We start from the raw sequence: 144179 nt of genomic DNA, 5'->3' as shown, positions 1-144179 counted from the left end.
TGTCAACATCTATCACAATCTGATCTGTGTTTTAGGATGATAAGTCTGGTAGATTGTACATATTGAGTTTAAAAATCCAGAGATTAGAGGCAGAAAGCCCAGTAGGCAGTTTGTGGCAGTGCGCCAGGCAAGAAGCAAGAGGGTCTCGCTCACAGGATGAGGATGGGGAGCATGAATAGAAGGATGCGTGTGTGCGTACTCAGTTGCTAAGTCATGTCTGACTCTTTGCAACTCCAAGGACTGTAGCCTTTCAGGCTCCTCTGTCCATGGGATTTTCCAGGCAAGAATACTGCAGCAGGTTGCCATTTCCTATTGCAGAGTAGGAGGATGATTGTGAGATATTTCTGGAGTAGATTTCAGAGAGTTGAATATTTCCTATATGCTCAGTACTAGCATAGGTGACACAGGCAGATGAGATGGAAGATACTAACTAGTAAAACAGAATCCAGGCAATGAAGAGGCATTCAAATGTTTGTTTAAGAAAGAAAATGCATGTTAGAAAAAGGGAAAACTTAAGACATTAGAGGTGGTAGTGAAGTGCACCCCTCTTTTCTCCTTCTGATAACAGAATCTTTCTCCTGATAGATCCTGTTGCACGTTTCAGATGGGACTGGTGAGCCTGTCCAGACCCTCACCCAAATATATATATCTTTCTACACTGGGGCACATGGTCCAGCACTGGCCAGAGCAGTTCCCCGCTCTGACCATAGTACAGGTTCAGGGATGCACACAGGACCCAAAACTGAATGAGAAGCATCTGCCCCAGGTCAGCCCCACAGGCACTGTCTAGGAAGATGGTCTCTTTCTGCTGGGCTTGCCAAGGGTCGAAGATGTGAGGCAGGAGCAGTCAATGCCATGTTGCTCATTGTGTAGAAATGGACTGAGAGCAGGGTCAGGCAGGGGTGAGGGATGGGAAGACTCAACTTTAATGATACACTTTTTGCTCTGGATTCCAGCCATGCTTAACACAGATACAGCCAAGATTTCTCTTTTACACAAACCAAGAAACCCTCTTTTTGCTTAAGCTAGTTTAAGTTGAACTTCTTTCACATGCAACTAAAAACATTCTGACTAGTACAAAGACAACCACAGACTGTACAATCAGGGGTTGTGAGGATTCTTGTCTCTTGCTTCTCTGTGTTCCTCTCCAAACCATCCTGCATACTTCCACTACATTGTTCTTCTGAAATGTTTTTTTTTTTAATGCAAAAATCTTCTAAGAATCTCCATGAGTTATATATTACTTCAATTCAAGCACAATCCAGATTTAAATTACCTTTTTATTCACAAAAAACCCCCAATATTCTCCCTCGAATGCTCTCTAGTCAGATTGTTTTTTTGACTATTCTTCAAAAATTATTCTCTCATTTCTGCCTCTGTTTCCTTGCTCAAGCCTCTAATCTACCCTCCTTGAAATGTCCTCACCATTCCCTTTGCTCGCTGAAATCCCACTCAGGTTTAACGTTTCAGTGCAAGCACACATCTTCCATAAATGCTCTTGCTGAACATAACAGCCCAAGAGTCTTTCCTTCCCCTGAATACCCATTGTACATCCCTTCTCACCTGCTTTTTGCACATGTAATAGTATGCTCTGCTTTCTGCTTTTATTTTTAACCTTGTTTTCCTCATTAGATTTTAAATCTGTGAAAGGTCTAATGATGAGGGGTCAAATACTCAGGAAACTGACACAAGGTGCTCTGTATAATTGCAAAAGGAAATACATTCACCAAACAAAACACAAAAGGGTTTAGAGTTGAGCTGGAGTAAGTCTTCTTAAAAATACATATAACAGAAAGTGAGTGTTCACAAAGAAGACTGTGGTAGCTCCCAAATTCTTTCTTCCCTTTTGATAGTAGAGAATCGTTGTCGGGAAGTAGCTTCCCAGTCAAGGGCCACATTTCCCAGCCTCACCACCCTTCCTGATGGAGTCATATGATTAATACTCAGCAGTGGAAAATTCGTGGGAAAATGTATGTCTCATCTGGCCAAGGTGGTTAAGAAGATGTGCCTTTTCTGCTCTCACTTTCCTTTCTGGTGGCTGCACACAGAGGACTCAGAGGCTCAGAGGCCCAGAGGAAAATGGAGCATAATATTAAAGAATCCTGGATTTCTGAATCACTGCATAGGGGAAAACTGGCCCCTGACAAGGAACCCTGACATTCAGCCACTCCCTGAGCAAAACATCAATTCTACCGTGTTCAGCCATTGAAATTTGTAGGAGCATTTGTTATAGCAGTGTATTCATTAGGGTTCTGCAGAAAAACAGAATCAATATGATGTGTGTATCTATCTATTCACTGAGATTTATTTTAATGAACTGGCTCACATCATCATGGTAGATGGCAAGGTCAAAATCTGCTGGTTAGGCCAGCAGGCTGAAATCTAGAAAGAGCTAATGCTACAGTTCAAGACCAAAGGCCATCAGCTCAGGCATTTACTCTTGTTTGGGGAAGGTCACATTTTGTTCTCTTCAAGTCTGCAACTGATTAGATTAGGCTCATCCATATCATGGAGGACAGTCTGCTTTACACAGAATCAACCAATTAAAATGTTAGTCTCATCCAAAAATACTCTTGTGGAAACACCCAGAATAATATTTGAGCCCGTATCTGGACACCATGGCTCAGCCAAGTTGACACATAAAATTAACCATCATAAGCAGCCACTATTTCCTTAATTTACACTAAATGTGCTGAGAATAGCAACCCACTCAGGCAGAAATGGCATATTTCTCTTTCACTTGCCTTCCCTTAGAGGCTGTTCCTATTCTGGTAAAGGAAGACACATTATTTTCAAAATAGGATGGAAACATCAAACTTTCTACAAACATAAAATAACTTATTTGAAAAAGCATTGGAAAATACATTATGATCAATATACCATAATCCAGCATGACCGCATCATAAAAGATATAATCAACTGAGTTTTCATAATTAAACTCAGTTTATAAGCATCTGCCTGCAGTACGGGAGACCTGGGTTCAATCCCTGGGTTGGAAAGATCTCTTGGAGAAGGAAATGGCAACCCACTCCAGTGTTCTTGCCTGGAGAATCCCATGAAAGGAGAAGCCTGGTAGGCTACAGTCCATGGGGTCACAAAGAGTTGGACATGACTGAGCGACTTCACTTTCACTTTTACTTCCTAGAATTAGGCGCAGTGAACATTATCACCAAGGAGCCTTCTCTTCATGTCCATCTTCAGCAGAAATGAGTGATATGTTATTCTTGTGATGAGTGGTTTTTTCAAGCAAGATCACCTGACCCCTGTTATTCATCACTGAGGCTTCCATGACTTGGTTCTTGGCTCTTATAATGAAGCTGGTAAGCAAAGGAGAAAAACAGGACTGAAAAGAGGATTGCTGTACATCAATAGCTCAGAAAATGACTTCCTTACCTTCAACAGCAAAAAGATCACTCAAAAGCTAAGTGTCTTCCTGACCCTCATCACATCTTGTAAGAAAATGGTGGAAAGGAATTGGTATTTTTTCTTAACATGTATACAACACTACAGGCTGTATAGCTCTGACAATACATTGAAATGTTTACTATTTACCCAACATTCTGGTCAATGCTGCATAATGATCTAGGTAACTTACTACCCTCTTCCTGAAACCTGCTTTTATCATCCTGGAGCTTTTTATTTCAACAGGCATGTATTTAGTTAACAAATACTAACTGAGCATCTACTATGGATATAGCACTGTACCAGGAACTGTGAACGATCCAAAGGAGTAGAAACTGCAGTTTCACACAGTTCAATAAGCTCTTACTATATAAGCTCCATGTAAGCTAACTCTGTGTGTGTGTGTGTGTGTGTGTGTGTGTGCATGTGTGTGTACAAGTGAAGGATAAAGCTATCCTGCTTTGTGTTCCTGCTGTACTCCCTTGCCTGGAGTATCTGAACACTCTGTTTGCCTGTGACCACTTGGAGGGAGCTAGTATCCTGGGTCTCCTCCCTTGAAGGCATTTCTGTCTCTCTGATCTTTGAATTGTAATGAAATTACTCTCACAGCATGGACAGGAGGGGCCCAGAAGTCTGCTGTCCCTTATCTACTTTCCAGTGGCCCCTCCCCGATTCTAGAAGGACATTATGGCAGGTGTATGGCACCCCACTCCAGTACTCTTGCCTGGAAAATCCCATGTACAGAGGAGCCTGGTGGGCTGCAGTCCATGGGATTGCGAAGAGTCGGAGCCGACTGAGCGACTTCACTTTCACTTTTCACTTTCATGCATTGGAGAAGGAAATAGCAACCCACTCCAGTGTTCTTGCCTGGAGAATCCCAGGGACGGGGGAGCCTGGTAGGCTGCCATCTATGGGGTTGCACAGAGTCAGACACAACTGAAGCGACTTAGCAGCAGCAGCAGCAGCAGCATGAGGAGAAAGTCTGTTCACTTGCTGACTTGCAAAGGGTGTGAGCAAAGAACCAGTACCCCTCATACTCTTGCACCCCCAGACTGTGGGGAAGCCCACCTCACAGACAACTTTTGCTTGGTGCATGTACAACCCAACTGCTGGAGACCAGATTCTGGAGCAGAAAGTCACCTGTCTGTAGCCTCCCTCCCCTCTTCCTCCTTTTCTTTTCCTGTCATAGGTTTCTTGAAGCTCAGCAGGTCTTGGGTCCATGAATCTGGGGCAAATCTTCCCTGTCTAGCAGTGTGAGACAGATACCCGGGTATCTGGGCCTTCAGTCTGCAGCCCCTTCAGTCCCTCAGGCGGCATTCATGCCTTGGGGTAGGGGGAGGGGAACGGCAGCAGGAGACATCCTCCTTCACCATCTGGTGCAGCTCTTGGTTTATTTATCAGACTGAGAAGTTTATACCGAAGTTTAGGTATTTTTGTTGAATTGAACCTTTCGTGATTCCTCTGGCTAGGCTACAATCCCAACATCCCAGTTTACCACGTCTTGTTCTCAAATTTACTTGCTGCTCCCCTGCTCACCCCAACTCTTGTCCCTGCTGAGCCTCCAAAGAGCAGAGCAGGCAGGGAGGGGCTGGAGGAGGGTGGGGTTCCTGCCTCCCTTCATCACATAAACAAGGAAGTGAAGGAAGCTTCTGTATGTCTAGAAAGCCAAGCATGGAATGCTGTGAGCTGAAGCGTTTATATTACTCGGCTGGGATTAAGCATGAAAAGCTTACTTCTTCAAATCAGTTAAGCTTGAGGTTCCATGATGCATTTCAGGACATGTGGTTATCATTTTAATTATACTTCAGTGCACGTACTGGAGGTTCTGAAAAGTTTTAATTAAATAACAATAACAGCAGCTACCATTTAAATTTATGCCCCTGGCAGGGCACCATGTGCTTCAATGGGTATCTTTAACATTTGCAGTTATTCTCAATTCTTACAGAGGGATAAGAGGCACAGAGAGGTAAAGCCAACAAATAAAAACTTGCCCAAGGACACACAATAGGGCAGAGGTAGAAGTTGAATTCAAATGTGGGGCTTTTGTTTTGCCAAAGTTCTTTTAATCTCTTCTGATCTCTTATAGGAGAAATGACATATATCAAATTACACTTTAAACCTACTGAGATCTGCTATTTATAGGGGTCTGATGAATCCTTCCGTCAAGTAAATAATAGCCTGTGTGTAAATCCAGACATTATATATACATGTTTATATAATAAATAATTTTTAGCATGTTTAAGGTAAGCTACAATATTTGGATCACAATAAACTGGAAAATTCTGAAAGAGATAGGAATACTACACCACCTCACCCATCTCTTGAGAAATCTGTATGCAGGTCAGGAAGCAACAGTTCGAACTGGACAGGTAACAACAGACTGGTTCCAAATAGGGAAAAGAGTACATCAAGGCTGTATATTGTCACCCTGCTTATTTAACTTATATGCAGAGTATATCATGAGAAATGCTGGGCTGGAAGAAGCACAAGCTAGAATCAAGATTGCCGGGAGAAATATCAATAACCTCACATATGCAGACGATACCACCCTTATGGCAGAAAGCAAAGAAGAACTAAAGAGCCTCTTGATGAAAGTGAAAGAGGAGAGTGAAAAAGTTGGCTTAAAGCTCAACATTCAGAAAACTAAGATCATGGCATCTGGTCCCATCACTTCATGGGAAATAGATGGGGAAACAGTGGAAACAGTGGCTGACTTTATTTTGGGGGGCTCCAAAATCCCTGAGACGCTTAGTCCTTGGAATGAAAGTTATGACCAACCTCAGTTCAGTTCAGTTCAGTTGCTCAGTAGTGTCCTACTCTTTGCGACTCCATGAATTGCAGGACGCCAGGCCTCCCTGTCCATCACCAGCTCCGGGAGTTCTCTCAGACTCACGTCCATCGAGTCAGTGATGCCATCTAGCCATCTCATCCTCTGTCGTCCCCTTCTCCTCCTGCCCCCAATCCCTCCCAGCATCAGAGTCTTTTCCAATGAGGCAAACTCTTCGCATGAGGTGGCCAAAGTACTGGAGTTTCAGCTTTAGCATCATTCCTTCCAAAGAACACCCAGGGCTGATCTCCTTCAGAATGGACTGGTTGGATCTCCTTGCAGTCTAAGGGACTCTCAAAAGTCTTCTCCAACACCACAGTTCAAAAGCATCAATTTTTCGGCGCTCAGCCTTCTTCACAGTCCAACTCTCACATCCATACATGACCACAGGAAAAACCATAGGCTTGACTAGATGGACCTTAGTCGGCAAAGTAATGTCTCTGCTTTTGAATATACTATCTAAGTTGGTCATAACTTTTCTTCCAAGGAGTAAGCGTCTTTTAATTTCATGGCTGCAATCACCATCTGCAGTGATTTGGGAGCCCAAAAAAATAAAGTCTGACACTGTTTCCACTGTTTCCCCATCTATTTCCCATGAAGTGATGGGACCGGATGCCATGATCTTCATTTTCTGAATGTTGAGCATTAGGCCAACTTTTTCACTCTCCACTTTCACTTTCATCAAGAGGCTTTTTAGTTCCTCTTCACTTTCTGCCATAAGGGTGGTGTCATCTGCATATCTGAGGTTATTGATATTTCTCCTGGCAATCTTGATTCCAGTTTGTGCTTCCTCCAGTCCAGCATTTCTCATGATGTACTCTGCACAGAAGTTAAATAAGCAGGGTGACAATATACAGCCTTGACGTACTCCTTTTCCTATCTGGAACCAGTCTGTTGTTCCATGTCCAGTTTGAACTGTTGCTTCCTGACCTGCATACAGATTTCTCAAGAGGCAGGTCAGGTGGTCTGGTATTCCCATCTCTTTCAGAATTTTCCAGTTTCTTGTGATCCACACAGTCAAAGGCTTTGGCATAGTCAATAAAGCAGAAATAGATGTTTTTCTGGAACCCTCTTGCTTTTTCCATGATCCAGCGGATGTTGGCAATTTGATCTCTGGTTCCTCTCCCTTTTCTAAAACCAGCTTGAACATCAGGAAGTTCACGGTTCACGTATTACTGAAGCGTGGCTTGGAGAATTTTGAGCATTACTTTTCTAGCATGTGAGATGAGTGCAATTGTACAGTAGTTTGAGCATTCTTTGGCATTGCCTTTCTTTGGGATTGGAGTGAAAACTGACCTTTTCCAGTCCTGTGGCCACTGCTGAGTTTTCCCAATTTGCTGGCATATTGAGTGCAGCACTTTCACAGCATCATCTTTCAGGATTTGAAACAGCTCAACTGGAATTCCATCACCTCCACTAGCATTGTTCGTAGCAATGCTTTCCAAGGCCCACTTGACTTCACAGTCCAGGATGTCTGGCTCTAGATTAGTGATCACATCATCATGATTATCTGGGTCGTGAAGATCTTTTTTGTACAGTTCTTCTGTGTATTCTTGCCACCTCTTCTTAATATCTTCTGCTTCTCATTACTTTGCCAACAAAGGTCTGTCTAGTCAAGCCTATGGTTTTTCCAGCGGTCATGTATGGATGTGAGAGTTGGGCTATAAAGAAAGCTGAGCACCAAAGAATTGATGCTTTTGAACTGTGGTGTTGGAGAAGACTCTTGAGAGTCCCTTGGACTGCAAAGAAATCCAACCAGTCCATCCTAAAGGAAATCAGTCCTGGGTGTTTTTGGAAGGACTGATGTTGATGCTGAAACTCCAATACTTTGGCCACCTGATGTGAAGAGCTGACTAATTTGAAAAGACCCTGATGCTGGGAGGGATTGAGGGAAGGAGGAGAAGGGGAGGACGACTGAGGATGAGATGGTTGGATGGCATTGCCAACTCAGTGGACATGAGTTTGAGTGAACTCCGGGAGCTGGTGATGGACAGGAAGGCCTGGCATGCTGCTGTCCATGGGGTTGCAAAGAGATGGACATGACTGAGCGACTGAACTGAACTGAACTAAACAATATTTGGTCCTTCTATTTGGGAAAGTAAAGATGTTTCAAAAAACACTAAAGGGGCCTTTGTTATTCCTTTGCAGATATATATTGAGTGCTGCTCTGTGAAAATACAAAGGTGGGAACAGCAGAGGGTCTATATTCCCACAAAGCATATAGCTTTTGGCTTTTCTGGAGCCTCTTGCCTTTTCTATCGGGCTGTTTAGAAAGAGGGCTTCCCTTGTGGCTCAGCTGGTAAAGATTCTGCGTGCAATGTGGGAGACCTGGGTTCGATCCCTGGGTTGGGAAGATCCCCTGGAGAAGGAAAAGGCTACCCACTCCAGTATTCAGACCTGGAGAATTCCAGTTTAGAAAGAAGATGTCTATTTTTGTGTGGCAATGGTCAATAGCTTAAAAAACATTTTTTCCCCCTATGTATCACAGTAATGCATCTTACTGTAAAAATGAAAAAAACAAAGACTATATAATATGTAATATTATATATATATAGAATATATACTATACAAAGTTAGTTTCCAGTATTGGCAGCCTCAAAGGAGCAATCAGAATTATAGATGAAAATATGTAATGAATATTTAAGTCTCTCTTCCTCCAAAGGGGAAACAGAGGATACAGGCTGGTACCCCTCCCCTGGCACAATGCCCTGCAGGACTCCTGGGGACTTTCTAGATGGCTCCTAAGCTTGGGGCAAGAAGAAACTCAGCTAAAAGTAAAGACAAAGCAAAATTCTGGCCAGAGGGTCTTACAAAGGCTTTTCTTCCTCTCTTCCTTGTTAATTTATTTCCATGAAAAGACGCCAAAGACATTTAAAATTGGGATTGTTCTAGAAAACCCAGGGTAGATGGCTACCAGACATATATGGGGGATCAAATCACACCACAAGAAACACTCAAGCGATGTCTGCCAAACGAAGGAACGAAAACTGTGTCCAGATATTTAGAATATTAAACCAAAACAACTCTGGAATACAACATACAAGACTCTACAGGTTTTATAGGTTTTCCATTTAACCCCCCTTCCTCCCCCCTTATACTCAGCAAAGGGAAAAACAGCCAAGAGTTTCTTGGCTGAATTGTAAAATTTTGCTTTCAGTTTCTGCCGCTTCAGTTCCTGTTATCATGCTCTGAGGTGCAGTGAAGTGCAGGAAACCCCTGGGGTATGCAAGGCCGCTAGAAGAACTTTGACTGCAGCCCCAGCAGCAGGAGATATTAATAATGGGATGTCAACACAGTCCACACTCAGGAACCTCTGGGAAAAGAACCCGGAGATAACCCTCCGGGTTTGCGGTACGGAGCACCCTGTGAAAGTGCCTCACTGCAAGAGTGGCACAGCTTTTACAAGGGCCATGAAGAAACACGTTTGAGTTAATAAAGTTCTTTATGGAGTGTTTACTGTGCCGCAATGTGCTTTACATCTATTACCTGACTTCATTTTCAAAACAACTCTCTAAAGAAATCACAACTATAATCCCCGCCTCCCGAATGAAACAACCGAGGCACAGAGGGGCTCTATAACTTGTCCAGGGTGAGGGGAAATGGCAGAGGCAGGAGGTAAACACAGGCAGCCTGGCCCCAGGCCCCCACACTAAACCACTCTGCGACAGGGACTTGATCCAGTACGTTGTAATAAGCTGTGATTGAGAAGAGTCTGAAAAAGAATATATACATATACATGTAAGCTTCCCGGGTGGCTTGGTGGTAAAGAATCTGCCTTCCTGCATAGGAGATGTGGGTTCGATCCCTGGGTTGGGAAGAACACCTGGAGAAGGAAAATGACAATCCACTCCAGTATTCTTGCCTGGGAAATCCCATGGACAGAGAGGTCTGGTGGGCTATAGTCTGTAGGGTCACAAGAATCAGGCACAACTTAGCGACTAAACCATCACCACTGCCACCACAACAGAATCACTTTGCTGAACACCTGAAACGAATACAAAATTGTAAATCAACTATACTTCGATAAAAATAAAACACCTTTGAGCCAAAAATAAATAACTAAATAAGGACCAAAGCAGGGGGGAAAAAAACCCAGCCCCATCCAGCTAGAGTGCCTGGCAGATGACAGAGGAAACTGACGGATTACTGGGCCACTAACGTGTAACGTTTAGGTTGTTTTTACCGCCCCCCGCCCCCAATGTGAACAAAACATATCTGCAACATAGACAATAGCACCTTAAAAAGTTCTATAATTTGTTCATTCTTTTCATTTTTTCTGTGTTTTGGGCTGTGCCACATGGCTTGTAAGTTCTTAGTTCCCCAACCAGGGCCTGAACCTATGCCTCCCGCACTGGGAGCGTGGAGTCCTACCACTGAGCTGCCAGGGAAGCCCCTGTCGATTCTTTCTGGACAGCATTTATCGAGTCCCTGCTATGTGGCAGCACCTGTCAGGAAAACGAAGGTGAATAAAGCATGATTCCATGCAAGAGTGTCTGTGGTGAGCTTTGCAATCACCCTGCGCAGGGGTGAGGCGGGGCTTCCCAGATGGTGCTAGTGGTAAAGAACCTGCCGGCTCATGAAGCAGAGGGTAAGAGAGAGACTGGGTTCGATCCTGGGGTGGGGAAGATCCCCTGCCTGGCAGGCCACTGTCCATAGGGTCGCACAGAGTCTGACATAACGGAAGCGCCTTTGCACACACGCATGCACACACATCTAGGTCTGAATCTCACTTCTGCTGTCTATCAACTGAGGGACTTTGGGCAAGTTTCCTAACCTCTCCAAGTTCAGTTTCCTCCCATAGAAAAGAGGAATAGTAGCAGCTCTCCTCCAGGGTTGCCCTGAAGAGTGAATGTGCTAAGGTGTGCAGGGTGCCAGCCAAGCGCCTGACACACTGTACACACGGCAACTGCTAGTGAGGCTTCAGGCTCAGAGCCTTATACCCTGTGAGGGAGGTGAGACACATCAGACAAAGCAAATGATGCTTTCCCTGTGGGATCCCCCAGTGTGAGCTAGAGAAAACCACTGGATAATCATGACCAGGAGTGCTCCACTGCGGAAATGCAGTCATTGTGGGTATTGGGTAGATCAATGGGAGGATGAAGGCCTCTGACATCTTATTTACTCGCTGGGTTAACTCCACACAGCCTCTGAAGGTCTGCTTCTTCTAATCTAGTTAAGCTGGGTGCATGCGTGCTACGGTTCTTCAGTCGTGTCTGACTCTTTGCGACCCTGCACTGTAGCCCACTAGGCTCCTCTGTCCATGGGATTCTCCAGGCAAGAATACTGGAGTGGGTTGCCATGCAACCAGGGATTGAACCCAAGCCTCCTGCGGCTCCTGCACTGCAGATGGATTCTTTACCACTGAGCCATGGGGAAAGCCCCACTAGTACGTTGCAGGTTGGCCTAAATGATGCCAAAGTTTCTTTCAGTTATCAATTCTCTTTTAATCAACCTTTTAGTCTATTCTTCCTGGAAGCCACAAAAGAAAGGAACCGTAATTGAATTGCTCCACAGATAGGGTAAGGTCTTTTATCTTTTGAGTTCCATTGATAGGCTAAGCATTAAAACTGGCAATCACAGGCCAGAGTCAGATGATATATGAGAACGCTGGAGCTGTAGGGCATCAAACAAAATCCTTAGGGTACAGAATTTTTTATTTTGGACTTCAATTATGCAAGTAACAGATAATTACCCAATAAGAGAGAAAAGTCAAATGCACAGAAAACTCTACTCCTAAAAAGTGAATGTCCTTTACTTCCTTAATGTTAACTCCTCCACAGTATAACTTTAAATAAAGAAACAGATCTTAATGAAGTCTATTTTAGAAATCGGTTTCTGGCCTAAGAACCAGAATGACAAAGTTCACACTTAGCCCTTTGTTGTGTTCTTGTTATCAGTTATTCAGTGATAGGTAGGATTATCTTTTTAGCTTTCACCTAGTGCCTTATCTGAGTTTCAGGTATGCAATTATGTTTTTACTGCACATTCTTCAATGGCATAGGATGCTATGTCAGGTTACTTTTTCTCACTTTAGTTCACTGGATGAAATACAGTGGAAAGCAGGCCTAGGAGTTAGAACACAGGAGTTTTAGAGCTTGTGCGACTGGCCAGCTCTGTGTTTTGCAGTGTCTTTGGTCTTACGTCCTCATCTGTTTAAAAAAAAGTGAAGATATGCACTTATAAATCTTCAGTTTCTAAATTTCATGTTTTCACATCTCAGCTATTAACTTCTCTGTATGGTACTCACAGAAGAAGACAAATAAAATATCCAATTGAAATGATTTTTTTTGCTTTGCTGATTGCAAGCAGAATTAGCATATTTGTGCTTTGGCAAACTGTTACTCTTATGGTCTTTTGTTTAAACCCCAAAATGGTTTATTTTATATCTCAAACTTATATTCAAATGATTATATCTGATTTATTTTGCATGTCAGCCTGACCACTAAGCACATGTCATCACATCACTTAATTTATAACAGAACATAAATTTGCTGTGTCGGCTCCTTTAGTTAAAATAGAATCCGGTAATTTACAGTCATCCACAAAAGAATTCACAGTGACTACTAAATAACAATAACAATAGCCAAGAGACTGGGGTAGAAATTTAAAAATCAAAGGCAGATTTCTGGGAAAAAATTATTTTCTTTAAAAAAATTTCCATTACTTTCCCCCCCCCACCCCAATCTTCTTTTTTTGCATCCTGCTGCCTTCAGAGAAGGTTTTATACACACACACACACACACACACACACACACACACACTCATACACACCATTCATTTGTGGAGGAGTGGGATGATTGAATATATACAGAAGGAAAGGAGATAGGTTGTTTTACCATTAAATTTCGAGCCTCAAGTTGAAGAAAAGAGTTAAAAATAAATAAATATGGCCTTGAAAGCCTCAAAATCTTACGTGTAAGTTTTGTTGCCTTCTTTGGGGACTAAGGGAAGACTCACAGAAAATCTAAAGAAAGTTATCTCCTCTCTTTCTAAAGAATGCATAGCTAAATTTCAAAATATGCAAGTATTTCCATGGACCCTGTTTTAAGGATCCCCGGCTTAGTTACTGAAGAAAAAATATTGAAAAATATTGGATGTATGATTAACAGATAATAGATAATGGTGGTAAACCAAATCCTTAGTTTTTCAAAAGATTCAATGTATAATTTGTGTATGGTATAGATCAATTCCCATTTATTATCAAGTAAAAACTTAAAAAATGACGTTTATAGGTTTGGTTAGACAAAGCTGGGGTTTAGACCATTGTATCCCTCTCTGGAACAGGAAAGGAAAAAGTAAGGAAATCCTTCCATTGTGTAACTAACTTGTTTTTTTCTCATAACTTGAAGATGCCTTTTAACACATGTTGCCTTAAATCTATACATTCAGTATCCTATGGAAGCCAAGACTCATGTGGTGACACTTAGATACTTTAATTGTGTGGACATTCACCTCTAAGGTGTTGTCGGACAATAGAAGCAGCAAAAAATCCATAAAAACCTTGACACTGAATGGAAATTGTCTTGATTAATGTCACATTAGAACCTTCACAAAAATCCCTGATGCTTGTAAGAATTCATTGCCTTCTGTTGCTCACACTAGATCATTCTAGTCCTTGTCAATAAGAAGAAGGTGCTGGCAGCCCACCAACGCACATGTTGCCACTTACCCATTGTTTTTAGGATGGAAATAAACACCTGTCTTGTTTCTTTGTGAATTCCTCCAGGGGTTCTCAGAGAAAGGCAGTCTTCTAAGAAGATTCTGTTTAAAAAAATTGCAACATATGGGAAACTGTAGTAATAATTTGAAACATCAGCTATACCAAAGCTTTTGACTGTGTGGATCACAATCAACTGTGGAAAATTCTGAAAGAGATGGGAATACCAGACCACCTGACCTGCCTCTTGAGAAATCTGTATGCAGGTCAGGAAGCAACAGTTAGAACTGGACATGGAACAACAGACTGGTTCCAAATAGGGAAAGGAGTACGTCAAGGCTGTATATTGTCACCCTGCTTATTTAACTTATATGCAGAGTACATCATGAGAAACACTGGGCTGAAAGAACCACAAGCTGGAATCAAGATTGCCGGGAGAAATATCAATAACCTCACATATGCAGATGACACTACCCTTATAGCAGAAAGCAAAGAAGAACTAAAGAGCCTCTTGGTGAAAGTGAAAAAGGAAAGTGAAAAAGTAGGCTTAAAGCTCAACATTCAGAAAACTAAGATCATGGCCTCTGGTCTCATCACTTCATGGCAAATAGATGGGGAAACAGTGGAAACAGTGGCAGATTTTATTTTTGGGGGCTCCAAAATCACTGCAGATGGTGATTGGAGCCATGAAATTAAAAGATGCTTACTCCTCGGAAGGAAAGTTATGACCAACCTAGACAGCATATTAAAAAGCAGAGACATTACTTTGTCAACAAAGGTCTGTCTAGTCAAGGCTATGGTTTTCCAGTGGTCATGTATGGATGTGAGAGTTGGACTGTGAAGAAAGCTGAGCGCCAAAGAATTGATGCTTTTAAACTGTGATGTTGGAGAAGACTCTTGAGAGTCCCTTGGACTGCAAGGAGATTCAACCAGGCCATCCTAAAGGAGATCAGTCCTGGGTGTTCATTGGAAGGATTGATGTTGAAGCTGAAACTCCAATACTTTGGGCACCTGATGCGAAGAGCTGACTCATTTGAAAAGCCCCTGATGGTGGGAAAGATTGAGGGCAGGAGAAGGGGATGACAGAGGATGAGATGGTTGGGTGGCATCACCGACTCAATGGACATGGGTTTGGGTGTACCTCGGCAGTTGGTGATGGACAGGGAGGCCTGGCGTGCTGCGATTCATGGGATCGCAAAGAGTCAGACGCGACTGAGCGACTGAACTGAACTGAAAGAGAAAACCAAAGAGAAAGATAAGAGACTCCACTATAGGGGCCTGAAATGGCTTTATTAAGCTCATCACTTGGAAGCATGTTGAGAAGCAGAAAAGTTACTTCTACAGCCAGCATCCTGAGTAAACTTTTTCCAGCTAAAAAGGGCCATAGAGAGGTGACTAAGTCATGAGGCTGGAGCCTCTGTGAATAGAATGAGTGCCCTTATAAAGGACACCCCAGAGAACTCTTCTGCCCTTTCTGATACCTGAGCTTATATCCAGAACACGGCTGCCTGTGAACCAGGAAATAGCTCACATCAGATGCCATATCTACAAGGCATCTTGGTCCTGAACTTCCCAACCTCCTGAAATGTGAGAAATAAGTGTATGTTATTTATAAGCCACCCAGTCTACAGTATTTTTTTCATAGTTGCTCAAATGGACTAGGATAGAAAACATGGCAAAAATGGAAGAGGAAAGTAGATTTTAATGCGCATTAATATTCCCAACAAAACCACACTTTGGGTAAGAGAAGATGAGATGGGATGAGATGGTGCAGTGAGCACAGAGGCAAAAAGCACAGCATCTCGAGTCAGGCTTGTCTGGGTCTGAATCCTCAAGCTCCTGCCCAGTGGCTGTTTGGCTTCAGGTGAGTCACCAAATGTCCCTTGGTTTCTCTATCAAGGAAAGTGGAATAATAGTACCTGTAGCTCATGGTTGTGAGGGTTCAATGGTCAGGTAATTAGTGTTGGGGGACTGTGAGTGCCTAATACATTCTTGTTATAATTACCAGTGTCTCTGAAGGAGACACTGCTATGAACTTAATTTCATTGAATTATAGAGTTCTTTTTAAAACTTGAGTTGGAAGTCCTTTGAGAGCAAGAAGTACTTATTTCTCAATTTATATGTTAACAGTTTAAAAAAAGCATTATTACTGAATAATTAAATACTCTCTATTCCCCTACTAGCCAGGGACGGATAGTGGGCTGCCATCTATGGGGTCGCACAGAGTCGGACACGACTGAAGCGACTTAGCAGCAGTAGCAGCAGCAGCTGCCTTTGGCTGGATGCAAATTTAAGAAGCTATGACCAGGTTAGATTACTCCATCTAATAAAGGGATAGAATGTAAAGTCTGCTGCTGTCTCCTCCAGCAGCAAGAACAGTCCTAGGAAGTAGTAGGTATGTAATAAATATTTGCTGAATGAATGAGAATAGACTGGGATAGGGAGAAATCTTGAAGAGCGTGGTCTGAGAAAGGAATGGGCAAAGAGTTGTGTTTGTATTTTAAAGGGAAAAGGAAACATAAAAAGAGAATTTGCGCAGCTGGTAGAGGAAAAGGGAATTGGAGGAAAGAAGTGTTCAAAGGAAACTGTAAAGATGTTTTGCTAGTGATGTGTGATGCAACCCTCCTCCCCCTTATCGCCAGGGGAAATCACCCCTGCCATTCAAAGCCTTTGGAATCATATTTTGGGTGTTTTGGCAGGTGACAATGTAGGCTCTGATGGCCAAGACAGTCCCTGGGCCCAGGAAATCCCATTACATTTGTACTGTATCTAGATGAATAAAAAGGGACCCAGAGAGGTTAAAAGATTTGCCCACAGACCTAACTAATGACAAGACCTGAACTCAGATCTCCTGATTCCTGCCTTCCATGAACTGGCCATGAAAAGGCCGTGAACAGGCCCTCCCATGTGAGGCTCTCTTCGTCTGCTACCATTCTGCTGTCATACTTATTCAATTTTATGGTGAAGAAATTAGAACGTGGTCAGTACAACCTGTTTCTGGCTCTGCCCACATACGGGGCCTGTGTTCACAGATGCTGCACTGTGACTGAGCGCCAAAGATTTCAGACCTGGCATGACGGAGGGGCCTGGTGGGCTGCAGTCCTTGGGGTTGCGAAGAGTCGGACACGATTGAATGACTTCACTTTCACTTTTCACTTTTATGCACTGGAGAAGGAAATGCAACCCACTCCAGTGTTCTTGCCTGGAGAATCCCAGGGACGGGGGAGCCTGGTGGGCTGCCGTCTATGGGGTCGCACAGAGTCAGACACGACTGAAGTGACATAGCAGCAGCAGCAGCAGCAGCAGCATGACCATGTACCATTCTGTGGAGGCTTGGAAAAGGCACAACCTCTCTGAGCTTTATTAAATCAGAGCCAAGACTATTTACCTCTCAGTGTCTTTGCAGGGATCAAGCGAGATGCTGTGAAAGTTGTACATAAAACAGTAAGTATTAGACACATGTTTATTGTGGGTTTTTCTTTGGCCATGCTGCTCAGCTTGCAGGATATTAGTTCCCCAACCAGGGATTGAACCCGAGCCTTGGCAGTGAAATCTTGGAGTCCGAACCACTGGACTGCCAGGGGATTCCCTAGACACATGCTTATTAAGTAATCATTTCTATTATAATTTGTTACACTACTGGTATGATATTTCTTAGAAGAAATTATGTTTCTCTTTTTTCTACTACCTGAACTAATGATTCACAGGAGTTCAGTGATTTTTAAAAAATCTTATTTTCTTTTATTATGTAATACATAGTCAATATAGAGTTTTAAAAATTATAGAATGAATTTCATACATAATTCCTTAACTCAGAGAGAGCCATTTTAAAACTCTTATATGTTTCTATCCCTTTTTAAACTTTACATTTATTTGCATAGATTTTCAAATTGTGCTCACAATATATATTTATTTGCATCATTTAAAAAATTACTTAATAAAGAATTTCAAGCATTTTTCTATGCCGTTAAATATTCTCCAAGAAAAAGATGTTTAATGACTGCACAAATAGTCCATTATCTGGACATATCATAATTTACTAATTTTTACATTTTTCCAATTTAGATTACTTATGGGAACTTCCCTGGTGGTCTGGTGGTTAAGATTCCATGCTTCCACTCCAGGAGTCATGGTTTCAATCCCTGCTTGGGGAACTAAGATCCCACATGCCATGCAGTATGGCTAAAAAATTTTAAAAAAAAAATTGTGTTTCCAACTTTCTTCTATTATAAATGCTACATTACTAAATCCATTTATGTATAATCTCAATCTAAGCTTACCATTCTCTCTATATTTCAGTTTCCTCATCTGTGAAGATATAATAAAGATCAAAAGAGTGAAGATATAATAATGAAGGATTATGCTTGGCACATAATAAACACTCAGTACTGTTAGTTACTATTATTAATACCAACCTTATATATTTGTGCTTAATATCTAAGACATTACTAAATAGAGCACATGGCATTAAATACATCAAATTATACCTTCTAAAAATACCATAGGAATATTTTTATAGCTTTGTTTGGAAATTTGTTTTTCAAATTACCTATAATTCTCTGGATGTTCCATGATGAATAGTCATTGAAAGTACGTTTGGTTAGATTTTATTTCTGTGCCTTAGGATGTCCTTGGAAGGAAGGTGGGGGTCTTAACATATTAGAAGTAATTTCCTGGTTTTAGAGTTGAAAGGAAATCAACAAAGACCTGCTTATTTGATTGGCCAAACACTTGTTTAACAGGGTTAAAATCTAGTTAAGTTACCTTCTTGATGTCCCGTGGTTGGTCTAGCAGCTGTGGGTCAGGAGTTCAGAACAAAAAGTGAAATCCTAGGATTAACTGTCATACTCTTGTATCAAATATTTTTCTGTTGAATCAGCTTCCCATGGTAATTTCTTTTCTGGATGAGGCTTGGCTTACCGCCGCTGTCTGCCACATTCTACTTGGCACCAATAATGTAGTTGAGGGTAGAAAAGCAACTCATCTGGTGGAACACAGCTTTTGGGGCTCTTCCCTGTGTCTCAAGAGGGCCCTAGGGATCTGCAGGGTCTGCAGGTTTTGCTGGATGGCAGCACGAAAAGGAAGAGCATGGAATCAGGAGGACAACAGTTGGAACCCTGGCTCCACTGCTAAGCAGCTGTGTGACCTCAGGCAAGTGACTCAAGCTTTTTGTGTCTCAGTTTCATCCTCTGTAAAATCAAGATGGTAACAATAATACTAATCTCTTTATTCCCACCCCTAACATTGACAGAAGCCTAGCCAAGAGCTTAAACACCCACCCTTGCCATTGTCCTTCACTCTCTCGTTTTTAAAGCTTTTTTTTTTTTTTTGCCATACGGTGCGGAATGTGGGATCTTAGTTTCTTGACCGAGGATCAAACCTGTGCTTCCCGCATTGGAAGTGCATCTTAACCCCTGGTTACGGTAGTCCCTGTCCTCTTTCTACCTGGTTCCACTGAAGAGTTTATTGTGTCCTGCCCCAGCCTGCAGGGCCTAACCTTCCACACTCTTCCCTACTGGAAGCCACCCTGGGAGGGCATATCTCAGGAAGAGAACCCTGCAATTCCTAGGAGCAGCCCTGGGCCACCGAGGCAGGGAATTCTGGGGTCCTTCGCTGCCAGAGTTGGTTCAGAAAGGGAGAGTAAGCTCAGGTGATCACACCCTTCTGGCCTCACACACAGAGGGAGGTGGCAAGTGGAAGGGTCTCCAAAGTGTGAGGCCTCCGTTGCCTGGGTCTGAGGAGGAAGTGAGTCACTGTGTGTGCTGTGCTTAGTGCAGGAGCTAGCATGTTGCTAGCATGTAATAAATCACGGAAGCTGCTGTTACTACTCTTGCGGTGGCAGTGCTGTAGTTAGAAGGGATCTCGAGGATGATCTTGCCCAAATCCTCTGTGTTATGTGAGGAAACACAGACATACTACAGTTAACTGATTACATTCGCACAGAGGTGGAGCCAGAGCCTGACTCGGGGCTCTCGCCACACAGCTGCCTCTCCTTGGCTCCATGATGCAATCCCTCAGCAGCACGAAGGCCTGAGGGGCTGCACCAATTTTCATGTGCCCAGTCCACAGAGGAGACTTGTGCTGCCGCTGTCTTCTGGGTGGGGGCAGGGGTTGTGGCCTTGGAGAAAGGGGACACCTTCAGCGGCAGTCAGTGCTGGGAGCCTCCTGTGAAGGTCTTGTCAGGTTGATGTGGGAACACCTCAAATATTTACTCAACAACAAGAAGGCACAGCCCTTACACGGATAAAGAAGAAGGTGACATTCCGTCCTCGAGAGCAGTATAGTGAAAGGCCCAGGACACTAAGTCTGAAAAACTGATTCTGCCTCAGGAAACAGATTTGTAGGCTGAATTTCTTTTCTTGAGTGAAATATGAAATGAAGGTAACCTGTAAATTTCCTTCCTTGCTCTCATTTTAAAACCTAGCTTGTTTCATTTTACCTATAATCAATACCTTCTCTTTTTTAGCAGTTGAAGATTTCCTACAAGATTTGTATTTTTAAAACTTTCAATTATGTAAGTGCCCAAATATATATGAGAGTTAAGGGAATAAAATGATGAGGGTTGGGTATAATGATGCCCCATCTACCCACTGTCCCGTTCCCATATTCAGTGATCATGTATGGCTAAGCCTGTTTCATCTGTAAACCTGAGTTCTTTCCCCACCCTGGCAACAAATCTTGAATCAAATCTTAGCCCTTTTTCTTAAACAAATCAAAAAAATTTTTTTATTTTATTTACTTTTTAAAATTTAAATTCATTTATTTATTTTAACTGGAGGCTAATTACTTTACAATATTGTATTGGTTTTGCCATACATCAGCATGAATCTGCCACGGGTGTACACGTGTTCCCCATCCTGAACCCCCCGCCCACCTCCCTCTGGGTCATCCCAGTGCACCAGCCCCAAGCATCCTGTATCCTGCATTGAACCTGGACTGGCGATTCATTTCTTATATGATATTATACATGTTTCAATGCCATTCTCCCAAATCATCCCACCCTCTCCCTCTCCCACAGAATCCAAAAGACTGTTCTATACATCTGCGTCTCTTTTGCTGTCTCGCATACAGGGTTATCATTACCATCTTTCTAAATTCCATATATATGCGTTAGTATACTGTATTGGTGTTTTTCTTTCTGGCTTACTTCACTCTGTATAATAGGCTCCAGTTTCATCCACCTCATTAGAACTGATTCAAATGTATTCTTTTTAATGGCTGAGTAATGCTCCATTGTGTATATGTACCACAGCTTTCTTATCCATTCATCTGCTGATGGGCATCTAGGTTGCTTCCATGTCCTGGCTATTATAAACAGTGCTGTGATGAACAGATTTTATTTTATAAAGGAGCATAATTGATTAACAATGCTGTATTAGTTTCAGGTATACAGCAAAGTGATTCAGTGATATATGTATCTATTCTTTTTCAAATTCTTTTCCCATGTAGATTATCACAGAATATTGAGCAGAGTTCCCTGTACTATACAGTAGGTCCTTGCTGTTTATCTATTTTAAAAAGGGCACTGTATGCATGTCAATCCTAGACTCCCAATCTATCTCTCCCTGCTGCCCTCCCCCATCCCCACCCCCGGCCCTCCATCTTCCCCACTGTTAACTATAAATTTGTTTCCCAAGTCTTTGAGTCTGTTTCTGTTTTGTAAATAAGTTCATTTGTAAGCAACGTCATATGATATTTGTCTTTCTCTGTCTGACTTACTTCACTCAGTATGGTAATCTCTGGGTCCATCCAGTTCAGTTTAGTTCAGTTGCTCAGTCATGTCTGACTCTTTGCGACCCCACAGACTGCAGCAGGCCAGGTCTCCCTGTCCATCACCAACTCCCGGACTTTACTCAAACTCATGTCCATTGAATCAGTGATGCCATCCAACCATCTCATCCTCTGTCGTCCCCTTCTCTTCCTGCCTTCAATTTTTCCAGCATCAGGGTCTTTTCAAATGAGTCAGCTTTGCATCAGGTGCCCAAAGTACTGGAGTTTCAGTTTCAACATCAGTCCTTCCAATGAACACCCAGGACTGATCTCCTTGTAGTCCAAGGGACTCTCAAGAGTCTTCTCCAACACCACAGTTCAAAGCATCAATTCTTCAGTGCTCAGCTTTCTTTACAGTCCAACTCTCACATCCATACATGACTACTGGAAAAACCACAGCTTTGACTAGATGGACCTTTGTTGGCAAAGTAATATTTCTGCTTTTGAATATGCTGTCTAGGTTGATCATAACTTTACTTCCAAGGAGCAAGCATCTTTTAATTTGATGGCTGTAGTCACCATTTGCATTGATTTTGGAGCCCCCCAAAATAAAGTCTGTCACTGTTTCCATTGTTTCCCCATCTACTTGCCATGAAGTGATGGGACCAGATGCCATGATCTTAGTTTTCTGAATGTTGAATTTTAAGCCAACTTTTTCACTCTCCTCTTTCACTTTCATCAAGAGGCTCTTTAGTTCTTCTTTGTTTTCTGCCATAAGGGTGGTGTCATCTGCATATCTGAGGTTATTGATATTTCTCCCAGCAATCTTGATTTCAGCTTGTGCTTCCTCCAGTCCAGAATTTCTCATGATGTACTCTGCACAGAAGTTAAATAAGCAGGGTGACAATATACAGCCTTGACGTATTCCTTTTCCTATTTGGAACCAGTCTGTTGTTCCATGTCCAGTTCTAACTGTTGCTTCCTGACCTGCATACAGATTTCTCAAGAGGTAGGTCAGGTGGTCTGGTATGCACATCTGTGGAAGAATTTTCCACAGTTTGTTGTGATCCACACAGTCAAAGGCTTTGGCATAGTCAATAAAGCAGAAATAGGTGTTTTTTTGGAACTCTCTCACTTTTTCGATGATCCAACGGGTGTTGGCAATTTTATCTCTGGTTGCTCTGCCTTTTCTAGATCCAGCTTGAACATCTGGAAGTTCATGGTTCACGTACTGTTGAAGCCTGGCTTGGAGAATTTTGAGCATTACTTTGCTAGCATGTGAGATGAGTGCAATTGTATGGTAGTTTGAGCATTCTTTGGCATTGCCTTTCTTTGGGATTGGAATGAAAACTGACCTTTTCAGTTCTTTTGGCCACTGCTGAGTTTTCCAAATTTGCTGGCATATCAAATGCAGCATTTTCACAGCATCATCTTTTAGGATTTGAAATAGCTCAACTGGAATTCCATCTCTTCCACTAGCTTTGTTCATAGTGATGCTTTCTAAGGGCCACTTGACTCTGCATTCCAGTATGTCTGGCTCTAGGTGAGTGATCATACCATCGTGATTATCTGGGTCATGAAGATCTTTTTTGTATGGTTCTTCTGTGTATTCTTGCCACCTCTTCTTAGTATCTTCTGCTTCTATTAGGTCCCTACCATTTCTGTCCTTTATTGAGCCCATCTTTGTATGAAATATTCCCTGGTATCTCTAATTTTCTTGAAGAGATCTCTAGTCTTTCCCATTCTATTGTTTTCCTCTATTTCTTTGCCCTGATCACTGAGGAAGGCTTTCTTCTCTCTCCTTGCTGTTCTTTGGAACTCTGCATTGAAATAGGTGTATCTTTCCTTTTCTCCTTTGCCTTTCACCTCTCTTTACATAGCCATTTGTAAGCCCTCCTCAGACAACACTTTGCCTTTTCGCCTTTCTTTTTCTTGGGGATGGGTCCACCCAGGATGCAGCAAACGGCATTATTTTGTTCTTTGGAATGGCTGTCAAGTCTCAGACCTTTTACCATATCAGCCATAAACTTTTCTGTAAGTTTTTCTAAAACTTTTCAGCTTTTCTATATGATTTTCATGAATTTTAGCTCTCTCTCCATCTTTAGACTTAGCTTCTTCAGCTGGGGAATCAACGGACCAAAGCTTGGGCCATTTTAGAGGCCTTGCTTGGTCACAGGTCCACAGAACTCAGAGGAAATCAGCTTGAAAATGGAGCCTCTATAATTTGGCTGCCAGGCTGGAACTGAACAAGGAAACATTTTGGATACTTTTTATTCCCTGCTGAATTTCTGCCAACTCTGTATATGGTATTTCCATAAAAGTCTTGTTTTCTTTCTGTTTTCTTTGAAGAATGAAACTTCTTTTCCCTTTTTCTGGGAGAGGAGAAGACTATCATTCCAGACTCCATGCCTCCTGCCACTGTTGCCTTCTCTTCTGTTTGATTTCTGCACAAGTCTCAGTTTGCAAATTCTGGGGTTTGGCAGTTCACAGGAAGACCCAGAAATGGGAAGGGTGGGCCTATTCGATGTCACTGAAAGATTACTGCAATTCAAGCACTGGCACTTGAATGAAAACTTTGAAAAGTTCTCTTTATAATCATTGAATTTTAAATAATTATCCCAAAAAGACTGAGGGAAGAAAAAGGAGGCCAAGTTCACATTTCCCTGCCAGAAACATTGTTCTTATTTTCAGTTGAATGGCTTGGCTATTAATTAAGGCTTCATGCTCTGCAGCTATCTCTCTTTCTACATTCTTGCCACTAATCGTCATACATGTGACACATGACTTCTGTTTAAATACTAAAGTTTATTAGAGTGGAAAAAAAAAACCCCATCAGTTACACAGGAAAGGAAAAGAGATTAGGAATCAAGTCCAAGCATTTGCTTATTCATCTGCATATGGTTAAAAGATTTAGAAGAATTCACTGGTTTCTGTTTCACTGCTACATGCAGGCCAAGGAGCAAGGAGAAGAGGGGAAAAAAAATGCCTTTTCCTATTCATGGGGTAGAAATACATTTTCTTCCTTTTGCCTTGGAGGGAGAAATTGTTTCCTCTCCTAATATTAAGCCAAAGTAACCAAACTTCGGAGGGATTGGCTCCTTCTGAAAAGTTATTGTTCTAATTACCCACTGCTTTGAAGTGAACTCCTCCAAAACTTAGTGGCAGAAAACAGCAACCATTTAATTCTGCCCATGGACACTCTGGGTCAGAAACTCAACGGGAGCAGAGGGAGACCTTTTCTCTGCTCCGTGGTGTTGGAGCCTCAAGCTGGGAGGACTAAAAAGGCTGGGAGTGACTCAGATGGTGGGGCTGGAGTCATCTGGAGGCTTCTCCCATCACATGCCCACCATCTGTATGGAGATGACCCCAAGCCTGTGCTTAGCTGACCGTGAACCGCAACACCTACAACCTGGCCTCTCCAAGAGCCTTTGGCTTCTCATAGCCTGGGGCTGCCTTCTGAGAGGGCATGCCCCTGGGGAGTGTCTGAGTTAAAATGTATCACTTCCCACTCTCACTGCATTCTGGTGGCCATGTTTAGATCTGGGGAAGAGTAGCCAGACTCCATTCCCGCGTGGGGAAGCAGCCAGGTCATACTGCAGAGCACGTGGCTGGCCAACTTTGGAAAATACAATTCACCTCAGCCATCTGGGGTGAGGCCCTTTAGGGAGGAGGTGGGGGTGGGACTGAGTGTGCACTGAGGCTGTCTTCTCCTGCCAGGCCCCCCAGTGGCTCTTTTCCTCCTGTTCTTACTCAGCTCTTCCCCAGTAGCCGCGCTTTGTCCCCAGCACCTTCAGTCTTGGTTCAGTCTCTGGCTGTGGGCAGAGATGGAATCACAGTAAACAAAAACGCCCCCTGTAGCTGCTTCCTGGCTGCTGTGCTTAGTTTTCTGTTTTGTCTTTCTTCATCTGTATACACACCCACAAATATCCACAGACAGATTCTGTGACTATTGATAGTGTTTTTCATTGAGAAATAATTCATATGCCATAAGGTGCATCCATTTAAAGCATATAACTCAGTGGGTTTAGTATGTTCAGAGTTGTACAAACCATTACCACCATCTAATTACCACTCAAAACAAAAGAAACCCCATATCTACTTAAAGTTACCCTCACTGCCTCCTTCCACAGCCCTTTGGTCTTCCCAGGTGGCACTAGTGGTAAAGAATGCACTGCCAATGCAGGAGAGATGTAAGAGACATGGGTTTGACCCCTGGGTGGGGAAGATTCTCTGAAGGAGGGTATGGCAACCCACTTCAGTATTCTTGCCTGGAGAATCCCATGGACAGGGGAGCCTGGAGGGCTACAGTCCATGAGGCTGGCAAAGAGTTGGATACAACTGAAGCGACTTAGCACAGCACAGCCCCTTGGAAACAAAGAATCTACTTATTCTCAATGGATTTGCCTATTCTGCACAGTTCATATACACAGAATCATACAATATGTGGGTTTTTAGGATTGGCTTGTTTCCCTTAGCATGTCCTCAAGGTTCATTCATCCATGCTGTAGCATGTTATGAATTAGTACTTCATCTCTTTTGTGACTGAATATTTCATTGTACAGATACACCACTTTTGCTAATCCATCCATTTGTTGGTGGATGTCTGAGTTGTTTTCACCTTTTGACTATTGTGAATAATGCTGGTATGAATGTTTGTGTACAGGTTTTTGTGCGAACATGTGTTTTCAATTCTCTGGGGTATATACCTCAAGAGTGGAATTGCTGGATCATACAGTAACTTTAATTCTTTGAGAAACTGCCAAACTGTGTCCCACAGCTGCTGAACCATTCTCCATTCCCACCAGCAATGCGAGGGTTCAGTTCCTCCACAGTCTTGGCAACACATGTTATTTTCTGCTTTGTTTGATAAAGGCCATCCTAGAGGGCAGGAAGTGGTTGCTGCGCTTAGTTTAAGGACAACCTACCTCCAGGACATGACATACCAAGGGAGCCACCTTGGTTGCCTGGAGACAGGTTGCATAGCGCTTGCCATGTGCTAGGCTCTGTGCTAAAGGCATTACATGTATCTTCTAGTTTAATGCTCACAGCTCTAAATGTAGGTACCATTATTATGCCTATTTGACAAGTAAACAAAGTGAGGCACAGAACAACTTGACAGAAAAGGGATAAGGTTTAGAAGACATGAATTTTTCATATATTAAAAAAAAAAAGGATAGAGAACCTGGATGCTAATGCAGGAGTTTGGTGGCCTAAATAAAAGTTAAAAACAAAAAAATTTTTTTTTTTCAAAACAAAACAAAATCAGCAGGCAGATTATAATGGCAGAATTCTAATATGGCACAGAATCCTGCCCCACGATGCCCACACCCTGTATGGTCCCCTGTCTTGAAGTAGGAGTTGTTGTTGCTGTTTAGTCACTAAGCTGTGTCTGACTCTTGAGACCCCATGGACTATAGCCCGCCAGATTCCCTTTTCCATGGGATTTTCCAAGCAAGAATCCTGGAGCGGGTTGCCATGTCCTTCTCCAGAGGATCTTCCCAACCTAGAGACTGAACCCACATCTCCTGCATTGGCAGGCACATTCGTTTCCACTGGGTCATCAGGGAAGCCCCCAGGTAGGCGTGGGACCTGTGAATATCATGGGCTATTAATCTCCTGATGACACTATTAATACAGCAAAAGGGATTTCTTGGATATTATGGTCCCTAATCAGTTGACCCTGAGTTAATTAAAAGGGAGATTACCCTAGGTGTCTCTGACCCAGTCATGTGAGTCCTTAAAAGAGACAAGCAGCAGTAGAGAGTATCCTGCTAGCTTGTAAGGAACAGATCACCATCGGGCACTTCCCTGGCAGTCCGGTGGTTAAGATTCCAATCCCTGGTTGAGGAACTAAGATCCCATATGCTACACAGCAAATAGCCCACCTACCCCCCTCAAAAAAAGAAACAGGTCACCATGAGTCCTACAATGCATGGGTTTCTAAGCAAGAGCTGTGAGATAATAAGTACTATTCTAAGCCTGTAACTTTGCAGCATTTTTGTTACACAGCAATAGAAAACTAGCAGATAGCACAGGCTGACAGAAGGCTGCTGGAGGAGGTGAATTCATTGGCTCGCCATTATAAAGATCAGCTTGAAAATGAGAACATGAGGTCAAAACTATTGTCATAAGACATACTGGTTTTAGGAAAGGCAGAGGAACCAGAGATCAAATTGCCAACATCCGCTGGATCATGGAAAAGGCAAGAGAGTTTCAAAAAAAACATCTATTTCTGCTTTATTGACTATGCCAAAGCCTTTGACTGTGTGGATCACAATCAACTGTGGAAAATTCTGAAAGAGATGGGAATACCAGACCACCTGACCTGCCTCTTGAGAAATCTGTATGCAGGTCAGGAAGCAACAGTTAGAACTGGACATGGAACAACAGACTGGTTCCAAATAGGAAAAGGAATACGTCAAGGCTGTATATTGTCACCCTGCTTATTTAACTTCTCTGCAGAGTACATCATGAGAAACGCTGGACTAGAAGAAACACAAGCTGGAATCAAGATTGCTGGGAGAAATATCAATAACCTCAGATATGCAGATGACACCACCCTTATGGCAGAAAGTGAAGAGGAGCCTAAAAGCCTCTTGATGAAAGTGAAAGATGAGAGTGAAAAACTAGGCTTAAAGCTCAACATTCAGAAAATGAAGATCATGGCATCTGGTCCCATCACTTCATGGGAAATAGATGGGGAAACAGTAGAAACAGTGTCAGACTTTATTTTTTTGGGCTCCAAAATCATTGCAGATGGTGACTGCAGCCATGAAATTAAAAGACGCTTACTCCTTGGAAGAAAAGTTATGACCAATCTAGATAGTATATTCAAAAGCAGAGACATTACTTTGCCAACAAAGGTCCGTCTAGTCAAGGCTATGGTTTTTCCTGTGGTCATGTATGGATGTTAGAGTTGGACTGTGAAGAAGGCTGAGCGCCAAAGAATTGATGCTTTTGAACTGTGGTGTTGGAGAAGACTCTTGAGAGTCCCTTGGACTGCAAGGAGATCCAACCAGTCCATTCTGAAGGAGATCAACCCTGGAATTTCTTTGGAAGGAATGATGCTAAAGCTGAAACTCCAGTACTTTGGCCACCTCATGTGAACAGTTGACTCATTGGAAAAGACTCTGATGCTGGGAGGGATTGGAGGCAGGAGGAGAAGGGGACGACCCAGGATGAGATGGCTGGATGGCATCATGGACTTGATGGACATGAGTGTGAGTGAACTCTGGGAGTTGGTGATGGACAGGGAGGCCTGGGGTGCTGCGATTCATGGAGTCGCCAAGAGTCGGACACGACTGAGCGACTGAACTGAACTGAAGACATACTGAAATGTTATTTGTCTTTTCCCTCCACATTCTTTCATTATTTTATAGTTTTGTAAATGCTACAATGATGTGTGATGAAATCATCGCTCTGATGGATAATGGAAAGTATATATACTTGTATATTCCTATGTTTAAAAAAATTCTGGTTTAATTTCTAATGTGGTAAATATTGACAAATATAGCCCATATAAACATAAGTTCATTGGGATCTTTCAACAATTTTTAATGAGGTCTTGAGACCAAAAAGCTTGAGAAGTACTGATCCAGATGAAATGGAACTAGTAGGTCTAGACAAAGTCTGAAATTTATGTACTAACCTCACGGCTACATTCTTTCCTGAGCTGTGGTAGATATGACCAAGAATGAAGCAAGGACACAATAGTATGAGGTATAGTCCCTCAGGTAAGACAAAGATAAAGAAATAATTAGCAAAAGCATTGGTGTCTTCCCATCACAGGTGTTTATAAGCACAAGGCATTGCACTCTGGTGGTGTGTAATCAGCTTTAACTTGTGTGTGTGACTAGGACACAGAGTGTGCAGAGGGGCTTCCCTGGGGGCTCAGTGGTTAGGAATCTGCCTGCCACTCCAGGGGACATGAGTTCTATCCCTGATGTGGCAAGATCCCACAAGCCGTGGAGCAACTACGCACGTGTGCCACAGTTACCGAGCTTGTGCTCTAGAGCCCTGGAGCGCAACTACTGAAGCCCGCAAGCCTCGAGCCCATGTTCTGAAACAAGAGAAGCCCCTGCAGTGAGAAGCCTGCGTATCTCAACTAGAGAAAAGCCTGAGCAGCAACAAAGACCCAGTGCAGTCAATAAATAAATAAAATTGTGTGTACATATAAAAAAGAAGAAGTGTGTAGAGAAGCTGCTGAAACCAGGGTATGGGTAACGGGAGATATTATGGGAAGTGGGAAGAGGACAAATATATCAGGCACTTGGCCTCAAATCTCATCTAAAGTGACCCTTCCTTAGAGAATCCTTTCCTGATATTCCTCTTTACAGCACCCAGCACTGTATGCCCATCACAGCATCCTGTTGGTCTATTTTTTAGCACTTTTCATATTTCAAACCTAACACAGCTGTTCAAGCAAGTCTGGCTGGAGCTAGTGTACCTTGGTTCAAATGCCAGCTCTGCTACTTTCTAGTTACAGAATCTTAGATAAGTTACTTAATCTCTTTATGCCTCAGTTCCTCAACAAATGTGCTAACATAACAAGAAATTTATGTTAAAGAGTTAGCTGAGTTGTGGCCACGGGACTAAAAAGGAAGGCTAGATATGAAGTAGTTCAAAGGCAGAATTGATGGGTAAAATCAGACGACAAGGACAGAAGAGAATGAAAAGACAAGGGAAAATTCTGGGGCTATTTTTCTTTTAAAGGCAATCTATTATATGTGGCTTAAAGAGAGTGACAAAACAAAAATTACTTCAAAGTTTGCTGTTTGGGTGAGATGGCAGAGCCTGGCGTTGGTGATCACTCTGGAGGGAAAAGGAGACATGTCAAATCCGTGTTTAAAGTGAGTGGCAACAGGAACACAACTTGCTTTAGAGTGCTGGGCTGTTGAGACTTACAGAAGCAGGCTCATCACAACCCACTCCAGTATTCTTGCCTGGAAAATCCCTTGGACAGAGGAGCCTGGCGGGCTACAGTCCATAGGGTTGAAAAGAGGTGGACATGACTAAAGCAACTTAGCACACATGCGCAAATGACATTAAAGTGGATAAAAGAGTCTTCATGTAAAAGAGGTGAGCTGGGGATTTTTAGAAGATATGAAGCATGATTCCAGGCAGGGAGCTGCACAGTACAGGGTGGTACATTTTTCAATGTTAATCTCTTCTGGTAAAGGCAATTAAAGTATGTTTGAAGTTGCTTTTGTAAGGGGACGCTTAGGCCAGCTCCCTTCTAGCAAGGAACTCTTGCTATTCAGTTTAAAACTGTACAACATTCCTCTTGTTGACATGGTATCATAGCACTCTTCGTTCCAGCGCAAGCTTCCTGTGACGACTCTTGGAAGCCCTCTCTGAAACAGTTTGGTTTTGACCTGGCAAGCTGCTGAGATCCTTCAGGACAGCCGAATTGTAGATAAAATCTTCCAGGGAAGTAGGTGTGGGCAGGATGTGTGGTTTGCCTGCCTCATTTAAAGACTGATACAACGTATTTCTCATGAGCAGTCTCTACCAGTAAGAGCTGCATTCCCAAGTGTTTCAAGAGAAATTGGAAAAGACAAGCTAGCTACTGATTTCTTCAGTTTGAATCGAGAGTAGAGCACTAGCTTTCTTTACACCACAGAAATGCACAGCAGGAGAACGGCCTCTACTGCAACCTCAGTCAGCCTCTTTTGCTAGAGTGTGATCTTGAGGACTTGAATTAGCCATAACAATAAGGCACAGGGGAACACGAATTTGTTTACCAGGCTCTGAATGTGTGCACAGCAGCCCCAGCCCCTGCAGATATTTCTAAACTTTTTGTGATACACATAAGATTCTTTCTCTGGCATTCCAGACTAACCACTGTCTAAGTTAAGGCTCTGCAAAACATCTGGGACGTATGTTTCTGGAAAAAATCATGGTCTCTTTACTACAATTCTCCATGGCCTAAGCCAGTGCAGGAGCCAAGTCAGCAGGCTTAGCTGTGGGGCCCCCGGGGCAGTTGCTCTGGAGCACAGACAGGCATTAAACGCACTGAACACAGTCCAGTTTCACTGAGCAACTATTCACCCAGTGGCACTTACGGACAAACTCAAAGACACATAAAATGTATGTGCTACTGTCCCTAAAAAAATCACTTTCTCCCTAGAAAAGGAGAGGCTTACTTCATTTCCACTTCTGGTTGAACCACACAAATACATCGTCTGGTATTTCAGACCTTTACGTCAGGTGACACGGAGCCAGTGCCTGAGGTTTGAGAATTAAAGTCAAAGCGCAGTGAACTAGAGCTTGGCTATCCCATGGCCACCAAATCCAGACAGCAAGGTACTTTTTCTGTTCTGAGTGTCTTCTGCCATGTGCTTCTCCAGCCCAAAACCCAGGAAAAGGTACTGGTGAGCCTACTTGACTTCAGAGAAGGAGATTTTCTAAAAAGTACAAGAAAGGCTAGAGTAGTCTCAGTGTTTTAACTGTAGGTCTTGGGTGATCTTGGGTGATCACTCTTTTCTCCAAAAGTCAATTTCTTTTTTAATTTATATTTTTTATTAGCTTTATATCGTACTTATAAAAAAGATTTAAGAGGAAAAAAAATTAACAAACATCACAAAAGGTCTTCTCATTGTCTGTTGCCTTGTTAAAATAGCAAGGAGGGGAATGGAATTCCTGTTTGTTGCAGACTTGCCAGGCCAGGCCCTGCGCTGGGTGTTGTACTTCTGTTAAAGTTGACATGGCTGTTTAGGAGAAGAGATTCTCAAGCTGGGCCAGCTAAATAATCTGCGAGGTCCAATGCAAAATACAATTAGAGCCTCTTGTTCATAATATGTGAAGAATTCAAGAGGGAGACAGCAGAGTATTAAATCAAGTGAGGGGCCCTCCTAACTATGGGGCCTTAAACTGGCTCTGTTATTAAGCTTGAGCTCGAATTCCTACATTGGCACTTACCAGTCATGTGATTCTGGAAAGTCATCTGTAAAATGGGGATAAAAACAGGCCCTACCTCATTGAGTTGTTATTAGAGTTAAATCAGTTACTATTTGAAAAGTGCTTAGAAGAATACCTGGCATTCAACAAGCACTCACCTAAATGTTAAGTAAATACACACTTTACTGAGCCTACACATCTTAAAATGCCAGAGACAATATAGCCACGAAATGCTGAATTTACTAAAATGCTAGAAAAAGTGTTTTGAGAGTTCGGCCCTGATAAACCCTTACTCCTGTGACAGTAGTCACCTTTCCATTTATTTTAACTAACAAAAGATTTTAAAAAGATATTCTGGATTGAGGCCAACTACTCACAAAGCAAAACTGAAGAATAAAAAAAGATACTGGTTTATGCGCTCAGTTCTGGAAGCCTGTGGAGTGCAAATTGTCATGAAGCCAATTTAATATAACTGCTTCCTTTATGCTGAAAGGATTCACCAGGGACCTCTCTGTTTCCATACAGGAAATAAAGCCTGTTGTGTCTGAACAAAAACTAAGAAATATTTTTCTTTCTATAATGCAGAATACTGTAAAAAAAAAAAACAAAAACAACAACCAAACAAAAAACCTAAAGAACAAGAAATGTGGCTAATCATACAGATTCTATATTTAGCCCTAGAAAAAATAGTAAGTAAAACAAGTCAGGAGATAATTTGCAGGCAGTGGTAAATACTTTTACACAGAAAGGAAATTTAGAGCACAGAGACATACGTACTTAATAGTTTATTAATGTTTGTTTTATAAGAGGAACCTCAGTTTCCTCACTGGGTTCCTGACACATTTCTTTACTCTTGATCACCAACAATTCTCAGGATTTTCAAAAGCTTTTTTATAAAAAACATGTAGTTTTTTTGTTCCCCATTTACAGTAAACACTGTGGTTAGCAAAATTCTAAAGAAGTAAGTTGTTGTAGGTCAAACAATTCGCCCGAGGTACACAGATTTGGGATACTTCTCCTTAAGAGTTGGCCACTGAACAATGAAGTAATCGGAGAGGTGAAACAGAATCTTTCCGGACAGGGATAAATGTTCCACTCGGCAGATGCTCTCAACGTAGACAATGATCACTTTCTTTATTCCCAGTATCCCAAGGAGAAGGGCAGATATACAGATAGGAACACATGTTCCTGGTCCGTTACACAACACCTTGGAAAAGAAAACAGTTGAAGGTCAAATAAAAACACAGGATACTACTCTAAGTGAGACAATTAAAATTAAAAATATTCTAACTTAAGAGATTTTTTTTTTTAATTCCAAGTCTTGAGTGATATTCCCTGTTAAGATCCAGTCTGCAGCAAACTCATGTGCTTGGGAGCCAAGTGGGGCAGTGCTGTCGGCTCCCCTGCTTATCAACTGTGTGCCCTGGGGAAATTACTTTATTTCTCGGCACCTGGGTGGCCTGCTTTGCGCTAAGGGACGCATGCACACAGTGCCCAGTGTTTGGCCAGTGCCCAAGGGATGCGCGTCTGTTGCTCTTCTGACTGGTCTGTGGATCTCGAATGTTAAATATATGGAAATCAGCTGTGATTCACTGTTTTCTAATGTGCTGACTTGTTTGTGTTGATTTTTTTTTAAGTAATCTTTATAATAGTTGGAGGACTGACATGAAAGATATAGGAGAAAACATCTTTAAATGACCAAATTATGTAGAACATTTTTGTTGGAGGTGGAATCACTGTAGTTCAATCCAAAAAAAAAAAAAAAAATCCACCAAAAAAAAGGGGGATATTTGAGAGAAGGCTACCAAATGAATGAGATTTTCCCTCAAGAGAATTCAATCCACACTTGTAATCCAGAGACTTTTAATGCTTTGAATTCTGCTAATCCTTTTTTTTTTTTTTTAATAGAAAGCCACTGGTTAAAAACAATTTAGTTGCTGAATTTAATAAGAGAAATTAATATTTAACTCATAGAATAACTGCAAATAATTTTTATAAGTTTTTTAAGAAAATAAGAGGAAACCTATTACACAGAACTGTTGGTATGATCATTGCTTGTTGCTTAGATGCTAAGTTATGTCCGACTCTTTGTGACCCTGTGGACTGTAGCCCACCAGGCTCCTCTGTCCATAGGATTTTCCAGGCAAGAATACTGCAGTGGGTTGCCATTTCCTTTGCCAGATGATCTTCCCAACCCAGGGATCAAACCTCCTGTGTTTCCTGCGTTGGCAGGCAGACTCCTTACCACTGAGCCACCAAGATCATTTATTATTATTTTTAAAACACTTTGCACATCTTAATCATATGTTCATGTTGACTGAATTAGTAAAACCTAATTAAACATTTTTTACTCCAAAAATCATAAAACAGAAGATCTGTGGTTGTCGACACACACTTACTAGGCATAGCCTATGATGTCACACAGGCACTTCAACACAAGGTCCACAAAACTTATTATTAGACATTTGCAACCCCACGGACTGTAGCCTGCTAGACTCCTCTGTTCTTGGGATTTTTCAGGTAAGAATACTGGAGTGGGTTGCCATTTCTTCCTTCAGGGGATCTTCCTGAGCCAGGGATCGGCAGGTGGATTCCTTACCACTGAGCCACCTGGGAAGCCTCAGAGAATTTTAGAGCTGAAATACCCAAATGAGCATTGCAGGGACCCTCTCTGACAGAAGTGTGTCACAGCTGTGAGACGCATGGAAGAATGTAAGGGTTTGGTAAAGGGCGTGTGACCTAAGCCCCACCTTTCCCCGAGGTAGGACCACCTAGAACACCATTCACAGAGCTCTGGGGTCAGACAGAGTAACCTGTTTTCAGGTGGGAACCAATCCTTTTTAGTCTTCCTTAGCTCTTACCTACAAGTTAAATCCCCTGCCTGTCTCCTATGAAGAATTTTTGTTCAGACTTTCTCCTGAAGTCCCAGCTACTAAGCTGCCCTCCAGTGCCAGTGCCCTTTAATTCTCAATGAGTTGCCCCTATAACCTTTCTTCATGGACCCTCAAGGGAGCATGAACAAAAAGAAAATGGGACAGGGAATTCCATATATATGCATTAATATATGATATTTGTTATTCTCTAACATATTTCACTCTGTATAATAGGCTCTAGGTTCATTCACATCATTAGAACTCACTCACATTCATTCCTTTTCATGGCTGAGTAATATTTCATTGTATATACATCCCACAACCGCTTTACCCATTCATCTGTCAATGGACATCTAGATTGCTTCCATGTCCTAGCTATTGTAAATAGTGCTGCAATAAACACTGGGGTACATGTGTCTTTTTCAGTTATGGTTTTCTCAGGGAATATGCTCATTAGTGGGATTGTTGGGTCATACAATATTTTTGTGCCTAGTTTTTAAAGGAATCTCCATACTGTTTGTCATAGTGGTTGCACCAATTTACATTCCTACCAACAGGGCAAGAGGGTTCCCTTTTCCCCACAACCTCTCCACCATTTATTGTTCATAGATTTTTTTGATGATAGCCATTCTGACCAGTGTGAGGTCAGACCTCATTGTAGTTTTGATTTGCGTTTCTCTAATAATGAGCAACGTTGAGCATTTTTTCATGTGTTTACTAGCCATCTGTGTGTCTTCTTTGGAGAAACGTCTCTTTAGATCTTCTGCCCACTTTTTGATTGTGTTGTTTGTTTTTCTGGTAACAATGGTAATCTTAGTTACCACCTCGGCTCTCACTACCACTATTTATTGACAACCCACTGTGGTCAGGTACTGTACTAAACATCTCACATGTATTCTTTTCTTTATATCTCAGATGTATTTTTTTAAGTTTTTAACTGGAGGACAATGTTGTGTTGGTCTCTGCCATACAACAACGTGAAGCAGCCACAAGTGTGCATATGTCCCCTCCCCGCTGTGTTAAGTTAATCCTCACAGCAATCATTTGAGTTTTTGGTTCCCTTTTCACAGAATATGGAAACTGAGATGGACCAGTTGCCAGATCATGCATTGCAAAGGTGGAGTTCCACTGTTTCCAGTCTCCTTTCCTCTATGTGACTCCTAACCGTATATGGGAAGTAGGAAGACTGGACCAGATGACCTTTCCCGTTAGTTCCAGGATTCTAGAATTCTCTGAGTCTCATTTGTTTCTGGTTTTGTCTGAAGCCTAAGTTACAAGATTGTTCTGAATCCTTTCAGGGTTCAGAATTCTAAAAATGCTATTAATGCAAGGTTTCTCAATAGCAGCACTATTGACATTTTGGACTGGGTTATTTTTGCTTGCGGGGGCCCGTCCTGTGCATTGTAGGGTGTTGAGCAGCATCCCTGGCTTCTACCCACAAGATTCCAGTAGCCAAGACGATCAAGAATGTCTCTGGGCACTGCCAACTCTCCAGTTGAGAACCGCTGTGTTAATGTATTCCCTAATCCTTGGATTATTTGTGTTGCTTTTTCTCATTTTTTTCTCCCATAACACAGAACAAAGTAAAATCTGCAGCTAAAAAAATAATAAAAAGGGTTGCATGTTGGATCTTGAATGTCACAAAAGTATTTTCATGTTTGTTGCCTTAAAAAAAAAAAAAGAGTACAGGGCTTCCCTTGTGACTCAGTGGTGAAGGATTCGCTTGCCGATGCAGGGGACATGAATTCACCCCTGATCTGAGAAGACTCCACATGCCACAGAGCAACTAAGCCTGCGTGCCACAGCTACTGAGTCTGTGCTCTGGAGCCTGGGAGCCGCAACTATTGAGCCCACCTGCTGCAAACTACTGAAGCCTGCATGCCTAGAGCCCGTGCTCCTCAACAAGAGAAGCCACCGCAGTGTGAAGCCTGTGCACAGCTAGAGAGAAGCCCCCACTCACTGCAACTGGAGAAAAGCCTGCACAGCAAAGAAGACCCAGCACGAACAAAAATTAACACATTTTTAAAAAGTACATACCTACACGTGTTCCTTCAGTATCTGGTTGGCTGTGAATACACACACACATATGTATATATATATTATATATCTATATATACAAGCTTTGAATACATTGATAGAAATGTCTGGAGATAGGGGCATTGGTGGGAGATGCTTTAATAACCTGCCATAGACCAGAAGAAGAGACTTAAGGTAAAAGTGGAAATTAAAGGCATTTTGTTTGTTTGCCTCTCTGGACTGCTGAGAGTCAGACATGACTGAGCGACTTCCCTTTCACTTTTCACTTTCATGCATTGGAAAGGAAATGGCAACCCACTCCAGTGTTCTTGCCTGGAGAATCCCAGGGATGGTGGAGCCTGGTGGGCTGCCATCTATGGGGTCGCACAGAGTCGGACACGACTGAAGTGACTTAGCAGCAGCAGCTTGTATCTTTGAGGTACCTTACTGCAAAAATCCTAGGAACAATAAAATCACAAAACCCTAAACCAAATGCTAAAAAAAAAAACCCTTAAAAGTTAAGTGAAGGAAAGCTTTTAATTACATATCGGTTTTAAATCTGAGTTTTACAGAAGTCTTATTATTGTTGTTGTTTAGTTGCGAAGTCGTGTCTGACTCTTTTGGGATCCCATGGACTGCAGCCTGCCAGGCTCCTCTGGGGGTTCATGGGATTTTCTAGGCAAGAATAGGGACTGGGTTGCCATCTTCTTCTCCAGGGGCTCTTTGGGACCCAGGGATTGAACCTGGGTCTCCTGCACTGCAGGTGAATTCTTCACCACTGAGCTACCAGGGAAGCCCTTACAGAAGCCTGGGTAAATACTGAAAAATTGTGGATTATGGAGTTTCTGTTGTTCATCGAAGCATACCAGAAAGACTTGTTTCAAGCACTAAACAAAACAGAATTTACCGAGACAGCCTGGGGAAAGAAGATTTTAAACAATATAATGGTTGAAGTTGTCTTTTTAATTTATAAAAAACACAGAAATACTCTTTCTTATTTTTCTCTTTCCTAAAATACAAATCCTCAGTAAACATGGGTGCAGGGTTATTTCTATCTTTCTACCTCACTATCTTGTAAGCTGCTTATGAGCAGGGTCAACTTCTAGTATAACCTATGCTGTTCACATGTGACAAAACAGGCACTCATTAAATTCTGCTGAAGGAAGAAAAAGATGTATTGGGGGAGAAGGAAGCTGGAAATCATTAGCCTGTCAGATATAAAGTCAAAGGCTCCTGTTGCCAGACTCGACCTTGTTTGTAGCTCTACCACACACATTCATCATGAGCATAAAGGCTGTGACTGACAGCTTAAAAATTCTTTATTTTTTTTTACCATCTCACATTCATTACCTTTTCCTCAGGGGAACCACTGTACCCCTTGCTCTCAACTTAAGTGCTTGAACAGAGTTGAGTTCACACTCAACTACAAGGAGAGGCCATATGACTCTAGTCTGACCAGTGAGAGCCCTAAATTTCCCTGGCAAAAATCATTTGTTCAGAGAAGAGCATCTAATCCAGTGAGAACCACAAGACATAGTAGGACATTTGTTGGGGCTACTAAGGGACCAGTACCTTCTCTCCTGTACTGGCGCCTAGGAGAATGTGGGCCTGGCACTGCTAACATCTCTCTTGCCGGCAGGTGGAGAGCGGAGAATGAAGCCATCACACAGCACAGTGGGGCAGAGCTGAGAGATGAAGACAGGCCAGGTCCCAAAGGTAGCATTTAAGATCCATGAAGCCAGCTGCGCCTGAAGGAAACCACATCTAGTCCCAGGTTTGTCAGGCATGTGAGGGAATACATTCCATTTTTGCTTAAGCCAGTCTGAATCAGGACGTCTGTCACTAGCAATAAAAAGCATCCCAATTGACACAGCCCTTTATTTTGTCTAACTTACTGCCTAGCCTCTGACTGCTTACGGCGCCAACTGGTAGGTGCTCATACGGGTCTGCTGGATGAATTAACAAATCAATAAATAAATGTCTCTGAAAGCAGGAAACCCAAGACACAGATATACTAAGGATAAAGTAAGTTATGGGTCCAGAAAACAGAAAGAGGTCAGGGCTAATATACACATGAAGTCATGAGGGTAGATGAGCCAGACCAAGGATTAAGAGCAGTTACAAAAGGACTGTTGTTCCATAGATTTGGGTCACCACAGGTCCAGTCCTGTTGACTGAGATATGATACAGCACATGCATGACAACAGATATCTAACTAGGGTAGTCTGAACTTCACTCCCAGCCTTGTACGAACCCCATACACAGAATGTGGCCCAAGACCTTTGGGGTCTTAGGTTGGTTTGAAGGTCAATCAGGGTGATCCAAGTATATGAAGGTGAGCTTGAAAGCCAGATGAGGTGAAAGTTAGAGTGTTAATCACTCAGTCATGTCTGACTCTTTGTGACCCCATGGACTGTAGCCCACTAGGCTCCTCTGCCCATGGGGTTTTCCAGGCAAGAATACTGGAGTGGGCAGTCATTCCCTTCTCCAGGGGATCTTATTGATCCAGGGATGGAACCCGGGTCTCCTTCATTGGCAGGTGGGTTCTTTATCATCTGAGTCACCTGAAAGCAAGATGTGTGTAAAAGTTAGTCATGTCTGACTCTTTGTGACCCAGTGGACTATAGCCGGTTAGGCTTCTCTGTCCATAGGATTTTCCAGGCAAGAACACTGGATTGGGTTGCCATATCCTTCTCCAGAGGCTCTTCCTGACCAAGGGATCGAACCTGAGTCTCTAGCATTGCAAAGCAGACTCTTTACCATCTGAGCCACTAGAGATGCCCCATAGAGAGCCCAATTATAGCTGTAATCTGGAAAGACTGGATAGAAAAGCAGATTTCAACTCTGAGGCCGTGGCCTGAAACCTGCCCACTTGCACACCATCTTGCTGGTAGAGGTGGAAGCTGGAGAAAGCTAATGAATGGCAGGAACACATCTGCAGGCAAGGTTTTACTGAGCTTCCAGGGCCATGGATAAAGCTGGGGGGAACTCAAACCTATCGTCAAAGCCGAGCTGGCTCAGGCAGGTAGTCTCTGGAGGTCACAGGTCCTGTCAAAACTAACACTTCCATGTATAGGATATTGGTTCCACTATGCTGGAACCAATACAGTGGTAAAGGAGATAAATGAGCAGATGAGGGAGGGAGTAAACACAGAGGCCTGGGACTAGTCAGGAGACACAGGAAGAGCTCAGATGTGAGGCTTCCTATGAAGCCTTATAGGTAGGGCGCTTAAGAATGAACCCTTCTTAGTTTAGAAAATAAGAAAACCACAAGGCGACCTGGCTAAACCGACAGAGATAAGATCTTCATATGTGGCTAAAAGAAGAGTAATGGAAACCCTAGAGATGGTTATGTCAGTGAATCACTGAGCTAAAATGCAGGGAGGGGAAAATGAGCAGGAGAGAGGGGGAGCTCACATGCGAAGTGGGGCTGGGGAATGGCTTACAGAATGGAATGAAGGAGCTGTACACGAACACGAAGATTGGGAGAAAAGAGTAAGAATTTAGACTAGTTTAAGATTGGTTTGGGAAAAATTGTACTGAGAACATGGCAAAGGTTAAAAATGGTGGCGCAGGAAGTCTATCATCACCAGATTTTCTGTTCAATCTTTATAACTTCCCAGCTCAGTGTGGCACCCCACTCCAGTACTCTTGCCCATGAACGGAGGAGCCTGGTGGGTTGCCGTCTATGGGGTCGCACAGAGTCGGACACGACTGAAGCGACTTAGCAGCAGCAGCAGTAGCAGCAGCTCAGTGTGAAAAGGGCAGAAAAGCATAAAGAAAAAAATAATTCTTCTAATCTCATCAATCTGTTAACATTTGGGTGTATTATATACACATTTATATTTCACTATAAAATACGTTCATGTATGCACATATATAATTCTGAGAGCTTACATATACATATTGTAAAGTTCTTTTCAGTTATATTTTTGTGTGTTGTAAAGTTTTTCAAATTCATGATTTTTAATTACTGCATATATTTAATCCTATGGATATATCATAATTCATCCAACTATTCCTTTATTGTTGAAAATTCAGGCTTTTTCTTTTTGCTATTTTAAATCATGCTGTTATGAACATTTCGTATATAAATCTGTGACCCCCAAGGCTTTCATTTTGCATTAAACTATGTTCCAGAGTTCTCACTAAGTGAGAGGTTAGAAGAAACAGCTTCAAGGACTTAAGGAAGTTGTAGAAAGTTTAATAAAACAACTGTCCTCAATTGGGAAGGGGCCATGTGGCCTTTTGTTTCTCTTTTTTGTTCTTGTCTGGAAAAGGAGTGATTTCCCACTGTAAGAGCTGCCCACTTGTAAGAGCTGTAAGAGCTGGGGCAGCAGGCTGAGCCCAGCTCTCACAGCACCAGTGAGATACCCCTGTCTGCGTCCCCTCTGCAGCCAGTGGATGGGCTGTGACTTGGCCTGATGTTTCTGCCTAGGTCCGACCAGTATCTAGTGGTGCAGAGAGGCAAGGCCAGAGGAGAAGCTGTTCCGGTGGCAGAGGAATCACTGGCAGAATCTGGCACCCAGTACCGGGGGGCCAGCTACTTGTTCACTGTCCAGAGGTGGTGGCGGCACTGCCCCTCCAAACCAGCCCTGAGGTTCTAGCTGCTCGGCTCCCCAGCTTGTCCCTCCATGCTTACTAATCCTCCTTCATTAGCTCTCAACAGTCTTTCACTGAATTCTTTTTCTGTTTCAGTCAGCCAGAGTGGATTTTTATGGTTCATTAACAAAGAACCTGACCGGTCTGGAAAAAGACAAAGGCTTTGAGAGCAGCGAATTCAGAGTGAGCGAAGGAACAGTTCACGGCAGAACAGTCGCAGGATTTCCTCGGGCAGGGCCCTGAGCGCCGGCCCGCGTGCGCAGGAAGAGGCAGAGTGGGACGCGGATGAGGATGCAGAAGTAGGAGAGGCCAGGGTGAATGCTCTGGCACACGGAGACGACGCTCGCACGTCCTCATTTCAGGAGCAGAGGAGGGCAGGAGCAGCGGGAGAAAAGCCTCAGAAAACTGGAGGGAGAGGCATCAAGAGGGTAAGGGAGAAAATGCAGTCAGAGGGCAGGTGGTCTGTAGCACGCAGAGGGTATCGTCAGAGGACCGGAAGGCCGGGGGCAGGGGTACAGCGTGAGCAAAGGCAGCGCCGAGCGCTGGTGCTCACCGGAGGTGGACAGCCGGGAGGAGCAGGACGCAGAGCGGCTGGGATGACGCGTCCGCTTGGCTCACACTGTGGCACACTGCATCTCTTCTTTTTTATGTATATTTAATCATCTGGGCAGTAACAGTTCAATAGGAACATCTAAACATCAAGACCCACAGGAAATAACCAAAGATAGCCACATGAAAAAACCAAAAAGAATCACTGTTTATGAACTTCAAGGCCTCTTACAATTCTCTTGCTAACACAGTGTTTTCAGAGTTGCCGTCATTGTGTACATGGCATTTTGAGGTCTATTTTTCCGAATGTATCACTACTTCCATTCCATGTTTGTACATGGGCATCAGCTGCTTCACTGCTCGAACATGTCACCGTCCACTCAGGCCCTGCCCTACTCCTCTTTACCCAGGCATAGCTTTCATCTTCTTTTAAATCATTTCAAAAAGGTTAAGTTATAAATCATTTTTGTTTAGGCTAATGGCTTATGGTGTAAAGATAATGAATTTGTTAGTTCCTCAAATATCAGTTACTTCCATTTTGTTTGATAACAACTCAAAAAAATGCTTCCCAATGTAAATTAGGTTCCTGGACCCAATTCCAACGTGTGGAGAGAGAGAGAGAGAGAGACAGAGAGAGAGAGACAGAGAGAGAGAGAGAGAGAGAGAGAGAGAGAGAGAGAGGGAGAGAGAGGGAGTGTGTGTGTGTGTACTGGCTATTAATCAGAGGTTCCCATGACCCACTCCTTGAGGTCGAGTCACATGCTAGAATGGCTCACAGAACTCAGAAAAACCAGTTTACTCACTAGTTTATTGATTTATTATGAAGGATATTAAAGGTCACAAACCAATAGCCAGAAAAAGAGACACACAGGGTAAGGTATGGGGCAAAGGTATGGAATTTCCATGCCATTCTCCCTAAGTCTGTACGTATTAACCAACCTGGAAACTCTCCCAACTCTGATCTCTTGAGTTTTTATGGTGGCTTCATTACACAGACACAATTGATTAAATTACTGGCCACTGGTGACTGATCCATCCTCCATCCTCTCTCCCCTGCCAGAGGTAGAGGCTGGGGGTAGGGTGGGAGTGGGATTGGAGTTCTGACCCTTTAATCACACAGCTGGCTCCACTGGCAAGCAGCCCCTATTCTTGAGTATTTTCCAAAAGTCATCTCATTAACTTAACAAGGCACCTTTATCACTCTTATCACTTAGGAAATTCCAAGGGTTTTAGGAGTTGTGAGTCAGGAACAATGGACGAAGACCAAATATATACCAAAAATATTTTGGTGATCTGAATGACCAAACATGTATATATATTTAAATCACATAACCATACACTGTAAACTTTGGTCCTGCAGGATCTTGCTCAGTTGGTAAGTCCCTAATACTGACACCCCAATGCTGATTGCTCCCAGTCAACCAGAGCATTCTCGCTCATGCTGCAGCCACATAATCCATCAAGAAGCACCAAGGTGCTTATGGACCAAGGCTTTGCAATCACACAGGTGTGAGCTGTCTGCTTAGCAGCAACGTGAATAGGGACAGACTGCTTATTCATTCTATATCTCAGTTCCCTCACTCACGGTTTCATTTGTTCAAGACATAGTTATTAAGTAAGGATAATATGCCAGGTACTGTTCTGGGTATTAGGGATACTGTTGTTTACTAGTAAGCTAAAGCCCCTTCTCTCACAAGCTTTACAGTCCAGTGGGAAGACAGAAAACACGAGGTACACATTTGTATCTTTATATAAAGAAGAAGGGGACAGAGACACATGGAGGTCAAAGGAGATCTGGGAGGAGGTGACTTGTGAGCTAGTAACTAATGACGCGGTGCAGTATTTTAGGTAAACCAGCTAGAGCAAGATGGAGGAGAGAGATGCAGACTTCGTGGACGGACCACAAATCGGGGCCAATAAAAGGAGTCTGGGAGGTTGGGGAGGGTTGTGGGCTTGAGACTGGTTATAATTTAGCAGAGCTGACAGGTCCAGGTGACTCTCTCAGGGGCTTCCCCCTCTTGTGGTGAATAAAGTAAACTGAGACATATATACAGGGCACGATGAGACTGTCCTGAGGGTCCTTCAGGGAGACAGTAAATGCTAATGTATTCTCCTTCGTGGGAGTTAGAGATGGTAAGGTAGAGGGTGCTGGGGTGGGAAATGGTAATCCAAACAGAAACAAATATCAACACAGGGAAAATAGCATCTATTTAGTATTGCTGCAGAGATCAAATAACATCCGTAACGTATTTAACATAGTGCTTGTCCCATGGTAAACATTTAAGAAATGGTAGCTAATCCCATGTACAGAGGAGCCTGGCAGGGATCCCATGGGGTCGCACAAGAGTTGGACATGACTTAGCAACTAAACAACAACAAAAGCTATTCTTATAGTCCATCCGAAAGTAAAGTAAAACGCTTGTGGCATTTTGCAGACTCTGGAGAGTACTGTGTGGCTTGCCCCTCACTCTGTCACAGGCACGGCACTGCCCTGGCATGACCCACCCTACACTTCAGAGGGCACCTTATGAGAGTAACCCAACCATCCATTTTAGTCTCTTTATCTTCAAGCCGCTTTTTATTTTTCTCTGCCTGATCCACTCCAAGTGATACATACAAAAAAATGACAGAAGGAGCCTCGTTGCCAGGAGTAGTGTTTTCTCTTTTTCCACAGATGGTGAAAGACTGAAGGATTCTTGAGCTCCCCTGCTCAGGATCTGAGGAGCCGCTATCATGTACTTCTTGGCCTGTGGCCAAAAGGTCACCATTACATGGTAAACAAGCCTGATGACCCGACGCGTAAGCCTGATGTTCATTTCAAAATGAAGTTTGGCTATTTTAATCTTTTGGCCAAGTTGCACGGCATGTGGGATCCTAATTCCCTGACCAGGGATTGAACTGACAGCCCCTGCATTAGTGGCGCATTGTCCCAATCACTGGACCGCCAGGGAAGTCCCCAGGTTAAGCTATTTTGTCCTTGTTTGGGAAACCAGACTTCCCAACATTCTGCAACCATCCTGATTTGTTGGGTTTGGGTTGAGATACAGAGGTGGAAGTTAAGCATGTGAGAGATGCACAGACAGTAGACACCAGTGTCCGCTCACAACTCCAGGATGTTCACCAGCAGTTTCAGCACATGTCGGTAAGACCTTACTGACCCAAGGCTCCACATAATTCGGTCACTCCATAAATGTTTATGGCTCCTCTGACTCTAGGTACAGAGTAGGCAAAAGAGCTCAAGGGGAACTTCCCCGGTGGTCTAGAGGTGAAGACTCTAAGCTTACACTGCAGAGGGCACAAGTTCCATCCCTGATCAGGGGAACTAAGATCCCTCATGCCATGCGGCCTGGCCAAAAAAGAGTCCAGAGGTTGTCAGTGCCCATACTGGAGAGGCATTTCATTGCCTTGCCCTGATGTATTTATAGAAATAAATACAAAGGGGCTTCCCTGGTGGTCCAGTGGTTAAGACTCCGCCTGCCAATGCAGGGGACACGGGTTCAATCCCTGGTCTGGGAAGGTCCCCCATGCCTTCATTATGGCATGTGGTAACTAAGCCACAACTACTGAACCCACCGGCTTCCGTGACTGAAGCCCAGGCACTTAAGAGTGCAGGCTCCACAGCAAGAGAGTAGCCCCTGCTCGCCACAACTAGAGAAAGCCTGCATGCTGCAACAAAGACCCAGCACAGGCAGAAATAATTCTTTTAAATAAATAAATACATAGATAAAATCAGTACTTACTTACTTTTTTTTAAAATCTGAATGGTTAAGCTGTGCCTTCTTTGCATCATCGTTAAAGATCACTGTCAGGCTAGCCAAACATTGTTTTCCGAAGCTTCCTGGCTGATTCTGCTTTCAGTTGAGGAAACTGAATCTTTTAGTCTTCCTGTTCTCTGGGCCAAATGGTCAAGGTGACGATTTCCTGACTTCTTGGTCTTTTTTTGGTTTTCATTGTATTTTCAACACTCTGAAATGTTTACACGGAGGCCTTTAGGTCCTAGTAATCCAGTAGTTTTCCTCACACCATATACTCAGAAGCACGGATTGCTAGTGCTGGGTGCAGTCTCGGGAGTCACTTAGGTTCGGTCCTCGCCCTTTAGCTTGAGAAGGGAAGGGAAAGATCTTGATATTCACAAGGCTGCTACTACTTGCCAGGTGCAGAGCCTAAGTGTGGCATTCTGCATAATTATCCCACTTTAACCTTTCAACAGCCCTCTCACGTGGGTTCTTTATCCTCATGTTTTAGACAAGGAGGCTGAAATGCAGAGCAATTAAGTGACCTATGAAAGATCACACAGCTGAGACTCAAACCAGCTTTAGAAGACAAGCCTGGGACTCTCTTGTCTCCCATCCTGGTCCTACACCTGTCCATCAGGTCCAGCATTAGTTGGAAGTGGCCTGAAGGCAAGGCGGACACCAAGGCACAAACAACACAGGGAGTTGGATTAAGGCAAAATTCTGGCAATAGATGTTCATATTTTATAGCTTTAATTGAGAAATTAGTGACAGACTATAACATACCATTGGACTATGACGGACTGCAAAAGCTTTTCGGCAGATAAAACTGGGGGATGGTGGTGGAAATGGTTAACATTTTCAAAAGAAAAGGGAGTATCCTTTTTAAACAGGAAGGACTGGCTTGAATTCAAAGCAATTATATAACTCCTGACTTCTGTCAAGGCCCTCTCTCAGGCAGATAAGTGATCTTTTATTCATGATCCTTCCCTAATTTCTTTTACATGAACCTATGTATAAAATTTCTGTCTTGCTGAACTGAAAACTACTCAGCAGTTTTCCTTGGATAATTTCCTTTATGTACAGATTGTGTGTACAGTAATAAAAAAAGGTTTACAAGTTTCTTTTATAGAGGATTATCTAATTCCTTAGTTCCAAGCTGAAAGGATAGATAGAAACACTTGTTTGCGAGTTTCTGGTTGTGTGTATAAAAGAGAGAAAGACATAATACTCAAAGACAGACAATGAAACAGAGGCGAGAAGACAGAATTCAACAAAGTGAGACGCATTAGGAAGCTGTACCTTACTGCAGCTTAAAGAACACAGTATTCTAGAGCTGAGCTTGGATTCCACACTTAGAATCAGAGGTTCAGAGTTCTCCAGAGACTATGTGCTTCATTCTGTGCAGTCAGAGATTCAAAAGGCATTTCTCTTTCACTGTCCACCATGCATCTATCTAGATCCCAGGATTGGTGCCCCTGACTCCATTGCTAACTTGCAGGAGCAGAATGACACTGCTTATCAAAATCAGTATCTTTGGGAGGTTTTTCTTGCCTTCAAGCTTGGCTGAGTTTTGCTAAACTTGTTTAGGAATGTTCAGCTGTACTAACAACTCTCATTATAGACTGAGAGGACAGGAGTATTGGTAGAAACTGAGAGAAGCACTGAGTTTGTCCCAGTTCTGATCAGAGAGGGACCCTTTAAACCAGCAAGGACAGAAGAGACTCCACGTTAGTATTTCACAGCCCTCCACATCACATTCGCCCAGGGGCACTTGTCAAAAATGCAGATTCTTTGGGGAGGGAGAGAGATGGACTGGGAATGTGGGGTTCAGTTCAGTTCAGTTCAGTCGCTCAGTCGTGTCCGACTCTTTGTGACTCCATGAATCGCAGCACGCCAGGCCTCCCTGTCCATCACCAACTCCCGGAGTTCACTCAGACTCACATCCATCAAGTCCGTGGTACCATCCAGCCATCTCATCCTGGGTCGTCCCCTTCTCCTCCTGCCCCCAATCTCTCCCAGCATCAGAGTCTTTTCCAATGAGTCAACTCTTTGCATGAGGTGGCCAAAGTACTGGAGTTTCAGCTTTAGCATCATTCCTTCCAAAGAAATTCCAGGGCTGATCTCCTTTAGAATGGACTGGTTGGATCTCCTTGCAGTCCAAGGGACTCTCAAGAGTCTTCTCCAACACCACAGTTCAAACGCATCAATTCTTCGGCGCTCAGCCTTCTTCACAGTCCAACTCTCACATCCATATGTGACTACTGGAAAAACCATAGCCTTGACTAGACGGACCTTAGTCGGCAAAGTAATGTCTCTGCTTTTGAATATACTGTCTAGGTTGGTCATAACTTTTCTTCCAAGGGTAAGTGTCTTTTAATTTCATGGCTGCAGTCACCATCTGCAGTGATTTTGGAGCCCAAAAAATAAAGTCTGACACTGTCTCTGCTGTTTCCCCATCTATTTCCCATGAAGTGATGGGACCAGATGCCATGATCTTCGTTTTCTGAATGTTGAGCTTTAAGCCAACTTTTTCACTCCTCTTTCACTTTCATCAAGAGGCTTTTAGGCTCCTCTTCACTTTCTGCCATAAGGGTGGTGTCATCTGCATATCTGAGGTTATTGATATTTCTCCCGGCAATCTTGATTCCAGCTTGTGTTTCTTCCAGTCCAGCGTTTCTCATGATGTACTCTGCATAGAAGTTAAATAAGTAGGGTGACAATATACAGCCTTGACATACTCCTTTTCCTATTTGGAACCAGTCTGTTGTTCCATATCCAGTTCGAACTGTGGCTTCCTGACCTGCATACAGATTTCTCAAGAGGCAGGTTAGGTGGTCTGGTATTCTCATCTCTTTCAGAATTTTCCACAGTTTCTTGTGATCCACACAGTCAAAGGCTTTGGCATAGTCAATAAAGCAGAAATAGATGTTTTTCTGGAACTCTCTTGCTTTTTCCATGATCCAGCAGCTGTTGGCAATTTGATCTCTGGTTCCTCTGCCTTTTCTAAAACCAGCTTGAACATCTGGGAGTTCACAGTTCACTTATTGCTGAAGTCTGGCTTGGAGAATTTTGAGCATTACTTTACCTAGCGTATGAGATGAGTGCAATTGTGCAGTAGTTTGAGCATTCTTTGGCATTGCCTTTCTTTGGGATTGGAATGAAAACTGATCTTTTCCAGTCCTGTGGCCACTGCTGAGTTTTCCCAATTTGCTTGCATATTGAGTGCAGCACTTTCACAGCATCATCTTTCAGGATTTGCAACAGCTCAACTGGAATTCCATCACCTCCACTAGCGTTCATAGCGATGCTTTCTAAGGCCCACTTGACTTCACATTCCAAGATGTCTGGCTCTAGATTAGTATCACATCATCATGATTATCTGGGTCGTGAAGATCTTTTCTTACAGTTCTTCCGTGTATTCTTGCCACCTCTTCTTAATATCTTCTGCTTCTGTTAGATCCAGACCATTTCTGTCCTTTATCGAGCCCATCTTTGCATGAAATGTTCCCTTGGTATCTCTAATATTCTTGAAGAGATCTCTAGTCTTTCCCATTCTGTTGTTTTCCTCTATTTCTTTGCATTGATCGCTGAAGAAGGCTTTCTTATCTCTTCTTGCTGTTCTTTGGAACCCAAGACGGGTGGGTCATGGTGGAGAGGCCTGACAGAATGTGGTCCACTGGAGAAGGGAATGGCAAGCCACTTCAGTATTCTTGCCTTGAGAACCCCATGAACAGTAGGAAAAGGCAAAATGATAGGATACCAAAAGAGGAACTCCCCAGGTCATTAGGTACCCAATATGGTACTGGAGATCAGTGGAGAAATAACTTCAGAAAGAATGAATGGATGGAGCCAAAGCAAAAACAATACCCAGTTGTGGATGTGACTGGTGATAGAAGCAAGGTCCGATGCTGTAAAGAGCAATATTGCATAGGAACCTGGAATGTCAGGTCCATGCATCAAGGCAAACTGGAAGTGGTCAAACAAGAGATGGCAAGGGTGAACGTCAACATTCTAGGAATCAGCGAACTAAAATGGACTGGAATGGGTGAGTTTAACTCAGATGACCATTACATCTACTACTGCGGGCAGGAATCCCTCAGAAGAAATGGAGTAGCCATCATGGTCAACAAAAGAGTCTGAAATGCAGTACTTGGATGCAATCTCAAAAATGACAGAATGATCTCTGTTCATCTCCAAGGCAAACCATTCAATATCACGGTTATCCAAGTCTATGCCCCAACCAGTAACGCTGAAGAAACTGAAGTTGAACCGTTTTATGAAGACCTACAAGATCTTTTAGAACTAACACCCAAAAAAGATGTCCTTTTCATTATAGAGGACTGGAATGCAAAAGTAGGAAGTCAAGAAACACCTGGAGTAACAGGCAAATTTGGCTTTGGAATGTGGAATGAAGCAGGGCAAAGACTAATAGAGTTCTGCCAAGAAAATGCACTGGTCATAGCAAACACCCTCTTCCAACAACACAAGAGAAGACTCTACACATGGACATCACCAGATGGTCAATTCCGAAATCAGATTGATTATATTCTTTGCAGCCAAAGATGGAGAAGCTCTATACAGTCAACAAAAAACAAGACTGGGAGCTGACTGTGGCTCAGATCATGAACTCCTTATTGCCAAATTCAGACTGAAATTGAAGAAAGTAGGGAAAACCGCTAGACCTTTCAGGTATGACCTAAATCAAATCCCTTATGATTATACAGTGGAAGTGAGAAATAGATTTAAGGGTCTAGATCTGATAGATAGAGTGCCTGATGAACTATGGAATGAGGTTCGTGACATTGTGCAGGAGACAGGGATCAAGACCATCCCCATGGAAGAGAAATGCAAAAAAGCAAAATGGCTGTCTGGGGAGGCCTTACAAATAGCTGTGTGGGGTTAGTAGATGCAAATTATTACATTTAGAATGGATAAACAACAAGGTCCTACTGTAGAGCACAGCAAACTATTGGGTTGACCAAAAAGTTCATTTAGGTTTGGTATCTTACAGAAAACTCGAACTTCCTGGCCGGATATCCTGGAATAAACCATAATGGAAAAGAATATTTAAAAAAAGAATGTATGTGTGTGTAAAACTGAGTCATTTGCTACTGCAGAGATAGGCACAATATTGTAAATCAACTACATTTCAATTAAAGTGAAAGTGAAAGTTAGTTGCACAGTTGTGTCTGACTCTGTGATCCTATGGACTGTGTAGCCTGCCTGGCTCCTCTGTCCATGGGATTCTCCAGGCAAAATACTGGAGTGGGTTGCCATTTCCTTCTCTAGGGAATCTTCCTGACCAGGGATTGAACCTGGGTCTCCTGCATTGCAGACAAATTCTTTACCAACTGAGCCACCAGGGAAGCCCAATATATTTGAATTAAAATGAATAAAAAATTCATATTCTTTCCAAATCAGAATCTCTGGGCCTGGGGCCCAGGAATACGCGTTTTAAACATGCTCCCAGGTGTTTCTGGTACAGATTAGCGCTTGGAAATCTCTGCTCTGCACTGCAGGAAGGGGGCTGGCACTCTACATAAGCATTGCCTCATCTGCCTTCCTGCGAAGGGTCTGAGTGTGCTGAAGGAGAAGACAGCATGGTGGGAGCGGCGGGGGGAGGAAACACGGGGACTGGTGAGCCATCAAAGGCCACTCTCTCTCTCTCTTCCTGCTCAGAAACCACTCTGGGGACAAGCAGCCTAGTTGAACTCATCTGGAAGAGCTTTTCAGTGAGCCTGAGGCTCCTAATAGCAGTGAGAACTGCCAGAAATTGAGGAGCTCTGCCAGGACGCCCCTCTTCCCTTCCACTGGCTAGGCTTAGAGATCACCTCCTTACACGGGAGCCACCCCTGGTTGGAGTCCTATCTTAGAGACTAGAAGTTAACTCTTTAATTATCTAACTCTTTAAAAATGATAAGTGGACAACATTGTGAGCATAAGGACAGGCTAAAGAGAAGGAAGGCACCTGAGAGCGGGCGGAAAGGGACACTGATGAGGAAGAAGGCAAGGCAACAGAAGCTCTGCCACTCTGTCACCTTTGCTGCCAAGAGGCCCCATCCCAAGAAGGAGCGTCTCTGCAGACGTGGGGAATGGTTGCTCATCCTTCTTGGCATCACAGCCCGGGTCTTTTGGGGGTGGGGGGTGGGCTGGACAAGCAGAGCCTCAGTGGTGGGCCTCAGCCTGTCAGTAGCACTGGGCGGGGAGGGGGGGTCCTTTGCCACAGTCATCTTAAGGGCAGGGCAACAGGTTTTGATCCAGTAGATAATCTCTGAAACATCTTGGTTGACCAAAAGTCAGATTTTGTTAAGAAGAAATTCTTAGCTACTATGGAGAGAAGACCAAACCTTCAGGTTTTCTCATTCACATGTGCTCTCTCCCCAGTTTTTGAAACAAGTTTCTGTCTTATGGTCAACAAGATGTGGTATCTGAGGCATTGACAGTCCAGGGAAAGGGCAGTGATGAGAGCGTGGATCCTGGAGCCAGACCACCTGAGAGTGAATCCTGGCTCTACTGCTTTCTACCCTGTGATGCTGGGCTAGTTATCTCACCCCTCCGAACCTCAGTTTCCTCATTTGTAAAATGGGGACTGAAGTCGGGCTTTCCACATAGTGTTACAGCGATGACTAAGTGAGGCAGAGTCTGCCAAGCACTTAGAACTCAGCAAGTTCCTTGTGTATATTTGCTGCCATTATTATTTTTTTAAATCTCTCTGCCTAAGGCTGCTTCACAACAGCGACCGAAAGAGGGGTCTCAGAGCTGGAGTGGGGACAGAATCCTTGCGTCATCTGTAGCTGATGCTCTTTCAAGATCAACAGTGGCTCTTTTGACCGAACTGCAGTCTTCCCCCTCCTGCAAACCCTGCCCAGGGCACCACTGGGCCATGATCCAGGCACCTTCTGTTGGGGCAGCAGGTTCTCGCAGCCTCTTTTAAGAGCCTTTTAATGGAAAAGGCGGTGGGCCCTATTTTGTTCAGTTCAGCTGATAGGACAAATAACGTACACTGGATGACTTACTGGTAGGGCTTCCCAGGGCAAGACTGAAAATAAAATTCTGTTACAGGGACAGTCTATTCTAGGGTATAAAATGGAATTATCTTCACCAGGATTAAATCATACTTCCTGCCTGTGGCAGAGCGTTTCCAGGGAGAGTACGCGCCATGCAGCTCTTAATGCCGCTGGTTCATTGTTGCCCATGACTCCCACCCCCACTGTCTGTCTAACTCCATTCAGCCTCCCCCAGCCCGGCCCACCGCAGTTTCAGTCTTTGAAAGAGAGCTGGGTGTGGAAACAAAAGCGGGCTCCCTTTGGTCCGGGAAATGTTGGCAATGAGAATGCTGGAGGGGAACTGAAGTCAGGCACTCACACATGTGATAGACGCTAACTTCAAACTTGATTTTAATTATAATCAAGCATGTTTAAAGTCCATGCTGTAATTCTAATTAACTATCACCAGCCCGTCACAATGGATGGTCTCATCCGTATGACTCCATTAGGATATTTACTCATGAATTCAATAGTTTTGTCCTGAGCAGAAGGGTAGCAGAGTACAGTGACGAGAGCACAGATGCTGCAGCCTCAAGCTATCCGGATTTGGATCCTGTTTCTGCCACTTAGTGTCCCTCAGACTTTGGGCAAATCAATTTTTTCCCCCCTTATGCCTCAGTTTTCTTACCTGCAAAATGGGGATAAAAATAGGATAGGGTTATTGCAATAATCGAATGAGTTAACACATGTAAAGTATATAAAAGTTAATAAACAGAAACCTCAGTTAAAATTGAGTTGGGAGGCCAGAAGGTTCTCATGCCCTATGAAGACAGAGCCCAACAGGGAGAAGACAGACTCCTCTTCTTGCCTGGCAAGGGCTCACAGCCAGCCAATGAAAAGCCACTATTCTTCGAACTCTCAATTCCTCCAACACTCTTTGTTCACTATCACCCTCCCAGCTTCCTCTCCCCCTCTTTAAGAGAGGTTCCCTCTTCCTGTGGCCTGGCAGCAGGGATTTGCACATGGCTCACCCATGGTCACTTCAGTTCAGTTCAGTCGCTCGGTCATGTCTGACTCTTTGTGACCCCATGGACTGTAGCATGCCAGGCTTCCCTGTCCACCACCAACTCCCGGAGCCTGCTCAAACCCATGTCCATTGAGTTGGTGATGCCATCCAGCCATCTCATCCTCTGTCGTCCCCTTCTCCTCCTGCCTTCAATCTTGCCCAGCATTAGGGTCTTTTCCACTGAGTCAGTTCTTCACATCAGGTGGCCAAAGTATTGGAGCTTCAGTTTTTGTAGCAGTCTTTCCAATGAATATTCAGGATTGATTTCCTTTACGATCGACTGGATTGATCTCCTTGCAGTCCAAGGGACTCTCAAGAGTCTTCTCCAACACAATAGTTCAGAAGCATCAATTCTTCGGTGCTCAGCTTTCTTTATGGTCCAACTCTCACATCCATATGTGACTACTGGAAAAACCATAGCTTTGACTAGACAGACCTTTGTTGGCAAAGTAATGTCTCTGCTTTTTAATATGCTATCAAGGTTGGTCATAGCTTTTCTTCCAAGGAGCAAGCATCTTTTAAAACTATGGTTGCAAGAAACCCACAAAAAACAAAAAACTACGGTCGCAGTAGTCAAATGGCAATTCTTTGCTGATCCCAAGTAAACACACTTTTGGAGAAGTACCTGGAAGTCTATTTGTTTACAGTCAACAAGTATTGTTTTTATTTTGTTTTTTAATTTATTTTTTAATTGGAGGATAGTTGCTTTCAATGTTGTGTTGGTTTTTGCTGTACAACGAAGTGAATCAGTTATATCTCCCCTCCCTCTGGAGCCTCCCTCCCACCCCTCCCCCATCCCACCCCTCTAGTTCCTCACAGAGAACCAGGCTGGGCTCCCTGTGCTAAACAGCAGCTTCCCACTACCTATCTAGTCTGTACATGTTAGTGTATATATATCAACGATACTTTCTCAATTCATTCTTCCCTGTCAACAAATATAATGATGCTTGGCGTTCTTCTTGGCGCTTGGGTTTGGGAAGACAAGTAAGCCATCGGGGAGCCTACAATCTAGACATGTGGCACTGTATTCAGCCTTTATCAACAAGCACTTTGCACAAAACAGGTGCCCAAAAAAGTCTTAGGGGAGCTGGCAGAAGTACTGATTCACTGCTGGGTCTCTAGTTTTACTCTGTTTAATATATCAAAATACTTCAGAAAAAGCAATGGCTTTATACACTGACTCTACAAATATGAACAAATATGTCATTAATTAAAAACTCCTTGCTCCAATACTGGGCCTTTAAAAACTATGAAATGGAAGGAAAACCTTTAGTCTTTAAACAGAGAAAACAGTTTTCCACTGTTTTATGTAATCACTTAGAAAACTAAAATGTATGTTCACCACAGATATGCCGAATACTGCTCTGTTATGATGGGAACAGAGTGCTCTGTTGGATTAGCATAATCTATGGATGTAAGGAGGCTTCTCAGGAGGCGCTAGTGGTAAAGAGCCTGACTGCCGATGCAGAGACACAGGCGTCTCGGGCTCAACCCTTGGGTCAGGAAGATCCCCTGGAGGAGGGCATGGCAACCCACTCCAGTATATACTCTTTCCTGAAGAATCCCATAGACAGAGGAGCCTGGCGGGCTACGGTCCACAGGGTCGCACAGAGTTGGACACAAATGAAGCGACTTAGCACGCACACACACATGGATATAAAAGGGTGAGAGAAGAACATCATGGACTGTTCCAAAGCCATCGAGTCATTCCTCTTTCTTTCTCCTTCCACCTTGCAAAAGTATTCACTGATCTTTTCTTGTTTACTGCTTTTAGATCCGTTTTAAGACTGAAAAGTTCTGTAACATCCTATAAAAACTGACTACAAGGAGAGAGCCTGTCCCAAGGACTGAATTCCCTCCATCCCAGCCAATAACAGAATGCAATTAAAAAACCCCAAAGAAAAAAACTGTTCACAAAACAAAAAAACATCTAGCTTAGTATCCACCTAAGAGCTTTTGTTAAATCTGTTTTTCTGGGGGGAAAACTGAAATAAGGCTTTATGTGCCTATTATGGGAATGGCTGACATAATTATGCGAGAGGCAGGACAATCTGCAACTCCGCAGCATTCTTGACAGTGCCCCCGCCCCAAAGCCCCCAACTGACTTAAATTCTCTGCCTTTTTTTTTCTTCCTCTCCCTTCCCCATCGGTGGAAGGCATATCTCCGTGTCATGCCATGCCCTGCTGCTTTATCTTGCCAGAGGGCTCCCTCTCGGGAGACTGGTCCAGCCCCTCTTACTGGCCAAGTTCATCTCTCCTTTGGCTTGGTCTCTCTCAGGCTGAGTTTCCCATGTTAACTCTCTAATCCTGCTTGGGAAGGGCCTCTGGCAGCACTGCCATTTGAATTCTTATTATTCTAACTTTATTTTATAGTTTCTTTAATATTTATTTATTTGGCGGTGCCAGGTCTTAGTTGCCACCTTAGTTGCTACTTAGGTCTGAGTTGTGGCATGTGGGATCTAGCTTCTGGACCAGGAATCAAACCTGCCCTTCCTCCATTGGAACCTTGGAGTCTTAGCCACTGGACCACCAGGGAAATTCCTATTTTAACTTCAGAAAAGAGCCCTCTTACCAGATACACTTCTCTCCCCCGCCCTCCACCCCCGGCATCCTGACCCTGCCAATTCTACTTCTGAAGGCCCTTAAATCTGGGTGCTGCTACTTGGCGTGAATCAATTCCCTCTCACCTGGTTCACCTCCTCCCTGCTCTCCCACCCTGCCTTCTCCCGTTTCATTCCCACAGTGCTGCTATGTGCCGTTCGCCTACAGTACAAACCTGACCCTCTCAGCTTTTGTCATCAGTGGCTTCCTGCTGTCCTCAAAAGAAGTCCAAGTACCCTGAATTAAAAGTTTTTCCCTAAAACTCACTATCTTTACTGTTTTCCTTCATCACTGTGGTTTCTAGGCCCACCTGAATTATTTTCTACAGTAATAAAGAACCTCATGAATATTATTCCCCATGTAATATACCTGCTTGTAGCCATATATTGTACTTTGGTGACCCTTCAAGAACAACCAGTTTTGTAGCTCTAAAGTAGACTTAATTGTCTCTAATGCTTCCTTTTTCCAGATTAATGAGTTGTGTAACACGTACACCAGGATTAGAAAAGATTTGTGCTTACTGTGCTTTAGGACCAGTATTCCTGCTTTTTATTTCCATTTTTTTTTTTTAAACAGTAGTGAGGAGGGGAAAAATGACCAAACTTGGGCTCAAAAGGAGAAGATAAAGAGGACAACAAAGATATATCAAGCCACTGAATGACAAATTCTACTTTTGGCTGGTCCTGATCAAAGGGTGACAGCTAACAGGTACTCATATTCTTCATAAACAGCAGTTCATTTCACCTTAGTCCCCACAGCCACAGTAAGAGATGGGTATGATGATTCATATTTTATAGGTGATGAAACAGACTGGCAATATTTATTTTGCCTGTTATGGTAATCACTGGTTAGGTACAGTGCTTAGAGTTAAGGGCGCGCTCTCAACCCTCCGTTTCCCTGGAGGGAAGGGAGTTTCCAGGTCCTAGGAGGGAGGGGTGAAATCTCCTCTCAGGCTCCCCACTAGGTCCTGCCCTGAAGGAGGAGTGGCCTGCCTATGGGTGAGGTCAGGAGATGAGGATGCACCATGCCCCTGGATTTCTTCACTCTCTTCTCAGCTTGTCTGTCTTTAGCATCCATCCTCTATAACTGGCTTGTGTGCTGAGTAGAGAAGAGAGGAGGGCCTAATGCCTAACTCAGCAGGGAAGTAAACCCATGGTGGCTGCATATGTTAGCCACATCCTCTAATCTGGCTTCCATCAGTTGATAGAGCTGATATTTTGATTTCTACTGTCTTATTTCCAATTGGCTGGGAATATAAGAGAGGAAGACAGAGAGTAATTAACTGGTTCCCTAGAAGGCACATCGGAGAAGGCAATGGCACCCCACTCCAGTACTCTTGCCTGGAAAATCCCATGGATGGAGGAGCCTGGTAGGCTGCAGTCCATGGGGTCGTGAGGAGTCAGACACGACTGAGCGACTTCACTTTCACTTTTCACTTTCACGTGGTGGAGAAGGAAATGGCAACCCACTCCAATGTTCTTGCCTGGAGAATCCCAGGGATGGGGGAGCCTGGTGGGCTGCCGTCTATGGGGTCACACAGAGTCGGACACGACTGAAGTGACTTAGCAGCAGAAGGCACATAATAGGCACCTGATAAATGTTTGTCAAATGAATGAATTTGTCCAAGGCCACAAAGCTAATAAACCGCAGAGGAGAGACTTGAATCCACATCTGTCAGAAAAGCCCATGGTTTTCTAACATTTCCCCTTCAATGCTTCTTGTAGAGTGTTTTGTTTCTAGGCTTCAGCTCATGCTTTAGCATGGCTGCCAGGAAACTGGAAACAAAGGCTAGTGTAGGCATTAACTGCCTTAAAAACAAATCTGCCTAAGAATCTGGCTGACGACCTGTCTATAATGTGACCATGGACAAGTCCAGTCCGTCTGCCTGCTGTAGCATGCGCTATTCCGGACTGAGCCCACGGGTACATGAAGAGGGACCCCGAGGATGAGAACAGCAGTGGAGGCAGCACCAGCAGTGCCTGTAACAGACTGGGCAGGAGAGAGGAGGGCAGCCAGGCAGGAAGCAGGATGTGCACAAGAGGGGCGGCGCAAGGGCCTGGGGACCCAGCCGAGGAAGGCCCACAGGGACTCAGCAGGACAGGGATGGGGGGTGGGGAGAGAGCAGGGGAAGGAAAAGGGAACAGAAAAATCCCAGAGAGAGAACAAAAGGCCGCACAGACGGGAAATAAAAACATGTTCAAACAAAGAGTATAAAGCGGAGACAGATAAAAGAACAGGAGTAAATCACTTGCTATGAAAATAGCCACAAACTGATTTTCCATTCCACGTCAAGATGATGAAAAGTGAGGGCTGTCCTGTGTGCCAGCAGCCTTCAGGAACTAAGAAATAAAACGCCCAGGTTGAAAATAGTTTGGGGAGCCAGAGGATGACAAGACTCCTCCTGCAGGCAGAAGTGAAATTTAAGGACTGACAGCACCTTCTCCCCCTTCTCCCCACCGATCTCCACTCCGGTCACAAAGGAGCGGGGAGCTGCTTGGCTGGCAACCACGTATGAGCTCAGCAGGGACCCTGTTCTGACTGAGCGAATAGAGTTAGTTTTTAAGAGAATCTGGTAGAACTCAGGATTGTGTGTTCACAAACACCGTATTAAAAAAACAGGGTCATCGCTGCCTTTCAAGCAGTTTTTTTCAGTCTGTTTAAAGGCCGGGTTTCGTCTTTTTTTCCCCTCACTAGAACAGCACACAAAGACTTCTCTGACACACTGCATCCACGGCAGATGAAAGTGCTTAAGTGTGAGTGAAAGCAACAATGTTCAGAGTGACATTTACTAGCGGCAAACAGTGAAATCAGAGCGCTCCAGTTCATGGAGATTAAATGTCAGGCTTTAAACATTTAGCAGAGTATTAGCTATGGAAGTTTTTAAAATTTAGGATTTGGTCTTACACTGCAAGCAGCACTTAAAGGGTTTTTAAGGCAAACAGTTGAGTCATAAGCTGAATAAGAATATATATTTTGTACTGAAGGTGGGACAAGTGCAGGACAGTCATGGGGTTTGGCTCAATGATGCTAGAGGTGGTCGCTGGTCTTCACCGTTCAGATAAGTAAGAAAAAAGTGACATTCCCCACACTTCACGTTATGGAAACTACCAGTCAAAATCCAAAACACAGGAGTTTCTAGGCACATAATTTTCCACAGTGTGCATAGACGTTACAAGCCCAAGAGTTTTTACATTACTGTTTCAGGATGAATGCTTTTTAATACACCTAAAAAAAGAGCTGAAAACAGATTCCTTTTTTCTTTCAAGAATATTTTCCATGGATAAATTTATGCATGATAAAATTGTCTATAAATGCCAAATATAACATCCGTTTGAACATGACTAAATAATAAAATCTCCAAATCTAACAATATCAGCAGTCTGTGCTTCCTTCATTCAAAACAGCTGGTAAGTACCTTCTCTATTTTGCTTCTTATGAGGTGCTGGACAGATACAAAGCCAATGAAAATGGTTAACATTTCAAGCTTTGCTCTAAACACTTTGTAAGCAGTATATTATCCCCATTTTACAGATAAGAAAAACTGGGGCTTCCAGAGGTGAAGGGCTTTGTTCAAGACCACAGGACTGCTAAGTCATGCAGGATTCAAATTGTAGCCATTGACACTAAAGCCTGAGCAATTAACTTCTATTTAAGGAAGTCTCAGTCTGGCAGAGGCCACAGGCACATGAACAAAGTTTAACACAAGAAATGATACAACAAAGATATCAACAGAGACACAGAGTGGGTAATTCTGCCTGAGATCTGGGACCAGAGGAGGAGACATTTCAGCTGAGTCTCCACGTATGAGTAGGAATTTTTCAAGCTGAAAAAGGTAACAGTTACTCTAGGCATAAGGGGCTGCACTAAGATCATGGTATCTGGTCCCATCATTTCATGACAAACAGATGGGGAAACAATGGAAACAGTGATGGACTATTTTCTTGGGCTCCAAAATCACTGTGGATGGTGACTGCAGCCATAAAATTAAAAAACACTTACTCCTTGGAAGAAAAGCTAGGACAAACCTAGATAGTGTTATTAAAAATCAGAAACATTACTTTGCTGACAAAAGTCCATATAGTCAAAGCTATGCTTTTTCCAGTAGTCATGTATGGATGTGAGAGCTGAAAAACAAAAGAGGCTGAGCGCTGAAGAATTGATACTTTCAAACTGCGGTGCTGGAGAAGACTCTTGATAGTTTCTTGGACTGTAAGGAGATCAAACCAGTCAATCCTAAAGAAAATCAGTCCTGAATATTCATTGGAAGAACTGATGCTGAAGCTGAAGCTCCAACACTCTAGTCATCTGATGTGAAGAGTGACTCACTGGAAAAGACCCTGATGCTGGGAAACACTGAAGGCAGGAGGAGAAGGGGGCAACAGAGGATGAGGGGGTTGGATGGCATCATCGATGCCTCAATGGACGTGAGTTTGAGCAAGCTCCAGGAGATGGTGAAGGACAGGGAAGCCTGGCACGCTGCAGTCCATGGGGTTGCAAAGAGTCGGACACGACTAGGAGACTGAACAACAATGGGGCTACACTACTCCAAAACAGAAGGCTTGGCATGTCAATGGAATGCTTAAATTCACTGTGCATTTGAAGGATGGTGATCGTGGAGGCCAGAAAACAAGGGTACTATAATAGAAGAAGATATAAGGGAGGTTGGAGCAGGGGAAACAGAGGGTCCCTGAGTTAGGACAGGCAGAAGTGATGGTCTGTGACCCACCAGATGTGCACAGTAGCTAGCTTTTTGGACCACTGGAAAGACTGAGAATGAAGAAGGTTAGGAAAGACTGAGGAGCGAGGCTAGAGAAGAGGAAGATGATGCTTTGTTCAGTTTCAGAAAAGCTGAGCTACAGCTACTTGAGGGACATGTGGGCATCCTCTCTACTACATTCTCTACTTTAATAAACACTGAGAGCCTCTGGTACCAGGCACTGTGCATGCTAAGTCGCTTCAGTTGAGTCCAACTCTTTGTGACCCCTGGACTGTAGCCCACCAAGCTCCTCTGTCCATTGGATTCTCCAGGCAAGAATACAGGGAGTGGGTTGCCATGCCCTCCTCCAGGGGATCTTCACGGCCCAGGGATCAAACCCACGTCTCATTATGTTTCCTGCACTAGCAGGCAGGTAGGTTCTTTACCACTAGCCCCACCTGGGAAGCCCCACCAGGTACTAAGGAAGTTAAAAAAAGGACAAAACTGAGTCTTGCCTTAGAGTTCATGTACTGTACAGTCTGACTCTCAGTGGTGGTAATGATAAGGGAATGAACAGGGTTGTTTCTGCTTGTTACAGTGACCAAGGGGTGGTACTTGCATTTAGTGGACAGGTGCCAATGGTGCAGAGATTCTGCAATATTTGGGTCTGTTTCAGTCGACAATGCCCTGTCCTCCATCCCATTGATCATCTGGATGGGTGACGATCCATTTACAATCACCTGAAGGAGAAGGCAATGGCAACCCAGTACAGTACTCTTGCCTGGAAAATCCCATGGATGGAGGAGCCTGGTAGGCTGCAGTCCATGGGGTCGCGAAGAGTTGGACACGACTGAGCGACTTCACTTTGACTTTTCACTTTCATGCATTGGAGAAGGAAATGGCAACCCACTCCAGTGTTCTTTCCTGGAGAATCCCAGGGATGGGGGAGCCTGGTGGGCTGTCATTTATGGGGTTGAACAGAGTTGGACACAACTGAAGCGACTTAGCAGCAGCAGCAGAACTTAAAACCTAACTCTGTTTTACATACAAAAACAAAACTTTTTTACATATTTTATATATACACTGAAATCTTATAAGTAGAATTACCAAGGAAACTGAGGGAAGACTGTTATATGTTGTGTTGTTTGGATCTTTACCAGGAGGACTCATTACTTGAGAAAACTACATCATAAGTTGAGGGAGATGAAAAGGTCTGGAAGAAGGAAGGTGGTGATGGTTACACGACAATGTGAATGTACTTAGTGCCACAGAACTGTAAACTTAAAAATGCTTAAAACGATGCCTTTTATGCTACACATTTTAAAATAAACAAGTTATAAATTGAAAAAAATTAAAAAGGAAAGAAAAAGAATACTGTATCATGGGAAGCAAACACATGCCTAGTTTTTTTTTTTTTTTTTTGTTACTGATGCAATGTGCCTACACCAGCCTGCAGCGTAGCTGCCCTAACAGTGCTGATCCCATATTCCAAATCCATCTACTTTACTGTGTTTCCTGGAGATTGTGTAAAATATGTAACTTGAATACAATTTTTTTTTCCTTTTTGTTGCCCTTAATATGAGGGCTGGAGAATGGCATGGCAACCCACTCCAGTATTCTTGCCTGGAGAATCCCATGGATAGAAGAGCCTGGTCGGCTATACAGTCCATGGGGTCGCAAAGAGTCGGGCATGACTGAGCAACCAAGCACAATATGAGGGCATCACAGTATATTTTTGGAATTATGTGCTGCACAGGTGGGTTATATTAATTATGAATTCCACATAGTTAAATGTGAAACTATATGTATTATATTTTATGTATATTTATATGTATTATATTAAAGGGCTACCCTTATAGCTGAGTCGGTAAAGAATCTGCCTGCAATGCAGGAGACCGGGGTTCAGTTCCTGGGTTGGGAAGATTCCCTGGAGAAGGAAATGGCAACACACTCCAGTATTCTTGCCTGGAGAATCCCACAGACAGAGGAGTCTGGCAGGCTATAGTCCATAGGGTCGCAAGAGTCAGACATAACTTAGTGACTAAACCACATGTATTTGTTACAATTTATATATATTATACTTGTTATAAAGAGAATACAATTAGTTTGAAAGAATACGTAGGTCCGACTCTTTGCGATCCCATGGACTGTACAGTCCATGGAATTCTCCAGGCCAGAATTACCAGAGTGGGTAGCCTTTCCCTTTTCCAGGGGATCTTCCCAACCCAGGGATTGAACCCAGGTCTCCCGCACTGCAGGTGGATTCTTTACCAGCTGAGCCACAAGGGAAACCATAAAAAGAATACAATCAGGTTGAAAGCTGAGAATCACTAGTGAGAGACAGACAAGTATAAACAGAATTAAAGCACAAGCGAAACCATGGCAGTACTTCAGAGAGGCAAGAGTACAAAGGGCGAACAAAGGGAAGAGATGCTACTGGCCGGTGGGGGAGGGTGGCCCGGGAAGGCCCACGGTGTAGGTGTGATGTGAGCAGGCACCGACTGACAGCCTCTGTGAGAATAATTTCAGAGATGTGGGGCTTGGTATCTGTCTCCAGTGATCTCCATCCCTTTTGATATGCCTTTGATTTTTATCAAGTTCTTTTTGATGATGTTCTTCCTGTATCTCCCCTCAATGACCCTTGTTCTTGGAGGCTCTAGTAGGCAAAGCACGATGAATCCTTAGCCCATCCTTAGCGTCTCTTCCAGAAACTGAAAACTGTGGTCTCTGTAATACTTTCTAGTTAATCTTCTCTTCTTTTGGCTAAATCTCCATACTTCCTCCAAGTGTTTCTCATATAACTTGGTTTCATATTCCCTTACCATCTGGGCCATTTTCCTCTGAACATGCTCCAATTTGTTAGTGGCCCTTTAGAAGTGTGGTGCCTAGAACTGAATGTGGTTTCCAGCACTGAAATACATAACTATATTTCCTAATATCCCTCCCCAAAAGGGGAAAGTGTTGTTGCTCCACACAGTGAGATCAGGATGGGGGAGGGAACAGGGGAGATCTTAATCCTCAATATATCACCAGTATTGAAAAAAATTTTTTCCTTTCTTTTGTTTAAACAAGTTAAATCTCAATTTTTAATAGTCACAAAGAGAGTGCAGCTCTTAAACAGCTATTTTTTCTCCCTAGTTTGTTTTTGTCTTGAGGATCAAATGGAAATGTGGGTTTGGCTAATAAATACTAACATTTATTTTTATTTGCCAATAGCATCTGTTTACCACCCTCCTGTAGTCATTTCTTGTCTGCCCATGTCCCAAGTATATCAAAGATTGGCAAGTATGCCACCCATTCTAGGGGCTTGGCCTGTAAGTTGGAATCAGTATTTTTGCATTAAGCATGGATCTGGTGTGTGCAGAAAGCCCCTGCATTCCTGTATGTCTAGTGAATGTCAGCTTGAGCCCCACCATGCATAATTCTATCCAGACTTCTGATTTTTCATCCCATTTTGGTCTGAGACTGAAGTCCTGCAATAACTTAACTGGCTCTTACCATGCTGTCCCTTGGGACTGAAACAGCACCAGTTCATCTCCTCATTGTAGGTATAAGGACTCTTGAACCCCAGTACACCATCCACTGGTCTGAGTCTTCGGAAGCTACGCAGAACTCTGTAGAAGAACATCACTCTGATAGAAACGCTAGCTTCCTATCTGCCCTGAATGCAAAGACTTCAATGGATTGATCAACAAATAGGGGACTGGTTAGCCTCAGAAATTTAAGCCCTTGATGTCACATCAACTGGCTGCCCGTGTCTCAATATGCTTTTGCAGTGGAACAGACCAGCTCAAAGGTAAGCTAGGTGAGGACTGGGTTATTTGTCTGTTAGTTGATGTACCCCAAGCCCTCAGAACTGCTCAACAAATATTTGCCAAATGAATTAATGAAATGACCTGATGTAGCAGACATCTATCTTTGTTTTGCCCAGTATTCCCTTCTTTTGTGAACTGCTTCTTGATGGTGCTGCCAATAATGAGACTGAACAAGCTAGTAAATGGTGTTATGAGTACGGAGCTTATTAATCTGCATATCCCTAGCCCCTAGATTCCCTACAGTTTAAGCAGGTATTTGTACTCCTTCCTATGTCTGGAGAATCAAGGCATAGTGTCAGGAGGTTTGATGAATGTGAGTGGTACATTTTGCAGGTAGATCATTCAGAGGCTAAACTTTATGTGAATCTCCATCACAAAACCCAAGGCAACAAGATAAAATCTCTCTCTAGTGAGAATAAACTTATGTTTCTAATATTGTTCATCTTTGTAACTAATCAAATACTAGTCTCAGGATATATCTTACTCACATTGAAATAAATTTGGGGTGAAACTTTTTCAAACGTATAATGATGGAAGAAATACAGCTTTTATAGGGTCAACTTTACCATGATGATACTATTTAAGGTTTCTCAGAAAAAAATAATCTGTGAAACATGGCAAAAATGCATACAGGATTAAAATGACCCAATAAGTGGGGAGTGGGAAGACAGTGTTATTAACCTGTGAAATATGGAAAAAATTACATACTGGATTAAAATGACCCAATAAGTGGGGAGTGGGAAGACAGTGTTATTAACCTGTGAAATATGGAAAAAAATTACATGCTGGATTAAAATGATCCAGTAAGGGGCGGGGATGGGAAGGAAAGGGATAGTTGAATAAGATGTTTTAAAAACTGTGGTAAAATATACATAACATAGGACTTCCCTGTGGTCCAGTACTTAAGAATCTGCCTGCCAATGCAGGGGAGGTGCGTTCAATCACTGGTCTGGGAAGACTCTACATGCTGCGGGAAGACTAAGCCCAAGCACCACAACTACTGAGGCAACACACTGCAGCTACTGAAGCCCTCGCACCCTTGAGCCTGTGTTCCACAACAAGAGAAGCCACTGCAATGAGAAGCCCATGCACCACAACAGAAGGAGCCTCCACTCGCTGCAACCAGAGAAAGCCTGTGCATCAACAAGACCCACTGTAGCCAAAATGAAATTAATTAAATAACTAAAAACTACACATAACATAAAATTTACCCTTAAACCACTTTTAAGTATTGTTGTGCAACCTCACCATTTACTGTCTCTAGAACTTTTGTATCATACCAAACAGAAACTCTGTACCCAATAAATAATAACTCCCCATATCACCTCCTCCCAGCCCCTGGTAATCTCTATTCTACTCTCTATCAGCTAGGTACCTCATATAACCAGAATGAAAAAATATGTCTTTTTGGGGGTCTGGTTTATTTCACTTAGCATAATGTTTTCAAATAGATGTTACAGCATATATCCGAATTTTATTCCTTTTTATGGCTGAATAATGCTATTCCATATACCACATGGTGTTATGCATTCATCTCTTGAAGGACACCTGTGTTGTTTTCCTCTTTTGACTGTGGCTAGTGTGCTATGGGCATCAGTGTACAAATAAATCAGTGACTCAATTATCTGAGTCATTTGGGGTTAAAATCAGGAGTGAAATTGGTGGATCATATGGTAGTTCTATGCTTAATTTTTTGAGGAACCAATATAAGGCTCTTAAAGATAATTTATAAAATAAAATTTGTTAATTTAGTAACTATATTCTGCATTAATTCCTCACATGATACTTCACATATTATTTCTGGAGACAGAGAGACTGCTTCAGTGAAAAGAACTGAGGATACATCATTTCCTTATACTGAAGGAGGAATTTTCAAATAACTATAGATCCCCAAAAAGGTAAGATATGACAAATAACTGCAACCTGGTAAAGGTCCATCTAGTAGGATTACTGGAAAGGTTTTTCCAGTAGTCATGAATGGATGTGAGAGTTGGACCATAAAGAAGGCTGAGCGCTGAAGAACTGATGCTTTTGAACTGTGGTGTTGGAGAAGATTCTTGAGAGTCCCTTGCACTGCAAGATCAAACCAGTCAACCTAAAGGATATCAGTCCTGAATATTCACTGAAAGGACTGATGCTGAAGCTGACACTCCAATACTTTGGCCACCTGATGTGAAGAGCCGACTCATTGGAAAAGACTCTGATGCTGGGAAAGACTGAAGGCAGGAGGAGAAGGGGACAACAGAGGATGAGGTGGTTGGATGGCATCACCGATCCAATGGACATGAGTTTCAGCAAGCTCTGGGAGATGGTGGAAGGACAGGGAAGGCTGGCGTGCTGCAGTTCATGGGGTCGCAAAGAGTCGGACACGACTGAGCAACTGAACAACAGCAAAATGTAAACGGGGCTTCTCTGGTGGCTCATTGGTAAAGAATCTGCTTGCCAATGCAGTAGACAAATGTTCAATCCCTGGGTCAGGAAGATCCCTTGGAGCAGGAAATGGCAACCCACTCTCCAGTATTTCCTAGAAAATTCCATGAACAGAGGAGTTGGGTAGGCTACAGTTCATGGGGTTACAAAAGAGTTGGATATGACTTAGTAACTAAACTAACAACAAAATGTAAACACCAGGATTTTCACAAACATGAAATAAAACCTTTAGAAAACTCAGACTTTCATTTAAAAATAAAGACACAGTGAATCCCACTATGTATCATACAACTGTAAACTCTGTATGCAAAATAATTGACCAGTTTGCTTCTAAAGCGTAAATGTTATGAAAGAGAAGGAAAGACTGGAGAAATGTCACAGATTAGAAGAAACTACTGAGGCCTGGTAAATAACTAGGATAGGAATCTCAGATTGGATCTTGAACAGAAAAAGTACAGTGACGGAAAAACTGACAGCATCCAAATGAAGGCTGTAATTTAATTGTTAATGGTTACTATACCAGTGTTAATATTTTGGTTTAGGTAACTGTAGCACAGTTTTAAAAGATATTAAAACCAGTGAAAGCTGGATGAATGATACACATGAATTCTCTACTATTTTTGCAACTTTTGTGTAAGCCTAAAATGACTGCAAAATAAAAAGCAGTCCATATTTTAAAGAAATTATACCAATTCTCTACACTATCTTTTTCAGAGGATATAACTGGAGGGAATACTTCCTAACTCATTCCATGAGTCCAGAATTACCCTAATTCCAAAAACTGACAAAGACATGAGAAGAAAACTAGAGATGAATTATAGCTCAGTTGGTAAAGAATCCTCCTGCAATGCAGGAGACCCTGGTTCGATTCCTGGGTCAGGAAGATCTGCTGGAGAAGGGATAGGGTACCCACTCCAGTATTCTTGGGCTTCTCTTGTGGCTCAGCTGGTAAAGAATCCGCCTGTGATGTGGGAGACCTGGGTTTGATCCCTGGGATGGGAAGATCCCCTGGAGAAGGGAAAGGGTAGCTACTCCAGTATTCTGGCCTGGAGAATTCCATGGACTGTATAGTCCATGGTGTCACAAAGAATTGGACAAGACTGAGCAACTTTCATTTTCATAAGCCAATATCTTTCACAAACATAGATGCAAAAATTCTCAACAAAATACTGGCAAATCAAATCTAAGAATGTTTGAAAATAATTATACACTACAATCAAGTGGGATTTATTCCATGTATGCAAGCCAGGTTCAACATTTGAAAATCAATTCATGTAATCTATCACAGCAACAGGATAGAGAAGAAAAATCATATTATCATATTAGTTATTGGAGAAAAAAGTATTTGATAAAATCCAAATCAATTCATGATTTAGAAAAAACTTATAAACTAGGGATAGAGGGAAATTTCCTCAATTTGATTAAAAAAAATTTTATGAAAAGCCTATAGCTAACATCATAGTTATTGGTGAGAAACCAGGAGTTTTTCCACTAATATCAGAACAAGGGAGGGACGTCCACTTTCATCACTCCTTTTCAATGTTATGCTATACGTCCTAGCTAATGTAACTGAGATGAGAAAAGGAAACAAAAGGTGTACTAATTGGGAAGGAAGAAATAAAACTGTCTTTGTTTGTAGATGGCATGACCTGAAAGAAATGAACAAAACATTCCCGGAAGTAGTAAGTGATTATAGTAAGGTTATAGGACATAAGGTTAATATACAAAAGTCAATCGCTTTTCTATTGAACAATTGAAATTTTCAATTAAAAGCATAAAACCATTTATATTAGTACCCCAAACCATGAAACACTTAGATATAAATCTAATAAATATGTATAAGTTCTATAAGAGGAAAACTACAGATCTGAAAAACAAAATCAAGGAAGAATGAAATATATATTCCATATTCATGGATAGGAAGACTCCATACTACCAAGATTTCACTTCTTCCCAATTTGACCTATAGATTCAATACAATCCCACTCAAAGTCTCAGCAAATTATTTTGTGGATATCAACGAATTGATTTTAATATTTATGTGTGCTAAGTCGCTTCAGTCATGTCTGACTCTTTGTGACCCTAAGGCCCGCAGCCCGCGAGGCTCTTCTGTCCATGGGATTCTTCAAGACAAGAATACTGGAGTGGGTTGCCATGCCCTCCTCCAGGGGATCTTCCCAACCCAGGGACCAAACCCATGTCTCTGATGTCTCCTGCACTGGGGTAGGTTCTTTACCACTAGCACCACCTTTAATATTTATATGGAGAGGCAAAAGACATAGAACAGACAACATAATATTGAAGAACAAAGTTGGACGACTGACACTACCTGACTTCAGTAAGTAAGTACTGACTTTGTTTTACTGTAGAGCTACAGTATCAAGACAGTGAGATATTGGTGAAAGAACAGACAAGTATAACCAAAGAGCATAACAGAAAGCCAGAAATAGAACCATATAACTATAGTCAACTGACAGTTGACTATATAGAGTGAAGGCAACACAATGGAACAGAGATAGCTTTTTCAACAAATGGTGTTAGAACAACTGGACGTCCATATGCCCCAAAGAAAAAAAAAGACACAGATTCTTTCTTACACAGATCTTATACCCTTCATTAAAAGTAATTCAAAGTGGATCACAGACCTAAACATAACATGCAAACCTATGAAATTCCTAGACGATAACACAGAAAATCTATTAATGGATGACTGTGGGTTTGGTGATGACTTTTTAGATTTAATACCAAAGGCACAATCCACAGAAGAAATAATTGATAATTTGGACTTAGTTAAAATAAAAAATCTATTATTTAAAAGACTTTATCAAGAAAATGAAGACAAGTTACAGACTGGGAGAAAATATTTGCAAAAGACATATCAGACAAAGAGCTATTATCCAAAATACACAAAGAACTTTTAAAACTCAAAACTGAGAAAACGAACAAATCGACTAAGAAATGGGCCAGATCTTTACCAACACTTCACCAATAGCAAATAAGCATGTGAAAAGATGCCCCACATCATACATTATTAGAAAAATGCAAATTAAAACAAGATACCAGTACATACCCACTGTTGTTGTTATTCAGTTGCTAAGTCATTTCCAACTTTTTGTGACCTCATGAAGTGTAGCCCACCAGGCTCTCTGTCCATAGAACTCTCTGGGTAAGAATATTGGAGTGGGTTGCCACTTCCTCCTCCAGGGGATCTTCCTGACCCAGGGAAGATCCTGAACTTGTGTTTCCTGCATTGGCAGGCAGATTCTTTACCACTGATACATGTCATTATATATTTCTCAAAATCTATTGAATGTGTTAATACCAAGAGTGAATAATAATGTAAATATCTGGGCCTTGGATGATACTGATGTATCAACACAGGTTCATCAAATATAATCAGTGTACCATTCTGGTGAGGGATATTGCTAATGGGGGATGTGATGCCTGTGTGGGGCAGAGGGTACATGGGCACTCTCTGTACCTTCTGCTAAATTTTGCTGTAAATCTAAAATGGCTCTAAAATAAAACCTACTTTAGAATAAAACCTACTTTAAAAAAAGAGAGAAAGAAACAACAAGTTACCGTATACTGTTATTTCTATCAGCCATGTGACTCTTCATTTGTTTAGTATGGATTTAGAAAATACCACAAGAAATGAGTTAGTTCTTTTCCCCATTCCTAAGATCTGCAAAGAAAAGAAAGTTCTTACTGACTGAAAGTGAAAATGATATCAGCATATCATCCCATACTTAGTGAAAAGTTCTATGAAATTGGAAGAGAAAATTCCAACAGGACCTAGCAGAAATATAAACAAGCACATTCTTCTTTATGTAAACAAAGAAACTGAATAACATCAGGGGAACTGTTCTTATCATATACTTAGAATACTGTGTGCCTCTCTGGCTGCACTATAATCATAAAGCCATCTCAGAAAAGAATGAGTGGGGCGGAATCTAAATTAGCCTAGAAACCTAAAGATTCCAATTGCTGGGTTGGCCAAAGGGTATGTTTGGGTTTTTCTATAAGATGTTGCAGAAAACTTGAACAAACTTTTTTGGCCAATCCAATCCTTTCATGTAAAGCAGGATTAGCATTCTATTATTCCTCGTTATTGAAATTCAAAAAGTAAATCTGATAATTGTTTTAGTCTTGTCTTTTAATGAGCAAAAGTGATAAAAAGTGAATTTCAATTATTTCATCATATGGACTTCCATGTGAACATGGTTTGGATCTTTTGGTGAATGTCACGGTAATCCACAATCTCTAGTTTAGATTCCAACTCAATGAGAAGCGGAATTGGAACTAAACTTACAGAACTATTTTCCAGTTGTTTTGTCTTATTAGAGAAAGCTATGAAGTTATTATGGTACAGCCCAGTAAGATTTTGCTGCTCATTAAGTAATAATGAATTCTCCATATCTGTTACTGAGAAATACACATGCTACATTTGCTGGTCACCAAGGCTACGCTGGCAGCATTAGGTGAAGTTCTGAGGTACCTCTAATCAGGCAGTCCTCTGCAGGTCAGTCACACTTACATCATCATACATTGGGTTTCCCCTGGAGAACATCTATACTCCAGGGCCAACAGGGCCTGTTCCAGGCAGTCCTGCTTTGGTGGAATTCCCTAGAATATCTCATTAGAATCAGTGTTAAAGCTGGAAGGAACCTCAAAGATCAAAAGTGATATCACAGGGAAAAGTATAACTTGGCAAGATGTTGTTCATCTCTTTTATGGGTTTGTGCCATTGATTAAACAACAAAAAAACAATCCAGAAGAATCTTTCCCTCTCATCAAAAATATCAGAGTTGCCACATATATATGTAATCATAGAAAATGAAGAATTGCCTCATTTTTCCAGTGCAGGATAAGTAACAGGCTGTTATTTGAAGTTGACCAAAAGCTATTGTTTATTTACAATTTATCCTAACACTCTACTGCTTCTGATGGAAGTTTCCTGTGCTTCATAATAAAAATACAGCAACCAGAACCTGGCTGTTTACAGTGTTTTGCCAACAATTAAAACAAACAATCCACCTAATCTGTACTGACTTTATAGACAAAAGAAATCAAACAGTTATTTCAAAGTTCATAAACTAACTTATTGGTCTAATGAAGACTAGGCTCCAACTTAGATATTTTACTGTTTTCAGGTCCCCAATGAGATAAAATGCTTCAGCATATATTTTTAGCCTTGAGTTACTTTTTAAAAAAAAAATAGCATTGCCTTTAAATCACTTTTCCTTAAAAAAACAAAAAAAAACCAAAAAACCCTCCAGCATTTCTAACTTTATGATTCTCTAATTGAATTATGAAATTAAATGGTGAAGCAATAGTTTAGTTTTTTCAACTTTTATAATTTTATATTTAGAATCATTCTCAGAAATCCAAATTGGCTGATTACTGAACAAGTTCTAATTACTCCCCAGAGACTCTGGGAGCTGGGGCTTTTAGCATTGTTCACTGGCTGGGAAACAGGCTTCCTCTTGTAGCGCCCGATCTGTTATTGATTTAAAAACTGACCCAAAGGGCTATTTGTTCTGGGTTCTTTGAAGTACATTTGCTGCTCCTGCCTTCTGGAACTGTTCTGTCAGACATCCTGAAGGCTTATGCCTATTCTTCACTATGTAGTTTGTGAATGATGGGATAATGGCTCATTAATCAGCTCTCACCTCCAAAAGAGGGTCTGGGATTTAAAACACCTCCAAATAATCACCCTGGTGTTTCTGTTTTAAACCCTGAGGCAGGTCAGTTCAGTTTCCAGTCCACAGGATCTTACAAACCCAGGACGTGGGGCGGGGCCTGTCTCTAAGACTATAGACTCTTCTGAGCATGAATGCCACCCACATCTAGTGCTCACTCCACCTTTCATGGTGGCCAGCTCAGGTCTCAGCTCACAGCAGTTATTTAATGTAAAATAATAACACCAGGGTAAATAATTTACTTATTTATAATTAATTTACAAATAAATTCCAATTTTTCATCAATTTATTTACAGATAATTTTTATTTGTAAATATTAAGTTTATAAAATAACAAATTCAGGAATAAATGAGTTCAAAGGATAGAGATTCAGATTATAATCAGTAAAGCTTGCTCTGAAATATCAATAACCTCAGATATGCAGATGATACCACCCTTATGGCAGAAAGTGAGGAGGAACTAAAAAGCCTCTTGATGAAAGTGAAAGAGGAGAGCAAAAAAGTTGGCTTAAAGCTCAACATTCAGAAAACGAAGATCATGGCAACTGGTCTCATCACTTCATGGGAAATAGATGGGGAAACAGTGGAAACAGTGTCAGACTTCATTTTGGGGGGCTCCAAAATCACTACAGATGGTGACTGCAGCCATGAAATTAAAAGACGCTTACTCCTTGGAAGAAAAGTTAGGACCAACCTAGATGGCATATTCAAAAGCAGAGACATTAGTTTGCCAACAAAGGTCCATCTAGTCAAGGCTATGGTTTTTCCTGTGGTCATGTATGGATGTGAGAGTTGGACTGTGAAGAAAGCTGAGTGCCGAAGAATTGATGCTTTTGAACTGTGGTGTTGGAGAAGACTCTTGAGAGTCCCTTAGACTGCAAGGAGATCCAACCAATCCATTCTGAAGGAGATCAGCCCTGGGTGTTCTTTGGAAGGAATGATGCTAAAGCTGAAACTCCAGTACTTTGGCCACCTCATGAGAAGAGCTGACTCATTGGAAAAGACTCAGATGCTGGGAGGGATTGGGGCCAGGAGGAAAAGGGGACAACAGAGGATGAAATGGCTGGATGGCATCACCGACTCGATAGATGTGAGTTTGAGTGAACTCTGGGAATTGGTGATGGACAGGGAGGCCTGGCGTGCTGGGTCGCAAAGAGTCGGACATGACTGAGCGACTGAACTGAACTGAACTGAAACCCAGGTTTTACAATCCTAAGAAGTGGCATCAGAAAACAATTTTTACATTGACAGTTTCAGGTCCTCTTAAAAAAATAAAGACTAATTAAATGAGTAACATCTTCCTTAAGAATCAAGTGGGTATTTTGGGGGAATGGCAGCAGAGGAGGAACTGAGTTTCTCAGGTTTGGTTATCTTTCCTAAACTTTTTCAGTTTGAAGGGAGCCCTGCATAGTTTTAGACTTGTCATGGTTTGCTTTTAGAGAAAGAGGAGGTCCAAGTTCCCATGATCTCTGATAACTAGGAGTACAGGGCACACCTGGCTAGCAGGGAGGGAAAGCGTCTCAGGGATAAAGGTGACCCATGGGGCAGCTGAAGGGTCCTCTGAATGTCACTCCCTACCATTGAGTGGCACCTAAGAAGGAAAAGAGGGAGGTAGCCGGGGAGGAGAAATCATTAATAACTGGCAGAGAAGGAAGACAGTGTGGTGTGCTGAGAAGAGATGGGATCAGGAGCTAATTTTTGTCATGCTGTCTTCCAGTTCCTTATGATCCAGTTATTAATCAGAGACCTCTATAAGCACCCAACACATTGCTAAGCTCCCTGGGTGATAATAATACAGTCAGGAGATTTTGTTTCTGGCCCTTAAAGTACTCATAATGTAATCTGGGGAAGGGGAAAACGCACGGAAGTGAGATGACCAGAGAATGGTGAAATGCTAGCCTATAAGCCCTTGGGAGTTCATGGGTGGGAAAGATCTGGATGGAGTGATAGTGCAAGATGCAGCTAAGAAGAAGCTTCCAGAAACTGAGTAAAGGAACAGTGCAACTGAGAATCAGGCCCATGCAGATGAACTCCTATAGAGAGGCAGATTCAGAAGGATGTTGCTGGTGGCCCGGCAGGAGAGAGAACCCTGACAGACAGCTTTGGAAGGGCTGGAGTCAGTGATGAAAACACAAGAGGGCCGAAAAAGAAAGAATGAGAAGCAAATAATCCTCAGTTGTTTTCACGCCTGAAGGGGCTCACTGTGGCATGAAAATCAACATGAAAACAGACACATCACATCATCCAAGCTGGGCACCATGCAGGCATTCCTTGGCCTAAGTTTAAAACTATTTATTAACTCCTTGTTAGCCTTTCAATTTTTGGAAGAGAATATTTAACCTGATGATAAAGGGGTGAGAAGCACTGAATTATGCATATCAGTCTGATCAAATATTTTGTCCCAGATCATGAGTTAGTGATTGATCACTATGCTTTTAGATGTAGTTTTAAAAATAAGATTATATAAATATTTTTTGAAATATAATTTTTAAATAAATTTAACAAAGTGACTTTTGTGAAGTGATTGTGTATAATAGCATCATACAATGAATTATTTATCTTTTTCCTCTAATATAAGATAACTAAACAGGAATAGTTTAATAAATAGCATTATGTTTCTCATTAAGTCATATGATAATTCTATATTGAATTCCTGCCAAATTGATTAAGCTCCAAACACAATATATTTAACAAACACATCTGGTATTCTGGTTCCCTTTTGAAGGAATAATCTCAGTAATAGGATACTGACATGAATTGATAAGAATAAATATTTCATGGTCTTTAAAAGTTACATCACAGTCCACTTACCTCATGTGGAAAACTCATAAATAATTAAAACTCAATTATACTTGTAAAAATAAATTAAAAAAGTATGCTGCTTTATAAATATATTTTATTATGTTTATTTACCTAATAGCTTTTTACCAAAATCAGTAATTTGCAAAATTTCTTCTCAACATTAATGTATACAAAAGGCATTATTCTTAAATTATGTGCATAAGGTTTTTATTGTTCTCCTGTTATTGCTCTCTCCCTAAAAATTGGTTTTGTAAGTCATCAAAAATTTTCAATCATTTATAAAAAACCAAACTTAACATTTAAAAAAAAAGAGGTGAAGAGGACCTAGGAATATACCATGGAGGCTCCTTATGTATACACTAGTTATATTCACATAAGACTAAGAAGTATGTATCATGATCTCTGTTCTACAGAGGAAAAGGAAGTTTATGGATATCAAACAGTTCACTTAAGCTTGCCCATATACTAGAATGGCATACCTAGATCCTGAACCTTAGTATACCTGCTACCCAAAGCCCATTTTCTCTGTTTCATGTAGAGAATATACACTTGGATGCCCTAAGTATTAGTTGCTCAGTCATGTCTGACTCTTTGCGACCCTGTGGACTATAGCCCACCAGGCTCTTCTGTCCATGGGATTCTCCAGGCAAGAATAATGGAGTGGGTAGCCATTCCCTTCTCCAGGGGATCTTTCCAACTCAGAATCTAGATCTCCTGCACTTCAGCCAGATTCCTTACCATCTGAGCTACCAGGGATGCCCTTAGAGAGGAAGGAAATCCATGTTTCATCTCTAGTGTGGTCTAGAGTTGAGCCTGGAGGTGGGAGTGAGAAGAATGGGGTTTGTCAACCATGCTTTGCTATTAGTTCTAAGACAATACAAGGCAAGCCCCCTTTTGGCTTTATAATCTAAACTTTAAAAAGAAGATGTAGGATTAAACAATTGCTAAGGTATCATCTGTGAACATTTACGAGTCTAAGTGTACAAGTAGATTCCCCACCAGGGAATGACTTAATATGACTGTTCTAATTAAAAGAGGAGGGAGGAATATGAGGACACATATTGATCTCTGTATACAGAAATCCACCAGGCTATAAATAAACAGTTCTGTCACAAAAGCAGTGGCAGCTCTGGGATTTTAAGGAGTAAGGGTTCAGGGATAGCAGGTCTGTCTTGCTACTGAGTACACTGAGCCCACTGCTCTCACTTGCATGGCCTGCATTTAGTCCCCTGAGTGTATGAGGCCTACAAACCACTGTGCTGAGCTGCTACCACCCACGCTGGTCGCCAAGAGAGGTATGAAGGCTGAACACAAGCACAACCTGCTCAGGGAGCCTACATAAATGAGACAGCCAGAGGTAAGAGAGTATGTGCCCCAGACAGGACAGTCACTACGCAGCTCTGGCTGATGCCTCCCTGCAGTCACCTGCTCTTCCAATCCCTCAAACAGACTCAGAAATATGGGTTTTTGTGCACCATGAAACACCTGGAACCACCATGTGGGAAAAAATGCCAGCTAGCTAGGTGAGTCAGACAAAACCCATTTGTATCCGCATGTGATCCAGTGCTGATCAGTTTGCTTCAGAATTAGCTGATAAAAAAGAAATGCAGGAGACCTAGTCTTAAACACTGAAAAAAAAAAGCGGGGGTGGGGGGGCTCGTTGAAGTAGGCAAAGAAAAGGCATTGAGAAAGACCTTTGCTGTTTTATTTGGATAAAGTCTATCACTAAAGGATAAGCTCTTACATGTCTAACTCTAATAATGCTTACAATTTTTGTCAGTACCTATCTGCTTCCTATAGTCAAGGGGAAGAGAGCCCTTAAAACAAAGGTGAGTGTGCCAGGGACACTCACCTGGCACAAAAAACTGGGAGAACTGTGGAAAATTAAAATTAAATTCTATCTCCCAAGAGAGCTAAGGGAAGAAGAATTCCTGCAGTAGAAGGTGATCAAGACAGCTGTAGAAAAGTAAAGGTTAATGGGCAAAACTACGGGGCTTTCAACATGAATCCCAACGGGAGGTCAGAGGTATGAGTGAGAAAGCAGAAGACAGAGAGAGAACGGCCAAGGTATAAAAAGAGACAGAAGAGGGAAGGCCGCTCTATGGGGCAGGGCAGCAGAAGGGTAGCCAAGCATTCGAATGCGTGTGTATAGGTGACAGGTGTTCTGCAAATAAACTATGAAGAACCACAGAAATGTTCTCAGAAGTAAGTCATCACAATTAAAAAAAACATGTTTTGGGCATCCACTATATCTAAGATACTGCAAGGTGCAGGAGCTTCAAGGAGCCATCAGTCATTCAGACAGGAGGTGAACAGAGCAGGAGTTAGTGGTTTTACGAGGCAGGGAATCCATCACCTTCCTGGCAGAGGGAGCGGCCTGTTCAAAAGCAAGTGGATCTGACATCTGTGCTCTGTCTACTTATTATTCCCATTTGATCGGGAAGAGAGGGTAAGCTCAGACAGGCTAACTGATTAGCTTCGAGTCACATGCCTAATTATTCACAAGGCTGAGAGTAAACCCAAAGCCTCCTGATTCCCAGTGTGGCATATTTCCTCCTGTACCAAAACCAAGGTATAATGGGTGCAAGCCAGAGAAAACAATAATGTGGAAAACAATAATGTGGAAGAAAAACATGTAAAGCAAATATTCAGAACAAATTCTTGATGAAAGCTATAGAACAAAAATGAACTCTTCTGTGACCTGAAGACCGGAAGTCTGCCATGCACAAGTCACACCCAATTCTCCTCGAGAGGAGGGAAATACACACCTCCACCCACACCCACCCCAATTCTGTTCTCTGTGCCTACTGAGCAGTTAGGGTTTTTTTTTTTTTTCTCCTTGTGTGACTTCACAGAGATGAATCATGGCTCCTTGAAAAGCTGAAACAGGAAAGCTGGCTTGGGAATAATAAAACAGCAGCAAAGTCCCCTGAGCCCTGGGCTCTGACTTCACTAACAAGACTTATCTACAAAATACTGTATTGTGTAAGCAAATCTTTTGAAATATAGCATCTGGAGCTTTTAAGATGTGGACACAACTGATGTGAGCATGAGACACCTGTCTTTAGAGAAAAGTAATTATTTAGCCCATAAGCACAAACGTGTTTTCACAAACTGTCAACTATAAACATTTTTTAAAAGTTGCTTTGTCAAAATTTGCATAAATGGCTTGAGTGTGACTTCAGGAAAACCAAGAATGCAAAACGGTATTCTGCTCACAAATGGAATTTGCTGCCTTTTGCAATTTTACAGATGATCCCTCTGCAGATTTCATTCTTTATGGCAGAATATGGAAATTTTGACATCATAACCATATGAAACTTATAAATTTGCTATTCACATTTCTTAAAAGGAATGATCAGTCACGATATGTTCTTTCTATAATTTAGAGGTCTTATCAGCAGGTGATGTCTTGCTATTTTTAAGAGAGCTCTCAAGCTCTCTAACCTAATTGGGCCCTTTTCACCACTCTAAGCAATAATGCTAAAATATTTTATTCTGTAAGCCACAGCAGTGTTTGAAATTTTTAGGGTTTTATTCATTTTTCTCAGTAAATCTAGGGTAGTCATAAGTTTCCTCATCCCTGATTATAAGGTCCTTTGGAAGAATATTTTTATAATTATTTGTCCATGTGTCTTAGAGAAAATCAGAGTTTGCCCTTTTCATCCTGTAGCAAGCAAGGACCCTTGGAAGGTAAGGTACTTGGCTTACATCTCCTGGTATAAGTGGAATCTCAAATGTCATGCTCCATGTAGAGAAGTGATAAGCTTTCCACAGCTGATTTTTCTAACACTAGAAAAAGAAATCCACGACCAGGAGGCTTTCCTGTATTCATGCTACAAAACATAAGAATTACACCAGGAGGCCAGGAGGAAAAGAAACCACTGAAAAGCAAACTACCGAAGAGGAAAAGCCAGCCTAAAAATGTTAAGTTTTACCCAATGATTCGGGGGGAGGGAAACGAGAAATTTCAAAGACAGACTATGACAAAGATAGCATTTAGTCTCCAGAGGCTGCTGGAAAACACTGTTTCAATCTTTTCTTTTTTTTTTTTTTAAAGTAAAACACTCTAAGTGGTTTCATGATACTCAGGCATTAAAATAAAGCAACTCTTGATGAAAATGTTTTGGAACCTAATAGAGGTGCTACTTAATACTGTCTATGTACTAAATGCTACTGAACTGTACATTTTAAAATGGTTCATTTTATGTTATGTAAATTTTATCTCAATAAAAAGAAAAGTACAGTAAAGCAACTGTATTCTGCTAAAGGTGAATGAGAAATGTTTGCTATTTCCTTTTGATTGCTCTGACAAAGACAATATTTAATGCTTCAGACACATGCCACCAAGAAAAGCCTTAGATGAATTCCAGGGATCAGTTCAGTGGGTGCAAAGGTTAGCCAAGGAGCAGTTACGCAATGTTTTTTCCCCTATTCTATTTTTTCCACCCCCTTAAAAGCTCTCAGCAGTCATCACAAAGTTTTAATAGCTTCTCTGACTCTTTCCTTCCTATATTCCTCCTACCCAACTTCTTTCCTTCAGTATTTATTGAACTCCTACATGCCCCAGAGCACTTTAAGAGGTGCTAGGATTGCCAAGATGAGTAATACATCTTACCTTTCCTCAAGGAGTTCACAGTCTGCATTCAAATTTAAAATACTCCCCAAGCTACTTCCATACCAACTTGAGTTCTGGACATCTCCAAATCGTTAATGACTGCACTTGACTTGGACTGTAGCAGCCCTTCCTAAGCTCACCTATTTCACATCTATTTGTGTTCTGATTGTGCTCCTTTTTTTCTTTTTAGTTCAGACCAAAGGGAATTTTTAAAAACCTGAGACAAAAATGGCACCTTAGTGATTTTCAGATACTATAAATACAGAGCTATACTGATTCACGTGAAACTTTAAAATAGGCACTGTAAGGTTCTGAAACTGGCAGTTCTTAGGAATCATTATTAAAACTGAAGATCATTTCAAAGATTTCCTTTCTCCTGATCCCACTCTCTGTTTTCACTTAGCTACTGGTGCCTTCCACCACCTTTCTGCACAAGGCCAGGTCTCTCTGAGGTCACTGCCTCTGATTACATATCAGTCCTTTCTTGGAAAACAGCTTTGTTCCCATCACGCTTCCCTAACCCTTTCACAAATGAATTTCTCTTCCTTCAACTTTTGTTTCGGTTTTCACTCTAGCCACGTTGTTATCCTTATGAAAAGAGGCGAACTTTCATCTCAAGAGCAAGAGGCCCCACCAGACCCAGATCTCATCTGTGCCTGTAATGATCTGAAACAGCGACAACTCAAAAGAGTGATGTAGGCAAAGTGAAACGAGAGAAAATGGTAGGCAAAGCCACACTGGCTTCTGCAGAGAGGAAAAACATCATGTTTACCAAGCAGAAAAAGGATCAACTCAGAAAAGAAAAGAAAACTTGTTTTCAAGCTTTGGAGAATCCCCCAAAGTGGAGAAAAAAAATTCAAAGCAATCTCTAACTGATAATACACAGCATAATTTTGACACAGATTTTAAGGGCACTCAAAATGTGAACCAGAAACCATAACATTTAAATCAAACACCTCAACTGTGGATGGAAGCAGCTACAGGTTGTCACCTAGCCAGGTGTCCGTGGCACAGCTGGTAGTGTCACACGCAGCTGGGAAAAGCAGTTCGTCAGGCCTAAGAAACCAGACATGGGGGAGAATGTTCACTCCTCACAGTGGGCTCTGATCTTTATCAGACCTGCTAAATGCATATACAACACCAGCTGTATCTCTATGAAAGTTGCTAAATTTACAGTACATGTATGGAGGGGAAATAGAAATTGGGAAAAAGTAACACTGGTATTATTTTAATGTGCTACAGGGGATTGGTCAACAGAGGAACAGGAACTGAACAAACTTAAACAAATGGCTCCAAGTATGATTTCATTAATCTTGGAAAACAAGAGGCAACAGACGACTGCGAGCTGATTGCTTCTTATTTGACTTGGCTTGAAAAATCATATTCTCACTTAACTCTAATTACAGATAGGCATCTTGGGCCAGCTGACCTTTTCTTTGTCTAGCTTAGTTTCCTTTGAACATGCTATAAAGGTTCTGATCACCGAAAAACATAATACCAGATGAAGGTCATTATACAAAGAATCAAACCGACACAAATTAAGAGGAAAAACAAAGTTCCTGTAAAGGTTCTGGCATATCAACAAGAAATTAACTGACTCTTCCTAATATCTGAAACACATGTCAATCAAGAGGCCAATAAAATTTTTATATACTATGCAAACAAGTGGTAATCCCAGTACCACCCAGTTTGTGGTTTACCACTGAAAATACTTCATTAAAAAAAATCATAGTATTCCATTTATGGACAATAACCCATTATCCATGTCATCAACTTGCTACTGCTATGAACTTAGACATTTCACAGCTCAAACTGGATATAGAACATGGAAAAAAAAGACTAAGTAAAATAATGGATTTCTTTCATACAAAGCATGAGTGTACATGTAATAAATACATCTACATTTGTCATGGTGAATTAAATCAGCTTCAGCTTCAGGCAAAGAGGCAGTGTATTAGGCTGAAATGGTCCATTTCTTTCCAATTTGTTTTACATGTAGAATCTGATATTTATTTTTTACTTGATTAAAAATTAAATTAGGTTTCATGCAGAGCTCTTTCTCTGAGTATTTCATTTAACAACAGCCAGGTTGGAAGGAAGCCAGTAATCAAACGCTTGCAGACCTGGGAAACCCTTCTGGTTTTTCAGACTCTTTAATAAAGACTGAGAAGAACACCAGTATAGGGACCATGGATCTTTGTTTTTGTGATGACTCACATCATCCAGTATTCATTCATTTATTTTTAAGTCATTCCACAAATATGTGGAAGACACTTTTCTAAGCAGGGACCATGGGAAACAGAAAAGTACATGGCCTTTATCCTCAAGAACTTTACAGATCTCTCTCCCTCAACATAAGCAGTCCTCTTTAGTTTAATGATCAGTAACTCACAAATTCAATGTTCTCTTTTTCACCTTGAAACAAATTTTTCCATAGAAGTATGTTTGCAAGAGAGTATGCGATCAGCCAACTTACTGAAAAAATGATTCAAAGACCCCTACTTTTAGGAGAAACTAAAAAAACACAATAGTAAAGAAATACATGGGTTTTGAGAGACAAAACAGTGAACTATAAGGTCTACTTAAAATTCATATCACTGCAGGATCAAAGTGTACATTACAATAGGGGGAACAGGGCACTGAATGGATTATGAAGAGCTAAGACCAATGAGACCATTTAGACATAGCTTTAGAATGACTCAGAAATGGTCCACGTCTTTCACAGTTATATGTAGGCCTATTAGATGGAAAATCAGCAAAAATATAGAAGAGCTCAATAGCATCATCCATCAGAAGGATCTAATGGACAATTACAGAACATCCTGTTCAACACAGCAGAACACACATTCTTTTCAAGCACCCATGGAATATTCACCAAGATAGACTATATCGTAGATCATAAAACATTAAGTCAACATTTAAAACCAGAGTGTGTTCCCTGACCAAAATCAATCAAACTAGAAATCAGTAATAGGGGAAAAAAAATCTCCAAATAGAAATTAAAGCATGCTATATAATCCATGGGTCAAAGAAGAAGCATCAAAGGACATAAAAAATACTTAGCACAAGATGAAAATATATCTACAGGATGATGCTAAAGCAGTGCTTAAAGATAAATCTAAAATACTAAATGCTTACATTAGAAAAGAAGAAAGGTCTAATCAGTGATCTAAGTCCCTACCTTAAGAAACTAGAAAAAGAAGAGCAAAGTGAACCCAAGACAGCCACAAAAAGGAAAAAATAGAAGAGAAAATCGGTGAAACAAAAACCTAACTATTAGAAAAGATCAATAAAATTGATAAGTCTCTAATAAGACTGACAAAAAGAAAAAGAGAGAAAACAGAACCTCACAATTTCAAGAATGAGACCAAAGCTATAACCACAGACCCTAAACCTGTCAAAAAGAAAAATTAGGGAATATTATAGCTCTATGGCATCCGGTCCCATCACTTCATGGGAAATAGATGGGGAAACAGTGTCAGACTTTATTTTGGGGGGCTCCAAAATCACTGCAGATGGTGACTGCAGCCATGAAATTAAAAGACGCTTCCTCCTTGGAAGAAAAGTTAGGACCAACCTAGATAGCCTATTGAAAAGCAGAGACATTACTTTGTCAACAAAGGTCCGTCTAGTCAAGGCTATGGTTTTTCCAGTGGTCATGTATGGATGTGAGAGTTGGACTGTGAAGAAAGCTGAGCACCGAAGAATTGATGCTTTTGAACTGTGGTGTTGGAGAAGACTCTAGAGAGTCCCTTGGACTGCAAGGAGATCCAACCAGTCCATTCTGAAGGAGATCAGCCCTGGGATTTCTTTGGAAGGAATGATGCTGAAGCTGAAACTCCAGTACTTTGGCCACCTCATGCAAAGAGTTGACTCATTGGAAAAGACTCTGATGCTGGGAGGGATTGGGAGCAGGAGGAGAAGGGGATGACCGAGGATGAGATGGCTGGATGGCATCACGGACTCGATGGACGTGAGTCTGAATGAACTCCGGGAGTTGGTGATGGACAGGGAGGCCTGGCGTGCTGCGATTCATGGGGTCACAAAGAGTCGGACATGACTGAGTGACTGAACTGAACTGAACTGATGCACATAAATTTGAAAATTTAGATTAAATGGAACAATTCCTTAAAAACCACAAACTATAAAATCTCACTCAATATGAGACAGAGAACCTGAATAATCCTATGTCTATTAAAGAAATGTAATCTGTAGCTAAAGCTTTTGAAAAAGGAATCATCAGGACTAGATGTTTTCACTGCAGAATTTTACCAAACATTTAAAGAAGCATTAGCGTAGATTCTAAATAATTATTTTCAGAATATAAAGAGGGTGAAACACCTACCAATCATTTTATAAGGTCAGCTTAATTTCAATGCAAGGCTGAAAGTCTAAAACAGAAAGCTAATGACAAATAACCCTCATGAATATCATCATTAAAATTCTCACAAAGTACTAGCAAATCAAATCCATCTATACCGGAAAATGATTATATACCATGATCGGGTAGAATTCATTCCAGAAATGCAAGTCTGTTTCAATATTTGAAAATCTCTCACTGTATTGTATCAACAGCTAAACAAAAAATCATGGTTGTATCAATCAACAAAAAAAGCTTGGACAAAATTAATTTTGTCATTAATACATTAATTTTTCACTAATGTAATTAAGAAAAACATTATCAGAATACTAGGAATAGAGGTTGTAATGGTTAATTTTACATGTCAATTGACTGGGCCATGAGGTGCCCAGAATTTGGTCAAAGGAGATCAAACCAGTCAATCTTAAAGGAAATCAGCCTTCAGTAGTCATTGGAAAGACTGATGCTGAAGCTGAAGCTCCAATATTTTGGCTATCTGATGTGAAGAGCTGACTCATAGGAAAAGAACCTGATGCTGGGAAAGTATTAAACATATTAGAAGTCTTAGCCAGTGTAATAAATTAAGAAAATAAAACTTTCGTATTTGCAAAAAATATGATTGTCTAGAAAATCCCAGAAAATCTATTTAGGTGACAGAGGATGAGATAGTTGGATGGCATCACAGACACAATGGGCATGAGTCTGAGCAAACTCCGGGAGATAGAAGAGGAATGGGAAGCCTGGCATGCTGCAGTCCACGAGGTTGCAAAGAGTTGGACACAACTTAGTGACTGAACAATAACAACAATATCAGTGAGGTGTTTGGGGTTACGATTAACATTTCAATCAGCAGACTGAGTAAAGCGCATCGTTCTCCCTAATGTGTTAAGCTGAACACCTAAATAGTACAAAAAGGCTGAGTGAAGTTCTATCCTATCGTTTCCGGTTCAGTTTTTCTGGAGAACCCTGACTAATACAAAAGGGAAACTTCTTCAACTTGACGAGGAGCATCCATAAAAAACCTAAAGTTGACGTCATAATCAGTGGTGAAAGAATGAACGCTTTTTCCCTAAAATTGGAAAAGAGACAAGGCTGCTCCCATCACTCTTATTAAACATAATACTAGAAGCCCTATTCAGTGCAATAAAGTAAGAAAAGGAAACAAATTATATACTGATTGGAAGAGAAGAGATAAAACTTTCTTATTTTCAAAAAATATGATTTTTTTCTAGAAAATCCAAGAAAATCTAGAAAAGCAAGATCACAGAATCTGAGTGAGATAAACAAAGATCAACAGTATTTTGGTATGTAAGCAACAAACATGTAGAAACCAAAATTAAAAACACAATTCCATTTATAACTTGCAATTTTCTAAAAAAGTGCAATACCAAGATACTAATTTAAAACACATGCACATAATTTAGATGCTGAAAAATGGCAAAACATTGATGAACAAAATATAAGAAGATCTAAATAAGTGAAGAGACATGCCATGTTCACATTTTGGAAGACTCAGTATAGTAAAGACGTCAATTTACCCCCAATCAAAATCCCAGCAAAACTCTGTCTTATATATAGAAAAACTTATTCTAAAGTTTATATTGAAAGGCGACAGGATCAGAATAGCTAAGACAATTTTGAAAAAGAAGAATGAAGTAGGAGAAATCGCTCTATCTGAAGTTAAGGTTTATATGCTATAGCAACCACAAGGGAGTGGTATTGAGAAAGGAGAGACATAGATCAATGCAACAGAAATTTCACACACAAAACTACCTTGTTTTTTAAACTTCTGATTTTTTTGCTGATTTTTTTAATAGTAATTATTCTCTCAAAAAAATTTTATTTGGCGGCACCATGCTGCATGTGGGGTCTTAGTTCCATGACCAGGGAGGGATTCAATCTGAGTTCCCTGCAGTGAAAGCAAGCAGAGTTTTAACCACTGGGCCACCAGAGAAGTCCCTCCAACTAATTTTTAACAAAGGGGAGAAGCAACTCAATGGAGGAAGGAAAGTTTTCTTTTTCTTTTCTTTTTTTAAAAAAACAAACTATGCTGGGCATCCAGGCAAAGTAAGCCTTTCTCTAAACCTCACATCTGATGCAAAAATTGATTTATACATTTAAATGTAAAACATAAAACTATAAGACTTTTAGAAGAAAATATGAGGAAATCTTTGTGATTGAGGGCTGGATGAAGAGTTATAGATATGATGATAAGAGAATAATCTATGAGAGAAAAATTTGATAGATTAGACTTCATCAAAAGTAAAAAGGTTTGCTTTGTGAAAGACTTTGTTAAGAAGATGAAAAGACTACGAAGTGAGGGAAAATATTTGCAAACCACACATTGGACAACAGTCCAATACCTAGAATATACAAAATTCAAAAGTAAAATGAAAAATTCAGTCAGAAAATGGGCAAAAGACATGAGCAAGTGTTTCAGTGAAGAAGAGCTATTAATGACAAAGAAGCACATGGAAAGATGTTCAACATCATTTGCCATTACGGAAATACAAATTAAAAACACAATGGTGTATCACTACACACCTAAGAAATACTGATAATACCAAATGCTAGAGAGAAGACAGAGAAACTGGATCTCTCATACATTGCTAGTGAGATGTAAAATGGTATTGCCACTATGGAACATAGTTTGGCTTTTTTTTTTTTTTTGGGCTGTGAGGGTTGCGGGATATTACTTCCCTGACTATGGATCAAACCCTTGCCCTCGGCAGTGAAAGTGCAGAATCCTAACCACTGAGTCGTCAGGGAATTCTTGGCAGTTTCTTATAAAGCTAAATTTGTACTTTCTATCAGACCCAGCAATCTTATTCTTGGGCCTTTATTCAGAGAAATGAAAACTTGTGTCTACACAAAAACCTATATATGAATATTCACAGTAGCTTTATTCATCGCAGCAAAAAACTGAAAAATAATACAAATGGCCCTCAGTATAAATGGTTAAACAAACTGTAGTACATCCATAGGATGAAATCCTATTTAACAATAAAAAGGAATTATTGATACATATTAAAAAACTGAATGGATATCAAGGGCATTAAGCTCAGTGTAAAAAGTAAATTTCAAAAAGTTTCATACTGGGTGATTCCACTTATAGAATATTCTTGAAATGACAAACTATAGAGATGGAAAATGAATTAAAGGCTACCATGGAACATGGCCTGGGGCTAGAACAGGGCTAGCACAGTTCTCTGGCAGTGATGTGAAACAGTTATGTACCTCGACTTTGACACATGGATTAAAACAGCACAGAACTACACACGCATGCACGCACACACGCACGCACGCACGCGCACGCACACACACACACACACACACACACAACCACACATGAACACATATGAAAAACAGTGAAAACTGAATAAGGTTTTTAGTCTGGTTAATAGTATTATGGGGACACACACACACAAAGTGTGGTTTTAGAAACTTACTGTAGTGTGCGTACTAGTGTGTGTTGTGCTCCGTTGAGTCCGACTCTTTTGTGACCCCCATGGGTTGTAGCCTGTCAGGCTCCTCTGTCCATGGAACTTCCCAGGCAAGAATACTAGAGTGGGTTGCCATTTCCTTTTCCAGGGGCTCTTTCCAAACCAGGGATCAAACACGTGGCTCCTGCCACGTCTCCTGCATTGCAGGAGGGTTCTTTACCGCTGAGCCACTAGGGAAGACCCTGACAGTATTATACTAATATCAATTTTGCACGACAGTTATATAAGACCACCACTAGGGGAAGCTCGGTGCAGAGTACCTGGAACGCTATGTACCATTTCTGCAACTTCTTGGAATCTGGAATCATTTCAAAACAAAAAAATGCTAAAAAATCTACTCAAATGCTTTTTAAAAGAGTCTCAGCTACCAAACAAGGCGCAGGCTGAAGAGATGGATGAACGGTTTCTGACTTAAATGGCTTCCCCTCCGCAACAGAATTACTATTCCATGTCTACCTGTTATTTCTTTATTCCATTTTCCTTGAAGCTAACTAAATAAAAGCTTCTTGAGGACACTGGCTATACTTTATTTAGCCAGTGCTGCTTTCAGTGCTGCTGCAATACAGACATTAAAAAATGCTAGTTACGTTTCTATTGAACAAGTTATCTAATTCTGGCAGAACCTGACACATTTCTAAGGGAATTGGAACTATGCTGCTCTGACTAGGTTGGTGACCTTGGTTACTCAGACCTCTCTGGATTTTGAGCTTTTTATCCATAGAACAGAGATAAAGAGTACTATGTCACAGGGCTGCTAAGGGAATTAAATGAGTTAACACATGTAAAGCACACAGAATAGTAACTGACACAGGGAGAGTTGAAAAAATTTTATTTTTCTAAAATTTTAAAAAAATACGACTTTAAGGTATTTCATTCTGATGAATCAAAATGACAAATCAATAAAATGTTTAAGTGCTCATTTCCTTTAAATACTATTGCACTTCAATGAAAAAAATCTGTTTATGGGGTTTATAGAGAAAAACGTCCCATATGTCATCTTAACAGTACTCATAATAATTAACCTTATAAAAATGACTACCTTGCTACTGCATTCAGGTCTTAAGTTTTGGATCTCATTAATTTCTAATAACAATAAAATATACGTGAAATGCTAATTAATAAAGGTACAGTCTAAAGACTTCAATCTTATATACATTATGTGATTCACGCAACTGACTCATTAATCTTTTACTGTTTTTAAAATGACCTTTTTTCTATTCTCCGACTGATCAACTCTCATCCATCTTCGCTTAAATGTCATCTGCACTCTCAAGCCATACCCAGCTCCCCAGAGGACTTACTGCACTATAATAGCCCAGCTGGGGGCGAGACTGCTGTCTACTGCGCCTGCTTTCATACTGCTCACACTCAGGATAAGTCCTGTCACAGAGCAGGGCTGACCACCATTTGCGAGTGAGGGAGTGTGGGAACCACTCCAGAGCAGTGTTCACTCGCCACCATAAGGCACCAGTGACTTAGCACAGCGACTGGAGCATTCATCAAAAACACGCGCTGAGAGGTTACCAAGCGCCAGGCACTGCCGCACCAGTACAGTGAACGCGGCAGCGGCCGTTTCTTTGGGAATGGCACACACATACATAAAATAGCTTTTTTAATCTTTTTTTAAAATTGGGATTAGGACTCTGAAGAAAGTAAAGCAGGGCAGTCTCTCAGAGAGGTAAGGACATGGGTTGGAGGAAGGGGAGGCCTTTGTGAGGAGGGAACATTTGAGCTCAGAGAACAAAAAGGCACCAGTCATATTTAGAGCAGGTGTGAAGAGCCCCACCCACAGGGAACGACCCGTACAAAGGCTCTGAGACGTGAATCAGATGGGTTTGCTGGGGGAGAAAAAAAGGCAGGTCTGGCTGGCACATAGAGAACTAGGAAAGAGAGGAGGAGGAGAAGAGGTCAGAGAAGCTGGTCAGGCTGGAGCATGCAGGCTACAGTGAGAAATTTGGATGTTATTCTAAGAACATAGAAGACTGCTGGACGTAACAGCATTCTGTGAGGAGTAACAGGCTCTGATTTACATTATAAATCACCCTGGCTGCTGAGTGGTGAAACTGCAGGGGGTTATGAATGTCCACGGGCAGAGAAGAGACCATGCAATGGGGATGGGGTGGTGCTGGATGCCATGGGGACCGTGAAGATGGACGGAAACAGACAGAAATCATGATAAACTGTGAAGACATGGCTGGCAGGGCTTGCTGTTGAACAGGAGTAGGGTGTGGCAGTGATAAATCAAAGATGTCTCCTGAGAACTTGACTTAAGTAAGTTTACCAAGATGGGGAGGAGTGTGTGTTTGATTCCTGGGTCAGGAAGTTCCTCTGGAGGAGGGCATGGTAACCCACTCCAGTACTCTGAGAATCTCCAGGGACAGAGGAGCCTGGCAGGCTACAGTCCATAGGGTCGCAAAGAGTTGGACATGACTGAAGTGACTTAGCATGCACGTACGCGCGCGCGCGCGCGCGTGTGTGTGTGTGTGTGTGTGTGTGTGTGTGCGCGCGCACGCGTGCATGCAAGTGGTCAGGGAAGAATACTGGAGTGCGCTGTCCTTTCCTTCTCCAGGGGATCTTCCCAACCCAGAGATCAAACCCACATCTCTTGTGTCTCCTGAGTTGGCAGGTGGAATCTTTACCACTGTGCCACCTGGGAAAAATAGGAAATACCTACTATTTTGAACCAAGAAAGTTTCAGATGCCTATTGGATGTACAAGTGGATAAGCAGTACAAGGGGAAAAGCAGTAGGCATTTAACATATACTTTCAATAACTCTTTGATGATGACAGACTCACCTAGAATCAAACATATAATACAGCATTGCAAACTTGACCAGCTCTACTTACTGTTTCCAAGGTTACAGAGACAAACATAAAATAATAAGTGATTGAAATGACTAGAAATCTCAAGTCATTTGATGAACTATGTCATTTTTGGCTGCTAGTGATGTTCCCTGACCCAGATTCGTAATTCAGCAAAGGAGTTGAATTTTCTGTTAGAAATTTTAGATAAATGCTGTAACTCGACTCTGGTATTTGTGCTACTTAAGAGAGGGTCTTAAAAACATTAGCGTGGTGAGGTGCAGGGAGGAGTAAGCAAGGATTCACCAAATCACTTTTACTCAAAGATAATTACATGTTATATATGAAGCTACTGGGAGGCAAAGATTTGAGGCCTTCAGCCACGATTCAGATTTTAAAACGGATATTTATTAAGATATAATTTATAGAGTGAAATTTATCCTTTTTAGCACACAAGTCTTAGTTATGACAAATGCATGCAATTAACAACCACCACCAAAACCATCACCACCACAATCAAGAACAGCTTTTCACCCAAAAATGTTCCTTTAAGTTTTTTTTGTAGTCAGTCCCTCCCCCACCTCAAATGCTGGCAACCAACGATCTATTTTCTGTCCAACTGTCTTTTTAGGCTCAAGGATACCCTTAGGAACTTACAACTCTTATTCACAGGATGCCTGGCAAAGCCATATTTCTTGGAAAAATATGATACGTGAAATATCAGAACCACCTAAAAAGTTATTTCATGACCTTGTAAAAGAAGAAACCACCCATTCCAATTAGTAAAGATTAGATTCAGGCCTCCAAATCAGAGTTTATAACCTTTCCTCTAAGATGCTTTTCATCTAATAATTGCTTAGAAGAAGAAAGCATGACTTTTTTTCCACTGCGTGGCATGTGGGAGCTTACTTTGCTGACCAGGGATCACACCCAAGCTCCCTACATTGGAGGCTTGGAGTCTTAACCACTGGACTTCCAGGGAAGTCCCCCAAACAAGCATGCCTTTTAATACATGCTCAATAAGCACAATTCTACACTTTTCCCTCAAAACAAGCTGAGTTTTTGGATTACTATCTCATTTAAAAAGTTAAATTAAGATATAATATTATATATTCTTACAATGGTTTTGCATATGATTTTCTATAATAGAAAACTGATAAATATGAATTCAATCAATTTTCCACATCAGTCTCATTTGTAAAATTCTGTAATACTTCTTTATTAACACTTATTTGAATTATCCATTTTGAATTCTAAAAATATTCTATTTTGAAAAATATACATGATACTTAATTTTGAAATATATACTATTATTATATTATTCAATTAGATCAGTCTTTATTAAAGCAAATACTTAACTTGAGCTGTTGGGGTATATTTAAATTTACATACTCAATTAGAGGGCTGATATTTAACATGATTTATTTTAAAAGTAATTTATTAACTGACTTCTAATTGGCCTACATGAATGAATACACCTTCCATGGTGAGCCAGAATGGGGCATACAGTCCAGTAGTTAAGGCTTTGGGCTGTGGAATCAGAAAGACCTGGATTCTAGACCTAGCTCTGTTATTTCCTGGTTTTGCATACTCTGGGCAAGTAACTTGTCTCACAGAGCCTGAGTTTCCTCCTCCATTAAATGTGCATAACAGAACTACCCACCTCATACAGCATGAACGCAAGTACTAAGGACCAAGCCTGGCACATGTAAGTGTGGTCAATAAATGTTAGCTATTATATACCAGATGGAGTTTCCATTTAAAAAACACTGAAATGTTCTATTATCCACCATTCGCTCTGAAACAAGGAAAGTGACTTTAATTCTGTTTTACAGATGACAAAGTGAGGAACAGAGACAGCTGAATGGAGAGTCAACTTACTGGCTCAGGCGCATACAACTGAGGTGAAGCAGAAAACCACCTTGCTGTTCAGCCAACTCAGGTAATTTCAGGTCTGATATCACTACTGTTTCTAAAACTGGGGCTTTCTTTCCTAACAGAATTAAAAAGAAACTTTGATCAAAGTCTTAAGAATGCACAAAAACAGACATGTGGATCAACGGAACAGAACAGAGTGCACAGAAATAAACCCAGGCACTCGCAGTCAATTAATTTTTGACAAAGGAGGCAAGAATATACAATGGAGAAAAGGCAGTTCTTCAGCAAGTGGTATTGGGAAAGCTGGACAGTCATGTGTAAACCAATGAAGTTAGAATACATCCTTATACTATATACAAAAAGAAACTAAAAATGGCTTAAAGACCTAAATGTAAGACATGATACCATAAAACTACAAAATAACATATGCAAAACATTCTCTGACATAAATTGCCAGACTATATTTCCAAGACAATAGAAATAAAAGCAAAAATAAACAAACAGGACCTAATCAAACTTAGAAGCTTTTACACAGCAAAGGAAACCCTCAACAGAACAAAAAGGCAATCTACAGACGGGGAGAAAATATTTGAAAATGAAGCAAACAACAAGGGCTTAATTTCAAAAATATACAAACAGCTCATACAACTTAATAACGAAAAACCAAACAACCCAATCAAAAAATGGGCAAAAGATCTGGAGACAATTCTCCAAGGAAGACATACAGATGGCCAACAGTACATGAAAAGATGCTCATCATCATTAACTGTTAGGGAAATGAAAATCAAAATTCACACGAGTCAGAATGGCCATCACCAAAAAGTCTACAAATAATAAGTGCTGAGGGCATGGAGAAAAGGGAACCCTCCTGCACGGTTGGTGGGAACGTAAATTGATGCAGTCACTGAGGAAAACAGTATGGACATTCCTTAAAAAATTAAAAACAGAGTTGCCATATGATCTAGCAATTCCACTCCTGAGCACAGATCCAGAAAAGATAAAAATGTTAATTTGAAAAGATACACGTTCATAGCAGCGCTATGTATAATATCCAAGACATGGAAGCAATGTAAGCATGCACGACAGATGAATGGGTAAGAATGTAGCATACATATACAATGAAATATTGCTCAGCATAAAAGAGAATGAAGCAATGCCATCTGCAGCATCATGAATGGAACTAGAGATTACCATACTAAGTGAACTATGTCAGAGAAAGACAATACCATATGTTATCACTTATTTCTGGAACCCAAAAACAAAGAAAAAAACGATACAGATGAACTTACTTACAAAACAGAAACAGACTCACAGACATAGAAAACAATCTTTTGGTTACCAAAGGGGAAGAAGGTGGGGGGACAATTTAGTTTGAGGTTAACAGATACAAACTACTATACATAAAAGAGATAAAGAACAAGGTCCTACTGTATAGCACAGGGAACTATAATCAATACCTTGCAATAACCTATAATGGAAAAGAATCTGAAAAAGAACATATATACATAGACACACACATACAACTGAATCACTCTTCTCTATACCTGAAACTAACACAACAGTATAAATTTACTGTATTTCAGTTTAAAAGGGCAAAAACATACAAAAGAATTAGAGCCATTTATAATTTTTTTAAAAAAGAAAAAGTAAAGGATGAATACAGGAGAGAGCTGCATGTTGTAGTTCTGCTTTTAAAGTAGGAAAAAAGGCCTTTTACTCATTAACTTGGTGTGTGTGTGTAAAAGGGACTTTCACTAAGTGGGAGTTCATTTTGTGATGCCAACCATATCAGAGCAGCAGACTGGACAATGTTCAGGTTTGAAATAATTTTGAAAACTCAGTTTAAAACAGAAATAAGTACCTCACATTCCCTCCTCCCCCGCCTCTTATTCCTTTAGAAACATAATAGGTTTTTTTTTTTTTTTTCCCTTCCACTCTTTATAGGCAAATTTATGGCACTCATTAAATTTTAGACTAAGTTTGAAGGGAACTGAGAGGACATCTAGTTCAATCCTTTTGTTTCAAAGTAGAGAATGATGCCCAGAAGGGATCTAAAATCAAATAAAAGCCAAAATGAGCCTGGGACTCAGTGTCTTAATGCCCCATCGGCTACTCTTCCCACTACGAGGGTATCAAACACTTAGGCCAGGCAGACAGCAGAGTCCTCCATGTCCACAGCAGACCTCAGCCGTCACGTCATTGCCTCCTTCTCACTTTCACACCCTAGCGTCCTCAAGTCATCACACTTGAACCTGGCTGCTGCCTGCGACAGTGGCCATACCCCCAGTGGCTTAGTAGATGTAAACTCAAAACCTCCAGCTTAAAACGTGAAGACCATTTTTCTTCCTTCCACTTTATCTCTTACGTTTCAGGAATAATTAAATCTTTAAGAGCAGTACACACGTGTGCACTCAGTTGCTCAGTCACGTCCAACTCTTTTGCGGCCCCACGTACTACAGCCCACCAGGCTTCTCTGTCCATGGGATTCTCCAGGCAAAAATACTGGAGTGGGTTCCCATTTCCTCCTCCGGGGGATTTTCCTGACCCAGGGATCAAACTTGCATCTCCTGCGTTGAGTCATCAGGGAAGCCCCTTAAGAGCACTAATGATCTTTCAGAAAACATCTGAATTTTACACACTAAAGATGGGGTTGGAGACAGTGAGATAAATTTACTTTGTCAACAATTTTAAAATAAATATAAGCAAAATTAATCTATGGTGATAGAAATCACCAGAAATTGGTTGCTTGAGGAGGGGCTGGTGGAGTGATAGAAATGTTCTAAACCTTGATAAGAGATCTAGTCAAATTATATACTTAAGATCTGTGCATTTCACTGCTTGTAAATTATAGCTTTTAAAAACAATCTAAATTATTCATATAGAAAATTCCAGCTTTAAAATTCTAATCTAAAGGAGGCACTTGAATGGCAATTCAGTTGGTGAAAGGCAAAGACCAAACTGATAGCGGTCTTTCAAAATCATCAGAGCTAAGTGCATTTTTGTCCAATTATTCATGAAAATAATATCCACTGTGCCAGAAATCATGTATAAGGTAAGCTAATCAAGAGTTTCTTTAAGGCTACACAGATTAATGGATTCTGCGTTAAACAGGAATGAGAGTATTATTTAAGAGCTGTCTACACTATTGTGATAACATATCTGCTGATCTGCCTTACACTGAAGTGCATTTAGAATTTAGTAACAGAACTTCATCCACAGAGAATTTAAGACCATTATAGATAAGGAAGGTAAGGTTTAATACAGTATACTAATTAAGTTTTCACATTTCTATCTTCTGTATTACTTTCCTATAAAAACTTGGGAGTGTAAAACATTCTGCCCATTGCATATCATTTCTGGTAATAGTTTTATTTGCCTACTAGATTGCTAATTTTTAAAATTTCTACTGGGGTATAATTGATTTACAATGTTGTGTTTGCTGCAAGTGTTCAGCAGAGTAAATAACATACATATATCCACACTCTTTTAGATTCTTTTCTGAGTAGGTCATTACAGAGTATCAGTAACAGAGTTTTATTTGCCTACTGCTGCTGCTGCTGCTGCTAAGTCGCTTCAGTCATGTCCAACTCAGTGCGACCTCATAGACGGCAGCCCACCAGGCTCCCCCATCCCTGGGATTCTCCAGGCAAGAACACTGGAGTGGGTTGCCATTTCCTTCTCCAATGCATGAAAGTGAAAAGTCAAAGTGAAGTCGCTCAGTCATATCTGACTCTTCGCGACCCCATGGACTGCAGCCTACCAGGCTCCTCCATCCATGGGATTTTCCAGGCAAGAGTACTGGTCCGGGTGCCATTGCCTTCTCCAATTTGCCTACTAGATTCCTAATTTTGAAAATTTTTACTGGGGTATAATTGATTTACAATGTTGTGTTTGCTACAAGGGTTCAGCAAAGTAAATATCATACATATATCCACACTTTCTTAGATTCTTTTCTAAATAGGCCATTATAGAGTATCGGTAACAGAGTCTTGACAAAACAAGAAGAGTATTGAAAAGGAATAGAAAACTGGTTCTTTTCCAGCTGACAAGGAAGCACGTGATGTTGGCTCAGGAACCACAGGTGGACAGGAGCACAAATTGGTTAAAGATAGTGCTCGGTTAGTTCTTACTGCCATGAGACAGAGAGCTGAAGAAGGCAAATTCAGAGTTCAAGTTAGCCAGACAGGGAAGACAAATTCCTCACCTCTTTCAGCAAAGTGCACTGAAATGATAAATCTTGGCACATGCTTGTAAAAGGCCTGGTACAGTATCTAGCGCAATGATAAATGGTAGCTGTTTAAGAAAACAACTTGTCCTATTACCAACAAAGCATCCACAGGAGAGTGACCCTCGCTCCCCTCAATACCAAATCTGGTATTTGGTACCAGATACATACCAAATCTGGCTTCACTCGGTAAGTCAGGGGGAAAGAGAGCCACATGGAGTACAAGGTGGTGAGCACTGAAGACAGCCAGGATTGCTGGACCTCCCGGCTTCTGGGAATGCGGTGAACATAGTATTCAGGAAACTGGAAGGAAATAGCGAAAATCCAAATCAACTGGGCCACTGATACGGGAGTTAAACATAGTAACAGTTAACATTTGTACAAACAGGAAATGCTCTCTTGATTACTTTTAACTTTCTTTGGAATTAGATTTAAACTAAGCCTTTTTCCTGCTTTATACAACACACATCATTGGGTTATCACAAAAAGTTCCTAAATATGACAGGCTTGTTAAAGTCAAGACAATAACTGTTAGTTGCTAGGTCATGTCCAGCTCTTTGCTACCCCATGGACTGCAGGCCTATCAGGCTCCTCTGTCCATGGAATTCTTCAGGCAAGAATACTGGAGTGGGTAGCCAGACCCTTCTCCAGGGGATCTTTCCAACCCAGGGATCGAACCTGGGTTTCCTGCATTGCCGGTGGATTCTTTATGGTTGAGCCACTAAGGAAGCCTACTGACAATAGTTGAGGGAAATTTTCTATAAAATATGTTTTATGTAAAGACCTTAACATACTGATATGCAGAGACATTACAAATCAATATATAAGACAAGTAACCTAGTATTAAGATGGGCAAAGGAGATGAACAGATAATTCTAAACAGGAAACACAGTCAAACATTTGAAAAGATGGTTAACAATTAAACATAAAAGGAAGCAATGAGTTATTTTTCACCGACCGAGTTGGCAGAGATTGTGGATATTTAATGTTACTGAGGATATAGGGAAACAGATATTTACATTCCCTCGGCACATACACTGATGTAAATTTTGGGGAAGGCCGTTTGGGAATATCTATAAGAATGTTAAGTGTGTCTATTTTTGATCCAGCATTTCTGCTTCTAGAAATACATCCCACAGATTTATCCATATGCTATCCACTTTATCACTGTATTTGTGGAAATTGGAAATGGTCCAAATATCCTCCAGTAGGGATAGGAAAAGTCCATGCAATGAAATATATGCAGATACGTGAACAAATGATATAGATTTATACAAACAGATATGGAAGATGTGCCCAGATAAGTTGTCAAAGTGAATATGCATGTTGCAGGACAGTATGTTTAATATGATCCAGTATGTATTAACAAATCACAGTTATGTGTGTTGGTATACACACTGGTACACATATTAGTATTTGCATGAAGACATACAAATATTAGTATTTGCATGAAGAAATTGGTCCCTGAGCCACGGACCACCCGGTCTGAGACTCATAAAGCATGAAATCATGTGTGAAGGTTTATTTTATCCTCCAGGAGGGCATCTATGTAGTTCCTAGAATTCAGCATAAAGTGAAAATGGGGGACACATGTGAACACTCTCTTTCACATATGATGATAAAGGAGATTCCTTCTTCCTTATTAATTTACTATTTCAGTGTGTTTGTTTTCTTCCAAAGGATTAAGGTACTAAATGGTCAATGAGAAAATAATACAAATAGTTCCCAAACTATAGACCATACAAGGAGCAGAATCCAAAAGGGGGCAAACTTGTAAGGAATCTTGTTGGAGGTTGTATTTGCCTAATTTGTGGAGATTATTCACTGAAAACATGTAATGGGTAAAATAGTCCTGTTAGCTGAAACTGAATTCCCCTAAAACGGAGTTCCCTTACTGAGTTTATGACTCATCTCTCTATCCAAATCTTTATTCCCTTTATTGTCCCCTCTGACTTCAATCCTATGCTAACTGAGCACTAATCCTACCAGTGTCCAATGACTAAAATATATATTGCCAACACTCATTGTTAATGTACTAAAATCACTAGTATGTGTTTTCATCATTAACATACAAACCCAGGTTGTTTCTCCAGGACAAGATAAGCTAACAGACCCCCGAGTCATGGACCCCCTGGTCTGAGATTCACAAAACAGAACATCCTGACTCCCAAAACTATGATTAAGTAATGACACAAGGCAATTAATATCAGTCTTTGTTCTTGTCCTTAAAAAAAAAAAAAATCCCTAACTTGAAGAAAAAGTGGGAATGGATCTGAGGCTTGCCTGCCACTCCCTTGCTTAGTGCCTGGCAGTAAACCCTTACTTTGCTGCAAACTCTGCCTGTCAGAATTCGGCTTTCTGCACTGTGGGCACATGGGGTCTAGATTTCAGCACTACAGAGACAAAATCCCCCATCAGAAGTCTGTTGGGTCAGAAGTGTTGTGAACAGGTATTATAGTACATATACCATATATTACACAACACTCACCTTTAAAGTTTGGAGAAGTAACCAAAACTTCTCCAAGCTTCTTCAAATATTAATATATCTGCAGCAAAATAGGAGTATTCACACTAAGTGAGATGAGACAATAAGCTTCACGCCAATTCAACCCAGGTTTTACTATCAGATAAACTTGTGACAAACTTGGAACTTTTTTTCTTCCTTGGTTTTCCAAGCTTTCTAAGATTTCAGAATAGGGACTGTGGACCTGTACTAGACAATACATCTGAACCCAGTAAGATGTCATTATTATTACAGTAAAAAAAATTTTTTTGGTATTACTTCCAAAATTTGAGGCCTGACTTTAATATCTACAATATTTTATTCAAAAAGCATGGGTATTTACTATGTCCCTTGAATCTTTTAAAGCTGTGAACAATATGACTTCAAAAAAAATTTTTATTTTATTGAAGTTTAGGTGATTTACAATGTTGTATTAATTTCTGCTGTATAGCAAAGAGACTGCTCTACACATATATATATATTCTTTTTCATATTCTTTTCCATTATGGTTTATCAGAGGATATTGAATGTGTAGTCCCCTGTGCTATATATAGCAGGACCTTACTATTTATCCATTCTATATGTAACAGTTTGCATTTGCTAGTCCCAAACTCTCACTTCATCCCTCTGCCATCCCCACCTCGGCAGCCACAGTTTGGTTTCTATATCTGTGAATGTTTCGTAGATAAGCTCTACTGTGTCATATTTTAGATTCCAAATATGTGATAGTCATGGTATTTGTGTTTCTCTTTCTTACTTCACTTAGTATGACAGTCTCTAGGTCCATCCATGTTGCTGCAAACAGCATTATTTCACTCTATTATTATTAATATATATATACACACACACACACACACACTGCATCTTCTTTGCTTATAGCTATGTAAAGAAGCGATGAACAATATTTTGGGGGGTATTTTTAGCGTCCTGAGGGGTTGGAAGGGAGATTGGTTTGACTCTGGCTTGAAAGTCCACTCCTCTGACTCCTTCTGAACCCCAGAGAGGCAGAAGCACAGGCCTTCTAGGGCCTATGCAAGGGTCTGGAGACAGCTCTCTGAGACCTGGACAAGGGAGAAGAGCCTACATCTCATCCCAGGTGGTGGCCTGAAGAAGCTGAGAAAACAGGTTCTGGGAATCTCCAGTCCATTCCCAGCAGAAGGGAAACTAGTGGAAGCGTGTTCTGGAGCCTCCTTGACGGAAACGAGAAAGACAGGCCTGAGGGTGAAAAAACAAGGTAGTGACTGAAGAGGGGTGGCCTATATTTGACTTCTGGATGAGCCATATAAGGAGCCCAACCTCGTTCTTCAGATCAGATGCCAGGCTGGGGAGGGGGTCTTGGTTCCACTCCTGAGCTGGAGATAACTGGGCCCATCACCACTTGCACACAGTGACCAATCATCCAGTTTGCACAGGATGGTCCCAGTTTATACCTGTAGTCCCAACATAATTACTAACACTACTTCCTTCTGCTCTCATAAGCGTCCCAATTCAATGATAGAGTATATTGTTACCCACAGGGTGGGCAATGAGAAGGTAGGTTCATCCTAGAGATAGGAAAGAAAATTTATCCAGAATAGTCCAAGGCAATGTGATGCAAGCATCTACATTACCATCAAGGATGAGAGCTTAAGTGGTAGCTATGAAGAAAGCCAGCCTGGAAGTACTACCAGTGCGATAAACAGGGCAAGAGAGAGGTGGTGACCAGCGTGGAGAAAGGGGGGTAGTAAGGATCGAGCTAGGCAAGGGGTCAGAACCATAACGGTTACTAGCAGGGGATGGGGCCAGGGTGAGTGGTGGTGGTTACATATGGTGCCACTTTCTGGCCTATGGCTTCACATCAGAGAGGCCAGTACTTGCAAATACTATCTAAATTTTCAGGTAACTGGCAATCCTACCAAAATAGAGATTTCTCTCCAAATCCAAGTCTCTTCCCACCTAAATCCACCAGATCAGTTCTCAGAGGCACCTTTTCCGACTAATCTTTCTACATAACCCTGCTCCTCTCGCCTGTACACATACTCCTTTCTCCTCCAAACACCAGGCTTGCCTTTTGTTTTAAAGTTACCCTAGTTACTCTCCTGGCATATTATATGTTTCCTCCACATGTCTGTCTGTTTGCTCCACTAGAATATAATTTACCTGAAGAGGCCAGGAATCTGAATCACTGAAATCTCAGTGCTTATGAGTATTTGAGCGATGCATATTTACTGAATAAACGATTTGTACATTATTGGGTATTAATAGAAAATAATTCAAGCTTCCTGTCACTTAGCTGAGATGTATTTAGACTAGGAATGAAGAAATGACACAAAGGAGGTAATTTCAGAGTGCTTCCATGGGCCTTATTTGTATAATCTACTCAACAAATGGGAATTCCTGGGGCTAGAGGGAAAATGCCCAAGCACAGCTCAGGATTGAGAGTTCACAAACAGCCAGAGTCAAGAGGCACGAAACCTTAAGGAAGATGAGAAGGAACCAACGACAAATTAACGAGACCTCGGTACATAGCCTAGACTTCTCTCTGTGAAACCGACCATTCACAAGGGCCTCAAGGAACTTCTTAGCCCTTGTGGATCCTCTCCCCAGAAAATAGGTCCATGAGAGAGGAGTGATCTGATGCTTGAGGTATGAGCACAAAGGGAAAGGGAGTGAGGTTAAAGGAGAGCAGTCCACTGTGTATCTGAAAGAGTTTGAAGAATTCTGAGTCCACTGGGTCTGTACTAACCTATGTGCAGGCGTACAGTCCAGTGGATGGAAGCCTGAGGCCATCTGGATATGGACAGGGCCCTCAAGTTACCCACGCCTGATACACAGAAGTTGGTGCTGGGGTGTCTGACGTCCCACGTCACCTAGAAGAAATACTGAGAACCAGGCCAGGACAAAATCTTAAAGAGAATTTTTATTACTTTATAGAGTTTCAGAGGATAATCAAATATATAAAGAAGTGAATGAGGAAAACTGATTGACAGAATGCTTATATTTTGGGCTTCACAAAAGTTCCTTTGAAGACAAAGGAATGGAATAATTTCAGAGAGCTATAATTTAGGCTTGGCTGTGACCAGGCATTCTGAGGAGTTGTGGCATCTGGAGCAATTCAAGTGAAGGCATCTTTACAGGCATACTGTTTTTGTTTGTCTGTACCTTTGCCTTGAAGAAACTGTCCCTGACCCTTCTTTTTATGTCTTATTAATAGGATGCAGGACACAAAGGATGCTTCACCCATCATTTTACCCACTGAGCCACATCCCCGGACCTAACATTTGATTTGGGAGTGGCCACGTGACCCAAGCAATGGCACCCTACTCTAGTACTCTTGCCTGGAAAATCCCATGGACTGAGGAGCCTGGTAGGCTACAGTCCATGGGGTCGCAAAGAGTCGGACACGACCGAGCGACTTTACTTCACTTCACTTCACATGACCCAAGTAGAGTCAGCTTTTTCCTGGATTCTTACAGAGACCCAGGGAAAGTTCTTCCTTTGAGAAATGCTGTGGACTGCTAACCTGGCCCTCAATCCATTCTGCTAGGGCAAGAAATATACACTTGCTTTGGTGTTCCTCTGTTTACTAGGCTTTTCTATAACATCTTGAAACTCAACTATTACATTTGCTACCAAAACAGGATACTTACTCCTGCACTCCCAAACCAGAAATTGACAAATGAACAGGAGACTCTGTCATAAGCAGATTTCCCGAATAGACATGAAGATCTATGTCGGCACTAGCAGAGACGAGGGCTGGCGGGGGGGACTGTCCCCGTTTCCTTCTTCCAAAACCTCTACACACATTGCTGTCTACCCACTTCTTCCCTACATCCTTGCCACTTTCATCCAAGCCATCACCACCTCTCACTATTACAATTCCCTCTTCATTCATCTCTGCTTCTCCTCTTGCTCTCCTTCATTTTATCCTTCACAGAATCTCCAGTGATCTTTTCATAATGTGCAGCAAGGCTTTCCTTTCATTCTCCTGCTTAAAACCCTCCAAAGGCTTACCGCTGCACTTGGGATGAGATCCAACTTTCTTACCATTGCCTCCAAGGTCCCATGTAGTCTGGTGCCGGCTTACCTCCCCAACAGCCCCCTGCTCACCCTAACCACACCGGTCTCCTTTCTGCTGTTTGAATGTGTCGGACTCATTCCTTCCTGAGGGCCTTTTCTGCTTCTTCTGAGCGGTCTGCCTTAGCCCTGGACTGCAAGTCAGGTTTCTCTCGAATGTTCTCTCCTCAGAGAGGATTCAGTTCTCCTCCATCAGCCCCTCCCCAACCACACTGCCTTCTTTTACCATCTTCACAGCAGTTCTTGGTAACACAAATTAACTTGTTCGTGATGGTTTGCTCCCGGCCTCTTTCTCCAGGGCGAGAACTCCAAGGAAAGGACAGGATTCCGTGATGCTGGCACACAGCATGGTGCTTCATGAGTCACACATGCTCTCCACCACTGAGTAGATAAACAAGTGTCACTACCATTTCTAGAAGTCCCAACCTGTGGTCTCTGCTGCAGAGGATAATGGTTCTTTATCTCATAAAGCACCAATTAACCCCATCTCCTCATTTCACAGATGAGGAGTCAACTTTCCCGGGGGACAGAGCCAGCAAGTGGTAGAGCCAGGACTGGAACCCCAGCCTTGAGGCCCTAAGCCTTCCTGCTGAGAAGCCTGACTCCCCAACACACAGCTAGTTGAATCAGCCTGGAGCTGTGCTTCCTGGCCTCCTGTCGTTTCCGAGACAGCCAGCTACCCATCCTGACCCATTTTCTCTTCTTGCTCTGCGCGGCAACCCGCCTGCCCCATGCGTCCCCAGCCTGCCACCCCGGACTCTGCGCGGCAACCTGCCTGCCCCGTGCGTACCCAGCCTGCCGCCCCGGAGTGTGCTGCAGCTCTCTGGGAACTGCTCTCCTGGCCTCCTCGCTCCTCTCTGCGCTTCGTGCTCCGCTCTGCACTGTCGGTTTGGCACCCCTCCCCCACCTACCACTGTTACCAGTGACTCCCTCCTCTGCCCCCAAGCCTTTCTGGGGAAAATTCAGGACAAAAACGCAGGGCCTTAGAAATCTTCAGACTTTTCTGTTGAATATTAGACCCCAAGTCCCTGTTGGCAGGTTCTGCTGTTTTGCTGTTGCTCCTACCTGGCAGCCAACTAGGTCACACAGTCCTAGAAAGTATGTTGTAGTTGAGTCCTTTCTCTCTGTGCAGGTCAACATGGCCACCCTGCAGTATGTGTCTATCTTGCAACGTGATCCAGTTTCTTTCACACAACTGGCAGTGATATCAAAGACAAAGAGAGACTCTCTCTTATTCTCTCTTCACCATATAGTTAGAGACATCCTTTCCATCTATCTATATAAGCTTTCCTATTAAGAAGTGGCAGGGACCAGGCTTACATTACTGTGTAGCCCACAGAGCCTCCCAGTGTTCCCCACACATACTTGATTGATGTATAACCAAATCCACAGCAAAGGCAGAATGGCTAAGAGTTAAAAAAAAAAAAGAGTAATAGATTTTTTTTCAAGCTTCTAGTTTGTCTGGAATTATATGGAACCCTAAGTGAAACGCTAAGGGTATACGACAACTTGTAACTTTCAAAGTGTCTTTCAGAATTAAATCACTACTAAAAACCACAAACATATCTGGCTTTAGATTTGTGACAAGCTAAATAGGAGTTTATAGTGATTTAGATGGAAATAATTCCACCAAGGAATCCAGATGGCATCATAAACCACAACAGAGCAGGTCAAGTGGTCTATGAAGTCATTCTTTGCTGCTACCACACACTGAAACGTACAATACATTTATTATTTAGGGAATGCCACGCTAGTGCAGAATCTTGGAAATAAGACAAAATGAAAATGGTAAAATTCTATTCAACCAAAAATGGTTTCAGCTTTCTTTCATAACTGCTCTTTTTAATAATGAAAAGTATAATATACAGTAAAAGTATGTTGGATGATTCACCCAACTATTCTGAAATCAAGATGACCATAATTTACCAAAAAAAAAAAAAAAAAGTTTTATATGCATGTCCTTCCAGAACTTGGTAGCTGCTCACTTCGCAGCAGATGATGATGATGCACCGTGAAGTGACTTAGGATGAATGAGCTGTGGGTTCCAAGCCAGGTTCCACTCAGATAATCAGCTCTGAAACCCGGGTGACTTAGCCTCTCTGGACCTCAGGTCTCTCACTGGAAAGCAAGGAGGCCTGGCTGAGATCAGGGATCCTTAACCCATCACGATCCCACAACTGGTTCTCAAGCTTGACTCGTCAAAGAAGACAAGGCTGCTGCTCCAGCCGTGCCTCACGACTTGCAGTCACTCCTCACTTCACCTTGAGAAGCTCTTTTCTTACGTGGAGGTCTCAGGCTCCAGGGAAATAAAAAAGAAGTTTGTTCTTGAAACAATTATGGGAGTCTGGCCCAAAAGATTTCTAAAGTCCTTCATAATGAACATTAGTTGTCCTTTTCCAGACTTTTATTAACTCTTTCTTTTGCCAGCAATAATCCGATTTTTCCTCTGGGTAATGCACTCTTGCTCACATTCGCAGTCAGATGCTTTTGGTGGGATTTTAGCCCGTCTCCTTAACCCCCAACCTGTAGCTCCAAGAGTAGACCTGGAATAGCTTCAGCACCAGGGAACAACGCTCACCTCTGGCTGTGATGATGAGCTGAAAGATGGGAACATGATCCAGTTGGAGATCATTAGGCAGCAGATGTTAGCTTGGATTTTTGGGAAAAGATGCTTTATCTCTCCCTCTCCTACATCCTATAAGAGACCTTCTTCTTCCTTAGACAGTTAGGGCAAAGACATGAAGCCGGGAGGTGCTATTGCTCTTTGCTCCCCTGGAGGGAGAGTCAGGGGCTGCTGGAGGCAGCACTGGGGGGCCCCATGGCTGCGATGACTCTGCAGAGGATGGAGCAGAGACACACCGCTATCCTTGGTGACCTCCCTGGAAAGCTGGACCAAGTCTTGCCAGAAACAAGACTGAATTTTTCCCATGTCGTAAGTCAACACATTCTCTTTATTGTTCGAGCCAGTTTTGAGTTTGGTTTTAGGCCACTTGCAGTTGAAACACCCTTCCTTTTAGCTTTAAAATGGTATGAATTTAAAGACTGTTTTCCTCTGCTTAAAAAGGAAAATATATTCAAATCATAGATGAAGCAGTCATTTACAACACTGGCTATCAGAGCTGGACTCTTCATTGTAAGCTCAGATAAACTCCTAAGAGCACCTACTAGGTGACAGAACTGGGCTGGGAGCACAGGGGTAAGTAAAATATTTATAAGGAACTCACTGCCAACTGGGAGAGTGACACAGGACAACTAATAACTGCAATCAGAGAGACTGATACAATAAGAGACATAATTAATAAAAATAATGTTAGCACCAAGTAAGAAATGATGAATTAATACTTTGAAAACTAAGTCAAGCTTTAAGGAAGAGCTGTTTTATCTAACTTGGAAGAATATGAGATTTACCATGTCTAGCAGAGGGGGAAAGAGGTTCTTCTGGCATGTTCACAGCAGGGAGGCATGGAGTGGCATGGAATACCTGGGAAACTAGATTTTGGCATGTAAAGAGCAGAGAGCAGCAGCAAATGGAGCTTGAGAAGTAGGCCCCCAAAGCCCATGCTAAAGAGTATGTGCTCAAATCTAAAGGCAAAGAGGAGATACTGAAGATGCTAAAAAGGAGAGTATGAAGAGAGTGGATAGAGGGGCCCTGCTGAGGGGTCTCAACCAGATAAGGGAAAGCATTTGGGACAAACTGAAATATACCAGGAGAATGATGCTGAAGGCCTAATGGATACTCATAACACTAAGGCGAAGGACTGGAGAGGGCAAGAGGTGGGGATCAGGGATTTAAGGAGGATGGGGAGCTTGGGGTGACTCTCAGGTTTCTAGGGGAGTGATGGTAAAAGGGGAAACAGACTGAGAGCGTATCATTATGGTTTGGTTTTGAGAATAATTTTGAGTCAGAAAAACACTCTAAGGACAAAATATATCAGTGTTAGAGAATGTGCGTGCTAAGATGCTTCAGTTGTGTCCGACTCTTTGCAACCCTACAGACTGTAGCCCGCCAGGCTTTTCTGTCCATGGGATTCTCCAGGCAAGAATACTGGAGTGGGCAGCCACGGCCCCCTCCAGGGGATCTTCCCAACCCTGGGATCGAACTTATGTCTCTTATGTTTCCTGCATTGGCAGGCGGGTTCTTTACCACTAGCACCACCTGTTAGAGAATACATACAGGTAACTTTCAGGTTGAAATGGGACAGACAAGGATTTGTACAGGAACATGGGCAATGGACTGACTTGGCAGGGTGGTAGACAGAGTAAGACAACTGGGACTCTAGGAAAAGGCAGGGTTGGGAAATCTAGACTCTAGGCAGGCGCCGACAAGTCCCAGGGTAACCTGGCTTGGAGCAGAGGCCTCATTTGTCTCAGACAAGTCAGACTTGACAGCCAACGGTGGGATCACAGATGCCTGTTGAGGATCCCTGGCCTTAGCCAGGCCTTCTGGCTTCATTCACAGTGAGAGGCTGAGGTCCAGAGAGACTAAGTTGCCCAAGGTGAGAGAGATGGTTGGTCATCAGCAGGACCCAGCTTGGAACCCAGAGCTCCTTTGTCATAGGTCATCACTTTCTACCGTGACTCAGGCGCCTCTCACATCCTTGAAGGACAAGTGAACACCGCTGGCACCCCCTCTTCCACTTTTGCCTCCTTCTAGTGGTCAGCTCTTTCGTCAGTTGGTGAATGAAACCACCACTGATCAGCCTCACTACTTGCAGGGCTTAGAACTATGTTGTCCCTGGCAGAATTGTGACTACTGGCTCCAGAATTATTTCCTGGAGCTTAAAGGCTAAAAGGGACCAAAGAGTCTCCATTTGTGCAAAAGGAAGGATAAAAGGAAACAGGCCACATCCTGATTTCGTGTCAACAACAACAAAAATTACTGTATGCTTGGGCCCATGAATTTTTAAAGCATGCTATTTATCTAAATATTTAAATTCAAACACTGGTTATTATATCTTTAATTTGCTTTAAAATGGAGAAATAACAGCATCATACTGTAAAATGTTACCAGCTCTGCATGTTGTAAGAAGCCCATACAAATTTCACTGGCACAGGGAAGAAGTTAAATTACCTGAAGGTTGAAATAACTGCAATATGCTATTTACAGTTACTTTAATAACACCAATTCAGAATCTGATTCAAAGAAAGTTTAAACTAACTTGCCTTTATTGTAGAGATGGAGGATGCGACAAGATTTGGGAAGGAGTTTAAGAGATTAAGCCACTTAAATTACTTGAGAACCATATATTATACATCTATCTGATGTACTGTTTCAGAAAGAATCATTTATTCACTGAAAGAGCCACGGCAGGATCTCTAAGTGCAATACATTTTAGATACTTTCTATTTAAGGTATCTCAGGCGTCTAGAATGATCCTCTTCTAAATTAGAGATATTTTTTACCTTCACCTATAATTGAATATAGTTAAGGTTCACTATAAAGAGGAAAAGTGCCTGTATACACTGGCCACACTCTAAAAAGGTAAATATGTTAAACCATGAACTGTAACCGACAATTCAGAAACTGAAACAAAACCCCATAACTGCTTTTACACAGTTCACAAACTTACTTCTTTTAGGATTGCAGGGGAATTATGTAAGAGAGATACCAAGTGTATTAGCATTAGATTTAGAAGTCTCAGCAGTGAAACAGCCTCAGCTCACTGTGTGAAGTTAGCACCCCACCTTGTGGAAAATAGCAGGTGTTGTTAAATGGCAGCACGGCATGCTAATTTCAGAAGTACTGGTGGATGAGTCCTGCAATCAGGAAACTGCCACTGAATCATACAGACAGGCTAAAAGATGATACCAAAAGATCCCTATTTATTAAAGTAACAGAAAAAGTAATGTGCTTCCAAAAACTTATACTAGTCCCAAAATATTAGTGCTGATGAAATGTGGGTTTTCAGAAAATTACTTCCACTGGGGCTTTTCTCTCTTCTCAGCTTTATTTCTAAAAAAATAAACAACACCCCCCCCCCCAAAAAAAAAACCCTTCCAAAACACTTTGCTTTCTAGTTATAACTTTAGAAAACATAGAAAATGTTCAAACAAAACTGAAAATCAACCATTATCGGTAACGCTGATTCCTCTACCCACTTTGTACAATCTTAATACCAGCTAACTTAAATCTCTTCTGCAACTGAAAACATTCTAAGACGGTCTTGGGTTTCTAAATCTGAAATAATTTCTTGCCTTGTAAATTTAACCGGCTGCTTTGAGCAGCTGTCGTGACTCTTGGCAAACACAGCCTCCATTTGTTTGTGCGAGCCCTGCACTTCCCACCTTCCTTGCTTTTCCCCAGGTTCCCTTCCGGAGAAGACCCCGCCCCCAACACTCTAGCTCCAGAGCTGTCCCTTCTCCACACGCAAATCAGGACGGGCTTTCCTCTCTCTGGGCCTGCTGAACAGGGCTGTCCTCACACGGAACTCCTTCCCTGCCATCCTGAGAATTCCGCTTGCTGCTCTCAGACTCTTGGACTAAAGATTTCCTCTTTCTTGGATTCCCCTTGTTTTGGTGGAGCGCGTCCCCAGTGAAAGGATTTATGGGGAATCAGTTTGAGGACATTTCTCCACTGTCATTCTGAATGCCATTAGAATCCCCAACGTGACTCCTTGCCTTTTTCTTTCTGGATGTTTTTTGAATTTTTCTCTTTAACCACGAGTTCTGAAATAGTATGATGATATATCTTGTTATGACTACAGTTTTAACTGGCTTGGGGGTAGTCCTTTAGTTTGAAGGTCATGTCCTTCAGGTGCTGGGAATTTTTCTTGGCTCTTCACTTAAAAAAAAAAAAAGACAACTTCCCCCATGTCCTTGGTCCTTTTGGATAGTAGACTGCCAACATCTAATTTAATTATTTAATTTTCTTACCTTTCCTCTACTGTTTTAATTTTTTGTTCTTATTTACAGGAGAGTTCTTGAATATGATCTTCCAATGTTCTGATTTTTTAATTCCTATAATTAAAATTTTAATAGCCAAAGGTCTTTCTTATTCTATGAGGGCTTTTAAAAAGTAGGTCTCATTCTTTTTTTTAAAGATACAATGTCCTTCATTTCTCTAACATTATTGTTTTCCTTCACAATTCCCTCCTCCGCCCTCCCCATTCCTTTTCTCAAAATCCCTTTCCTGGTTAGTTCTGCCTTCCTTTATGTTAGGGACTTTCTTCCAAGATTTGGTAGTCTGTGGATGCTGGTTCAAAGCAGTAGTTCTCAAGAGAGAGGGGGAGATTTCTCCCTCAGAGACCTTCAGGCGACAAGGATGAGAGACATGTTTGGTCGCCAAGACTAGGGGTGAGGGGTGGGACTGGGGGTGAGGGGTGGAGAAGGAATGGGTGCTACTGGCCTCTAGTGGTGAAGGCTGGGGATGCTGCTAAACATCCCACAGGGAGAAGACAGCCTCCCCATCTAAAATATCAACAGTACCACGGCTGAGAAATCCCAGCTCCTACTGAAGAATGAGGCATTAAAAGGAAGACGGAAGCTCTGTGTGCTGGGTGGAACTTGTCACGTAGAGGACAAAAACAGGACTTGACCACTTCATTGGGGGAAAATCCCAAGTGTTGGAATACATAGTTCTATTCTCCAAAGCAAATCAGTTTCTTCAAAGTTAATGTTTAAACTCCTGCCTGAGGGAAACATATGAAGTGATGGCAAAGGAGACCTAAGTGGTATGCATGGGGGGAACAGGGGTAGTTATACACATACCTTAAGCTCTCAGTTTTTAGGGCAATGTCTTAACCCATCTGCAATTTGGTTTGTTGTTTCCAAAGCCAAAACTTCTTTACTTAACCTTTCCGGTGGATAAACCTTGGGTTTTCTACCAGGTGAGGGCAGAGAGGCTGGGAGCCTAACTGACAATGCATTAGGCAGACTTCAACCAAGAGGCTTCTTTCCCACCCTACCCTGTACTCCATACTCCAGAGGTACCTGGTGCTGTGTTATTTTTTAGCCAGTAGCACTGCCCAATAACACTATCATTAGTTCCTAAGGTTTCCAGTATTCATGCTCTGCCGGTCCAACTACACCAAAAAGACCTCAGATTAAGGGTACTTCCTTTCCTTATTTTGTAAAAACACAGTCCAAATTCTGCATACAGAAACTACTTAATATGCACTTATAATTTTCAAGGATTTTACTTTTGGGAAGGCTTCTAGGGAGCTGTTCTACCTGTCTCAAAGAAGCGTATAAAACAAATAAACAGTACTGCAACCTCAAGAAGGTGTTTGGTGAAGAAAGTCTTTAAATTCACACTCTACATGGAAAGACTGCTAGAAAGACAGTTAGAGCCTTTTCAAACTCAAGAAAGGATATTATCCCTAGCAAGGCTATATGATGCTACTAAAAAAAGAATTGGGGACAATCTCTCGTCATCTTCCCCAAGCCAGAATAGTATGCGATATATATTAGAAATCCATTCTAAAGTCCAGCGGTCCCTTGCCCAAGAGTATAATGTTCCGCAGTGCGCTGCCACCTGGTGGCATCGTGAGGGAATGACAGCAACATGGGGTGAGGAGGCAGCCGAGGGAGAGTCTTAATATTTTACAAAGTTCTTCAACACCTGGAAGGACTTCGAAGAATTATTTCTGGAGCTTGAAAGGCCTTTTTGGGTTGGAAGAGGAGGATTGAGAGGGGAAGCAGGGAAGGGGAGAGAAAAAAGAGAAAGAGAAAGTGTAAGTGCACAGGACTTAGGAAATAGTTTTAAACCAGTGCTGGGAGGGCCTGGGCAGCCCCTTTGAATCCCAGGGTGCATCCTGGTTCCTCCAGCCAGTGTAGAGGCTGTTGACTCATCTGGGTGGTACAAAATATTATTTATAAAGACACTTGGAGATGAGGACGCTCCACTGATAGACTTCCCAGGGCCACTGACAGCATCTCCGAACTTCTGCTTGATTTCTCTCTTCTTCTCAACTCATATCCAATCTGTCAGGAAATGCTATTACTCTACTTTCAGGAAAAAAAAGAAACCCAGATTCTAACCATTTCCCCCTGTTCCTATCCCTAGTAATACAAGCCACACTCTCTCTTGTTTGGATTGCTTCAACTACCTAACTACCCTCCTTGGTTTCACCCTGTCCCTTACAGTCTACGTGCAACACAGCAACCAGAGAGATTTGTTTAAAATAGCAGTCAGGCCACTTCACTCTCTGGAACAAAACCTTCCAACAGCTCCCTATTCTCCTCAGAGCAAGACAGGAAGTCCTCACACGGGCTTACAGGGCCCCACACCATCTGGCCCCAACCTACCCTTCCGTCTCTTCTCTGGTGTCCCTCCGTCCACTCACTCTGACCCTCAGCCATTCCGCCAACATCTATTAGGCAGTTTTTCCAGACCACACCCTCTGCCTGAAATGCCTTCTCCCAGGTGCTCCCATTTTCTTGAAGATCCTGATCAGAATTGCAAATTTTTCCTCCTTGTCAGAATTCTCAATCCCCCACCCCACCCCCGGTTCTTGGGCAATCAGCCCCCAGCACTGATTGCCTACTAACAAGCTGTATGGCTTTCTTATTCACTCGGTCTGGTATTACCGCCTTTCTGATCCAGCTCAAGTAGAGTAAGTTTCATGACTGCAGAATATTTCTGGCCTGTTTTTTCACTGATGTATCCCAACTGCCTATTACAATGCCTGGCAAGTGGAAAACAAATATTTAGCATTGAATTAAACCAAAAGTTAAAAAACTCTAGAATTCTGACTGATACTACATCATAAATTGGGGAAAGAAATGCTGGGCTGGATGAAGCACAAGCTGGAATCAAGACTGCCGGGAGAAATATCAATAACCTCAGATATGCAGATGACACCACCCTTATGGCAGAAAGTGAAGAAGAACTAAAGAGCCTCTTGATAAAAGCGAAAGAGGAGAGTGAAAAGTTGGCTTAAGGCTCAACATTCAGAAAACTAAGATCATGGCATCCAGTCCCATCACTTCATGGGGAATGTATGGGGAAACAGTGGAAACAGTGGCTGATTTTATATTTGGGGGCTCCAAACTCACTGCAGATGGTGACTGCAGCTATGAAATTAAAAGACACTTACTCCCTGGAAGGAAAGTTATGACCAATCTAGACAGAATATTAAAAAGCAGAGACATTACTTTGTCAAATGTCCATCTAGTCAAGGCTATGGTTTTTCCAGTAGTCATGTATGGATGTGAGAGTTGGACTAAAAGGAAAGCTGAGTGCTGAAAAATTGATGCTTTTGAACTGTGGTGTTGGAGAAGACTCTTGAGAGTCCCTTGGACTGCAAGGAGATCCAACCAGAATCCTAAAGGAAATCATTCCTGAATATTCACTGGAAGGGCTGACGCTGAAGCTGAAACTGCAATACACTGGCCACCTGATGCGAAGAACTGCCTCATTGGAAAAGACCCTGATGCTGGGAAAGATTGAAGGCAGGAGAATAAGGGGATGACAGAGCATGAGATGGTTGGATGGCATCACCGACTCGATGGACATGAGTTTGAGCAGGCTCCGGGAGCTGGTGATGGACAGGGAAGCCTGGCGTGCTACAGTCCATGGGGTCACAAAGAGTTGGACATGACTGAGCTACTGAACTGAACTGAACTGAATTGGCAGGTATGCTTGTTTGGGGTCTGATTCTAGGGAGAAGAATGCCTCTTATGGAGATTGGCTTTCGGCTCCAAATACACTTTTTCACATTAAGGAAATCATTAAAAATGTTAGAATAATAGGTTATTTGTTCAATGCACTGTTTAAGGACGATAAATGTAGGCAGCCAAGAATATGAATATGATGCAGACAAGAAGACTAGAATTCAAAGTAACTGCAGTATATGTGGGGTTTGAACATAGCATGCATTCAGTACCACCTGGCCCAGTATATTACTGAAAAATATGAAGAGAGGGCCAGGAGGGTTTTATTTAGTGACCAAAACAGTTAGAGTTTGGGATAGCTATTACACTGATTCACCCCACAGGATACTCTCATATATTTACTGCATTTACTTCAAATCAAGAATTCAATCAACATTCTAGCAGAATGCTACAGTACCAAAGGGGCCCTACAGTGCCCTTCCACGTCAGCAAGGTACTTAATTTGGGCTTTTTGTTTTTAATTTTTTTCTAATCAAAGTCACACTCACATTTGCAGAAAAATCTAGAAAGTTATAAGAATACTTGCAGACTATCTATAACATAAATTCAAAATTGTTTACTGCAGTATTCAATGAAAACTTGAAAACAGCAATAGGGAAAAGGTAGAACAGTACTACATATCTAAGCTTTGTAAGGTAGACCTACAAGTACCAACATGGAAAACCATCTAGGTATGGAGTTCAAAGAACAGAAAAGCTGAAAGCAATGTACAGGGTGTGATTTACAAACTAGCCATGCTATGCTCTCCCACCCCTGTTTATACAGTCACGTATATATATGTACACATAATTCATAACATTCTGTTATAAGGATATGTATAACAGGAGGGAAAAAAATAATGCCAGCAGGATATGACTCAAGCTGGTGCAGTGTTTCCCTCTAGACAGTGAGACTGGAGTCGTTACAGGAAACTCCCATTTTTCACTCCCATACTTCTTTGCTGTCTACAGTTTTTCAATTTAGGAACAAACAAAACTTTTGGAAAAGAAAAGAAGCAGAAAAATAACTGTTTACAGTCCTGCAGCAGGTAATTATGGGGCATACTGATTATAAAGATATGCTGGAATATCCACCTAAGCATAATGTCTTGTACAGAATTGGCACGCACTGAATCTTCTTTTTTTCCCCCCACAAAATAAACAAATAATCTTTCTTGGCAAAACATTATACACTTAACTATAGAGTAGTGAGAAATCTAGTCAGTGACCCAAAAGTAAAGCAGGTTGACCCTAATTGTCAACCCTTCAACTCAGTTTTCAGAAACTTCTATTATTGTTTTACATAAGAAAAAAGCCCACTCTTTTAATTTTTACGTGTATTCAAAAAATGTTTTATTCGCGTGTCACTGAACTTCTGTCTTTACTGCTATGATCTAAAGGTGCCAACTCAGGCTCTAACAGAAGTCACAAGGAGTAATGGTTGTCAAGACGGGTGGTTAACAAATAAGGCGCAGACTGAGAAGCAAATAAAAAAATGAACCAGAATCTACAGTGCAATGCCCTGACTCTCATTTCCCTCAGTGTCCCAAAGGGGTGGATGTCCCTGCTGAAACACAGGCCAACAAGTGGATGACTGCTTTCCGGGAAGAAGCTCTGCTTTGATTTTTCACTTACGCTTTATATAATACAGCTCTGGTAATTGGTTCTATTTGGAAAGGTTACCATCCAATTTTTCAAAAAGATATTACTTTAGACACTCTTTACTTTAGAGATAATCCCAGTGGAAATTACATTTTCTTTAGAATGCTTTTCCAGATTTTTTTCATACAGGTAATTTCACAGCTAAACATGGTTTTGTTTTTTATTTCGCTCAGCGTCCTGCCCCTCACCTTTCTAATCTCAGTTGCTTTATTTGAGTAGCATCGAAGTGTTTCTCCCCAGAGAAGCCTGTTTCTCTTCCAAAGCTAGTTAAACTCCTTAAAGAAGCATAGACTGAGAGGAGTTAAAAGTGCACCAGAAATAACTATTTCTCTTTACTCCTGTGTAACTATAAATAAGATAAATTACGTACCTAAAGATGTTAAATACAAGTAAAAATGTACTGAATCAAAGGAATTAGGAGGAATTTGAATGAGGTTTCTGCAATAAAAGTAGGTCATCTCTACCATTCAATAATAAGACTATATTATTAACATAAAATTTAGCTTTAAAATCTGTTAGATTTTTATATCTATCATAAATAGACAAATATTAACATTTAAATATTTTTTAAAAAACTAACAAAAATATTTAGAAATTCCATATTACACTAAGTTATTACCAAACAGTAGAAACTTCCTATGCTACTTGGGCAACAATATGTGATTAACAATAGGTCATTTGTATCTTCTGGTTTCTGGGAAGGTCTTCTTTATGTTTTTAGAAGAGCGGGCTTGTGCTGAAAATGTACGTTTTGGCTTCTTACCAGAACCAAGTGGGACTTGATGCACTTTTATTCCTAAAGTGCTCTGAGTGATATGGATGAGACACCCCACCCAGGCACAGAGGGCAATTATTGTTAATGCTTTAAAGTGGTACAGAGTTTCTGGTTTACTTAAGAAGTCTGAAAAAAATTAGACTAAAAAGAGACAGTCAAGAACTTTAACTGCAGGAATATTATCAACTGCTAGGAAACTGCAGTTGGTACAATTATACCAGATTTTAAAGAGTGAGGAAAATTGAATAGGTAGGAGGTGCTATTTATTAGGTGTACTAAACACATTAATACAGACAGTGTAGAATAGGCATCTATCCAGAGGATACATTAAAACTTTGACTTAAATGAAGACCCAAACCCTTCTATAAATGATTAAAATGCTGCAAGATACACAACAAAATATAATTTTATCTAAACTGGAAAGAAGGGAAATCTCTGCTTGCTAGAAACAATAAGAAAATGAAATGGGAGCAGTCTGTGACCCTGGAGCTTGGGAGGAGGACATAATGATGCCAGAAACCTAGTGCTGGGTTTTGGGTTGCCCTCCCCAGGTTCCGGAGCAGAGGCCTAATGAGGGACAACAAACTGATGGCTGATAACTTCACAACAGTAACAGCTCCCCTATATCTGAAACCTAGAGTGCTCTGGGCTTAGTGCTTAGCCGTCTTCTATTTCCTAACTACATTCAACCCCTGGGTGATATCACAGTTTTTCGTTTTGAGTCAAGTGGGCTTTAGAAAGCATCACTATGAACAAAGCTAGTGGAGGTGATGGAATTCCAGTAGAGCTATTTCAAATGCTGAAAGATGATGCTGTGAAAGTGCTGCACTCAATATGCCAGCAAATTTGGAAAACTCAGCAGTGGCCACAGGACTGGAAAAGGTCAGTTTTCACTCCAATCCCAAAGAAAGGCAATGCCAAAGAATGCTCAAACTACTGCACAATTGCATTCATCTCATACACTAGTAAAGTAATGGTCAAAGTTCTCCAAGCCAGGTTTCAGCAATACGTGAACTGTGAACTTCCTGATGTTCAAGATGGTTTTAGAAAAGGCAGAGGAACCAGAGATCAAATTGCCAACATTCGTTGGATCATGGAAAAAGCAAGAGAGTTCCAGAAAAACATCTATTTCTGCTTTATTGACTATGCCAAAGCCTTTGACTGTGTGGATCACAATAAACTGTGGAAAATTCTGAAAGAGATGGGAATACCAGACCACCTGACCTGCCTCTTGAGAAACCTATATGCAGATCAGGAAGTAACAGTTAGAACTGGACATGGAACAACAGACTGGTTCCAAATAGGAAAAGGAGTACGTCAAGGCTGTATATTGTCACCCTGCTTATTTAACTTCTATGCAGAATACATCATGAGAAACGCTGGGCTGGAAGAAGCACAAGCTGGAATCAAGACTGCCGGGAGAAATATCAATAACCTCAGATATGCAGATGACACCACCCTTATGGCAGAAAGTGAAGAGGAACTAAAAAGCCTGTTGATGAAAGTGAAAGTGGAGAGTGAAAAAGTTGGCTTAAAGTTCAACATTCAGAAAATGAAGATTATGGCATCTGGTCCTATCACTTCATGGGAAATAGATGGGGAAACAGTGGAAACAGTGTCAGATTTTATTTTTTTGGCTCCAAAATCACTGCAGATGGTGATTGCAGCCATGAAATTTAAGACGCTTACTCCTTGGAAGAAAAGTTATGACCAAGCTAGACAGCATATTCAAAAGCAGAGACATTACTTTGCCGACTAAGGTTCGTCTGGTCAAGGCTATGGTTTTTCCAGTGGTCATGTATGGATGTGAGAGTTGGACTGTGAAGAAGGTTGAGCGCCAAAGAATTGATGCTTTTGAAGTGTGGTGTTGGAGAAGACTCTTGAGAGTCCCTTGGACTGCAGGGAGATCCAACCAGTCCGTTCTGAAGGAGATGAGCCCTGGGATTTCTTTGGAAGGAATGATGCTGAAGCTGAAACTCCAGTACTTTGGCCACCTCATGTGAAGAGTTGACTCACTGGAAAAGACTCTGATGCTGGGAGGGATTGGGGGCAGGAGGAGAAGGGGACGACTGAGGATGAGATGGCTGGATGGCATCACTGACTCGATGGATGTGAGTGTGAGTGAACTCCGGGAGTTGGTGATGGACAGGATGGCCTGGAGTGCTGCGATTCATGGGGTCGCAAAGAGTCAGATATGACTGAGCGACTGAACTTAACTGATGTAAACACAGGTGACTCCAAAATTCATGTTGAAGACCAGCTTCCTTCAACTTCAGACTCACACATCTAACTGCACAGCCAACCTCCTTGCTTATATATTTGCAGATATCTTACACTCAGGCCTGCTGTTCTCTCATGCGGTCTTCCTCATGTAAATGAATGGCAGCTCCATTTTCCTGGTAGCTCAGGCCAAAAATCTGGATGTCATCTCCCACTCTGTTTTTTCTCCACATCTCACACCTTGTCTGCCAGGACATCCTATTAGTGTTTCCTTCACAGTATGTCCAGAATCTGACTGTTCCCCATCACACCCACCACTGCCATCCTTGTCCCAGCCATGCTGGTCTCTCACCTGAATTATTGCAATGGCCTCCAAACTGCTTTCCTCGCTTCTGCCCTTGCCCCCTTTAGTGTATTCAGCAGCCAAAATGATCCTATTAAAATATAAGCCAGATCACATCTTTCCCCTTTAAAACTTCCCAATGGTTCCCCACATCACTCAAGGGGGGAAAAAAACCTAAGATTAAAAATGGACCAAAAGGTCTTAAAAGATCTGACCCTGTTATCCCCACTTTGACGTCTATGGCTTCATAACCTACTGAGCTTTCTTCTTGCTTACTCTGCTTTGGCCACACTGATTTCCTTTGCTGTTTCATAAATATGCCAGGTACAATTCTGTCTCAGGGCGCTTCACTGCAGTTATTGTTTCCTCTTCAAGAACTGGCTTTCCTCAGGCTGCCTTGCACCATACCTCCATCAAGCTTGGTTCACATATTACCTTTCCCAACCACTCTACCAAAAACTGCAGTCTCCCTTCAACTCCCCAATATTCTCTGTTCCCTTACTGCTCTATTTCTCTCTTTAGCATTTATCACTAGCAAATTATACATTTTACTTAAGTATCTTGTTTATCATCCCCCTACTGAGATATAGACACCATAAAGGAAGAGACACTTGTAATTTATTCACTAATGTATCCCTAGCACCCAATGGGAATGCAATAAATACTTGTTAAATAAATAAATGAATGCCAAATTCACAGTGATTAAGGGAAAAATTCAAACTAGAATTCTAAATACAGAATGCAATCAAAGGAGGGCCAAACCCAAACATATTTTCAAACAAACAAACAAACTGGAAAGAATAAATCCCTTACAGACCTTCCATGAAAGAACTAAATATATATATATATATATTTCTAGAAGAAAAATAGTGGATCCAAAAGAAAGGAGTAGTGAGGGTGAGGAAAGAAAATACTACATACATCTAAATAAATACAAACTGCATAAAATAATAGTAATAAGTAATATAAGTGGAGTAAAAACAAAGTAGAACCAAAACTCTGAACAATAACATATAGGATGGGAGGTGGTGCTCACAGTTAAAATATTCTAAAAGCCTTTTCTTTTCTTTCAGAATACTGAAAATAATAAGATTTTGATTTTAAGTTGGATATCTGTATTAACAGTTTAAAGAAAATACCCAAGAGAAGAGGGTAATTTCCATTCCAGGATAAGAGGAGGACAATGAAAACTCAATCCAAACAGAAGGCAGAAACAGAACAAAAAAAGATTCAAAGAAAATGGTAAGCAGAAAGAACCAAATAAAACAGTAGAAATAAATCTAATATATTAGTAACCAAAATAAACATACATCTACCAAACATGTTTGTTAAGAGACAATGATTCTCAGTTTTGAATTTTAAAATTATACTTTGTCATTTATAAAAGACACATTTAAAACATCATGACACACAAAACTCAAAAGAGATGGAAAATACTCAAATGCTATAGCACAGATTACAAAAACAGCAAGAGAATATTATGAAAATATTAATGCCAAAATATTTGCAAAGTTACCAAAATTAAACATGTTCTTAGAAAAATATCTTAGTTACACTGGTTTTAAAAGAAACAGAAAGCCTGCAAAGTTATATTTCCATAACAAAAACAACACATTGGGGCCAGTCATTGGGGCCACTGTATAACAGACAAGTTATACAAAACTTAAACTGGAAAAGAACAAAATAGTGACTTTTTGTTGGTGCTATGATATTTTATATATAGAAAACCCTAAAGACTCCACCAAAAAACTGTTGGAATTAAGAGACACGTTCAGCAAAGTTCTGGATACAAAATCAATAGGCAAAAATCTTTTGTATTTCTGCAACTATTAACAAACTATCAGAAAGAGAAATGAAGAAAACAATAACATTTATGACTGCATCAAAAAGAATAAAATACCTAGGAATAAATTTAGCCAAGGAGGTGAAAGACTTGTTCACTGAAAATTATTGGACAGTGATGAAAGAAATTAAAGAAGACATCAATAAACAGAAAGATATTCTGTGCTCATGGACTGGAAAAACTAATCTTGTTAAAATGCACCATCAAACCAGAAATGTTAAAGGAACTTACAAGAAATGTTAAAGGAACTTCTCTAGGTGAAAAAGAAAAGGTCACAATTAGAAACTAGAAACATGAAAATATGAATGGAAAAAATTAATCAGTAAAGGCTGTAGCTCAGCTGGTAAAGAATCTGCCTGCAATGCAGAAGACCCCAGTTCGATTTCTGAGTCGGGGAGATCTACTGGAGAAGGGATAGGCCACTCCAGTATTCTTGGGCTTTCCTGGTGGCTCAGCTGGTAAAGAATCTGCTTGCAATGTGGGAGACCTGGGTTTGATCCCTATGTTGGGAAGATCCCTTGGAAAAGGGAACGGCTACCCACTCCAGTATTCTAGCCTGGAGAACTCCATGGACTATATAGTCAAAGGGGTTGAAAAGAGTTGGATAGGACTGAGCGACTTTCACGTTCACTTACAAAGGCAAAAATACAGAAAAACGTAGGAAATTTTCCATGCACAAAGCTAGCAGGAAGGTTAAAGACAAAAGTAAAACCATCTATATCCACAATAATCAGATAAAGGATACATGAAACAACTCCTGGTAAAACCTGATATCTAAAACAGTTATCATGAGGGGAGGAGAATACAAATGCAAAGTTGTTAAAATGCAGTTGAAATGAAGAGATCATGAATTTAATCATATATATATAATCATAATCATATATATATCTCATGCAAAAAGAAAAAAGAATCCAAACCTAATCCTAAACACAGTCATCAAATCATGAGAGAACAAAAGAAGAACAAGAACAAGAAAGACCTACAAAACAATGAACAAAATGGCAATAAGAACATGCATATTAATAATTACTTTAAATTTAACTGGACTAAATGATCTAATCAAGGACAATAAGTGGTTAAAAAAAAAAAAGCTGCCTACAAGAGATGCACTTCAGATCTAAAGATACACACAGACTACAAATGAGGTGATAGAAAAACATATTCCACGCAAGCGGAAGTCAAAAGAAAGCTGGGGTAGCAATGCTTATAGCAGAAGAAATAGATTTTAAAATAAACACTGTTACAAGAGACAAAGAAGGACATTACATAATGATCCAGAGATTGCTCTAAGAAGACATAAACATATGCACCCAACATAGGAGCATCTAAATACATAAAAGAAATACAGACACAAAGGGAAAAATCAACAATAATAGTAAGGGACTTTAACACCCTACTCACATCAATGAACAGATCATCCAGACCAGATAGAAGATTAATAAAAAAAAGTACTATCCCTAAATGACACAATAGTCCTGATGGACTTAGGAGTATTTATAGAACATTCCATCTAAAAGCAGCAGAATACACATTCTTTTCAAGTGCACATGGAACATTTATCAGGATACATTACACGCTTCACACAAAAGAAGCCTTGATAAATTTAAGAAAACTAGAGTACTATCAAGCATCTTTTCTGACCACACTGCTATGAGACCAACAGTCAACTCTAAAAGAAAAGCTTCAAAACACATACAGACCCGTGAAAGCTAAACACTATGCTACTGAACAATAAATGGACTGCTGAAGAAATTGAAAAGGAAAAAAAAAAAATATGTGAAGACAAATGAAAATGAAAACACAATGATCCAAAACCTTTGGGATGCAGCAAAAGCAGTTCTAAAATGGACATTTACAGCAATACAAGCTTACCCCAGGAAACAAGAAAAATCTCAAATCAGAAACCTAGTCTCAAATCTAAAGGAGCTGGAAAGAGAAAAACAAATAAAACCTAAAGCTAACAGCAAAAAAGAACTTATAAAGGTCAGAGTGGAAATAAATGAAAGAGAGACTAAAAAACAATAGAAAAGATCAACAAAACTAAGAGTTGGTTCTTTGAAAAGATAAACAAAATTGATAAACCTCTAGCCAGATTCATTAAGGAGAAAAAGAAAGCGGGCCCAAATCAATAAAATCAGAAATAAAAAAGAAGTTACAACCTACACCACAGAACTACAAAGAATCATGAGGCTACTACAACTATGTGGCAATACAAAATGGGCAACTTAGAAGTGGACAAATTCCTAAAACTCTTACATGACTTCTCAAGACTGAATCGGGAAGATACACAAATATGGACAGATCAATTACCAGAAATGAAAATGAATTAATAATTTTTAAAAAATTCCAAACAAACAGAAGTTGAGGATCAGAAGGCTTCACAGGTAAATTCCACCAAACATTTAGAGAAGAGTCAACACCTATCCTTCTCAAACTATTCTAAAAATGTGCAGAGGAAGGAACACTTCCAAACTCATTCTATGAGGTCAGCGTCACCTTGCCACCCAAACCAGACAGACATACCACAAAAAATAAATTATAGGCCAAGATCACTGATGAACATAGATGTAAAATCCTCAATGAAACACTAGCTCTAACTGACTCTAACAATACATTAAAAGGATGATATACTACAATTAAGTGAAGTTTATCCCAGGATGTTAGGATTTTTCAATATCTGCAAATCAATAAATATGATACACCACATTAAAAAACTGAAGCATAAAAGCCATATAATCATCTAAATAGATGCAGAAAAACTTTTTCATAAACTTCAACATCTATTAATGATATTGAAAATGGGCATAGAGATAACACACTTCAACATAATAAAAGCCATATATGACAAGTCCACAGCTAAGATCATACTCAAAAGTGAAAAGCTGAAAACATTTTTTTTCTAAAATTAGGAATAAGACAAGAATGTCCACTCTCACCATGTTTACTCAACACAGTGTTGGAAGTCCTATCCATAGAAATCAGCAGGGAAACAGATTAAAAAATTCAAACTGTAAAGAAGTAAAACTGTCACTGTTTGCAGATGATATGATACTATATGCAAAAAATCCTGAAGACACCACCAAAAATCTATTAAGAGTTCATCAATGAATACAACAAAATTGCAGGCTACAAAATTAATATACAAAAATCTGCTGCACTTCCACACACTAATCACAAACTATCAGAAAGAGAAACTAAGGAAACGATCCCATTTACAACTGCACAAAAACAAATAAAATATCAAGGAATAAACCTACCTAAGGAGGAAAAAGTCCTGTGTTCGGAAAATTATAAGACACTGATGAAGGAAACTGAGGACCACATAAACAAATGTAAAGGTATACCACGTTCATAGATTGCAAGAACTAATAATCTTAACATGACCATGCTACCCAAGGCAATCCACAGGTTCAATGTAATTTCTATCAAACGACCAAGGGCATTTTTCACAGAACTTAAAGAAATTTTTTAATTTGTATGGAAGTACAAAAGACAACAAAACAGCCAAACAATCTTGAGAAAGAACAGAGCTGGAGAAATTGTGCTCCCTGACCTCAGACTATACCATTAAGCTACAGTAATCAAAAGAGTATGGTACTGGCACAAAAACAGACACACGGATCAATAGCACAGAACAGAGATCCCAGAAATAAACTCACACACTGATGGTCGATCACTTAGGATAAAGGAGGCAAGAATACACAGTGAAGAAAAGACAGTCTCTTAACCAAGTGGCAATGAGAAAGCTGTATAGCTACATATAAAAGAATAAAATTAGAACATTCTCTAACATCAGGTAGAAAAAATAAACTCAAAATGGATTAAAGGCCTAAATGTAAGACCAGAAACCATAAAACTCCTGGAAGAAAACATAGGCAGAAGATGCCCAACAGAAATTGTAGCAGTGTTTTTTGGATCTGTCTCCTAAAAAAAGGCAACAAAAGCAAAAATAAACAAATGGAACCTAATGAAAGTTAAAAGGTCATGCACATGAAAGGAAAACACTGACAAAATAAAAAGACAGCCTACTTAGTGGGAGAAGACATCTGCAAATATATGATCAATAGGGGGCTAATATCCAAAAATATATAAACAGCTCAAATATCAAAAAAGAAAAAAAAAAATAAGGCTGAGCAACCTGATTAAAAAGGGGGCAGAATATCTGCACAGACAATTTTCCAAAGAAAAGATCAGATGGCCAATGATCAGGGAAATGTCAGTTAAAACCACAATGAGATATTACCTCACACTTGTCTGGCTGTCATCAAAAAGAACACAGGTAACAAATGTTGGTGAGGATGTGGGAAAAAAAGAACCCTCATACACTGTTGGTAAGAATGTCCATTGGTGCAGCTATTGTGGAAAACAGTATGGTTTCCCAAAAAACTAAAAATAGAACTACCATATGACCCAGCAATTCCACTCCTGGGTATATACTTGAAAAAAGAAACAAAAACACTAAATCGAAAAGATACATGCACCCCAAGGTTTATAGCAGCATTATATGCAACTGCCAAGATACAGAAGGAACCTAAGTGTCCATCAACAGATGAATGGATAAAGAAGATGTAGTGTACACACACACATGCACAATGAAATACTACTCAGCTATAAGCAGAATGAAATTTTGCCAAATGCAATGATATGCATTGACTTGGAGCATATATACTAAGCGAAATAAGTTAGAGAAAGACAAATACTGTATATCACATGTGGAATCTAAAAAATAAACTAGTGAATATAATAACAAAGAAATAAAATCACAAACACAGAGAACGAATTAGTGCTTCCCAATGGGGCAACGGAAGGAAGGAGGGGCAAGTCAGAGAAGGGATTAAACTCCTACACATAAAATAAATAAGTTATAAGGATATATTATACAGAATACAGCCATTATTTTATAACTACAAATGAAGTGAGAGAATAAATTTCCGTTGCTCTAAGCCACCCTGCGTATAGTACTTTGTTATAATAGCACTAGGAAACTAACACAGTATTCAGTCCTGAAACAGAAATGAAGCATTTTGGCTCATCCCATACCACATATTTCACTGTGGCTGAATAATAGCAGGTGGATTTCAATCTTGTTTAATGGGTATCTTCCAAGAACACATTCTAGTAGTGCATAAGTGAGGGATGGCCACCTGATGCGAACAGCTGACTCATCTGAAAAGACCCTGATGCTGGGAAAGATTGAGGGCAGGAGGAGAAGGGGACGACAGAGGATGAGATGGCTGGATGGCATCACCAACCCAATGGACATGAGTTTGGGTAGGCTCCGGGAGTTGGTGAGGGACAGGGAGGCCTGGTGTGCTGCAGTTCATGGGGTTGCAAGGAGTCGGACATGACTGAGCGACTGAACTGAACTGAAGTGAGGGATCAGGGGCTTCCCAGGTCACACTAGTAGTAAAGAACCCACCTGCCAATGCTGGAGATTTAAGACATGGGTTTGATCCCTCGGTCAGAAAGATCCCCTGGAGGAGGGAATAGCTACCCACTCCAGTATTCTTGCCTGGAGAATCCCATGGACAGAGAAGCCTGGCAGGCTGCAGTCCACAGAGTTGCCAAGAGTCAGACACGACTGAAGTGAGTTAGCACGCATGCACACAGTGAGGGATGACACTTACAAGTGACCAAATCGTAACTAAAACAAGGTTTAACTAGCTATAAAGGTCAGCAGAGGGTGAGTTACCCATTAGTGCATCCTGATTTCCAAGAAAGATGACAACGATAGGGCCCATATGAGGGCAGCTCTGGAGTAACCGAAGGCAGGACTCAGCATCTGCTTTCCCATCTTGCTCTTCCTGCATATTAACTTCATAGTTTGCTCTAGCTGCAGTCTGTCTTTAGCTAGCAGGTGAAAACATGACTGCTTTTCTCCAAGTTTTCTCTTTTATAGAGCTGAAGCACCTGAAGAAAGACTATTTCCATTCTCAGGGTCCTCAAGTCCAAAGAGCCCAGAGGAACACTTTGAGTGGCCTGAGCTGGGTTGTCTGTCCATTCCTGAACTACCTGTTGGAGCTCCATGGCCAGGCAGGTACCAGAGAGCGGGAACGATGGAGACGATCTAATGAAGAACAGCTCTGGTTTCTTTCCTTGATAAAATAGTTTTACTTTTTTTTCAATTTACTCCAAATTCTGATTAAAATGCTAAAATGAAGTGAGCAATGAGGAGTTGAGAAGTATTTTAAAGGCAGATACAGATATAATTGAAAGGATAAACAGTAGTAACAGATAAATTATCAATACACATAATACATTGATAAAGAACTTTAATGAGAGACTTCCTTGATGGTCCAGTGGCTAAGACTCCATGCTCCCAATGCAGGGGGCTCAGGTTCAATCCCTGGTCAAGGAATTATATCCCACATGCCATGACCAAGAGTTTGCACGTTGCAACTAAAACCCAGCACAGCCAAATAAATAGATAAATATTAAAAAGAATTACACTTTGGTGCGTTCTTCAAAAAAAAAAAAACAAACCTTTAACAAAGAGCCAATAAGCACATGAACTGGATGCTTTAATGTATGTACTTATAAATAAAACAATTTTTGCAGTTGGAATTACCAAAAAAAATTTTTTTTCCATTTAAAAGAAAAGAATATAAGAAATTAGCAACCATTTTTATCTGAAGATTTATTTTAAAGAAGCTTTTATCTTTGGGTAGTAAAGGCACTATATTTCATCGGCAATAAACGTGTGACTGTATTGTGTGAGCAGGGCACTGAAGTGCCATGAGATTGCTTCATGAGAGAATGAAATTCAATATACAACATGTAACTTTCTTAGACACAGAAATTATTACTTACCGTAGCACTGGGGTTTCTATCAGCCCGAATTTGTTCAAAAGAATTTATTTTATGGGTACTCATTTCATCAGTGTCAGCAACGATATAATGTCTAGGAGAATAAGCATTGGACAGGTTCTCCAGCAGCCTTAGGATCTCAGTGGTATGCCCACCTGGAAAAAATATTGGAAGACCTAAGATGAAGAAAGCTGTAATGGACATATCCATCTGATGATGTTATCCTAATGCTAACTTTTGTGCATTTCTCAAAATACAGAAGGAATATCTGGAAACAATAATCTGTGCCCTTGTAGAAATATTACTTCTATATGAGGGAAGAGGATAATAGATGTATAAAAATAAAATCAGTACCATCAGTAAGTCGTGCTACTATACTAGCTGAAGAAGGTACAAAGAAGTATAAGACACTGTACTGTGCGTGCTCAGTGGCTCAGTCCTGCCCAACTCTTTGTGACCCCATGGACTGTAGTCCACCAGGCTCCTCTGTCCATGGGATTGTCCCAGCAAAGAATACTGGAGAGAGTTAGCATTTCCTTCTCTAGGGGACCTTCCTGACACAGGGGATCAAAACTGTGTCTCAAGTCTCCTGCATTGCAGGCAGATTCTTGGCCACTGCATCACTTGGGAAGCCTGGTATAAAACACAGGTCCTGTTATCAAGAAGTCTGATGGGACAGGGGCAAGACACACACAGGTATATAAAGAGTGATGCAAGACAGCAAAAAACATTAAAATGAGGGGGACAGGCAAGCAAACTGTTATGAAAAGCAATGCCCTCAGCATAGAGAAGATCCCTGGTAAAGGCTGAGATGACTTAAAAGTGAAGCTAATGGGCAGACAGGTATAGGGATGCCACTGGGTGGGGTGGCATCATTAGGACATGAGAAGACAAGATCTGGGATGGGTGTTCAAGGCTTGGTGGGAACACTGGGAAGAAAGATGAAGGTGAAGTAAGGTCAGCAAAGTAGGCTGGAAAATGGGAAGCAGCTGCTGAAGGCTTCCATGTTGTGAAGTAATATTAGGCAGGAATAAGTGCTGATTGCCAGGGCTCAGATCTTTCTAAGGAAGACTTTTGTTCAACACCTCCTAACAGAAGTCTCAGCCCTCTGCAGGTCCTCAAATACTTACCAAACTTCACCCAACCACTATGTGTTCAATTTCTGAAATCGTACAATCTCCAAAATTTTACCACTTTAATTTTAAAATCATGAATTTAAAAATCAACCGTGTTCATTAAGGTTTCTTTCAGGGGAAAAAAATCAAAAGAATATATTTATCTCATTAACTATATGCCAATTAAGCAAGGCAACTGAACTTCTTAAGAATGAGCCCTATCATATCTATTTAATTGCACAATCCCTTGGCCTCAGCCAGGTTGATGTCTTTAACATTCTCTGTGTTCATCTTATTTGTTACCTCTTCTTTGCTTCTGGTCATGCTACAAAGCTCCCCGTGTTGTAAGAAAGCTTTCAACAGTGATACAAACAAACAAGTAGGATAATCAAACAAATTAAGTATGTGTTTTCTCGAAGCACATATATTTTCTTATAGTAGAAAGGGAACGATTACTCTCTAGATCTCAGAAGGAATTAGATATAGAAATAGTCAGTACAGAGTAAATATAATGGGAATTAGAATCATACTGTACCTTAATACCTTGTCACCCATTTCCTTCTGTGAAAGTGAATGAAAGCGTTAGCTGCTCAGTCCTGTTCGACTCTTTGTGACCCCATGGACTGTAGCCCACCAGGTGCCTCTGTCCATAACTTGTCACCCATCTTCTTATGCAAGTAATTCACACATCTCATACTCATCTTAGAATTTTTGTTTTTAACTCTGCAAAAGTGTGGTAGTTTGCAAAGTAGGTACTTATTTTCACAGCTGGAACAATTAAGGATAAAACCTAATATACATAACATCTTCCACTGTAGTTAAGACTTCATTTTATCTGCTTTCATGGTCTTTTTTCCTTTAAAGGAAACCCTCACTGAATACATTCTTTGAAAATGTAACCTTGTTACTGAATCAAGTCATTAAAATGATGGGCTTTGTCTTCCATTTTACTCTTTCATTAAGATTTTAGTCTTTGGGAATGAAATCCTCTCAGTTCTATCTTAAGATGTACCCAGAATGCAATCACCCCTAACTTCCTTTGCAAGCATCCTGATCCAAACCACACCTTTCTTGCATGGATTATGACTATAGCTTCCTGGTCTATTCCCCTCACTGCTCTTGTCTATTTGAGTACCCAATATAGTCTATTCTCAACACAGCCTCTAGAGTGATCCTATTAAAAAGGGTTGATCAAATTATTTATCTCTATTCAAAACCCTCCAAGAGCTCCCCTTCTCATATGGAATAAAAGACTTTTTGTAAGCTCTTAGGCCATTGCACTCATCTCACATGCTAGTAGTGTAATGCTCAAAATTCTCAAAGCCAGGCTTCAGCAATACGTGAACTGTGAACTCCCTGATGTTCAAGCTGGTTTTAGAAAAGGCAGAGGAACCAGAGATCAAATTGCCAACATCCGCTGGATCATGGAAAAAGCAAGAGAGTTCCAGAAAAACATCTATTTCTGCTTTATTGACTATGCCAAAGCCTGTGACTGTGTGGATCACAAGAAACTGTGGAAAATTCTGAAAGAGATGGGAATACCAGACCACCTGACCTGCCTCTGGAGAAATCTGTATGCAGGTCAGGAAGCAACAGTTCGAACTGGACATGGAACAACAGACTGGTTCCAAATAGGGAAAGGAGTACGTCAAGGCTGTATATTGTCACCCTGCTTATTTGACTTATATGCAGAGTACATCATGAGAAACGCTGGGCTGGAAGAAACACAAGCTGGAATCAAGATTGCCGGGAGAAATATCAATAACCTCAGATATGCAGATGACACCACCCTTATGGCAGAAAGTGAAGAGGAGCTAAAAAGCCTCTTGATGAAAGTGAAAGAGGAGAGCGAAAAAGTTGGCTTAAAGCTCAACATTCAGAAAACAAAGATCATGGCATCCAGTCCCATCACTTCATGGGAAATAGATGGGGAAACAGTGGAAACAGTGTCAGACTTTATTTTTTGGGGCTCCAAAATCACTGCAGATGGTGACTGCAGCCATGAAATTAAAAGACACTTACTCCTTGGAAGAAAAGTTATGAGCAACATAGATAGTATATTCAAAAGCAGAGACATTACTTTGCTGACTAAGGTCCGTCTAGTCAAGGCCATGGTTTTTCCAGTGGTCATGTATGGATGTGAGAGTTGGACTGTGAAGAAGGCTGAGTGCCGAAGAATTGATGCTTTTGAACTGTGCTGTTGGAGGAGACTCTTGAGAGTCCCTTGGACTGCAAGGAGATCCAACCAGTCCATTCTGAAGGAGATCAGCCCTGGGATTTCTTTGGAAGGAATGATGCTGAAGCTGAAACTCCAGTACTTTGGCCACCTCATGCGAAGAGTTGACTCATTGGAAAAGACTCTGATGCTGGGAGGGATTGGGGGCAGGAGGAGAAGAGGACGACTGAGGATGAGATGGCTGTATGACATCGCTGACTCGATGGACGTGAGTCTGAGTGAGCTCCGGGAGCTGGTGATGGACAGTGAGGCCTGGTGTGCTGCAATTCACGGGGTCGCAGAGTCGGATGCGGCTGAGCAACTGGGCTGGGCTGGGCTGGGCCTCATCTGCTTCTTCCCCATCTTACGCAGTGTACTCCAGCCACTCTGGCCTCCTTGCTGTTGGGTATCTGTCATCTCGCTAAGGTGGCTTTCTCTGACAATTCTATCTAAAATGCAACTTCCTTTCTCTACTTCATAGTATTTATTGCCTATAACTAACTATACAGTCTATTCACTTTTTCTGTTTTGGTTTCCCCCACCCTAGTCCCAGTAGACAGTAAACACCATAATAGCAAGGGCTTTTATTTTGTTACTGCTATACCTCCAATGACAGACAATTTAATATTACATCTGAAATTGTCTAAGCAGGTCACATGTCTTTGAAACATAGTATTTCAAAGACAAATAATAATTTTGATTGGTATTCTTTAAACAAGTGATACATTATGGTAAGATTAAGCATTTTTTGATATTCAGGATAGACAAGGAAAATGCCTTCCCATCCTAAATTTTGGACATGAACTATTAAATTATTTATCTAACTACAAATCTTTCTCTGGTTTGGATGACTTTTGGAGGTCCTTGACTCTTCATACCCTCAATGGTTCGAATGACAGAGGGCACCGCCTGGCTGACAAATTCTCAATTTTAGTTTTGGTTCCCAGTCTGCCGAATCTCATGATGTTAAGTGAATGGCTCGAACATCCATTCTTCCATCTATCTGCTCAAGCCAGAAACCCAGACATCACTCTTGAGCCCACCTTCCCATCACCCTCCACTTCCAATCCACAATTCTAGTGATTTTTATCTCCTAAATCTCACTTAAATGTATATACTTTTCTCCATCCCCTCACTCATCAACCCCAGTCAGGCTGTCATCTGTCACCTGAAATATTCAAAAGGCTACTACTTGTCTCCCTACCTCAGTCTTTGTCAAGGCATTCTCGTGATAATGCAGGCTGAATGATCTTTGTGAAAGCTCAGATTCAACTGAGTCACTCTCCATTTAAAAATTCTTTAAAAGATTCCTTTGCTACTAGGACTATCAAAAGTCATCACTTATTAAATGCATTACTATGTGCCAAGCACTTTGCTAAGCACTTTACCACCACATTTACTCTCTCATCCTAACTTAAATTTTTCAGAGTAGAAATAGAAGGTTCAATGAGGTTAACTAATTTGCCCAAGATCACCAAATTATTAAGTGGCAGAGATGTCATTGGAGAAGGCAATGGCACCCCACTCCAGTACTCTTGCCTGGAAAATCCCATGGACGGAGGAGCCTGGTGGGCTGCAGTCCATGGGGTCGCCAAGAGTCGGACACGACTGAGCGACTTCACTTTCACTTTTTACTTTCATGCATTGGAGAAGGAAATGGCAATCCACTCCAGTGTTCTTGCCTGGAGAATCCTAGGGACGGTGGAGCCTGGTGGGCTGCTGTCTATGGGGTCACACAGAGTGAGACATGACTGAAGTGACTTAGCAGCAGTAGCAGCAGAGATGTCATTTAACTCCAGTATTATGTTAATTTAGAGGTAAGTGATCCTAGAATGCAGTGGAGTAGTGTCCCGTGCTCTATGTGTGTGTGTTTGGGGGGTGTTAAAATACCCTCTCCAATCATTACCTCCCCACATCCAACTCACTGTAGGAGTGCTCTCTCACGTCTGGCCTTCCAAGTGCCATGGCTTTCTTTACACACCTTTCCAGACCTCAAAGACCCAGCTCCCCCTTGTCTGGCTAATTCTTAGTCATCTTTCAAGTATCCCTTCAGACATCACTTCTTCCACGAAGCCTCCTGCCTCAGGTTCAGATAAAGTGATGCCCAGTGTGAACTTACATAGCAGTTTCTACTTCCCAGGTTACAGCACTTTTCTCATTGCAGCAAGGATCCATTCTGTTTTTTGTTTTCTGTTAGTTTTTCTATATCCTCCATTTCATTCACAGCTGTTCCCTCACACCTTTCAGTGCTTGGTACATAGTCAGCACTCCACGACAAGTAGTGTTAATCAGGTTTGTTATTTTCAGCGCTTAGTTTATTGCCTGCCCTCTCTCCCATGGCTCAAAACACATTAAGGGAATAAAGTAATGAATTACACGTGAACATAGGTTTGGAACACGTGCTAATACTATAAATATTAACCTTTCTGGATGCAATCTTCTGGCATTTCTATATGTACATAGTGTGGGTGTGTATGGCTCTCAGAACTGTCCATTTAAAGTTGTAAGCGCCTACAGAGCTGGCCGATTCCGTTTAGATTGCATTATCTGACTGTACAGATTGTTGTTCACTCCCTGACACAATATCCTGAGGTGTGTATTGTTCTCCTGTTGGTAGGTAATTGCTTCTACACTCGCAGATTTTGTATATCAGTTCAGTTCAGTTCAGTTGCTCAGTCGTGTTCGACTCTTTGCGACCCCATGAATCGCAGCACGCCAGGCCTCCCTGTCCATCACCAATTCCCGGAGTTCACTCAGACTCAACGTCCATAGAGTCAATGATGCCATCCAGCCATCTCATCCTCTGTCGTCCCCTTCTCCTCCTGCCCCCAATCCCTCCCAGCATCAGAGTCTTTTCCAATGAGTCAACTCTTCCCGTGAGGTGGCCAAAATACTGGAGTTTGTATATGTATACTTATAAATGCGACGATTCGGTTTGTCTTGTTTTTCATGCAGCAACTGTGATTCCTAAATCCCAAATGTCTAGATTAATAACGCGAAACAATATTTTTCAGGGAAATTGCAAGTTGCATCAACAGGCTTCTGTGTCATCTTTGGTAACTGATACTTACTTTGTTAGAAAAATATACGCTACAGAAAAGCTTATTATAGATAAGTGTAAATTATGCATCTGTCAATAAACGCGCGGCTTGAGGCACTTTGACAACAAACCAGCGTTTTGCCCAGGTTGGGCTGACTTGAGCCAATCACGCAAACTACAAATCTCAGCATTCAAAGCTGCAAAAAGTCCTACTGGCGCTGCGAAGAGCGCCGCGGTGGACTCTGGGTTTTGTAGTTCCCGACCCTAGTCCGCCAGTCACGGCCCGTATACTCACCAGATCCAGCCACCACCAAGAGGCTGAGAGACCGCCGAGGCACAGGAGCGCGAGGACTCAGGACTACCCATAGCCGCACTGCCAGCAGCAGCAAGGCCAGGGCTCCTGCAGCCGCCGCGAGGATAAGGGCGCCACCCATTCAAAGAAAATACGCATGCGTGCTATCCCGGTGCCGGCCGAGGAGCGGTCAGAGTTCAAAACTACGGACTCTCCGGAGACTCAAATTCGAAGAGTGGGTGTCTTGGTGGGTGTGGCTTGCTTGAGGTGGGAGGAGTTCAAGGCCAGAGGCGGAAGGCCAGAGGCGGAAGCCCCGACTCAGACCGCTCCGCTGGCTTCCGGCGGGGTGGTGGGGGGCGGGTTTCTGCTAACAAACAGCCAGTGCATAAACTGAAATTCACGGATTAACACCCTGGAGAAGTTTGGTTGCAGCTCATGAGAATGTCAGGCCACCTGTGCGCTCTGAAGAACCCCGGAGCGCCCAAGTTAGCAGGTGTTCCAGCTTTATCAACTTTGTGACTTCCACCTGAGGCCAATGGCATACATCGCCGTTTTTCTTTATGAAACGCCGAGAGAAATGTTTCTGTTGCACATGCGCAGCTACTGAAAGTGTTTGCAGTTAAAGGTACCTTGGTACAGAAAGTTGAATTTAGGGCCTTCGTATTTCTCCTCTTTCCCAACGCTCAGACTTTTCACTTTTCTAGACGTTTTCACACATCTCGAACAGTGTGACCAGAGTAGGTGATCACCTCAGGTTACACCGTGATCCTGAGAGGAGTGGATGCTCAGGGGCTCAAGGTGGCGGTCTAGAGATGGCATCGTCCTATTCAGTTAATTTTACCATAAAGGCAACACCTCCCCTATCTCAATTTTGCTTAATTTTGTTTACTTAATTCTCATTACAGCAATATAAAAATACTGGGAGAAACCCCTTCACCCCATGGGTAATTTGTCTTCAGTAATTTGTCTTTGGACTTGTAGGTTAGATAGGACAAGTGTACAGAGGAGTAAACAAGTCCAGAAAGGTTAAACAGCTTGCTCAAGTGAGATAGTGGCAGGTTTAGATTTAGACAGTGGAAACCCCAGCTCCTGCTGCATAGGAGTTTACATTGTGTATTCCTTTGCTAGGTCTTCGCTGATTGCTCAGATGGTGAAGCATCTGCCTGCAATGCAGGAGACCTGGGTTCCTTCCCTGGATTCTGGATCAGGAAGATCCTTTGGAGAAGGAAATGGCAACCCACTCCAGTATTCTTGCCTGAAGAACTCCATGGACAGAGGAGCATGGTGGGCTACAGTCCTCAGGATCGCAAAGAGTAGGACATGACTGAGCAACATTTTCACACATTCCTTTGCTAAATTCAAACTTGCTTAGATCCTAGAACAGTGTTTTTAAAAATGTGACTTCTAGGGTACAGTAGGGAGCTACTGAAACAGAATCTCCAGGGGAGAGGCCTAAGATCAACTCATCTAACCAATCCGTCTATTTGTATCAGCAGGCAAGTTTGGGAAGTATTTAGGAACTGTGTGGCATCATTTTTTGGCTAATGGACCTTGCAGCACTTCCTGTAGTCTATCAAATCCTCTTAACGCTGTATCCTCACAATAAGGTCATAAGGTGAATCTTATTTTTGCACTTTACAGATAAAGAAAAGGATTCTATAAAAGTTAAATTGCTTAAGATTACTTAGCTGGTAGTGGTGGTGAAGTTTTATAATTGTGGGTTTGGAAGTCAGTGCCTCTCAAATTTTGATGGCATCAGAATCCCTTGGGCTTACAAATACATAGATGAAAGTCCAGAAGTAGAGCCTCTGGCTCAGTATGAACAACAGCTTAAGAACATTACAAAGGATATAGTTTTCTTTCATCTGCCCGCTCTGCCATTCCCAGCAATGTCTTCAGCTTAACGCTGTTTCCCCTCCTACTTAAAAGCAGGTATTTAGTGGTCTCAGAAATTATATCTGGTCTCCAGATTTCAAGAGGTTATCTTGTCATCAGGCCCTTGTTTGTTTGTTTGTTTAAGAGGGAGGAAACCTTTTCCAGAACCTCTCACAGAAGTCTTTCACTATCTGGCCTTGTTTATATCACCTGCCCACTCATCAAAGGAATGAGACCACAAAGCTGCCTGGGGTAGGATGGAGGATGACATACAACTCACCTGTTGTATCTGGCTGTTTGGTGTAGGGTGGGTGCTGAACAAAATGGACATTCTCTTGGAGAGGAGGAAGTTGGAGGAGGGTGGAGGAGAGAGAATTGTTGGGTAGGCAAATAATAGTGTTTGGATTGCTGCGGAGATCGTATGTCTGAGGTGGTGCTGTGAACTGACACAGGCAATGCAGATGTTGGACATATTGATAATGTCTAGAACCCAAGCCCCAGGAGATACCCCTGCATTCCCTGCTACCCGTCTCCTCACTACTGGAATTACCTGTACGAAAAATCAGCTTGACCACACTTAGTTGCAGGTGGAATGAATAGGGGGTGATCAAGTGTTTTAGTGACTACCAATAAATGCCTAGAATCAAAGAAGGTGGAGTAGTAGACATTGTTTGGAGTTATTGGTTATTTTGAATTAAGGCTGACAAGGAAGTTGAGGACACAGGGAGGAGCTGAGTGGCAGGCAGGGACAGAAACCAAGTTGGGAACTCCTGAACACAATAAATGTCTGCTGTGTGAGCTGAGTCCTGTGGGCTTGACAGGCATGGAATATAATTAAGAGGTCAAGAAACTATACTGGATTAATCAGAAAAGGCTGGACTGATCAGGAAGGAGCAACGAAAATTTCTTTTGGGGAGGTAAGCTGCACTGACAATGCAGATAAATGCACAGAGGTAAAGTATATGAAAGTATGAAAATGTATTAGTAATTGATAAACTGAATAATAATATTGAGCCATAATCAATCCTAAGTAAAGTCTGCCTGGAAGTGATTTTTATTATCTTCTTAAATCTGTTTTCTAAAATTTCTCTAACAAGTATTGTTCATGAATATTTTTAAAAGTAAGATTATTTTGTACTATTAAATAGCATTGTATGTATTAATTTTTTTCAACATATTTGTGCACACATGCTGTGTGCTAGGTTTCGGTGTAGGGGATCGTGTATGAGAAGGACACTGATCCAGACAAAAACCTTAGACAAGGAAGATGACAGTGGGAGGCAGAAGAGGGTAGATTTGACATATATTTTATGGATAGAGTCAGTAAGACTCATTGATGGATCAGCTGTTGGGAATCAAGGTGACTGCTAGATGTTTGGCTTGAAAACTGGTTGGATGATGTCATGCCAGGACTAGACAGGAGGAGAAACAAGCTTTTGTGGGTAAAGAAAGGGGAGGAGGGGATGACAGTGAAGTGTTCTGTTTTGGATGTTAGTTTGAATAGCCTGTTAAACATTCTGGTGGTTGTGTCAGTTAGGCACTTTACGTATAAATCTGAAGTCTGGGTTAGAGCTAGAGGTATAAATTTCAAATTCAACATATAGATGGTGTTTAAAGCCGTGGGACTAGCTGGGTGAGATCACCTGGGGAAGGAATTTGGGTCAGTCAGGTCCAACAGAAGTTTCTGCAGTGACGGAAATGTTTTGTGTCCATGTTGTCCACCAGCCACACTTGCCTACTGAGCCCTTGAGATGTGGCTAGTGTGATGGAGGAACTGAACTTTTATTTCATTTCAGTTATTTTAAACTTAAATAGATACATGGACATTAGCCAATGGCTAATATATTAGACAGCTCAGAGTAGAGAAGAGTCTGGGGTCATTAATATTTAGAAATCCAGTTAAGGAGATTGCGCCAGCAAAGAAGAAAGATGGAGAAGGAAAAGCCAGGGAGCCAGGGAGGAAAATCAGGAAAAATGGTGTCCACAAAAACCACAGGAGGAAAATGACTCAAGAATAGGAGCCCAGTTAGCTGCAGATAGATCACATCAAGTGACTTGGGAACAAATTAGTCACTGGCAGTCTAAACAGGAGCAGCATTTCCATGGAATGGTGGTAGTGGAAGGCAGATAGAAATGGGCAGAGGAGAGACTGGGAGATACAGAGAAGCAGCGTCTGTACATAGTTGTTTCAGGTTTGCCTTTGAAGAGGAACGGATGAATTGGATGGGAAATGGAGGAGAATTTGTAGTCAAGGAAACATTTAAAAAATTAATTTATTGATTTTAATTGGAGGCTAATTACTTTACAATATTGTGGTGGTTTTTGCCACACGTTGACATGAATCAGCCACAGGTGTACATGTGTCCCCCATCCTGAACTCCCCACCCACCTCCCTCCCCATCCCATCCCTCTGGGTTGTCCCACTGCCTTGGCTTTGAGTGCCCTGTTTCATGCATTGAACTTGGACTGGTCATCTATTTCACATATTGTAATATACATGTTTCAGTCCTATTCTCTGAGATCATCCCACCCTCGCCTTCTCCCATGGAGTCCAAAAGTTTGTTCTTTATATCTGTGTCTCTTTTGCTGTCTCATGTATAGGGTCCTCATTACCATCTTTCTAAATTCCTAATATAAGGGAAATATTTTTTAAGATGGGAGTTAATTGTTATATTCAGTTCAGTTCAGTCACTCAGTTGTGTCTGACTCTTTGCGACCCCATGGACTGCAGCACGCCAGGCTTCCCTGTTCATCACCAACTCCATTTGATGTTAAAAATGATCCAGTAGAGGCAAATTGATGCAGGAAAGAAAGGGAATGAGAATAGGAACATATTTATTTATTTATTTTTATTTCTGTTTCCATTGGGTCTTCATTGCTGTGCACGGGTTTTCCCTGGTGGCGGGAAGTGGGGGCTACTCCTTAGTTATGGTAGGCAGACTTCTCATTGCAGTGGCTTCTCTTGTTGCAGAGCACAAGCTTTAGAGCACGCAGGCTTCAGTAGTTGTGGCTCTCGGGTTCTAGAGTGTGTTCTCAGCAGCTGTGGCTCACGGGCCTAGCTGCCTTGTGGTATGTGGAATTTTCCTGGATCAGGGATTGAACCTATGTCCCCTGCATTGTCAGGCAGACTCCCACCAGGGAAGTCCTCTAATGCATTTATTTTAAAAATGAAAAGGGTTGAAATCTTGAGGACAAAGGGAGTGGTTGGGCTTTGGTAGGAGGGACCCTTATTCCATGGTTACAGGATGGAGGGCAGGGATATGGATGCAGTACTGGGAGGTTTGTAGAACTGGTGGTGAATAGAGAAGGGTGTGGAGACGTGGGTGCAGAAGAGTATGAGGAGCTCAAGAAGAAAGAATGGATGAATTAAGCATCTAGAAGAGTAATTGGCATACTTACCAGGATCAGCCTAGGATTTCTGAGTGGATTGGGATGCCCATTTGTAGCTTGAGATAGCAAATACAGAGAAAAACCAGTTGGCATGATTTTATGTCTCCCCCCTTTTTCGCCCCCACTGGAAAAGGTGAACAGTTGGCTTTAACCAGAGTTAAATTTTTGACAGGTGAATACATTAGAGAGGTTCTTTTCAAGGGAGTGAGTTCCGTGGAGTTTTCTCTGGACACAGTGGAAAGTGAAGACAGGGGAGTGGAGGTGGGACTGTGGATGAATCATGGAAGAGTATAAAGTCAGCGGATTGGAGGCCTAAAAAATGTTTAAAAATTGCAATGAAAAGAGTCAGCGAACTTTAGAGATAAGAGGTGGTGGTCAGCAAATGAGATGCTTGAAGCCAATATTGTTATTGTTGGTGGTAGTAGTTAGGGTGTGACAGTATGAATGGATGAAAAAGATCACGGGGTGAGGATGCACACCCAAATGGATGCTGAGGTCACTAAGGGGTGGAGAGGAAGAAAATGAGCTAGGAGTTCACGTCGTCAAAGAGTAAGAGGTTGAAAGATGATAGCAACCAAAAAGAGCATTTTTTAAAAAAGGGTATTTATTTATTTGGCTGCACTGGATCTTAGTTGCAGCACTCAAGAAGGGTCTTCTATTTTTGTTGCCACATGTGGGATATAGTTCCCCGACCAGGGATAGAACCTGGGACCTCTGCATTGGGAGCACAGAGTCTTAGCCATTGAGCTACCAGAGAAGTCCCCCCCACCCCCTGCCAAAAGCATTGGTTTTAAGCTAGATATGTTCCATCTGTTCCTCCAGATCCACATTTCTCCATCACGCTCAGTGCCATGGGAGCTCAAACCTAGATTAAACCAAGTGGGTTTTTTGCCCTCTGGTTCTGGTTGGGTTTGGCCAATGGGGATCCTCAGAAGATTGGATGGAGGGAGGCTGTGTCCCTGAACTCAAGATCTCTGCTCTTCAACGTGGCTTTGGCTACACATCTCTCTCCTTCTGGGTGCCAGCGTTCCCTTTCCTTGTTCATCAGGCCTAGGAATGATGATAGTTCCACTGATACTAACCTGAGTTGCTGCATGACCTCTTGTGCCTTCCTTACCTCATTCACATCTTTGTAAATATGTTGACCTTTAAACAGCACAGGTTTGAACTGTGGCAATCCGCTTATATGTGGAGCTTTTTCAATAATAAGCACTTCTATACTTGTGAGCTGAAGGTGGTTGAAATTATGGATGCAGGAAACACAGATATGAAGGAGTCATGGATATGGAGGGCTGACTATAAATTATACTAGAATTTTCCACTGTACAGAGTGAAAACTCTAACCCCCACCCTAGGGTTAGGGTTTAGGGTTAGGGTTAGAGTCAACACTGCAGTCCCTTTATTAAATCATCTTCAGATTAACTGCATACAACTGTGCCATCTGTATGCTATCTTTTAGGGATGCTGATACAGGGTGGTACAACGGCATGACTAGAACTTCAAAGGAGCTGGATTTTTTGAAAGAAGAAGGAGAAATGGTTTGGAAGCAGTGACAGGGGTCCAGAGGAGTACTTTCCCCACCTCTTGTAAGGATATGAGAATCAGACAGCCTCTGTTTGAGAGACATATTGAAGAAATGTGAGAGAGCAAGTTTTCAGCTTATGCAGCAAAAGGAAGAAGACATTCAGAAAGAAGTTGAAGATTCAGGGGAAATTTGCAGTTACAAGAGGTCTAAGATGCGGTGAAAGGGTTTGTAAGGTGGTGAGGAATGCCATTGGGGCCATTTGGGTCAGTAAATACAGCGATGAGGCTTCTGGCTCATCTGAGACACTTCTGGATTGAAGTAAAGAGGGTTGAGGGCAGGCTCTCAATTCATTTCCATATAGGTCTATTAGTACCTGTTACATGCTGCACTCTGTGGGCAGTGACAGCACCCCAACAGTGACTTTACAATGATCCTGGCTATATGAACTGTGTATGTCTTACCAGAGCCTCCTAGAGAAAAGACACCTTCCCATGCTTTCATGGGCTGCCTTGAAGTGTGGGCTGCCAGGAAGCCTAGCAGCGAAGCTCTTCCCACCAGAATTTAGCAATCTTCAATCCTAATGAAGGTGGTAAAGAAGAATGAAGCTTTTCTGCAAGAGCATTATGTTTGATCTTGACAAGGTAGGATAAAGCTGGAAGGGAGTTCTTAGCCTGGGCAGAGATAAAACTATGGCCACTACGATGGATGGCTGTATGCTTTACCATAAAGATCTGGAAAGTTGGGTCAGATAGGCAACAGAAATTGTGCCAATACAATCAAATATCTGAGTTATAGCCAAGACTCTCTTTTTGGCCAAATGTACTTAACATATAGGGCTTCCCAGGTGGCTCAGTGGTAAAGAATCCACCTGGCAAGCAGGAGACACAGGAGACATGGGTTCTGTTCCTAGGTAGGGAAGATCCTCTGGAGAAGAAAATGGCAACCCACTCTAGTATTCTTGCCTGGGAAATCCCATGGACAGAGGAGCTGTCGGGGCAAAGAATTGGACATAACTGAGTGACTGCACACACACACACACACACATACACACACTTAGTATATATTTAAGTCACAACCTTTTCCTGGATGAAGCCACTTCCTAGTGTTCCTTGAATGCTCCCTCTTTAAGGTCATTGTTTAATCCTTAACTGGCATTTGACTGTGTGCTTAATATATGCCAAGCACTCAGATCATGAATTAACTAATTTAATGCTCACAACAACTCCATGAGGTAGGCATTATAATGACCCCCATTTTGCAAATGAAGACATTAAGGTACAGAGAGATCACATCATTTACTCTAGGTCACAAAGCCAGGAACTGGTAGTCAGAATTCAAAATATCTCACACTCTTACCTTCTGCAGTATCATTAAATGTGTTTATTGTGTATTTACACCAGCTGCTGTGCTACACATTATAGAAAGCAAGATAGAAATGCAGTATTGTTTACTATGCCTGACTTTTCATTTGTAAAATTAGAGCTCAATAGGAAGAAAAGGATTTTGAAAAGTAGCTGTTTCACATGCCAGTCAAGAATGGGTTTACTGTTAGCTTTTTCTCCAAGTATTGATACATTAAAATACAATGCTAGATTAGATAGGTTGACAGACAAATGTATGCTTCTCTCTCTCTCTAGACATAAAGTGAGAGAACAAAATTAGTGTGTCTAGTCATTTCACTGTAAATTCATCTTAACACTTGATTCAATATATTTGCAGTGAAATGACTAGATATGCTATTTTTTTTCTCTCACTTTATGTCCGTTTATCTCAGCTATGCCTTTCCAGGTATGTTTATAAATCCCTGCCCTAGCCTTGTGCACCCAGAATGCCTTATCAGTTCCAAATTTAACAAGACATTAAAATCTTATTTATAAATGTATTCCAAAACTATCATGGTAAGTCCCATACCACATTATACTATTGACTAATGACAACCACAATAGAAGTAGCTCTTTTAATTTTCAAAGTTGCCATATTTTCTGTTTTAGACTTATAAAGAAACAATTCCATTTTTTCATGTAACACTGCTTGTCTTTGAAATCTGCTGAATTAATTTTCTCCTCATCCCAACCCTTCCTCCCCCTCCCAGAGCCTCTGACCAGCACCTCCATCAAATCCATCTTTTCTTCTTCATTGTATATCTGCCCTTTATTCTGTCTTTCTCAATT

At 41.6% G+C, this 144179-nt stretch overlaps 1 protein-coding gene across 1 annotated transcript; it reads right to left on the bottom strand.

Annotated features, from left to right (window-relative positions):
• Positions 1 to 33287: 33287 nt before the first annotated feature.
• On the bottom strand, positions 33288 to 135431 carry ALG14 (ALG14 UDP-N-acetylglucosaminyltransferase subunit). The gene is made up of 4 exons (XM_068966128.1): positions 135222 to 135431; positions 128560 to 128711; positions 97927 to 98058; positions 33288 to 33702 (listed from the first exon to the last, which is right to left on the bottom strand). Exons 1-4 carry the CDS (start codon positions 135358 to 135360, stop codon positions 33472 to 33474), a joined length of 654 nt encoding a protein of 217 aa, XP_068822229.1. The 5' UTR covers positions 135361 to 135431; the 3' UTR covers positions 33288 to 33471.
• Positions 135432 to 144179: the final 8748 nt, after the last annotated feature.

This window comes from Capricornis sumatraensis, chromosome 2, assembly GCF_032405125.1.
Source record: "Capricornis sumatraensis isolate serow.1 chromosome 2, serow.2, whole genome shotgun sequence".
Taxonomy (NCBI): domain Eukaryota; kingdom Metazoa; phylum Chordata; class Mammalia; order Artiodactyla; family Bovidae; genus Capricornis; species Capricornis sumatraensis.
Note: the sequence above shows the minus strand (reverse complement) of the source record. Positions and strands in the feature narration are given on the sequence as shown.

Excerpts from the sequence above, each read along its gene's own strand:
- ALG14 (XM_068966128.1), bottom strand. The coding sequence starts at position 135,360 with ATGGGTGGCGCCCTTATCCTCGCGGCGGCTGCAGGAGCCCTGGCCTTG. Across the intron at positions 128,712-135,221 it reads CTTGGTGGTGGCTGGATCTG|GTGGGCATACCACTGAGATC; the intron begins GTGAGTATACGG and ends TATTTTTTCCAG. Across the intron at positions 98,059-128,559 it reads ATAGAAACCCCAGTGCTACG|TTTCCTGAATACTATGTTCA; the intron begins GTAAGTAATAAT and ends ATTTCCTTCCAG.